This window comes from Bufo bufo, chromosome 6 (genome assembly GCF_905171765.1).
Source record: "Bufo bufo chromosome 6, aBufBuf1.1, whole genome shotgun sequence".
NCBI classification, from domain to species: Eukaryota; Metazoa; Chordata; class Amphibia; order Anura; family Bufonidae; genus Bufo; species Bufo bufo.
Window position 1 is genome coordinate 304,498,888 of NC_053394.1, and position 144,179 is coordinate 304,643,066.

Consider the following 144,179-nt stretch of genomic DNA (forward strand, 5'->3'; position numbering starts at 1 on the left):
CTGAGCTGTGATTGGTTGCTATATGCAACCTGATGAATATCCAGACTAACTGCCACAACAGCTCTTGTAGTTTGGCGGTTAGGTTACTAAGCGTATTTTTTGTCAAATAATTGTAAAGCACGGGGTCAACATTTCCACTCAAAACATAGTCTATGATGTTTCCCGAGTCACAGGAGGCGGCTGTGCAAAATATCGTGATTGTAAATGTGACAGTGCGGATTCCTTTACGGACATACATACACTCAGCTTTATATAATATGTGTATATATATATATATATACACATATCTATATACAGTATATAGTGTAAAATGATGCATATTCACGGAAGCTGCCATTACAGGTAACAGTCTCATCCAGGCCCCTCTGCCACACTAGGAGACACCAGTGTAATAAATGACACACGGTAGGCCCTATTACAGATTACCATCAAGAAGCTTCAAGTTACGTGCCTGACGGCTACCGTTTAATTATTTATGCCTATTGGATCATATTGTAAACCTGAACGTGTCTGTGGTTTCCACAATTCATTCTTGTGAGCGGCTATGCTCCAACCATATAGTTTTATAGACAGGATGATTTAGCCATTACCATTATTTAACATAAATGCAGCCTGAAATGGTTCATGCCGCAGTCCTGCAGAGCGCTGTGAATTCTGTCATCTGACCGTAGCTTCACTGCGGAGGTCTTTATGCACATGCTGCATACATGTAAGGCTGCAATGGCTGACAAGAATATAGTACTCCCCCTGGTGGTCAACTTTATTGTATGCTATTGTAACCATAGCAACTACAGAGAAGCAGTAGCATACATTCAGATTATGCTCCCTCTACCAATTGTGCACAGTCAGCTTGGAGATGTGCTTGTAATGTTAGTATGCAGTGTTTATTTGCTATAAAAAAAAAAGAAATTAACCTTAATATAATGTGTGTGTAACCCCAGCAGCTTAGTGGTTGAGGAAAAGTTGCTGACATCCACAGTGTGTGCTCCAGACACGCAGAACAGCTACACAGTAAGGAAAGATGACAACCACTTAGTGGTCATCTTTACTGCATGTGTAATCTGCAGCAGAGGGAAGGTGCACACATTGACTACAAATATTTTTTAACAAACACAAATAGTCCCATGTATGACAACTGATAGAGGCCAAAATGTGAGGAGATAAAAGGGGTTTTCTGGTTACACAATAAAAGAGAATGCCAGCATTCAACCGCTATACACCAATATACTGCATTATACAAGTCATATGATGAAATTCTGAGTGCATTTTGACTCCTCCATCATAATTGCAATCTGTAAGCTGCCTACATCATGGGGAGTATCTATATTACAAATAGTCCTTTTTCAACTAACTTCACCATGTTAGTGCTCCCCTCTCCATAATTGTATTCAAACTTTAAAAAGGGGCAGAGCTCAATCCATTAACCATAAAAATTTATTTTTATTCTATACTACATATAAAGTCACATAACTCATGTATTAATTATCTGGAGAAAAGAAACAACTTAGGGGTACTGATGCATACACCAAAATTGGCACTATACAACTTCTATACTTACTTAGTGACTACTGCTTAAGAAGCTGGTACTGGAAAAGTGCATCCAATGTATATAAACTCACAATGCTGGTAGCTAGCAGGTAACTATCCTATACTGGCCAAATCCAGTGTATCTAAAGCGCTAGTACCAAGGACAAATAAAGCAGCAAACAATTAGAAGACAGTAAAATCCAAAGTAGGAGGCTGCAAGCCATACACTTACCGCTGTATGTAATCACACCCTGAAATGCTTCGACGTGCGTTTCAGGTTTGGCGGTTTAGTCATGAGGACCATGGTTACCTACTAGCTACCAGCATCGTGAGTTTATATACATTGGATGCACTTTTCCGGTACAGTCTTCTTAAGCAGCAGTCACTAAGTACGTGTAGGAGTTGTATAGTGCCAATTTTGGTGTATGTATCAGTACCCCTAAGGCTTATTGCACACGAACGTGTGCGCTCCGTGGCCGTATAACGGACCGCATTTGCGGATCCGCAATACACGGGCACCGTTCCGTGTGCATTCCACATCACGGATGCGGACCCATTGACTTCACTACAGAGTGCTTCCGTGGGGTTTCGTCCCGTACTTCCGTTCCACAAAAAGATAGAACATGTCCTTCTTGCGGAACGGCCGGATCGCGGACCTGTTAAAGTGAATGCCCCGCGGTGGGTGTTCGTGCATTGCGGCCTGCAGCCCTAGATACAGCCGTATTTTATTTTATATAAAGGGAAGGTGGGGGAATTGTGCGGGCTGCAGCAGCTCATGGCACTAAGAAGCACCTAACGGGCGGGCTGGCGGCTTCACTAAAGCTAAATTATGCCGGCAGCCTGCGCTTCACTTTCACGTTGGGCGGCTTCTCTGTATGCCCTGTACTGCCGCCAGCCCGCACGTTCTTACTTACATGAAGGAGGCAGCAGGAGGATCTCCTTCTCCTCTCTTCTGCCTGGAGGAGCTCCCTACATCTCTCCCGTGTCGTATCTGCTCTCCCTGGTACCGTAGATTACTGCCTAGGTCCCTTGGGTAAGGACAGCTCAGGGGCAATATACGGTACCAGAATAAAAGAATGTGTGGCAAATATGACTATAACCCCCCTCATCCATAGGAATGCACCCATGTACTGCAGTATATGGGTGCATTCCTATGGATGAGGGGGGTTATAGTCATATTTAATATAAACACTGTCCAGGGACTGTTCTGTAATTGGCATGTGTCTATATAAAATATGTTCATGAAGCCAAAATAAGCTCTACCCCAATAATAAGCCCTAAGCCTTTTTTCGGAGAAAAAAATAAATAAGATAAGACCCTGTCTTATTTTCGGAGAAACACGGGTACTCTTCAATAAAAGTTTATTTTTAAGGTTAATGATTTGAGCTCTGTCTCTTTTTTTTCTTAAGTTTGAATATCATGGGGAGTATCTGTAGAATCAGGTCTCTGTCTCTCCTTCCCCTCCAAGCTCAAACATCACATATCGAAGCCTGCTTGAAGCCCTACTGAACAAACCCTACCCTAAAACACAGCATCATTGCTGACATCACATTTGCAGGACAGGGTCCTAGAGAATGAGGAGAACACCACCCTCAGAGGCTAGGTCATTGTTGTGTCTACAGGGCAGAGCTTACAAGCCTCACCACGACTCAGATGTAGACATGAGGTCATCGGGATAGGGAAGCACCACAGTGGGAAAAGGTCACATGACCACGATGGAGTGCAGGAAATTGGGGCATTACAGATAAACAATCACTATTAGTAAGTGATAACATGTTTCCTGTCAAGTGAGGCTGAACATTTCATAACCAGAATACCCCTTTAAGTCTATGCCTGTGTAGGGGAAAAGTGAAGAAGTGACTCATAGCAACCAGTGAGGATGCTTTCATGTTCCAATGGGTCTCTGAAACCTGATTGTATGCGACAAGCAAAATGAAAGATTTACATCCAGACTAGAAGGGGGAAAAACGCAGTACGCTTATCCATAACAAATGCTGCAAAAATAAAACACAGTAAAGTCACAGGTAAAAATGATATTTTTATTTTAAATTTAAGTAAACCGAGAAAGCTTTTCTTGGTAGCTGCATGATTTATTTTTTTTCTAAATGATTATAGGCCCAAGCAATTTGATACAAAGGTTTCCTAGCTGGGGTGTAACAATAACAAACTATAAAAAATGAAAATTATGACAAAGGATGATTGACATGTACACAAGACAGTAAGGCTGCGGAGGGAGGGTGACTGGGAGGGGTGTCTTATCTGTTCTCCCCTATTCCGCACTGGGTTACATTGAAAGTGCACTGAATAATGGAAAGGGAGGAATGTGTTTGGTCCAGTTAGAAATGAACTGAATAGATATTAACCCCTTCCCTGTAAGAGTAAAGAATTTCTTTCTTGGTCCTTTTTTTTTGGATGTGGGAAGATGGGGGGACCTACCTGCCCAACTTTTGCCAGTAAGCTTATAATATGTATAATGAGGCTGCATGACTCTACAGGAATTTCCTGTTTCCATGTTTCCTATGGCACCTCAACTGATGTTACGCTGCTCAGTAAAGGAATGTATGAAGTGTTCTTACAGTTTTGTGGACTTTCTCATCTCTCACTTCGAATTCACATTAAGTTCCAGTTACTTTTTTGCTCTTCTAATTGTGCTTTACAGAAACGTGACCTTAGAAAGATTGAAATTAGTTGTGCTTGGTCTCTGACATTACAAATCACCACATGTGGGAATCTCCTTACTCCTTACTGAAGGAGGTGTATCCCAAGGAGGAGAGCATGTGCAGAACCAGGACTCAAGTGAAGATGTGCCCTCGACACAACACAACCTGCCTGTGCATGAGGGGGTTAAGCAGAAGCAAATAAGGCAGACAAAGGAAAGGGAAGAAGACATTTGGCTCAAGATGCATTTGGTTGAATGTCAGCACCAGAAGACTGCCCGAGTTCTTCATGAGACAAAGGTCATAACGCCTATGATATAGAAGAAGGGCTAATCGTGGTTACCCCAGTCATTTATCAGTAAGGGTGATCATAACCTGCATTACTCATCTCTGGGATGGAAGGGAGAGGCTGGGCACTGGAGAGATGGGGAAAATCATCTCTCTGTTCTCAACCACTAAAAAAAACCTTTGTAAGCTACACCACAGCTGTTTCCCGGGCAGCTGCCATGGAGAAGACACACGCTGAGGGCCTACACTTGAAATGCTTGTTATTGAAAATGTAGACTTTCTAATGTCCCTTTAATATTCACCGACTGTTATTAACTAAGGCCCTAAATTCTAAGGTGACATTCAAAAAATCAAATGGGAAAATATACATATATATGTATAAAATATACGGAGATGTGAAAGAGAGGGATAGAAAGAGTGAAGGAAAGGTAAAATATTATAATTAAATCTTTCAAGCTGTTTACTACGGTAAATCAGTTGAGCTCTATATAGATTTTATAGTATTTTCTGAAATAAAATGGCACATATCTGGAAAGATTAATGGTTGCCTCAAGGACTGCTTTAAGAAAACTGTCCTCAATAGCGAGGGTGTTCTTTCTGCTATAGATTGATGATGTGTATACACCTGTTACTTATCACTGGAGTCTGCAGTACATATGGAAGAACTCGCACAAGGATGTGATACCAGAACAAGGACAAAAAAAATGAGGAAATGCAATGACTTGTCAAGTGCGGTTAGCAGAACAGACACAGCCCTGCCATATTTTCCATACTATGCATCGGAATTTCAGATATAAAGAAAAAAAATAGGATGGTAACAATTTGTCACAAAAAAACAAAACCGTTACTAACTGAGGATTACATTATAAACTGAACAAAGCAAGTAGATTCCAACGAATCAATCTGGAAGTAGGCCACAAATTACCGGTACTGAGAATATTAGGAATAAAGGCCTTTCCTTAAGATAAAAAAAAAAAAATGATACCAGTGCAAAGCGCATAGACAATCAGACAAAACAGAGGGGGAAGTAAAGTGGGAGCCATCTCCTCAATGTGCTCCCTCCAGTTACTACAGTGTAAGATGAAGGAAGAGGTCATTTTTATCTTCTGGCGCCAGAGGGCAGCAAAGAGGGTTTAAAAGAATGCTGACGCAGGGAGAGGTGGAGACCACCATTCCCAAAGCTAAGACAGGGCTGCACTGGAATGCTTCATGATTGTGTGAGAAAGAGAGATGAGGCGAGTTCTCCCAATCAGATGGCTTCAACGTAATTGGCAGGAAGCATGCCCGTCTCCCCTGTGCGCTCCACGGTTCCATACATCCATCCATCATCAATCTGCTGCACATTGATAATAGTGTCACCATCCTGGAAGGAAACCTCGTCTTCATCTGCTGCGGAGTAATCATACACGGCTCTGTAGCGCTTCTGTCAATCAAAAAAGGAAGCAGCTCATTTAATGACCCATAATGCACTTGCAAGCTATTCATACACAGGACTATATGCAACCAGTCTGACCAGGATGCCGGTTATTGAATGGACATACATTACTGCATCGATAATTACAGGGATGAGTTTTTCACACGGAGCGGTGTTGCTGGTCTTAAAGGGGTTGTACAAGATTAGAAAACAGCATCACTCATGTCCTTAGGTTGGGTCTGGTATTGCAACTCAGTTTTTTTTCAATAAAATGTGGCTGAGCTGCAAGATCAGTCAAAGTGTATAGAGGGTGCTGGAAATAAGCATTTCTAATGCACTGCAAGAGCTGAAGGACCTGTGATGACCTCACAGGTCATGTGATCAGATCTAAATGCAGTAGCTGAAAAGGACCTGGGATGAAGTCACCATCATGTGACCAGTGCAGGAGAGGACGGCTCAGCAGTGAAGAGAAGCCCTGGAAAGAGGCTGAGGTGAGATCTGCTACATGAGGAGAGGTAAGTGAAGATGACTCAGTGGGAGCGGCAGAGCAATGTTGGGAGTTATTTAATTGGGACTGTATGTTAGGGCTGAAGGGAGGGAAGTTATTTACATGGGACAGTGAGGAGGAGTGATGTTAATTACATGGGACTGAAATTTGGAAGTAGCTGGGGTAGAGTGATGTTATTTATATGGGACTGCATGTTGAAGGCAACTGTGGTAAGGCAGTGATATTATCTACATGGGATTGAATGTTAAGGGGTAAAGTTATTTACATGGGACTACATGTTGGAGATGGCTGGGGAGGGGGTGATTTTATTTACATGGGACTGTATGTTGAAGGTGTCTGGGGGAGGGAGTGATGTTATTTATATGGGACTGAATATTGAGGAGGTGATGTTATTTACATGGGACTGTATGCTAAAGGCGGCTGGGGAGGGGGGTGATGTTATTTACACGGGACTGTATGTTGTTAGGGGCAGGAGAGATTGTATGATGTTATTTACATGGGACTGTATATTGAAGGGGGCTGGAGAGTGTGTGATGGTAATCATACGGGACTTTATGGCGGAGGGAAATAGTGTTATTTACATGGGACTGTATGGCGGAGGTGCTGAGGAATTATAATTTCTGAGGACACTAAACTGAGGAATATAACCACAGTGGGCACTGCAGGTGGCATTATAAATATTGGGGGCGCTTCAGGGCGAGCATTATAACAGTAGGGGGCAGTATAAATACTAGGGGCACTGTGGGGGCATTCTAAATCCAGGGGACATTAGGCGTTCTTATTACTACTAGGGGCTCTATAGGAGGGATCCGTTTTATTTCTAATAAGAGCACTATGGGGGCCTTATTACTACTTAGGGGTCTGTAGAGAGCTTTATTACCACTGGGGGAACAATAGGGGGCCTTATTTCTACTAGAGTATCTGTGAGGGTATTATTAATACTGGAGGGCTCTTCTACTAATGGAGGCAGTCTTGTGGAGCATTATCACTGTTGGGTCCAGTATTACTAATAAGAGCATTCTAGAAGGGAATTACTATTGGTGGGACTATGAGGAGTACTATTACTATGAGGGGCACTCATTTTTCTTCAGGATAGTATTTGGGGGTACAGAAAAGTAAGGAAGCTAAGATGTCCGTGTGTCACACACTGCATAGATGAGGCGGCTGAGAGAAGTTGTCCAGACTAAATGGAGAAGATAATGACAGAAGATCTACATCAGAGGAGACGTCACCTGGGAGGCACTGGATGTGAGAGGTATGTGCTGCTGTATAGCAAGTACAGTAAAATATCTTCAGTGCTAGTGTTTGCAGGGGAGAGGGGGGGGATGCGGTCGTTCAACTTAGAGAATTGGGCCATATGCATTGGTGCTTGGGCGCCGGATCTTTTGAGACCCTAGCAACGCCCCTGATCAATTGCAATCTGATAGATTCTGTATAGTATGCTATTTGTACAGGAGTTGGCATCACTAAGGATCATGGTCAATAGGACCATGCTGCTCGGATGAGTAATTTGTGGTCCAAGAAAAAATAAAACTTTTAGTTTGGCTTCCTCAATTGTATTATTCTCTGCTTCACTATAGTCAAAGGGGTTCTCCGGGAATTCAATAACTGAAAATACTTAAATATTAATTTATTATAAATATATTCCCAAATACATTTCATTAGTTATAGTGGTTTGTTTTGTGTGGGGAGCAATCATCAGGGGAAATAGAATGGCCGCCGTCCTATTAGTACACACGGAACCTGTCCTAATAACACAGCAGGACAAGTTAGGCTGGGTTTACATCAACATTTAGTTTTCTGTTCTTCTGATCCGTCTGTATTTTGAGCATCCGTTATGCTCAGTTATGCACATTTTGCATCTGTTTTAGCCATTTCTGTCTGAGATCCGTTATTTTAGACGAGAAAAAGTCCTACATTCAGGACTTATTTTTCCGTCTAAAATAACAGATCTCAGATGGGAATTGCTAAAACGGATGCCAAATGTGCATAACTGAGCATAACGGATGCAGGGCTCCAGATGGCGACCAAAATGGTCGCCAATGCGACTTAGAATTGCAAAATGGCGACAAGACTTTGTAGTCTTGTCGCCATTTGCGCCTAGACCCTCCGCTTCTCTGTCTGTTTAACACACGAGTTTAACTGACATGGCACACGCTGCTGTCAGCGCGTGCCATGTTCTCCTCAGCAGCACAGGGAAGAAGGAGGCAGTCCCTCACCCCTGTACTGCCGCTGCCACCAATGGACTGATAGCAGGGAGGAGGAGGGGAGGGGCTGTGGGCCACCAATGAATATAGTTTATGCCTGAATAAAAACGCAGGCTGCTGGTGTCGGCTATATGGGATATGGCCAGCACCAGCAGCCTACGTTTGTATTCAGGGATAAACTATATTCATTGGGGCGCAGTGCGCCCCCCCCCCCACCCTTTAACCCCAGTAATATAAAGTAGAATCATTGGTGGCGCAGTGCGCCCCCAACCCCCTCTCTCCCCCCCCCCCCCCCATATTAGGGTGAATAGGAAAAGTTATGAAAAGATCCCAGGTTCTAGCCCCTAGTAAAAAAATAAAATAAAAAGGTTAAAAAAAATATATACACTGCTCAAAAAAATAAAGGGAACACAAAAATAACACATCCTAGATCTGAATTAATTAAATATTTTTCTGAAATACTTTGTTCTTTACATAGTTGAATGTGCTGACAACAAAATCACACAAAAATAAAATAATGGAAATCAAATTTTTTAACCCATGGAGGTCTGGATTTGGAGTCACACTCAAAATTAAAGTGGAAAAACACACTACAGGCTGATCCAACTTTGATGCAATGTCCTTAAAACAAGTCAAAATGAGGCTCAGTAGTGTGTGTGGCCTCCACGTGCCTGTATGACCTCCCTACAACGCCTGTGCATGCTCCTGATGAGGTGGCGGATGGTCTCCTGAGGGATCTCCTCCCAGACCTGGACTAAAGCATCTGCCAACTCCTGGACAGTCTGTGGTGCAACGTGACGTTGGTGGATAGAGCGAGACATGATGTCCCAGATGTGCTCAATTGGATTCAGGTCTGGGGAACGGGCGGGCCAGTCCATAGCATCAATGCCTTTGTCTTGCAGGAACTGCTGACACACTCCAGCCACATGAGGTCTAGCATTGTCTTGCATTAGGAGGAACCGAGGGCCAACCGCACCAGCATATGGTCTCACAAGGGGTCTGAGGATCTCATCTCGGTACCTAATGGCAGTCAGGCTACCTCTGGCGATCACATGGAGGGCTGTGCGGCCCTCCAAAGAAATGCCACCCCACACCATTACTGACCCAATGCCAAACCGGTCATGCTGGAGGATGTTGCAGGCAGCAGAACGTTCTCCACGGCGTCTCCAGACTCTGTCACATCTGTCACGTGCTCAGTGTGAACCTGCTTTCATCTGTGAAGAGCACAGGGCACCAATGGCGAATTTGCCAATCTTGGTGTTCTCTGGCAAATGCCAAACGTCGTGCACGATGTTGGGCTGTAAGCACAACTCCCACCTGTGGACGTCGGGCCCTCATATCACCCTCATGGAGTCTGTTTCTGACCGTTTGAGCAGACACATGCACATTTGTGGCCTGCTGGAGGTCATTTTGCAAGGCTCTGGCAGTGCTCCTCCTGTTCCTCCTTGCACAAAGGCGGAGGTAGCGGTCCTGCTGCTGGGTTGTTGCCTTCCTACGGCCTCCTCCACGTCTCCTGATGTACTGGCCTGTCTCCTGGTAGCGCCTCCATGCTCTGGACACTACGCTGACAGACACAGCAAACCTTCTTGCCACAGCTCGCATTGATGTGCCATCCTGGATAAGCTGCACTACCTGAGCCACTTGTGTGGGTTGTAGACTCCGTCTCATGCTACCACTAGAGTAAAAGCACCGCCAGCATTCAAAAGTGACCAAAACACCAGCCAGGAAGAATAGGAACTGAGAAGTGGTCTGTGGTTACCACCTGCAGAACCACTCCTTTATTGGGGGTGTCTTGCTAATTGCCTATAATTTCCACCTGTTGTCTATTCCATTTGCACAACAGCATGTGAAATTGATTGTCACTCAGTGTTGCTTCCTAAGTGGACAGTTTGATTTCACAGAAGTGTGATTGACTTGGAGTTACATTGTGTTGTTTAAGTGTTCCCTTTATTTTTTTGAGCAGTGTATATATATTAAGTTTAAATCACCCCCTTTCCCAATTTTCCATATGTAATATTTATTTATTGTTTATAGATTTTATATCGCCACACCCAAAAAAGTGCAAACTATTAAAATATTTAAAAATATCTCCTATGCGGAGAACGCCGTAACAGAAAAAACTAAACGTGCAATTTACCATTTTTGTGTCACCTTGTCCCGACAAAAATTAGGATCGGACTGTTGTATTTTGGTCCAGATGCTCCATAAAATGTGGAATGCATGCGGCTTTTTTGGTGTTTTATTTTTTTCACGTGGTATCGAGTATCGCAATACTTTTTTATGGTATCGAAAGAGTCAAAATTTTGGTATCGTGACAACCCTAGGTAAGACATGTATTTTTTTTTATTATACCATAAATATATGTATTTTAAATTTGGCACCTAAAAATTTTAATTTGGCGACTAAATTTTTCAGGTTAGGAGCCAATGGCTATGGTATTGATATTTTTTTTAGTCTAGAGCCCTGGGATGCTTAAAATACAGGGTCCATTTTTCTGTTGTTCTGATGAAACAGAAGAACGGAAAACTAAATAGTGATGTGAACCCGTCCTAACTTCACAACATTAAGGCTACTTTCACACTAGCGTTCGGAGCGGATCCGTCTGATGTTTCATCAGACGGATCCGCTCCTATAATGCAGACGTTTGCATCCGTTCAGAACGGATCCGTCTGCATTATAACTTAGAAAATTTTCTAAGTCTGAAAGTAGCCTGAGCGGATCCGTTCAGACTTTACATTGAAAGTCAATGGGGAACGGATCCGCTTGAAGATTGAGCCATATGGTGTCATCTTTAAGCGGATCCGTCCCCATTGACTTCCATTATAAGTCTGGACGGATCCGCTCGCCTCCGCGCGTTCAGGTGTCCGCTCACTGAGCGGAGCGGAGGCTGAGCGCTGGCAGGCGGATGCATTCTCAGTGGATCCGCCTCCACTGAGAATGCATTGGGGCCGGACGGCTGCGTTCAGGACCACTCGTGAGCCCCTTCAAACGGAGCTCACGAGCGGACACCTGAACGCAGGTGTGAAAGTAGCCTAAGCTAAAGAGCTGCCTCGGCATCCTCTCTGCTTTGCTTGTCAGGGATTATGGCCCTGAATACAGCTGATAAGATCTTCAGCTGAATCTCTGTAGGAAAGGAGATCATGAGGGGACATGAAGTATAGAGAGGATGGACAGGACAGGAGTGGGGCTGTGGTAATGGAGACTGCATACAAGGGCTGCTGCTGAAGAGCTTATTAGAATCATAATTCCTGACAAGCAGAGCAGAGAGGATGATGAGGCAGCTCTTTAGCTCAATAGTGTGAAGTAACTTGTCCTCCTGTGTGATTAGGACAGGTTTTGTGCGTACTACTAGGATGGCGGACATTTTATTTCTCCTGATGATTGCTCACTTGGCAAAACAAGAAATTAACTAATGAAATGTATTTGTAAACATACTTATAATAAAGTCATATTTAAGTATTTTCAGTAATTTTATTTTTGTAATTCCCGGAGAACCACTTTAACTATAGTGACGCAAAGAATACTACAATTGAGAAAACCAAACTGAAGGCTGAGATCTCACAGCAAATACGTGATGCCAGCACTTTTCAATGACCTATTATTTCCCACCAAATCTACATACAGAATGGCAATAGTATCAATGAGAAAGTGAGCTCACCCCTCCTGGTGAGGCGCTATGCTGAGTAGCCACAGGTGCTGCTGGCTCATGGTAACCGTATTTGGGCTGCTGCTGCTGTTGCTGCGGCGGCGGCGGTTGTTGTTGCCTTTGATGTTGATAAGCTAGTAGACAAAAAACATAGAACATACCAGTAAATTAAAATTGTTATCATTTGAGACAAACCAAGACTCCTTGTATATATGTGCAGCTGCTGTGGAACTACAAGCAACTGGCAGAATATGCAGGAGTAATCTCATTCTATGTGCCCTATAATACCCTCGCCGTGATGGCTCCCCTTACACAGGACCATTTCTATTAGCCAGAGAACAGTGGCACTGAGCAGTTCTCAATCTGGCTGATTCAGCCCGTCCATGTATTTACCATGCATTGGCCACCAGAAGTCAAACATACAACCAGCCACAGTGCTAGTGTCCAGGATTATAGAAGGGTCTTTTTTTTTTTTATACTTGAGTTGGGTTAAGCCGCAATACCAGATACAGCCCATGAACAAGAGTGGCGCTGCTTCTGTAAAAATAAATGCAGACTCTAAAACCCAGAAGAACAGAAGACACACACGCTGCGCAATAGCGAAGCCTAGTATCGAAAATTGTCAAATCCTGGTATCGAGGTTGATACCGGACAAAAGTATTGATTGGGTATCGAAAATTCGATACCCGCAACAACCCTAATTGTGATAGTGAAATACTAGTTTCCCGGATTATGGTTTTAAGCGGCCTGTGTCTTCTGTTCTTTTAGGTTTTAGAGTCTGCATTTATTTTTACAGAAGCAGCGCCACTCTTGTGCATGGGCTGTATCTGGTATTGCGGCTTAACCCAATTCAAGTATTAAAAGAGAACCTTCTATAATCCTGGACACTAGCACTGTGGCTGGTTGTATGTTTGACTTCTGGTAGGCCACTGCATGGTAAATACTGCCCCGGAATAATAGTAAGTGCAGGGAGATCCCTGGGGGCCGCTCTATGTAGACTGCTAACTTAAAGTCTGGACCCATGAAAGGTGGTCTTTAACTTTTAATACAGGAGGCAGGTGCCGGCAGCAGAATCACATAGCCAGCACCTGCAGTACCTAAGGGGTTAACTGCTGCTGATCTGCTGCCGGCACCCGCCTCCTGTATTAAAGGTTAATTATCATTGGTGGCACAGTGCGCCCGCCCCCCCCCCTCCTCCCCAGTATTAAAATCATTGGTGGCAGTGGCCACAGGGTCCCTTCCCTGTCTCATTGGTGGCAGCGGCAGCTTGTGATCGAAGCCCCAGCAGTGTAATCCTGGGGCTCCGATCGGTTACCATGGCAGCCAGGACGCTACTGAAGCCCTGGCTGCCATTGTAACATCCCTGATGCTGTGTGCACAAAGCACAGGGCAGCAGGGAGAGTGCGAGATCCTATTCACCCTAAAAGAGCTCTATCAGGGTGAATAGGACAAAGGATTAAAATATCCCAGGTTCTAGCCCCTAAGGGCTATTATTAAATAAAAAGTTTAAAAAAAAAGTTTAAAATGCCTTCAGATGACCCCAAAGTTAAAAGTCTAAGGGGGTCAGAGCGGGAGAACTTGGGGGCCATTCAACTGGCCCACGACGACCAATCCACTTTCCAGGAAACTGTTCATCTAGGAATGCTCGGACCTGACACCCATAATGTGGTGGTGCACCATCTTGCTGGAAAAACTCAGGGAACGTGCCAGCTAGATGAACAGTTTCCTGGAAAGTGGATTGGTCGTCGTGGGCCAGTTGAATGGCCCCCAAGGTCTCCCGATCTGACCCCCTTAGACTTTTATCTTTGAGGTCATCTGAAGGCAATTGTCTATGCTGTGAAGATACGAGATGTGAAGCACCTGAAACTACGGATACTGGAAGCCTGTGCTAGCATTTCTCCTGCGGTGTTGCTATCAGTGTGTGAAGAGTGGGAGAAGAGGGTTGCATTGACAATCCAACACAATGGGCAGCACATTGAACACATTTTATAAGTGGTCAGAAACTTGTAAATAACTCATTAAAGAATAAAGTTACGTTAAAACCAAGCACACCATTGTTTTTCTTGTGAAATTCCCAATAAAGTTTGATGTGTCACATGACCCTCTTCCTATTGAAAAAACAAAAGTTGGATTCAAAATGGCCGACTTCAAAATGGCCACCACCCATCTTGAAAAGTTTTCCCCCTCACATATACTAATGTGCCACAAACAGGAAGTTAATATCACCAACCATTCCCATTTTATTAAGGTGTATCCATATAAATGGCCCACCCTATATATCTAATCTGGTCACAAGACAAACCCAAACATCCAGAGGTCAAGACCAACATATGGGTCTATTATGTTCTGCAATGCTTCCAATTTTCCGTCTTCTTCAGAGAACATACTGCATGTAAAAACCAACCAGCTTATTTAATCCACAATCAACCCACATAATAGAACAAAAGGTTTTATGGCGGTAGAGCTCATTCACAGGATGATGAGTATCTGAATCATTCCTTGAAGACTTTTCAAGGACATAACCAATGAATGGGCGAATACGCTTATAATTCGATTACCTGAGCTACTGGCCGGGGGCAGATGGGACTGCATGCTCTCTGAGGGAAGTCGGCGGTAATTGGTAACATCGTCTGAGACTCTGCGCTCCATTTCACCAGAATCAATGGACACACTTCCCATCCGGCTCTTCTCAAACTCTTCATGATATTTAATCTACAAGAAGAAAGCAGTTTTAGAGTTGCCCCAGCTCTCATGTCTGGTCCCACATTTTCCATTGACAAACCAATTTAGCTTTCTGAGCACAGGAAAACCTACTATGACCCAACAGTGTCTGCTATGGCAGAGTGCTATGAACATGTGCACTGTTTGGCAGAATGTATATTAACCGTATTAGCACTACTGACTCATTGGAGAGTGACTGGACCCATCTGAATTAGGATAACTGTTAGGGCTCTGGTAAAGTTAGCCTCACCACGAGTACACTTCACTCCGAGCCTAAGAGCACCAGGTGAGGGCCACTCTGCACTCACATTACTGATCTGGTCCTGTGTCTTCTTAATTCTCTGCAGCTCAGGAGTATCGGCCACGACACTAAACCCCTTGCCTTTATTCTTTTCAAAGTCTTCCTTGTAACGAATCTAAAAAGAAGAGAACACAAAATTATTTTCTTTAAAAAAAAAAATACTTCTAAAAATGTACCACCCCCATAAGCATTTGCAGATCCTTTTGTTCTCCGGGAGATAAGCTACTATAGAAGAGTACATAGACAGAGGATTATTGCCACGACCTTCACCCCTCGCCCTATTCAGAATGCATGCACAATCAGCCGAGTATGCATGTTAATTGGGGAGAGAGAGCTATAGAGAGAGGAAGTGTCAGGAGATCCTACTACATAAGGCTACTTTCACACCTGCGTTCGGGTGTCCGCTCGTGAGCTCCGTTTGAAGGGGCTCACAAGCGGCCCCGAACGCAACTGTCCAGCCCTAATGCATTCTCAGTGGACGCGGATCCGCTGAGAATGCATCAGTCTGCCAGCGTTCAGCCTCCGCTCCGCTCAGCGAGCGGACACCTGAACGCTGCTTGCAGCGTTCGGGTGTCCGCCTGGCCGTGCGGAGGCAAGCGGATCCGTCCAGACTTACAATGGAAGTCAATGGGGACGGATCCGCTTGAAGATGACACCATATGGCTCAATCTTCAAACGGATCCGTCCCTCATTGATTTTCAATGTAAAGTCTGGACGGATCCATTCAGGCTACTTTCAGACTTAGTTTTTTTTTCAAACTATAATGCAGACGGATCCGTTCTGAACGGATACAAACGTCTGCATTATAGGAGCGGATCCGTCTGAGCAGACATCAGACGGACCCGCTCTGAACGCTAGTGTGAAAGTAGCCTAAGTTGGTTGCCCAGTCTTGCCAAAATTGGTAGATTTGCAGACATACATCTAAAGTAAAAATGTGGGGGATTCAGTCAGCACAACCCTATATGCAGGTGCACATCGCTATGGCGAAATACATATACAAATAAAAGAACACAAATGCAATAGCACTCTGCAACCAGCACTCCGCCCTGCCTCCATGCTGGATGTTGAATGCGGCATTGGTGTACATTTTGGCCAAAGCGTAATAAGCCACTCACCACGTCAAGGTCGCCTCAATGAGTGGTCCCTAACACTAGTTCTTACCTGTTTATGGGCCATGACAGCCACACAAAGTCCAGAGAGCGCAGGTACAGCATGAACGCCAGGCACACTCTGCTTTTAACCCTGTCAGGTGCCGTTACAGCTTTCATCGGATCCAGGGATGCAAGTACCAACATGCATGCTGAGCCCACTATATACTTCTCCTGGAGCCAAATGGCTACTGGTAGGCCCTGTAGAAGTAGACTCCGTTTTATACTATAATGTTGAATGAGGCATTGGTGTACATTTTGAGTGTGCCTTGCGTTCATGCTGTACCTGCGCTCTCTGGACTTTGTGTGGCTGTCATGGCCCATAAACAGGTAGGAACTAGTGTTAGGGACCACTCATAGAGGCGACCTTGACGTGGTGAGTGGCTTATTACGCTTTGGCCAAAATGTACACCAATGCCTCATTCAACATCCAGCATGGAGGCAGGGCGGAGTGCTGTTTGCAGAGTGCTATTGCATTTGTGTTCTTTTCTTTGTATACATCTAAAGTGTATGACCAGCTTAAAGGGGTTTTACCATCTCAATGGGGGCATATCGCTAGGATATGCCCCCATTGTCTGACAGGTGCGGGTCCCACCTCTGAGACCTGCACCTACAATGAGAACGGAGCAGGGAAATGAACGGAGGGCGCACTACGCATGCACAGCCTCCCTCCATTCATTTCTATGGGGCCGTCAAAAATATGTGATCTTCTGAGCCATTAGTTCAGCCCGACGTTTACAAATCTGCTCATCTATGTCATTGTAAAACTTATGGAGGGGAAAACATAACAGCAACACCAGACAAGTAGGATCGTAGAAAATGTCAAATTATTTAATTCCATTTATATAGTGACAACCTGGGGAGAGTGTTTGAATTACAGCTCCGTTTCCTTGGACACAGCTACCATGACAACAAGAAAAGCATTTAACCCCCATAATGCTGGATACATTCAGTCCTCATAACCCAAGTCATTTTTTTAATCTCCTTTCAGAAGAGACTTTTCTGCCCAGTAACAACATTTAGGGCTCTTTCACACGAGCTAGTTTTCCATCACTTCCGTTCATTTTAATGGGTCTGTGTACATGAGCGTAGTTTTTCACGCATTATCTTTTTATCTTTTTTTGGGGCGTTTAGGAAAAATCACAGCACGTTCTATACAGTGGTCCCTCAAGTTACAATATTAATTGGTTCCAGGACGACCATGGTATGCTGAAACCATTGTAAGTTGAGTAATTGGTTCCAAAGCCCCAAAATGTCATCCAAGATAAGAGAAAATGAAGATTTAAGAAAAATAAGCAGATAACTAGGACAGATAAAACAAGTCCTTACATATAACAGTCAGGATTAGCTGCTAACTAGCAACTAATAGGCTAATTTAGGCTACTTTCACACCCGCATTTTGGCTTTCAGTTTGTGCGATCCGTTCAGGGCTCTCACAAGCGGTCCAAATCGGATCAGTTTTGCCCTAATACATTCTGAACGGAAAAGGATCCGCTCCGAATGCATCAGTTTGCCTCAAATCAGTCACCATTGTGCTTTGGAGATGGACACCAAAACGCTGCCTGCAGCGTTTTGATGTGCGTCTGATGAAACTGAGCCAAATGGATCCGTCCTGACACAATGGGGACTAATCCGTTTTCACTGACACAATCTGGCACAAAACGGATCCGTCCCCCATTGACTTTCAATGGTGTTCAAAACGGATCTGTAATGGCTATATAAGACATAAGACAACCGGATCCGTTCGTGACGGATGCATGCGGTTGTATTATTGTAACGGAAGTGTTTTTGCAGATTCGTGACGGATCCGCAAAGAATGCTAGTGTGAAAGTAGCCTTACCAGAGAAGTGGCCTTCCTTGGTTGGATCTGTGTCTGAGACATTGTATGTGTCTGGTTTCAACTTACGATGGTTGAGAAAAGACCATTGTATGTTGAAAACATTGTATCCTGAGGCCATTGTATCTTGAGGGATCACTTATTGTGTATTTTTTCACACAGCTTTGGTTACATACAAGTAAATGGGGCTTGCATGAAAAACGGAAGGCATCCGGATACAATGTATTTTTCACTGATGATTGCTGGAGAAGTAGATTATTATTTTTCAGTTTTTCTTTACAAGCATGAAAAACGCATCAAAACTGATTTCAACCGCACAGAAAAAAAAAAACGCAAAAACTGAACACAATCGCAGACAAAACTGATTAAACTTGAGTGCAAAATCATCCGTTTTTCCCTAAACAGAGCCTGACAATCTGCATCACTCACTCATATGTATGAGACCTATAGACAACCCATAACTTGTGGCACTCCTTGCAGACTTTGTTATAGCGATGCAGTTCTAGTTCACTGCTCGCTCACTCAATGTCAAGCAGCAGGAGGGTGATGTAAACCAGAGTGATAGATAGAAGAAATGTGGGGTGTTCCAAAAAGTTACAGGTTGACACGACAAAGTTTTTTTTTTTTTTTTTTTTCCTGAAACAGCACCACTCTTGTCCGTGGACATGTCTGGTATTGCAGCTCAGACTGTTTTAAAGGCATTTTGTAGTCAGAGATATTTATATCCTATCCTCAGGACATCTCCGCCGATCAGCTGTTTGAAGAAGTAGCGACACTCATGCGCTTCAAAATTACCTGTGCGTCATCTTGCTTGTAGAGTTGGGGCAGTATAACTACAACTGCTCATCCCATTCAAGTGATGGGTGTCAGACCTCCGCCAATCTGATATGGATGACCCATCCTGATGATAGGTCACGAATATCTTTAACTGCACACCCCCTTTAACTGAATAGGGCTGAGCTGCAATACCAAATAAAGTCAATGGGCTAGAATAGTGTCGTTTCTGGGGAATAAAAGCAAATTTTCAGTTCTAATGTCAATCTATTTAAGACCCCCAATCTATCTGCCAGTGCTGTGCAGATTACAGGGGGCTGCTTCAGTTATGTACAATGCTGTCAATATAAATGCCTTAAAGGCGTTTACCCACTGACAGCATTTATCCCCTATCCTCTGGATACAAGGTAGGTAAGTGTCTATTTGTTAACGGTCCAACTGCCTACAGGCCTAACAGGTACTAGAGCCTCCTTTCTATTGTACAGTTTTCCTCAAACTTATCCTTTCCCTCTAATATTGTAAATTTTAGTAAAAAAATAAATAAATCCAAAATTATAGGAAAGAGTGCATCAGACTTGCCGACACTCTCTCTTTCTTTTTTTTATGCAGACACTGGACTGCTTCAATAACTTCCAATACACTTAATATATTTGCCCTCAACACATTTGGACCAGAAGAGTCCAGACACCTTTGGAGAATCAATTGTGTAAATGAGTAGGAAAGTATTCTGTGCAACATGTCAGTGCACTGCAGTGAGACACACTCTAGTTTAAAGACCACCCTATGAGGGAATTCTAAGTTAATAGAGGAAAGTGTGGGGGGAGGAGGGGGGGCGGTCTAGTGCTCTGGAGGATCTGGTACATCCATGCATTACATGGATAGACCCTTGATTAAACTGAGAACTTCATTTCATCTGTGGTGGTGCTGCAGAGAAACTGAACATGCTTCTGGGTTCCCCCATAGTTTACATTTGATTGCTGGAGGGTAGCGGCAACAAGTCACCATGTGACAGGCTTAGGGTCCATTCACATGACAGTATTTTCAGTCCGCATCCGTTCTGCGTGTTTTGTGGATTGGACGTGGACCCATAAATTTCAAAGGGGCCGCAAAAGATACAGACAGTGCGCTGTCCGTATCCACATGTTTGTTCTGCAGCCCCGTCGGTTTAGCAAACAAGACTAGGCATTTGATGCATAGTGCAGGACCTGTGGAAGGAGAACATGCCCATATGCCTGTTTTTCAGATCTGGAAATTTGCGGGCCGCAATACAGATATGGTCGTGTAAATGCCCCCTTAGTGTCAAGAAACCTTTTCAACAAAAGGGATTGTGAAAAAAAAAAAAAGTGAAAAAAAAAAAACTTTTTCTGCTCGTTCATTTATAGCAGTTACATGTAACTGCAGGGATACTATAAAACTGTTATGGTCAAATATGACAGCGCATTTTAAATCACCACCCAGAGGGTATTCAGGCAGGCACAGAAACGTGACACAATGTACAAGTACAGACATGATACATGGGAGACCGCGGGGGAATCTTACCTGACTCTGCAGCTCACTCTGCTGCTTCAAGCGGAGGTTTTCTGGAGTATCAGCCACCATAGTGAAGGACTGCTTGGGGTAATGCCTGGAATAAGAAAAGGACAAAGACAAACTGCTTATTTCTGTAAAAAAAGATTATATCCTAAACACTGGAGGGGTTGGAGGACCTTCCCTCTTGTACCTAGAGTGTTAAACTGCCCATGGCAAGCAACTGAAACGCTGGGTCATTCACAATGCAGCTGTATGTGATCCGTCCCCGCATGGTCTGGACTGAACAGAACTAAAAGGTGGATTAAACTGGCAGATTGTCTGCCAGATCATCTTTATTAAGTGTTTGTATGAATGCGCGTTAGCAATGATCTGGCAGTGTAATACAGCCGCCAATTACCCGATAAACGAACAAATGCTCATTCAACGGACAATCGGAATCTTTCAACAGGTTTAAAAATCATTGTTTGCCGGCAGCAGATCATGCGGTCTAATCAGGATCTGTTGGCGGCAAACAACGAGTCAGTATGGGGATGAGCGATGGCATAACGATTGCTCCTCCCCATACAGGGGAGGAGATTGCAGGATGTAATAGTGAGCAGAGGATTGCTGGAAAGGAGCGCCTCCCTCCGAACAATCACCTGCATGATCGCTACATGTAATACAGTCTTAAGGTACTTCTCAAAGAAAGGGAATGAGTTGGTTCAGAAAGGGTGCTGCAACTATGTGGAAGTGGTCAGGTTATAAGCAGGGAATCAGTTGCCACTAGAGGGAGCGTAGGAGTTACCTGCATGTCCATACAACTCAATAATAACACAATATGCAGTAAGCTCCCCCTGGTGGTGGTGACAGACTGCAAGAATGTTTTAATCCGTGTCTATTTATTTATTTTATGCACTTATATAGCGCTACTATATTCCGCAGCGCTTTACAGACATTAGCATCCAACTGTCCCCAGTGGGGCTCACAATCTGAAGGCCCCTATCAGTAGGTCTTTGAAGTGTGGGAGGATGCAGAGGATTTGCAGCTTTATATCAGAAAAACAGAGCTCCGACTGCTAAAAATATATTTTTAGAAATTAATCAACACAAACAACATAATATGAATAAAGTGGATATTGAAAGACAGCCTGTCACCAGGAAATTCACTGTTGAACACACACAACACCTTGAAGGGCTGGCTCAGCTAAATGTCAGGATACCTTTCACTTAGCGCTGCAACCCCATTCATTTCTATGCTACACTGCGATCCTTGGGCACGATAGTGAAGCCGAACCCTAACAAGCTGCCTGCAGATTGCACTGCATTTCACCATGTCAGGTTCCTTTAAGGATTATGCTAGGAAATAACGTACATATCAATTCCCAACTGTAATGTCATAATAGGAGACACTCCCTTCAGAAGCACAAGTAATCCAACAATGACCTGCAAGTCCCGTAAATCATCTCTAGACTAAGATATTCTGCGATGGCAACAGACACAAGCCTGCCCTCCGTTTCTCACAAAGGAGGATATCATAGTAATCAGACACCTACATCAGGCTGTGGCCAAGTGCTTCACCATTTCTCGTCTCCTGCAGCCACCTTGTAATGTAATAGCAGACTGCTGCATCTAAGTACACAGCCGGAATGACTGTCAGTATCAAGGGCCTGCTTAATTTGGTTGTGCACCATACTGAGACCTGTATATAGTTTTATTCCTGCAGGTAAGGCCCTATGCACATGATTGTGTCAGTTGTGTGTCCAAAAACCGCAGATCCACAAAATACGGATGTGGTCCGTGTCCCTTCTGCATTAATTTTTTTTGCAGACCCATCGACTTCTTCAGGTCCTTGGTCCACATTTTGGTCTGCAAAATGTGGACCACTGACCCTTTAAAGTCAATAAGTCTGCAATAAAAATGGATGCGAAATGGACTGTAAATGTATTTTGCGGATGTGCAATTTGCAGACTGCAAAATACATATGGTCGTGTTCATGGGGCCTAAAAGAAGCACAGATACTGAACCTCAGTGACCATATACAGGAAGGAGATGTGATGTCTGACAGCAAACGCCTCCAGTCTGCTGAGAGGTCTGCTTCAACATGGGACTAAAGAAAAGCTTATAACCCCCTTTATGGTGCTAAAGGGGCTCTACAGGATTGCACAGGCAAACCTATTAAACTGATGTTCCCTCTTGGAAAAAAATCTGTCACAGTGAATTTTACTGTGAAGAACCCAACGAACAACCTCCCATATCTCAGCCTCCTGGATCTAATTTATCTGCTGAGTGTCTTTCCTTCTCAGGTTTTCTGGTCTTCTCAGAGGTCTACTGCAGCAGTATAGACATCTCAGTGGGTGGCTTGAAAAGCGGTCACACTGACTACTTGTATCCTGTCCACAGGGTGACAGGAAGCGGACAGGCCTACGCATAGGTGACCACTGGCAATTCAAGGGGCGTTCCATCCCTGACCACAGTCACATCCTCTCCTACCCTCATGCCTATTTATAGACAGTTTCATAGCTGATGCTTAGTCAGTACAGGGTGTCATAACCCACAGCAGAAAAATATACATCCTGTCATAGAAATAAGCTAGAGATGGGGGGGAAATGGGGCAGTGAAGATTGCAGCAGAGTCTGAAGTGCAGAGCAGGCCTGCAGGTTCACACATCAGAGAAGATAAGATTCAGAAATCGATAAGGAATTATGAGAAGTGTGGAGGATGGTGCATGGAGAGGAACAATCAAACTTGGCCATACAGGAGGCAATGTGTCCCTCTGGCTGATATCAGTCTGCAGTGTAAAAGCAGATACATCCCTACATATGGCTGATAACCGGGAACAGCAGAGCATATTCACCTGCACAGAGGATACAGCTGGCTTATACCTATTAAATGAAAGTTCACCAAATGGGCAATTTGGACAATTTCAGGCAACAATTATGTGTGACTGTTCGCGACAGCTGACGACTGAAGGCTTCATGCACACATTGCAGATTATGTGAAGATCTTCCGCACCCGTCTGCAGGTACCCTTATGCTGAATTGTTTAGCCTGCTGCCATCTAAAACTAGACGTGCATGGCATGGTAAGCAAATTATGGCCGACCATTCGCAATTTGCACAAGTCCACTGGTTTTTACATGTTTTTTATATATATATATATATATATATATATATATATATATATATATATATTTACACATAATAGATAATATACCTATATATAGTAGGTTTTAGATTCTACTGCCAATGTGTGCGAAATCCACTGGACATGTATGGCAGTATTATATATATATATATATTAGTCAACCCTTCTGTTATTGGAGAGTTTATCTCAACACAGAGAAACTTTATATGGGTAACTTTTGGGTCTAGCAGGGAAAAGGGCAAACTCTCTCCGACTCTTCAGTGAGTAGTAATATCTGCACATGAGCACTCCCCTTCCAGTAATGCATTTTTTCAATCTAGCCATGGCTTTAGAGCCACGTGATATATAGCAGAAGACGCCCGCCTGTGACCCACGAGCCCTGTGACCTGACATAGCCGAGAGAAGGTGAAACTTTCATGGCCCTGGAATGACAGGAATTTCCCTCCCCCTCTTGAAATAGTAGGCTGCAGCCCAGTAATGAAAGATGTACAGTGCTGACACACCCTGATAAGCACGTGGTCTAGATGTTATCTGCTATCTGTTCAGCTGTAGAGGTGCCATACAGCATGATCAATTAGGGCAGGCCCCAGAGCCTCCACCAGCTTCTCTATCTAGGCCCACTCTTCCAGCGCTTTCACCGTGCAGGCACCATTTATATGGGTAGTGTGTACGCTGCTCACCCTTATGAAAACCACCATTCAGGAAAACGGGAATCATTTGACAGTCATTCCATGCTCCTATTGAAACATGTATGTGCCGTTAACACCTCTACATGTGGCCGTCATATGGGGTAGGGTTGGATCCCAGAGGTGGCTGCAATTCCCTATTCGCTCCCATTCCTGGCTGCAATTCCCTGTGTCACTACAACCCCAATCTTTGCTCCTCTATAAAAGTAGCACTAAGGGCTCATGCACACAAAAGTTTTTTGCGTTCAGTATACTGGGCGTTTTTTTTTTAGTTCAGTATGCGTTACTTATACTGAACCATTAATTTCAATGGGTCAGCAAAAAAAAAAAAAAAAAAACAGAACACATACGGAATGTACTCTGTATGTCTTCCGTATCCGTTCCGTTTTTTCTTAACCATCTATTGGAAATTTTATGCCCAGCCCAATTTTTTCTATGTAATTACTGTATAATGTATATGCCATACGGAAAAACGGAACGAAACCGGAAACGCTAAACAAAAAAAAATGAAAAACTGACCCGCAAAACACTGAAAAGGCCATACGGTCATGTGCATGTGCCCTAAGGGTATGTTCGTATGGCAGTATTTACTAAGAATTTTTGTATATTCTGTACTGAAATCCGTGTGAATTGGGAACAGACACTAACATTTGATTTCTCGATGCAGCTTCCATACAGACAGGTTAGCCTCACTGAATGGGAGTAATCCGCATTCAGGCCCAAGGGCACTTGTAACCCAAATCCACAGCAGAAATCTGAGGGTCAGCCTTGGATATCGGCCACAAATTCGGCAGTGGATTTTTCCTCTAGGCCAGGGATGGCCAACCTGAGGCTCTCCAGCTGCGGCTGCACAGCTGGATAGCCGTAGGTTGGCCATCCCTGCTCTAGGCCCTTTGCCTAGTGAAAAAAACAAAAACATAAAAATACTTAATTTCAGAAGTTTCTTTAAAGCGTGCCTATACTTTAAAAATCATATTTAGCATGGCTGGATCTTAACAAAGTTCCAAGTAGAGCTTCAATGTGCAACAAGAAGAAATGGGAGTGAGACAAAACATTTTTTGAGCATTCAATTTAATGAAAACAACGAATAAACTGAAACAGGCTGTTTTTCAGCTGATCAAAAGTTTATGACCACACCTCCAAAAAAAAAAAAGAAACCCCCCCAAAACAGAAATCCAACTTCCAAACATGAACTCCGTAATGAGTAGCTCCGCCGTTATTGTTTATCACTTCAAAAATTCGTTGATGCAAGCGTTTCCATGAGGTGAGTGGGAACATTTCTCCAAGTGGTGAAGACGGCCGCACGAAGGCCATCTACTGTCTGGAACTGTTGTCCATTTTTGTAAACTTCCCTTGCCATCCATCCCCAACGGTTCTCAATTGGATTTAGATCAGGGGAACACACAGGATGGGCCAAAAGAGTGATGTTATTCTCCTGGAAGAAGTCCCTTGTCTTGCGGGCATTGTGTACTGTAGCGTTGTCCTGTTGAAAAACCCAGTCGTTACCACACAGACAAGGGCCCTCAGTCATAAGGAATGCTCTCTGCAACATCTGGACATAGCCAGCGGCCGTTTGACGCCCCTGCACTTCCTGAAGCTCCATTGTTCCACTGAAGAAAAAGCACCCCAGACCATTATGGCGCCCCCTCCACTGTGGCGCGTAGAAAACATCTCAGGTAGGATCTGCTTGTCATGCCAGTAACGTTGGCAACCATCAGGACCATCAAGGTTACATTTTTTTCTCATCAGAGAATAAAACTTTCTTCCACCTTTGAATGTCCCATGTTTGGTGCTGAAAACGAGCAGTTCTGTGGCGTTCAAGGAGACAAAGTCTTTGAAGACGTTTTTTGTTTTTGAAGCCCTTCAGTCTCAGATGCCGTCTGATGGTTATGGGGCTGCAGTCAGCACCAGTAAGGGCCTTAAATTGGGTCGAGGATTGTCCAGTGTCTTGACGGACAGCCAATTGGATCCTCCGGCTCAGTGCTGAGGACATTTTTTTGGGTCTTCCACTTGACTTTTTTGTTCCATAACCCTCAGGATCATTTAAGAAATTCCAAATGACTGTCTTACTGCGTCCCACCTCAGCAGCGATGGCACGCTGTGAGAGACCCTGCTTATGCAGTTCAACAACCCGACCACGTTCAAAAAGGGAAAGTTTAACATCACAACGTGTGACTACTTGACAGAAAATGACAATGAATCCACATCTTTGCACAGATTTGGCCTTTTAAAAGGCATGTGGTCCTAAAATTTGGGTTTTAGTTTAATCGTTATTTTCAATTAATTGAATGCTCAAAAAATGTTTTGTCTCACTCTCATTTCTTCTTGTTGCATGTTGAAGCTCTACTTGGAACCTTGTTAAGAACCAGCCATGCTAAATAAGATTTTTTGCCATTTTTCAAGTGGTCTTAAACTTTTGATCAGGACTGTAGTATCTTCCATGTTCTTTATCATTTAGCTATAATATCCTGCCTACATTCAGTGTGCTCTCTGTGCTGTTCATAGTGTGCCCTGCGCTAATGAATGGCAGGAAAAGTCTAGGGCATATTGGTACACCATAGACATTTTCCAGGGTGCGGGTGCCCACAGAGAGGGCTCTGAGTGCCACCTCTTGCACCCGTGCCATAGGTTCGCCATCACTGTCGTAGACTTTCTAATTCCTCAATAAAGCGATCTGTAAGGGTTTCCGCACTCAGACCTCCATTGATCAAAATATTTGAAAAGTTGCTATGACATATCAAAAGTTTTTTTTTTTAAGGCAGAGGGACACTTTAAAGGGGTTGTCTGAGACAACAAAAAATCTGCAACAAGCCTTAAAGGGAACCTGTCATCTGGATTTTGGGTATAGAGCTGAGGATGTGGGTTGCTAGATGGCCGCTAGCACATCTGCAATACCCAGTCCCCATAGTTCTGTGTGCTTTTATTGTTTAAAAAAAAAAAAAAACTATTTGATACATATGCAAATTAACCTGAGATGAGTCAGGGACAGGACTCATCTCAGGTTTATTTGCATATGTATCAATTCAGTTTTTTTACACAATAAAAGCACACAGAGCTATGGGGACTGGGTATTGCGGATGTGCTAGCGGCCATCTAGCAACCCATGTTCTCAGCTCTATACACAAAATCCCGGTGTCAGGTTCCATTTCTCCTGCCGCTGTTTGTTAACAGACAGCAGTGATGACATGCAGAGATATGGAATGTGACCCCTGCAGCCAATCACTGTCATTAGAAATACACCGCTGAGAGCAGTGACTGGCTGGAGCAGTGGTGTTCCATATACCTGCAAGTCAAAGTGCATGGTACAGTGTCGGTGACATGTCGGGATGCGGCACATGAGAGCTGCAGCCAATCAGCGTCCTTTGCATTAGAACACTGAGGACGATGACTGGCTGCAGCGGTCATGTGCTGTACCCAGACACATCACCACTGCTGCTTGTAAGCAAATAGAGAAACGCGGTGGAGAAAGGGGCGAGAAAAATAATAAGTTTTTTTTATTTTAAGCCATTTTATGAGTTGTCCAAGATCTCTAATTAATGCAGACAGCCCAACACTGCAATCAGTCTCTCTCGCACCTGAAACGGCAGATAACATGGAACAATAGATTCAAAGGGTACATCAAATGCAGAGACTTTAGGTTCAGGAAGACGATGACAAGAACTGCAGTAAATAACAGCTCCAGACAAAAATCTCGCTGCATCTGTAACAATTGCCACTGGTCTTTGTGAAAAAGCTATGTGAAGGAAGGTGCTGTGTTGCACTGGCAGACGACTGTCAGACAGCTCTCATGATGTGGGGGCCCGAGTGTGAGTAGGTGGCTGCCGGCACTATACCTGTGATAAGCCAAACGTTACACTATCAAACATATGGGAGGCTGCACCAGCTGTCACTAGGCAATGGAGTATCCAGAAATAGTATATATGATACTGGGCAGTATACTCCTTTATAGGCAGTGTATAGCCTTCTAGGGGTCTAAGCACCACATGCATTAAAACCATGCTGACATCAATATAAACCCTATGAATAAAATAAAATGTGGAACTAGTATACACATAATAGCAAACTATATATCATAGTACTAATTCATGCTAATAATATATTAGGTACCCAATAAGAGTATGATCCATGGCCTAGCAGGTAACTGTTAATGTCCAAGCAGTTTTGTGCGTAAAATTGTGCAGCCATTTAAATATCAATGTAAAACAGGGTTGTTGTTTTTTTGTCAGAAACAATGGAGGGTTTTCTGCTCCTGAAATCAGGGTCAGACACACCATATGTGCAACCTGTGCATTTGCACAGGGGTCCTGAATGAGGTCAAGGAATCCAAACAATCATAGTGGTTCCTCATCCATAGGCTGCATGCACACGACCGTGCAATTTGCGGAACGGGCCGCCTATAATAGAAATGCCTATTCTTGTCCGCAGAACGGACAAGAATAAGACATGTTCTATTTTATTTATTTATCTTTTGCAGGGTCCCGGAACAGAGCAACGGATGTGGAGAGCACACAGTGTTGTCCGCATCTTTTGCGGTCCCATTGAAGTGAATGGGTCCGCATCTGAGCCGCAAAAAATGCGGCTCGGATGTGGCCCAAAATAACGGTCGTGGGATTGAGGCCTTATTATCATTTATAGGGAGCTATACTCTCTTAGCCATGTCTCTCGTGATTTTCTGGAGAGTCATAAATGAGGTGGTCTATGCTGATGCCCGGCCACTAACAAGTGCTAATCAGCGATAGTCAAGTCGACTGCCGCTTGTTTAAAGGGCCTTTCAAGTGACCTGATGCAAACTGATTATCATAATTATCTATAATGATAATTATTACAATTGTTAGGACACACTCACTTCACTGCATATTGTCAGCAGCACATACCATTTAAACATGGCGATGAGCTGCCAGCAAACAAGGATTTAACCATCATAAGTCGGCTTTATACGGGTAATATGTTGTGATATCACAAATTTATTTTCAACAAGTAAGCTACTGTGGCATTACAGATGGGCTTCAGTCCTGTAAGCCATTATGACATCACAGGTGGGTTTCCATCAGGCATCTACTGTGACATCACAACCGGCTTAGTCCTGTAAGCTATTATGACATCACAAGAGGGTTCCCATCAGGTAACTGCTGTGACATCACAACCGTTTCAGTGAGGTAAGCCATTATGACATCACAGGTGGGTTTCCATCAGGCATCTACTGTGACATCACAATTGGTTCAGTCAGGTAAGCTATTATGACATTACAAGTGGGTTTCAATCAGGAAAGATGTTGTTATACGACAACCAGTTTTCAGGCTTGGAGCAGGATATACCATATGTACATTTAAAAATCTAGGACTAGCCCTTGAACTGCCTAAAATAACAAACCATGGTATACTCACCCCCTTTCTCCAGCACTGTTCTGGTTCTGCAGTGGGGGACGTGCCAGAATATGTCACATGACCGATGGAGCCAATTCACAGCAGTCACATGCCATATACTGCCACTGTAGTTTGCAAAAAAGCAGCCGCAGGAGGACCGGACCAGCTCTGCACAAAAGGGTGCTGAAGAAAGGGGGCGAGTATACCATGATTTGACAGGGGCCCATATATGGTTCTAGAAAAAGGTTCCTTTGCTGTTGCAGCCTGCTCCTGCCCAAAATAAATGAATGATGCACTTGTCGTCTCCACAGAATGAGCCGCCAATTACACCAAGGATGAGTACACACAAGTCGTGTTATACTTCCACATTTCACTGAGGTACTTAGGACAAAGCCATGGAAAGTAGCAGGTCTATCAGCACGGGCGATACCAATGAGAACCATGGGAGTAAGGGTCCATTTACACGTCCGCAAAATGGGTCCGGATCAGTCCTGCAACGTTGCGGAAAGGATCCGGACCCATTCATTTTTAATGGGGCCGCAAAAGATGCAGACAGCACAGTGTCGCACTTCCGTTCACACCCGCACTTCCGTTCTGCAAAAAAATAGAACATGTCCTATTCTTGTCCGCAGACACGGATAAGAAAAGTTATTTCTATTCAAAGTGCCGGCCATGTGCGGTCCACAAAATGCAGAACACACATGGCCGGTGTCCATGTTTTGCGGACCGCATTGGGGACGTGTGAATGGACGCTAAGGGCAGAAAAGCTCTGGGGTATGAACACAGAGCCATGTATGTGCACACTATCCAACCACTAGGGTACGGCCACACGTGGCATATGCGCTGCAGATTTTATTTCTACAGTGTAATTGCATGTGGAAAATCCGAAGTGCTTACAGCAACAAAGTGGTTGTGATAGCCCTCTTTACACAGGGCAATGAGTGTGACTGATGCCCCTCCAAATGTTCATTCAGCTGAAAATCAGCTCTTAAAACTGGTACAGAAAGCTCCCACATTTGCAATATATTTTTATATGGCTGGAGATACATGTGGCGACACGTGCGAGTGACAGCAAGTCTCAGAAAAGCAGCTTGCATACATGTTTAACATGCTCGTTGTATCAGAGGTGGTCAAATGCGTGTGTTTATGTGACAGGCGCCATTACCACACCGTGGAGCCACATTCAATATCAGACCTGTGCACTCTATTGAATACCGATTAGGCTCAATAGTCTCCTGGACCAACCCACCCTGCGAGTTCCAGGCCTAAAAACCCATCAATAACTCACGAGTTTCAACACAGAGAGCTGCCCGCCTTGCCTGCCTCTACATATGCCAACCACTTGATTCAATGTTATCACAAGTGCTCTACAATTCATGCCGCCTTTTTAATTGGCGTTCAGGGAAGCTCTCTCTGCTCCTAGTTATTAACTGCAGAAGTAAACATGACGCTTCTTGTGTGGCCAGCTTAACCCCAGACAGACATCATGGACATGGAAGCTGGACTGCTTAACACCTGCAGACAATACGGGGAAGATGCATCAAAAGAGCTTGAAGGGAAAAATTGAACAGTTGCTTCTTTCATTTTCTAATGGGCCTGGAATGTAACTGGTTGCGATGGGAAACAGCTTTACTTTCCCTTTGCATCAGTATATTAATATATGTTTCCCTCCACAGGTATAGACACGTCAGGGTGGGGGGTCTGCCCAAATGATCCTCGAAGGTGATCCTTTAAAAAGGCTACACGGCCACCCATAAAATAAAAAAAAAGTTGGATGACAGCCAATACACATAACTCTTGACATTTAGTTTCTCATTCGCGGGCCATTTAAAAGGCATCTGTCACCACATACCACTATGTCTAACGTTCAGCAGCTGCCTATACGCGGTTGTAAGCAGAGTCTGCTCCCCTATATATATGCACGACTGCATGTGGGTTTGAGCACCTCCTGCTAATACCACGCTAGTCTTTTCAGTTTGTATATATAGAGATTCCTGGAGGTGTATAAACTCCAATTTAAATGTGCCTGTTTTCCATCTACAGGTCACATTTAGGTGCACCTGTGAGGCCTGGTCCATATCAGCCAGTCTTGAGTGGGACTCGCAGACTCCTCCCTCCTCCCACTGCAAGCATGGTTACATGCTGGAGGTAACTGGTGAGCTGTTTGTGAGTCGGCCTCATGCTCCTGTAATTTGCCCACTGGCTCCTGGTATTGCCCACATGTCACAGGTAGGTGAGTGTTAGGTCCCGAGCTACTTGAGAAACCTTGGCGCGGTTCCCGGGCTTAGACATGTCCTACACCGTAGGACATGTTGACTAATCTCTCAATTTTAAAATCAGTTTGAGGGTTTAGTAAGACCGCAGAGTGCACCTGTCTTTGCTATTATTTTGTTATATTGATTATGACATCCACACAATTGCTACCTTGTGTAGGATGTCTATTGTGGTACTTGTGGTTCGCTGCGGGCAACCTCCACCGTATGCATTTTTGCTGGGGATCGCCATTAGCAACGGGCCACAAGTGCAGGATTTGCTACCCTATATATATATGCATGACTGCATGTGGGTTTGAGCACCTCCTGCTAATACCACGCTAGTCTTTTCAGTTGGTAAGCAGAGTCCCATAGGTCTCTGCCATCTCCATATGTTCCATCAATCCTCAAAAAAAAACTTCATAAACATACAAATTACCACTAGGTGCAATGAGGGAAGTGCTGCTGCATCTTGTTGCACCCAGAGGCTCCCCATCTTCTAAGCTGTGAAGGACAGGCCTGGCAGTCTCTGAAGTCTCAAGAGATCACGTTTTGTACATGCGCAGAAAAGGGATAGAAAATACTGGGCAGATGGGCAATCTCCATTGCTTTACTGCGCATGTACACAACGTGATCCCGCGGGACTTCAGGGACTGCCTGGCCTGTACATCACCAGGATTGACGGAACATAAGGAGATGCCAGAGACATCATAGGACTCTGCTTACAAGTGTGAATGGACAGGTACTACTGACCATCTAACATACTAATATGTGGTGATTACACCCTTTAAGCTCCACCCCATTTACAACCCACAAAACCACCCCAATTTTGTGGCACATTTGCACAAGCTTTGCCCCATTTTAGATTTGTTTCGTGGGACAATCCGGTGAAAAATAGGACATTTGGAAGGATGACTATGACTACCATTACAGGTCTTACAGGGGATGTAGAGCAGGCTTCCTATAGTCCTAAATGGCAGATCAGTCTTCTTAAGCTGCAATACAGGAATAGAGATTGTGCCACTGAATACCTAATTAAATTTGGCCATTATTGACTGGATAATATAGTGCTGTGGCACTTACCATGCCCTACAAAGCTGTAAGGCCCCTTTCACACGGGCGAGTATTCCGTGCGGGTGCAATGTGTGAGTTGAACGCATTGCACCCGCACTGAATCCTGACCCATTCATTTCTATGGGGCTGTGCACATAAGCGGTGATTTTCACACATCACTTGTGCGTTGCAAGAAAATCGAAGCATGCTCCTCTTTGTGTGTTTTTCACGTAACGCAGGCCCCATAGAAATGAATGGGGTTGCGTGAAAATCGCATGCATCCGCAAGCAAGTGCGGATGCGGTGCGATTTTCACGCACGGTTGCTAGGTGACGATCGGGATGGGGACCCGATCATTATTATTTCCCCTTATAACATGGTTATAAGGGAAAATAATAGCATTCTGAATACAGAATGCATAGTAAAATAGGGCCGGAGGGGTTAAAAATAATAATTTAACTCACCTTAATCCACTTGTTCGCGCAGCCCGGCATCTCTTCTGTCTTCATCTGTGAGCAATAGGACCTGTGATGACGTCACTACACTCATCACATTATCCATCACCATGGTGATGGATCATGTGATGGACCATGTGATGAACGCAGTGACGTCAAAGGTCCTATTGCTCACAGATGAAGACAGAAGAGATGCCGGCTGCGCGAACAAGTGGATTAAGGCGAGTTAAATTATATATATTTTTTTTTTTAACCCCTCCAGCCCTATTGTACTATGCATTCTGTATTCAGAATGCTATTATTTTCCCTTAAAACCATGTTATAAGGGAAAATAATACAATCTACACTACAACTAACCCAAACCTGAACTTCTGTGAAGAAGTTCGGGTCTGGGCACCACAGTCGGTTTTTTATCACGCGCGTGCAAAACACATTGCACCCGTGCGATAAAAACTGAACATCGGAACGCAATCGCAGTCAAAACTGACTGCAATTACGTACCTACTCGTGCGGGTTTGCCGGGACGCATCCGAACACGCTCGTCTGCAAGGGGCCTAAGTGAAAACCGCTTTCTCAGCCTGGGCATAAGATGCACCCGCGTGAAGCGGTGTTAATTTAGTATTATGGCCAGTGAATGAAATTATGGGTGCCTGTTACATAATAATAAATTGTCCTAAAGCCATGTGTTCTACATACATAATAGGATCTATATGTGAATATGTGGTGGGTGGCCCCTTTACAAGCGGCAGTCTGGGCATTGAGCGCCCAGTGCTGTGCAGTGATGTGCGAGCTGCTGAGATCTCACTACACATTAAGTCATTTGTCACTCACGCGCTACAGTATGGCTTCTTATCGTATCCCTTGTAGTTCTTCATGTTCAGGGTCATCTTGCAGATTTCGCAGTGGAAGCATGCTTTATGCCAAAACTAGGAGAGAAAAAAATACAAATAGGTGACCCAGATTCACAGCCGTTGCCAAATTGTTTGGATTTCAATCTCATTTCAAGAAATGCATGTGGGTAATAAATCTTATAAGCCGAAACACTGGATTAATGGAGCTGCAGGGGCATGTGCTGGAGAGAAAGACAGGAATAAACCCTATATAACACTACACTAGGATGTATACAGGGCCGTGCTCACATCTACAGACCTCTATATCATTGTATGTATGTGTGTGTGTATGTATGAGACTAGTGGGACATCAGATCTATGTATAGGAATAAACCCTATATAACACTACTACACTAGGATGTAAACAGGGCCGTGCTCACATCTATAGACCTCTATACCATTGTATGTGTGTGTGTGTGTGACTAGTGGGACATCAGATCTATGTATAGGAATAAACCCTATATAACACTACACTAGGATGTATACAGGGCCGTGCTCACATCTACAGACCTCTATATCATTGTATGTATGTGTGTGTGACTAGTGGGACATCAGATCTATGTATAGGAATAAACCCTATATAACACTACTACACTAGGATGTATACAGGGCCGTGCTCACATCTATAGACCTCTATACCATTGTATGTATGCATGTGTGTATGTATGAGACTAGTGGGACATCAGATCTATGTATAGGAATAAACCCTATATAACGATACACTAGGATGTATACAGGGACGTGCTCACATCTACAGACCTCTATATCATTGTATGTATGTGTGTGTATGTATGTGACTAGTGGGACATCAGATCTATGTATAGGAATAAACCCTATATAACACTACACTAGGATGTATACAGGGCTGTGATCACATCTACAGACCTCTATATCATTGTATGTATGTATGTATGTATGTGACTAGTGGGACATCAGATCTATGTATAGGCATAAACCCTATATAACACTACACTAGGATGTATACAGGGCCGTGCTCACATCTATAGACCTCTATATCATTGTATGTATGTATGTATGTATGTATGTGACTAGTGGGACATCAGATCTATGTATAGGCATTAACCCTATATAACACTACACTAGGATGTATACAGGGCCGTGCTCACATCTACAGACCTCTATATCATTGTATGTATGTATGTATGTGACTAGTGGGACATCAGATCTATGTATAGAAATAAACCCTATATAACACTACACTAGGATGTATACAGGGCCGTGCTCACATCTACAGACCTCAGGATTAAAATACAAGCTGCTAATGTATACGGCAAAAGTAAAAAACTACAAGAATTGAAACCTCCAGAACATGTGCAATCCTGTAAAATCAGAACTAGCGGAAGTGTCATATGAAAGATCATTTAGTGCGCATGAAAAATGTAAAAACCTGCAGGACGCTTGTTCCTGCTACCTCCTATTTCCTACTTCCTCCTTTTGGGATCCATTTCCCTTTATGACTGATCTATGCAGATGAAACAGAAAATACATGCGAATAAATATAGTGAAACACAGGTAGCTGCCTGCACAAGGTGCGGACTGCAAAGGTTTTCTCTGTATAGATTTTTGTGCAGAAAATCCACAGTGTAATACAGTAGGAGCAGGTCTTTCCAAATTTCATGTACACGGTGCATATTTTGTACGCACAGAAGTCGCCCTGCAGTGCGGCTTTTAAGATCCACAGCACATCGATTGTTTGTGCGGCTCCACAGCTGATGCATTGTGGTTTTCCCCACAGACTTCAGTGGAGTTATGAAAAGACACAGCGTTCAGGTGTCCGCCTGGCCGTGCGGAGGCAAACGGATCCGTCCAGACTTACAATGTAAGTCAATGTGGACGGATCCGTTTGAAGTTGACACAGTATGGCTCAATTTTCAAACGGATCCGTCTCCCATTGACTTTCAATGTAAAGTCAAAACGGATCCGTTTGCATTATCATGGTAATGCAAACGGATCCGTTCTGAACGGATCTAAGCGTTTGCATTATAGGTGCGGATCCGTCTGGACACATACCAGACGGATCCGACCTAAACGCAGGTGTGAAAGTAGCCTTAGGCCTCATGCCCGTGGCCATATTGCGGTCCACAATGCACGGGCACTGGCCATGTGCACCCCACGACCCATTCACTTGAATAGGGTTCGCAATCCAGAAGGTCGGTGCGGAACTCTACGGAGTGCTTCCATAGGGTTTATGTCTGTGCATGCACTACCGGTACTTTTTTTGCGGTGCAGACTGTCAGATGGTGAATGGGTCCGTGTCCGCATGTGGCGGCCCTACGGTCAGTGCTCATGCATTGCGGACCGCAATTTGTGGTCCGCAGCATAGGCCGGGCTGGCTGTGCATGAGGCCTTACTGGTATGTGCAGATTTTATTACTTTTTTCATAAGAATTTTCCACATACAAGCAGGTACCCTCAGATTTAAATGATGTTCAGGTTGTTGCTCTACCCCATTGATTGACACTGCAGCTATGTGTTTCTTTTTCTCTCAAAATTGATAATGGCTAAAACAAGAGAAAAACGAATAAAAATGACTTGCATTAAGTCTACCACCAGATACACATAGGTTTCTTACATCAGAGGGGAGGCTGGTGAGGCACGTGAGCTTCATTCTGTGTACCCAGGGGGGCACACAGCGTTCCAAGTCACTCTGTCTTGGCCTTTCCTCAGACCTAGGGCAGTAAACTGTCTTTCTCCCAGAGAGAAGCCAAGCCTAGCGCTACCTCCACCTTCATACAACTACATCAGTAATATGTCCCTTACAGCTCTTGCATACGACCATAGCTGGTTTTGCGATCCGGAACACATGGAACATCCTGCCCTCTATAGAACAGTCCTATCCTTGTCCGTAAAACGGACAAGAATAGGACATGTTCTAGTTTTAGCAGGTGCTGTGGAACGGACAGCACACGGTGACGGAAGCCAGGGTAAGCAACATTTCTTGTTTACCTGTGAGATAAGTGGCACAAGAGTAGTCTGCCTGACAACCATCTCACTGTTCTTACTGAAATATATGCCCCCCCTTGGACAAGCTGAACGGGCAAGTGTACAAGTGAGTAAGGGAAGATGGATGCGTACATGTATGGTCCGTTATGTAGTCATAGATTTGTCTGGCCACCTTGAAGGAAAATCAGGTGAAAACCTCAGGCCGATGGGTTTACTGTTGGCTCATACCTAACTTATTTCCATACTCATGTCATATTTCAACACAGTCTGACAACCATTTTCCTAATTTTGAGTGGGTCATTTTAGGACCATTCTTAAGGGCGTGTTGGTTGAAAAGCAATGTCTGAAATACATCTGAGAAAATGCCCACATCCGAATTGTAGAAAACGGCCCAGATTTACTAAAGCCGTGTTCACATCGCCATTTTGGAGATCTGGCGCAAATGCGGGTGTCTGCCAGACAAAAAAAAAACAAAAACACTGCATGCAACAGTTTTTGTTGGGCTAAAACCCAGCATTTATGCCGGAATCGGCCAGATCACAGCTGGACCTCACTGCAGTGAATGGGGATCTGGCGGAAAGATAGGGGATATGGCAGACTGCTCTGAGTCGGAACAGCCTGACAGAGATGTGAACGACGGCTAATCCTAATGATGGCGTCTACACCTGCGCCAGACTTATCACTGGGGCCCAGGCTGGATGATAAATCGGGTGCAGGGACAGACACTTTTCTCTGACCAGCTATTTGTCAGCCATATTTGAGAAAGATTTTTATGTCAGATTAGTTGTGCAAATTGGTGCATCTTAGGACACATCTTTTTGACATGAAGTCCTGCACCTTCCTGCTAAGCTCCATTTTAAACAAGTCAGAAAAGTGTAGAAACCATAGCTGCACCAACACTGTGCCAATTTGCTCCACATTTTTCTAGATGCAGGCACATTAGTAAATCTGAGCCGATGTGTTAAGGCCCCTTTACACGGGCCAATGACTGGAGCAATTATCGGGAGGGCCTGTTCCTAGCAATGTTCATTGGGGGAAAGCACTTCTGATGTGGACACCTAAGGGTCCATTCACACGTCCGTTGTTTCTTTCCTGATCTGTTCCGTTTTTTGCAGAACAGATCTGGACCAGATCTGGACCCATTCATTTTCAATGGGTCCTGAAAAAAATCGGACAGCTCAATGTCTGATTTCTTTTCAGGACCCATTGAAAATGAATGGGTCCAGATCTGTTCCGCAAAAAACGGAACAGATCAGGAAAGAAACAACGGATGTGTGAATGGACCCTAAGGGCTGTTTCACACGAGCGGATGCCGTGCGTGACATCCGCTCAGTGAATGACAGCCAAGACCCGATGCAGACTGCAGAAGCACGCAGCATTAACATGATTGATAATGCTCCGTGCCTCTCTGTGATCTCTTTACTACGAAATCACAGTGAGATAAAGTTGTCACTGTGATTTCGTAGTAAAGAGATCACAGAGAGGCACGGAGCATTATCAATCATGTTAATGCTCCGTGCTTCTGCTGTCTGCATCGGGTCTTGGCTGTCATTCACGGAGCGGATGTCACGCACGGCATCCGCTCGTGTGAAACAGCCCTAAGGGCTCTTTCACACCTACCTTCAGTGATGTACGTAGTAAAATATGTAATAAAAGGCGTGGCGCACACCATTCAGAAAAATATTGGGACATCTTAGGACGAGGTCAAACCCGGGTAGAATTTAGCGCCCCCAGGTGAGTGTTTTCTGGCCGGCTGACACAGGGCGTGTACATCTGTGGGATTAGTCTCAAGAAGGCTGGGAACATTGACGCAACGATCCCCTCAGAGAACAGACCTGAAAGGCAGCGGGCACATACATACTCCTCTTTACAGGAACACGGTGACTAACAGAAGCTGTAGCGTCTCACAGCGCTGCTAGTTCAGTACATTTCTGCCACTTGGCGACATCCACACATGGCAGCCATTAAAATCCCCTTAGGAGCCACCATTTAACATCGCAAAGCTGATGACATTTAAATCTGCATTCTTACAGTCACATTCACTTCCTCCTGCTCCCTTCCTCCAACTGTGTGTCAGCTTTCACAATAGTTTTGACGTGTTCATGCATCAGGAGGCACAGGATGAACCCTAGGGGGTGGTCAAAACCATTCAAAAACAGTCAGTCATTCTGAAACAAGGTTTTCCATCCAAAACATTGTAAATTGTTGCCGCGGTGTGAGCGTTAACTTGAATTGTCCAACACCGGAAATTCATAAATGCTTTAACTGTAGCTGATAATTAGGAAAAATGTTCTAATAAATTAAAGGGGTTCTCGGGGAATGATTTAAAATGGCCACCAGCGACCTGCCCTAGAACGTGAGCAGGACTGGAGAGTGTGGGGCAAGGACTCACTACACACTGCTCTCTGGCGTTTGCATGGTGAGTGTTCCTGTCAGGCTGCTCAGCCATGATGGCATATTATAGTCAGGACCACATTGTTACCATCTATTGTAGAGTGGTGTAGTGAGGCCTCACTGGATCACCCCCCCAGGCAGCTCTTCAAGTGGTGGTAACCAGTCCTCCTCGTATTCTAGGACAGGCTGCTGGCGGCCATTTTAAATAATTCCCGGAGAACCTCCTTAAGATCCCGAACAATCTATTGGTACCACAGAATTGTTAAATGCTAGAGTATATTCACATGCGGCACATTTGGATTTCTACAAGCTCAAACCAGATGAATGTCATCGTGGCAGAAATTTCTGCAACTAATCTGACGCTCATTCAGACGAGCAATTCTGATGTCCGTGTGCTGCTTGACTGTAGGACAGGCAGCACACAGACTGAATGCCGTCACATTAAAGTCAATGCAATTCAGATGTCCAGTTTTCTTCATGGACCATCAGTCCGTACAGAGAAAAATCACACCGAGCACTATTGTAGTCCAATTTTCACGCTAGACTCACCCATTCAAGTCAATGGGTGTGTGAAAAACAGCACAAGTCCGCCAACCACGTGCGGTGCGTTGTTCACGGATGGTTGCTAAGAAACAACGGGTGGACATTTTTCTTCTTTTTTTTTTTTTACGGACACGATAAATGCATGCTATACGGAGGAACGGCGAGCAGTCATAAATCATACCAAATGCAAATGGATAGAAAACAGACTCGTTTTACATCGCTCGTCTAAATAAGCCCATATGGTCAGCAACAATAACCACTTCTCACATCGGCACGACTGGAAAAATGATAGCATTGAGAAAATGAAAGCCATTTCAGTGCTGACAGTCTGATAAGCAAATGAATCAGAGAGAACGACCTTTGTATTTGCAAATTTTATCAGAAACGCCTGTCAGATGTTGGTCAGCGGCGGCACAATGGTCTACTTGTCTGTAGAGCAGCCACAACGGGCGTACAGGTAACAGTATATAATGCATACACCACCATTCACATGAGACGACTGACCATTTTATTTTTTTGGAGGGGGTCCTTGTTTGCAATACAATCTATAGAGTCAGGATTATGGAGATTTATCTGCAGATCTACTTATCAGCCCTGCCCCCATCAATATACATTTCGGTCACCTAATGGACCCACTGCACGGAGCGTGGAGGGGGAATGTCAACAGATCCCAAAGACAAGTTGGGATCTGCTCACAGTAGTACGATGTATATGGGCTGCCTTAGAGCTGTATTACACCAACAGATTATCTGACCAATTTCTGTCCAATCAGACCAATAGCTGGTGTATATAACAAAAGATCTGTGTGTGTATATGGCCATCTGACCAATGATTGGTCAGAAAATCTGTCAGATAATCTGTTTACTTTGGTACAAATGGGAAATACTGACAAAATACTTTGGGGTGTAAATGGGTAGCCCATAACTAAGGCTACTTTCACACTGCCGTTTCTGGGTCCGCCTGTGAGATCCGTTTCAAGGCTCTCACAAGCAGCCCAAAACGGATCAGTTCAACCCCAATGCATTCTGAATGGATGCGGATCCGTTCAGAATGCATCAGTTTGGCTCCGTTCCGCCTCCATTCCGCTCTGGAGGCGGACACCAAAATGCTGCTTGCAGCGTTCTTGTGTCCGCCTGGCCGTGCGGAGCCAAACGGATCCGTCCTGACTTACAATGTAAGTCAATGGGGACAAATCCTTTTACGTTGGCACAAATATGGTGCAATTGTAAACGGATCCGTCCCCCATTGACTTTCAATGTAAGTCAGGACGGATCCGTTTGACTTACACTTAGATTTTTTATTTTTTTACTAAGTTATGCAGACGGATCTGTACTGAACGGATACCAGCGTTTGCATTTATAGGTGCGGATCCGTCTGTGCAGATATCAGATAGATCCGCACCTAACGCAGGTGTGAAAGTAGCCTAACATGGCATCAGTCCAACTGGTGAAAATATGTTTTGTGAACCAAGCCTAAGACCTCATGCACATTTTGTATGGACCATAACAGGGTGCTTATATATGATGTATGAATGGAGATTCTTGAAGAATCTCACATTAGCAGTGCACATAGAGAAATCTGTGTGCATGGACCCCATACTGTGCCACAGGTCCCTACAGGTCCATGGTATGGTCCCTGTACATTACTGTATTCTTCTCTACAAGCAACGCATCTAGGCGAGAATACCTCCGTAATACAGAATACAACACATGCCATATAAATAATATATGGATTCTGTATGAACCCTTGAGGAAAAAACACTGCACTTTCATTTAAAAAAAATCACCGTCAGATAGAAGAAAATGGTATATAACCAATCCAGGCAAAGCTAATACCTATAATGACCGTGTTCATGTGCCTAAGCCTTGGATCGGCTGAGTGTATATGAAGAGTATACCCATGTGCCCAAGCCTTGGATCGGCTGAGCGTATATGAAGAGTATACCCATGTGCCCAAGCCTTGGATCGGCTGAGCGTATATGAAGAGTATACCCATGTGCCCAAGCCTTGGATCGGCTGAGTGTATATGAAGAGTATACCCATGTGCCCAAGCCTTGGATCGGCTGAGCGTATATGAAGAGTATACCCATGTGCCCAAGCCTTGGATCGGCTGAGCGTATATGAAGAGTATACCCATGTGCCCAAGCCTTGGATCGGCTGAGCGTATATGAAGAGTATACCCATGTGCCCAAGCCTTGGATCGGCTGAGCGTATATGAAGAGTATACCCATGTGCCCAAGCCTTGGATCGGCTGAGCGTATATGAAGAGTATACCCATGTGCCCAAGCCTTGGATCGGCTGAGCGTATATGAAGAGTATACCCATGTGCCCAAGCCTTGGATCGGCTGAGCGTATATGAAGAGTATACCCATGTGCCCAAGCCTTGGATCGGCTGAGCGTATATGAAGAGTATACCCATGTGCCCAAGCCTTGGATCGGCTGAGCGTATATGAACAGTATACCCATGTGCCCAAGCCTTGGATCGGCTGAGTGTAGGGTTGAGCGGTAAACCGGTGTCCACGATATACCACAGTATTAAGAAACGGCGATATGGCAATATCCCTGTTTCCAAATAACCGCGGTATTTGGTAACGTCATAGGAGCGGTCATATGCGTGCTGACCACTCCTAAATCTGTGTCAGCCCGCCCCTGCATCGTGCATATGCGTACGGTACATATTACTTTCTGCAGCGGCCGCCCCCGGCTCCTCCTCGCTCCCATATTCAAGTCTCCGCCCACTGGCCGAGCACAGGAGCGAAGCGTGCAAAGTCAGTCAGCAGTCCGTGTCCAAGCCAAGGTGGGGGAAGAGGAGTGAGAGACCCTAACGGCCCAGGTGTCAGAAATAAAGGTTGTACTGTCTATGTCTTCTGCGGCCCTGGCCCTGCCTGCAAGCTGCACTGCACATGGTGATGGCACTTGATAAATTAGAATGTCTCCCTGTTGCCCCCATACAAGAGCAACAAGACATTATTATACTGATGGCAGAGGGGTTACAAATTGTTGTCCCATACAGTATAATGTCACCTTGTGGCCCCCTTACAGTATAGTTTCTGAGTCCAGACAGTATAATGTCTCCTGGTGGCCCCATGCAGTATAGTGACTCTTGTGGCCCACTGCCTGCCCATGGAGTATTTAAAGGTCTCCTTGCGGCTGCCCCCATACAGTATAATATCTCCTTGCGGCTGCCCCCATACAGTATAACATCTCCTTGCGGCTGCCCCCATACAGTATAACGTCTCCCTGCGGCTGCCCCCATACAGTATAACATCTCCCTGCGGCTGCCCCCATACAGTATAACGTCTCCCTGCGGCTGCCCCCATACAGTATAACGTCTCCTTGCGGCTGCCCCCATACAGTATAACATCTCCCTGCGGCTGCCCCCATACAGTATAACGTCTCCCTGCGGCTGCCCCCATACAGTATAACGTCTCCCTGCGGCTGCCCCCATACAGTATAACGTCTCCCTGCGGCTGCCCCCATACAGTATAACGTCTCCCTGCGGCTGCCCCCATACAGTATAACATCTCCCTGCGGCTGCCCCCATACAGTATAACGTCTCCTTGCGGCTGCCCCCATACAGTATAACATCTCCCTGCGGCTGCCCCCATACAGTATAACGTCTCCCTGCGGCTGCCCCCATACAGTATAACGTCTCCTTGCGGCTGCCCCCATACAGTATAACATCTCCCTGCGGCTGCCCCCATACAGTATAACGTCTCCCTGCGGCTGCCCCCATACAGTATAACGTCTCCCTGCGGCTGCCCCCATACAGTATAACGTCTCCCTGCGGCTGCCCCCATACAGTATAACGTCTCCCTGCGGCTGCCCCCATACAGTATAACGTCTCCCTGCGGCTGCCCCCATACAGTATAACGTCTCCCTGCGGCTGCCACCATACAGTATAACGTCTCCCTGCGGCTGCCCCCATACAGTATAACGTCTCCCTGCGGCTGCCCCCATACAGTATAACGTCTCCCTGCGGCTGCCCCCATACAGTATAACGTCTCCCTGCGGCTGCCCCCATACAGTATAACGTCTCCCTGCGGCTGCCCCCATACAGTATAACGTCTCCCTGCGGCTGCCCCCATACAGTATAACGTCTCCCTGCGGCTGCCCCCATACAGTATAACGTCTCCCTGCGGCTGCCCCCATACAGTATAACGTCTCCCTGCGGCTGCCCCCATACAGTATAACGTCTCCCTGCGGCTGCCCCCATACAGTATAACGTCTCCCTGCGGCTGCCCCCATACAGTATAACGTCTCCCTGCGGCTGCCCCCATACAGTATAACGTCTCCCTGCGGCTGCCCCCATACAGTATAACGTCTCCCTGCGGCTGCCCCCATACAGTATAACGTCTCCCTGCGGCTGCCCCCATACAGTATAACGTCTCCCTGCGGCTGCCCCCATACAGTATAACGTCTCCCTGCGGCTGCCTCCATACAGTATAACGTCTCCCTGCGGCTGCCCCCATACAGTATAACGTCTCCCTGCGGCTGCCCCCATACAGTATAACATCTCCTTGTAGCTGCCCCCATACAGTATAATGTCTCCTTGTTGCCCCAAGTGTTTTTTTCTTCTAAATGGGTATTTATCGCGATATATATCATTATCGCGATAAAATTCTTAATATCATTATCGTGGGAATATTTTTTTATATCGTCCACCCCTAGCTGAGTGTATATGAAGAGTATACCCATGTGCCCAAGCCTTGGATCGGCAGAATGTATATGAAGGAGTATACCCATGTGTCCAAGCATTGGATCGGCTGAATGTATATGAAGAGTATACCCATGTGCCTAAGCCTTGGATCGGCTGAGTGGACATGAACCGAATAGCCATGTGCCCAAGCCTTGGATCGGCTGAGTGGACATGAACCGCATACCCATGTACCTTTGCAGAGGACTCTTTCCAGGTCAGAGAAGCACAGAGCTATTATTCCCTGTCCAGTCACATTACACAGTACAATGCAAATAATGACTGCCACCACCCTAACAGCCGGCCTGCCACACAAGAGGACAAATTATAAAGTCAGCATTTACAAGCAAACTTTGGCGACCGCCGCCAGGTACGTCCTACAACTATAATAGATATTGTGTGACATGGAAGGGAAACACATTTCAGTTACATAGAAAAGCTTTGCCATGTCCCACAAGTAATAAAATGTCCGATATTCTATTTCCACCTAAGGCTCTCATCTCCATTTTTTTTTAAGGAATCCATAAGATGTGAAAGATATTGCAGACCCTGTAGATCCTGTATATTTCATACCTCAGTATATCTAGGACATGTGATGTCCATATTCTCAACGGACAGCACGTGGGTCCATTGACTTTAATGTGTTTATTCCTACATCAGTGCACTGCTCTGGTCTGTGATGTAGACCAAACAGGTCCACTGAAGTCTAAGGCCCCTTTCACACGGGCGAGATTTCCACGCGGGTGCAATGCGTGGGGTGAACGCATTGCACCCGCACTGAATCCAGACCCATTCATTTCTATGGGGCTGTGCACATGAGCGGTGATTTTCACGCATCACTTGTGCGTTGCATGAAAATCGCAGCATGCTCCTATTTGTGCGTTTTTCACGTAACGCAGGCCCCATAGAAATGAATGGGGTTTGCGTGAAAATCGCAAGCATCCGCAAACAAGTGCGGTGCGATTTTCACGCACGGTTGCTAGGTGACGATCGGGATGGGGACCCGATCATTATTATTTTCCCTTATAACATGGTTATAAGGGAAAATAATAGCATTCTGAATACAGAATGCATAGTACAATAGCGCTGGAGGGGTTAAAATAAAATAAAAAATAATTTAAAGCGAACCTTTCACCAGGATTTCACCTAATAAACTATTAACAGTACCTTATAGATTATGCTCATTCTGTTTAAATGCATTCTTGTCCCGCTTTCCTGGGATGTATATTGCTGAAAAAAACGACTTATAAAGTCCTTGTCTCCAGCTCCTGCAGTCACGGTGGAAGTCAAGGGGGTAGCCCTTCCCTCACTCCGGGCTGTACCTCCCCTGCCCTAACCCCTCCTCTAACTAGTGAAACTGACACCCGGCTCAGTCGCCGGGACCGCGCTTGTACTGGCGGCGCATGCGCCGTTGGTCTCAGTAGCAGCGCGATCCCGTCTAGGCGCGGACTGAAGCGTGATCCTGTGAGTGAATTGCGCATGCGCCGTCCGTCCCCGATGCCTCCCTGTCTTCTGTTCTTCAGGCGCGCGCCTGAATAGAAGACAGGGAGGCATCGGGGACGGACGGCGCATGCGCAATTCACTCACAGGATCGGGCTTCAGTCCGCGCCTAGACGGGATCGCGCTGCTACTGAGACCAACGGCGCATGCGCCGCCAGTACAAGCGCGGTCCCGGCGACTGAGCCGGGTGTCAGTTTCACTCGTTAGAGGAGGGGTTAGGGCAGGGGAGGTACAGCCCGGAGTGAGGGAAGGGCTACCCCCTTGACTTCCACCGTGACTGCAGGAGCTGGAGACAAGGACTTTATAAGTCGTTTTTTTCAGCAATATACATCCCAGGAAAGCGGGACAAGAATGCATTTAAACAGAATGAGCATAATCTATAAGGTACTGGTGATAGTTTATTAGGTGAAATCCTGGTGAAAGGTTCGCTTTAACTCACCTTAATCCACTTGTTCGCGCAGCCGGCTTCTCTTCTGTCTTGTTGTGTGAGGAATAGGACCTTTGATGACGTCACTATGCTCATCACATGGTCCGTCCAAGGTGAGTTTAATCATTTAGTATTTTTTTTTAACCCCTCCATCCCTAATTTACTTAGCATTCTGTATTAAGAATGCTATTATTTTCCCTTATAACCATGGTATAAGGGAAAATAATAAAGATCGGGTCCCAATTGTCTCCTAGCAACCATGCGTGAAAATCGCACCGCATCCGCACTTGCTTGTGGATGCTGGCGATTTTCATGCAGCCCCATTCACTTCTATGGGGCCTGCGTTGGTTGAAAAACGCACAATATAGAGCATGCTGCAATTTTCACGCAACGCACAAGTGATGCATGAAAATCCCCACTCATGTGCACAGCCCCATAGAAATAAATGGGTCCGGATTCAGTGCGGGTGCAATGCGTTCACCTCACGCATTGCACCCGCGCGGAAAACTCGCCCGTGTGAAAGAGGCCTAAGGTCTGTGAAAACCAAGGACAGAAGAGGGATGGCATCTGTGTTTTCTGTGGTTTTCACTGACCATTTGTAGGAGATGCTCTGGATTAATCTTCAGCCGAGCAGTGCACGTGGAATATGGACGACACACGAAGGGCAAACTACCGACGATTCGCAGACATCTACACTGACCGTCTTGTCATCACAGAAAGAGGCCCTATAATGGAATCCATCAGGTTGGTGGAACAGACTATGAGATTCTGTAAGATGCACCAGAAACCCACAGCATGGAAGAATGACCTCTGTGAGAACTGAGACTCGTTTCTCAGTCTGTGTTCTTTTTGGTGTTGTGTCTATAGTGAATTATTAAATTACAGTAACTTCAAAAGAGTTTCTGCATGGCTTTTTTTTTTGCATTGCATGGCTGCATTTTTGTAAAAAAAAAAAAAAAGCATGTTTAGGGTGTGAAGCAAGTATAAAAGCCTGTCCCCCCCCCCCCCCCCTTTCAAAAAAAAGGGGAGATTTATGCCTCTTGCGGAGGCAAATTGCGGATCCGCAAAACACGAAAGCCGCCCGTGTGCCTTCCGCAATTTGCGGAACAGAACAGGCAGCCCATTGTAGAAATGCCTATTCTTGTCCGCAAAACGGACAAGAATAGGACATGTTATTTTATTTTTTTGCGGAGCCACGGAACGGACATACGGATGCGGACAGCACCCGGAGTGCTGTCCGCATCTTTTTCGGCCCCATTGAAATGAATGGGTCCGCACCCTGCGATTCGGATGCAGACCAGAAAAACGGTTATGTGCATGAGGCCTTATCATGAGGAATTTTGCTGCAGGAGTCGCAATTTGTATTCAATTTATTAAATGTCACACAATGTTTGATAGATCAGGTACATCTTTAATCTGTTGATTTAAAGTTATTCCCTATCCACCAGATAGGGGATAACTATTAGATCTGTGGGGGTCCTACTGCTGGGGTCTCCGTACTCGCTGCAGCCCATCTGAAATGAACTGAGTGACCGGTCACACATGCAGGTGGCCACTCTATTCATTTCTATGGGAGTTCTGGAGATAGCTGAGCACAGCTGACCACATCGGCTCATTTCAGGGGGTACAGGGCTCCCGATCTCGTGATAAGTGGTGGTCCCAGCGATAGAACTCCCACCAATCTAATACTTATGCCCCATCCTGTGGATAGGGGATAACTTCAAAAAACTAAAATACCCCTTCAAGTCCAAGGTTACCTGCACATTGGTGTATTTCTGTGTGCTTCATGTGTTACTTGCAGTTTTTCTAACCCTTGCAAAGAAAAGGATGAAACCCGCCCAAAAAAATAATTGCACAAAGAATTGACATGCTGTGGATTTCAAAATCCCCACAGCCGGCCAATTTCCTCACAAGCAAAGTGTACATGAATTTGTCAAATCGAATTCACTTCGCTGGAACTTATGCTGCAGTTTTTCTGCATGAGAATCAGCAATGTGTGCAGGGATCCGACACCCAGGACCCCCGCCAACCAGCTGCTTGAGAAGCCACCAGCAGTCCTGCGAGTGCCGCAACCTTCTCCGTGCTCACCAAGCACAGTGCCGTACACTGTATAGTGCCTGTGCTTGGTATCGCGCTCAGCCCCATTCACTTCAATGAGGCTGAGCTGCACCAAGGCCACGTGACTGATCAACGTGACATCACATGGCCTAGAAAAAGCTGTGAGGTCGTGGCGCTACTGCGAGCTCCGATGCCTTCTCAAACAGCTGATCGGCGGGGGTCCGGAGGACAGGTCATCAGTATTAGGCTAGGGCTACACGACGACAATAAGTCGCACGACACATAGGGCACAACTACACTGCAACATGTGTTGGGCGACATTTTGTCGCACCAACGTCACGCAACAATTCTTAAAATGATATAGTCTATTGTGTCACACTGCAACGTGCGACAGCGATGCGACAGTTGCAGAAAAATCTATCTTGGATGGATTATTTTGCTACTGTCGTGTCGCAGTCGCAACATGTCGCATGTCGCACTGCGACACCATAGACTATCATAAGAATTGTTGCGAGACATTGGTGCAACGTCGCGCGACACATGTCGTCGTGTAGCCCTAGCCTAAGGGTCCTTTTACACGGATCGATAATCGGGGATGAGCAATTGTATAAACACTCATTCCTGATAACTGGTCTGTGTAAAAGGTGCCGTGCTCACATGATGAACAACCAGACACTCGTTCATGGGGTGATCATGCCATTCTGCTGGCACCAAAAATCTTTTTTGTGCAGCAGATGGTTCTGTCTAGGGCTTATTCCACACAGGCGATACGGAATGAGTGGGGGTCTGTTTCAGTTTTACTATGCGGACGCAATTAATTTTTTTAGACGTTTTCCGCGTGCGTGAAGAAAAACGGAACAATAACACTCAACATCCCCTAGCAACCATTAGGGTTGCACCGGATATTGGAATATCAATACTTTTCAGATACTCTGATACCCTATTCAGTTCGATACGGACACTATTGTACAGCTTAGCAGATCCGATTAGAGAACATAGCGACTGCACAGCGTGGCGGACGTCACGGGTTTGTGGCAGCGGAGCAGGGGGAACACGCAACAGGCTTTGGGGTGAAAGAAGCGGGAGAGCGCTGGGAGGATGGAGCTGTCCAATGTCTGTAGTGCCTCCTCTTTCTTATACATCCTACGATTTTTCCTGAACGCAGAGATGATTAGAAGAAAAAAAATGCTTATGTGCACATATTCATTGAAATCCACAGGTCAGGAATGAGTCCGGATGCTATCCGTTTACAACACGCATCCGGACGGAAAACTCGCTGAACAAGGGATCTGCTGTCCAGGAGCAATGATTCTCTATGGGGACAAGCGATCACTGCATGTAAAACATCAGCTTCATTCCTGATAATTGCCTGACACATCGGGCCCTGTAACAGGAACCTAACACTTCTGTCTTGAGATGTTACTCCACTTTCTACATCGCCACTTTACTGGAGATTGCGAAAAGGTTTACAACTTTATAATAAGTCTAATGGGTGAAAATAGGAAACCCATCGCTCTAGATCCATGACCTGTGACTCAGCAGAAGTGGTAAAACTACAGGTTACAGCAGTGTAGATTAAAGGGGTTGTGTCACTTCAGCAAATACCATTTATCATGTAGAGAAAGTTAATACAAGACACTTACTAATGTATTGTGATTATCCATATTGCTTCCTTTGCTGGCTGGATTCATTTTTCTATCACATTAGACACTAGAAACAGCCTATGTATGGATACATATGGAAGCATAGATCATATCTATGTATTTTCTTCCTTTTATTATATGGTTGACTTTTTTAAATGTCAAAATGTTTTTGGCCATTATTCAGCCTCTGCCCCTCCCTACATTCATGCTAAAGGGCACCCGGCTGCATGTGGCCCCGACACTGAATGCAGGCCTTGTAAAAGGGAAGAACTGCAAAGTCCTGATGTCCTTGCAATAAAGCACAGGGTGGACAGGTAGGACTACTGTGTCCTGATAGATAAGCGGCATCACCCCATAGAATCAACATGCTTCACAACCAAACCTTCTCCTATCTAGGTACTGCAGGCCTCATATGGTTGCCTTGGCCAAGTTTACTTCAATGACGAAAGGGAATAAGACCTCTGTTCTGTAGAAAGAAAGGATAGGGCAAGGTGGAATCCAACATGCCCTCCGCTACACCCGCTTCCCATGAAAGGTAATCCAGTCTGCAGGTTTGCTCGTCTTTTCTATCACACGTATGATCAGCTTTAAAAATGTGGGCATGCTGAATGTATATATGGCCATTCAGTGAAGGCTACCTCCTGTTTATGGTCCTGCTGGTTGAGTGACGAATTTACACCAGCGCCTCTATGGCATCATTGTGCTAGCACGTGCTAGGGCACCATTACCACGCCTCACTGCAAGTACTGGCAAAATGAATTCAACCACCTGGCACAGCCGTCTGTGTATCAAGGAGATTAGAAAATTGTTGAACTTGGACCTGTTCTCAAGAAAACTCCCTAAAAACTAAGGCCTCATGCACATGCCCGTTGCCCGGCCATGGCCGTATATTGCGGCCCGCAAACAGCGGGTCTGCAATATTCGGGCACCAGCCGTGTGCTCCCTGCATCCGGACCCATTAACTTGAATAGGTCCGCAATCTGGATCTGCAGTGCGGAACGGAGGCACGGAACCCCACAGAAGCACTACGGAGTGCTTCCGTGGTGTTTCTGTCTGTGCCTCCGCACCTAAAAAAATATAATTTTTTGCGGTGCGGACGGATCACCGACCCATTCAAGTTGAATGGGTCTCGATCCGTCCCGGCAGCCGCACGGACGTTGCCCGTGAATTGGGGACCGAAAATTGCAACGGCCGTGTGCATGAGGCCTAATGCAGGGGTGTCCAACACCAATCACAAATACATACAATACCGATACCTATAACTGCAGCTGCTGTGTATATGGCGGTATACAATGCGTGGCTCACAAAAGCAGACACAGGGCTGGTCCTCAGGAGCGCGGCTGGCTATGATGCTATAGGCCCATTGAGTATGCCAAGCAGGGTTTTTTTTGTCTCTGGGGTCCTGTAGCAGAAAGCATCGTATGCCAAATTATAGAGGAACCATATGGAGACACACAGAATTCCTTCAGGTCTGGAATACAGAGCCAAAGCCACATGTGCCACCCACCATGCACGGTACGTGGACATGGCAACACTCTATAGCCAGGTAGCTTCTGGCCACTACACTGCAGGGCAAGAATATGACCAAGCAGGCAAATGCAGGCTGTTATGGATCCACAATATAGCCGTATACTTGAGGCAAGGCAATCTATTGTGATATTATTTTATTCAGACATTATACTGGCCCAATATATCGGTTTTATTTAAAAAAAAAATAATAAAACTGTATTCACTACTGAACTATTCTGGAGCATATTTGTCCTGTTCCTCTGTTATGCCTACAAGAAATCAAACTATATTGACAAGAAAAGACGGTCAAATATATTATATTATTTCATGCAGAATACAAATATTAAAACTAAGACATGTCAGGAGAGGTGGCAGGTGACAAGTCAATGTGAATTGCCCTCAGCGATTCTGTCCCCTCACGTGGCTGTCTATCCCCCGGGTTTTGTATGGTATCTGAAGCAGTACTACAGACCCGTCCTACTGTCACAAGTCCTTTCTCTGGAGATTCATCTTCACTGCAGGCTATAAGGTGATGGTTCTGACACTGCAGTGGTCTTTTAGGCCACCTGGGGTCATCACATGTAAAGACTACAATATATCAACGACAACATAAAGGATATATAACAGCAAAAACCGCAACCACCATTTATCATGTAGACAAAGTTAATACAAGGCACTTACTAATGTATGGTGATTGTCAATATTGCCTCCTTAGCTTCCATCTCATTATACATTGCTTATATCCAGGGGTTACGACTACCATGTAATCCAGGAGTAGTGGTCGTGCTTGCACACTATAAGAAAAAGCGCTTGTCTCTCTGGTGGAACGCATGCGCAGCAGCTGCCTTCCCGAATACCTTGTATCTGCGGTGCAACGGTTGCCGTAACCCCTGTATACGAGCAGTGTATCATGTGATGGAAAAATGAATCCAGCCTGCAAAGGAGGCAATATGGACAATCACAGTACATTAGTAAATAGCTTCTGTTAACTTTGTCTACATGATAAACACCATTGGCTGAAGGGAGACAACCCCTTTAAGGGTCCAGCCACATGGAGCATATATTGGACTGAAAGAATGGTAACATTGAGCTACATGTGCAGGTTTTCCACAGATTTCACCCTATGCACTGCGAAGAGTGAAATCCACAATATAAAGGGCGATTCACAAAACCATGATTGGCCCGGGAAACATGGTCCGTGTGTTGGCCGCATCTCCCCTGAGTGACCCAAACTGACTACATCATAGTGATTGATGATACAGTCAGTTCATATGTCATCGCTGATCTACTGTACTCACATGATGATGATGAACTATCATAAATGACTATGATACAGTCAGGTGGGGTCGGAGGGCCGCCCACGGTCATGTGAATCCGCCCTAAATTGATATGCTGTGGATTTAGGATATGGCTACATGTAACAAGCACTGAGGATCTGATACGTTATACTGTAGCAGTTAGGGTCCATTCACACGTCTATATGTGTTTTGCAGATCCGCAAAAAACGGACAACGGCAATGTGAATTCCGCGGACGGCACATCGCCAGCACTATAATAACAGAAAATGCCTTTTCTTGTCCACAGTTGAGAACATTGAAAACGAATGGGTCCGCACCCGTTCCGCAAATTTGCGGGACGGATCCGGACGTGTGAATGGACCCTAAAGCGGAGGAGATTAACACAAATGTCATCCACACGCTGTAAGAAATCCTCATACTGACCAGCAATGCGAATTTAAAATCCACTCCGTGACCGCAGATTTCCACTGCAAATTTCTCCCTTTAAAATACAGAGGGTAAAATCCACTGAAAATCTATACACATGTGGACGTACCCCAAGCCTGTGATCTCACGGTTTTGGTGCAGTTTTTCAGGCTCTTTTAGCCACAAACAAGACAGAATCATATAATGACTAGAACAGAGAAGTGGACCGTAAAGCTGGATTTACTCCATACAATTGTTTGGGCAATTATCGGGAATGAACATTACTACAAACACTCGTTACAGATACTAGGCCGCTGTAAATCTGCTGCCGATCACCCAAAGAACAAGCAAAAGACGTCTCAGTAGTCATCCGACTTACAAATCCTAAATGAGAAAGTGAGTCAATGACTAGCGAAACGTCTTCAAGAAAAAAGTCCTGTTGCTCTGACTAAGGGCTCTTTCACACTTGCGTTCTTTTCTTCCGGCATAGAGTTCCGTCGTCGGGGCTCTATGCCGGAAGAATCCTGATCAGGATTATCCTAATGCATTCTGAATGGAGAGAAATCCGTTCAGGATGCATCAGGATGTCTTCAGTTCCGGAACGGAACGTTTTTTGGCCGGAGAAAATACCGCAGCATGCTGCGCTTTTTGCTCCAGCCAAAAATCCTGAAGACTTGCCGCAAGGCCGGATCCGGAATTAATGCCCATTGAAAGGCATTGATCCGGACTTAAGCTAAACGTCGTTTCGGCGCATTGCCGGAGCCGACATTTAGCTTTTTCTGAATGGTTACCATGGCTGCCGGGACGCTAAAGTCCTGGCAGCCATGGTAAAGTGTAGCGGGGAGCGGGGGAGCAGCATACTTACAGTCCGTGCGGCTCCCGGGGCGCTCCAGAGTGACGTCAGGGCGCCCCAAGCGCATGGATCACGTGATCGCATTGGACACGTCATCCATGCGCATGGGGCGCTCTGACGTCATTCTGGAGCGCCCCGGGAGCCCCACGGACTGTAAGTATACTGCTCCCCCGCTCCCCACTACTACTATGGCAACCAGGACTTTAATAGCGTCCTGGGTGCCATAGTAACACTGAACGCATTTTGAAGACGGCTCCGTCTTCAAATGCTTTCAGTACACTTGCGTTTTTCCAGATCCGGAGTGTAATTCCGGCAAGTGGAGTACACGCCGGATCCGGACAACGCAAGTGTGAAAGAGGCCTTAGGCCTCTTGCACATGAACTTATTTTCTTTCCGTGTCCGTTCTGGGGTTTTTTGCGGACCGTATATGGAACCATTCATTTCAACGTTACTCCGTGTGCATTCCGTATGTCCGTACTTCCGTTCCGCAAAAAAAGAGAACATGTCCTATTATTGTCCGCATTACGGACAAGGATAGTACTGTTCTATCAGGGGCCAGCTGTTCCGTTCCGCCTAATACGGAATGCACACGGATGTCATGCGTATTTTTTGAAGATCCGCTTTTTGCGAACAGCAAAATACATACGGTCGTGTGCATGAGCCCTTAGGGAAAGTTCACATCACCATCATCTTTCAGTTCTTCTGATCCGTCAGAAGAACAGAAAAATAAAGAAAACGGATCCCGAGCATCAGTTATGCACATCTGGCATCCGTTTGAGCCATTTCTGTCAGTCTGAAATAATAACTGATGTTTCTTCTTTTACAGGATCCTTTTTTTCTTTATTTTTCTGTTCTTCTGATGGATCTGTGATGTGAACTCTCCCTTACTACTACTGATGAACCATGACCTGGAGAAATGAGAACCTTCGTCCTGGTCCTGAGCTGTGTGCCAGCCGTCTTCTCCCTGACATGGAAGCTACATGTGAGCAGCTACTCACAGACAAGTATTAGGCCACTTTCACACTCGCGTTTGGTGCGGATCCGTCATGGATCTGCACAGACGGATCCGTTCAGATAATACAACTGCATGCATCCGTTCAGAACAGATCCGTTTGTATTATCTTTAACATAGCCAAGACTGATTTTCTATTGTGCCAGATTGTGTCAGTGAAAACTGATCCGTCCCCATTGACTTACATTGTGTGCCAGGACGGATCAGTTTGGCTCAGTTTCGTCAGACGGAGACCAAAACGCTGCAAGCAGAGTTTTGGTGTCCGCCTCCAGAGCAGAATGGAGACTGAACTGATGCAAACTGATGCATTCTGAGCGGATCCTTTTCCATTCAGAATGCATTAGAATACAAACTGATCCGTTTTGGACCGCTTGCGAGAGCCCTGAACGGATCTCACAAACAGAAACCAAAACGCGAGTGTGAAAGTAGCCTTACTCTGCCCAGACAGGGGGGCGCAGGTTGTGCACCTCTGCCTTGAAGCACACCTGTACCTTTGTTTTCACGTGTTGTCTGATCATCTGGCATGGCGATACGCTCCTGCACGCTGAGTGGTACAACTGTGTGGCAACACCCCATGCCCAGGACAACTAATTTAGATATGGACTGGTACACGATAATTTCCATGGTATGACTGCCATGGCAATTATATCACCCAGTGCGCAGGAGTGTCGCACCACGTCAGCGGGTCAGATTGTGTAGTGCAGGTATGTTTTATAGATCGTTGTTGCAACTACTACTACGGGTCTGACCACACGGAACGGTCATACCACGCAGCCATTAACAATACAGACCCTGAACCGTGCGATGTTCGTTAGTTTAATTACAACTCGCTGCGGTACATTCGGCCTTGCAGTACTCTAACCACGGGCATGACACCGCCACACTATGGGGTCATTCCCTTAGGGTGCTGCCACACATTTAGGTTTTTTTAATGCAGTTTTTGAAGACAAGACTAGAAGTGGAGTCCTAAAAAAAAAAAAAAAAAAAAGGAGGATAAGGCGTCATGCACACGACCATGTTATGTGGTCAGCAAACCGCAGATCCACAAAACGTGTGCATGAGACCTTATTGCTAAAATATGCCCTGGAAATTGATATTCAGCCTAGTAGTGTCTATGAAATACAGATGACACACGGAAAGCAAAAAACAGACACGCAGACCAAACCCGGATCCCTTATGGACATCTTCACTGACCGTCTGGTCACTGATGTCATCGCGGACATGGACGCGTGACCGAGGCCTTATTTTAGTATCTGGATTGCGGTGATGATAACCGAACTTACCCCTATATATCTACTTATCGGAATTTGGCTTACCCCATAGTGATGCAAGAACCGCCAGGGTCTGGCGGTTGCAGCCATAATACAGATGCTTATGTCTGCTCGTATTATGGCCGTGAGAAGCAGACGGACGGTACAATAAACAAGCGATCGAGGGAATAAAGCCCCAATACATGAGAGGAACTAAGCAACCCCATAGACTGAAGCAGGAAAACAGCTGTCAGTGCAGCCCCTCGCTCCAGTCAGTCTTCCCATCTCTCCCCCATGAGGCTCCTGAAGAATTCCGACTCCAGCAAGTATTAACCAGAAGAAACTTATTGTGCAACAGGTTTCCCCGTGAACAAGAGACTTCAAGAAGACACGAGAATGCAACATCAGACGTGCACTTAGACAAACAGGCACAAGTCTCTATTCACATGAACGGAAGCTAATCACAAAAGGAGACGTTTAGCAGGGGGAGGGGAGGCGAGATTGCTGCAAGATTTTTTAGCCCTGGGAAAATGAACTCCAAGGGTCAAACCCAGCAAAGGGTGGGGTCCGCGAATTGACTTAACCCCCTCCAGAAACACAGAATTCCAACAATCCCAAGCAGTCCAAAACTGCAGATCACCCTGCACCCGCCTAGTTCAGGTGAGCCAGGAATGTACAGGTAGACCAGTAGCGGACATTAGAATAGCCAAGCCCCACCCACCTTGCCAAAAAGTTTTCTTCAGTCCCAAGTACATGACGGATTAAGGTTTATGGCTGGGAATGCTCCACAACGTAAGGGGACATGCGGTACGCTGCGGCAGATTTGGGGGTCTTGTATTTTAGAGGAGGGGAGGCATTCCTCAGCAGCGAGACACAGGGATCTAGTCGGCCAGGCAATCAAACAGTTAATACTGGGAAAATGAGTGTTGTGCGTCTGATGCCAGGATGGTCTGACTTCCGCATACATGGCTGCTAGAGAGGGGAGGGCGGAAGCCATCATTCACATGGGGCTAGGAGAGGGGCATCGCTCACAGAAAGCATATTCAGATAGAGGGGCATTGTGCCGTTACCAATCGAGCTTAGAGGGATGCAGAAGGCGCAGGCCTAAGAAAGAGGAAGGACTCAGGAAGTGCGCCACCCGGCAGCGGCCTGCCACCCTGTGTACTGCACGGAACTGACACCAGGAGGACACAGGCGCCCATTGTTCAGACAGTGTATCAATCCGCTGTGTGCCAGGGACACCCTGTCTGTGTATAGGGAATACACTAAATAAATATTCTCCGTAAGAAACATTGGTTCTGAATCCACGTGAGCTCGGACGTTTGGTCTCCATTCCCTGAATTACGTAGTAGCATACAGGATAATAGGTTGTGGCAGGTCTGCAGGTAACCAGATACCTGGAGAGACCTGTGGCCTTCCCAGATGACAGCAGGGCGAGGACGACAGCTGCTGCCCGCGGTCATCCGGTAATTGGACATTCATTGCTAAATGAATTGAAGACACCTATTAGGGTAATGGGATCTCAGGTGATTAGACATCAGGCGGGAGGTTAATTAAAAGAACCATCAGTGGGAGTGTGCACCGCAGTACATCACCTATACGGTGTATACAGGACTGCCAACGTACAACACAGGGAACCAAGAACGCGTACAGTACGGCGCCCACTGAAGGCGACCATAAAACCTTTGGGCAAGATGCCATTTTCTACCCATTTTTACTGACTGGATAAACATACAGACTCACATAGTCTATGTATTCTTCACCGCTATGACAGATAGTGCCCAATAAATATCTCAAAGATGTCTCGGTTGGCGGTGTAGTTTCCTGATCTAATAGGCTTGCAGGTATCACACCTATAGAAGGGTTGTAGAGCGCACTAGGGATGGCCAACCTGTGGCTCTCCAGCTGTTGTAAAACTACAACGCCCACCATGCTTTGCTGTAGACTGATAGCTATAAGCAGTGTGGGCATGCTGGGACTTGTAGTTCTGCAACAGCTAGAGAGCCTCGGGTTGGCCATCCCTGCACTATATGGTATGGCGGTATGTGCCTGTGCACATCATGTATATATGGTGTACATATATCCATACATGATATATACAATGTATGGCGGTATGTGCCTGTAGAGCATGGTTAGTGTGTGCTCATTATGTGTATATGGTGTATGTGTCTATATAGTGTACATATACCTATATGGTGTACATATACATACATGATATATACAATGTACATGGACTACAGGATATGGCGGTATGCACCTGTGAATGAGCATGGTAACATGCAGTGTGTGCACAGCATGTATATATGTTATACATGTCTAGTGTACATATATCTAAATGGAGTATATATATCAATATGGTGCACGTCTATATAGTGAACGTATGTACAGTATATGGTGTACATATATCTAACTGGTATATATGTAGTACATATCTATATGGTGTATATCTACAGTATATAGTGTACATATCTATATGGTGCACGTCTATATAGTGTACGTATGTATATGGTGTACATATCTAACTGATTATATATATATATATATATATATATAGTGTATATCTACAGTATATAGTGTACATATCTCTACAGTATATAGTGTACATATGTATATAGTGTACATATATCTACAGTATATAGTGTACATATATCTATATGGTGTATATCTACAGTATATAGTGTACATATATCTATATGGTGTACATATAGCTACAGTATATAGTGCACATATATATGGTGTACATATAGCTACAGTATATAGTGCACATATATCTACAGTATATAGTGTACATATGTATATGGTGTACATATAGCTACAGTATATAGTGTACGTATATCTATATGGAGTACATATATCTACAGTATATAGTGTACATATATCTACAGTATAGTGTACGTATATCTATATGGTGTACATATAGCTACAGTATATAGTGTACATATATATACAGTATAGTGTACGTATATCTATATGGTGTATAGCTACAGTATATAGTGTACGTATATCTATATGGAGTATATCTACAGTATATAGTGTACGTATATCTACAGTATATAGTGTACATATATCTATATGGTGTATATAGTGTACATATATCTATATGGTGTACATATATCTACAGTATATGGTGTACATATAGCTACAGTATATAGTGTACGTATATCTATATGGTGTATAGCTACAGTATATAGTGTACGTATATCTACAGTATAGTGTACGTATATCTATATGGTGTATAGCTACAGTATATAGTGTACGTATATCTACAGTATAGTGTACGTATATCTATATGGTGTATAGCTACAGTATATAGTGTACGTATATCTATATGGTGTATAGCTACAGTATATAGTGTACGTATATCTATATGGAGTATATCTACAGTATATAGTGTACATATATCTATATGGTGTATATAGTGTACATATATCTATATGGTGTACATATATCTACAGTATATGGTGTACATATAGCTACAGTATATAGTGTACGTATATCTATATGGTGTATAGCTACAGTATATAGTGTACGTATATCTACAGTATAGTGTACGTATATCTATATGGTGTATAGCTACAGTATATAGTGTACGTATATCTATATGGAGTATATCTACAGTATATAGTGTACATATATCTATATGGTGTACATATATCTACAGTATATAGTGTACGTATATCTATATGGTGTATATAGTGTACATATATCTATATGGAGTACTCTGTCCCTGTGGTGCACACATCACACACACGCGATATGCAGTGCACAGTCCTGCAGCACACCCGGCGCCGGGCGGTACCGCAGACCTGTTCAGTACGTCTGTACGGGGAGGTATGTGCAGTACCTTGTCCAGGCAGTTGACTTTCTCAGTCGGGTAGACAATCTTGCCGCAGCGGGCACAGCTCGGGTTCATGGTGCCGGGTCGTACGGGTGACAGCAATAGATCACAATCTCCCGGGCTTCTGTCACTGTTTCTCTCAGGATGCCTGCCTTCTCCGCTCTCCTCCCGTTCTCTCTCTCTCTCTCTCTCTCTATCAACCCAGCAGTCTCTCGCTGTCTCTTTGCCGCGCTGTCGTGTGACAAACACAGGAGGAGGGTGGGGGTGCCGGGGGCGCGCACACGGGGGGCGGTTCTGTCCGGGGACGCGCACGTTTCCGTTGTCAGGGAATGGAGGAAAGCCGACAGTCTCTGCGCTTCTGTGCGACATGGCCGCTAAACTGTGTGCTATGACACCTGTACGTGTATACAGTGTGCGTGAGGATGTACGTTAGCGCATTCCGCTATGACACGTCACTATGTACCGCCTTATACGGCTGATTCCACGGCCAATATGCCGAGGGGGTATAGCTCAGTGGTAGAGCATTCGACTGCAGATCGAGAGGTCCCTGGTTCAAATCCGGGTGCCCCCTTCAAAGTTTTTTTTCTTTTTCTTATTTTTTTTTTTTTTATGTAGGATTGGAATACTATGTGTTCATAATGTAGAGAAATTAGGATTATAATAGTTTATATTATATAAAGTGTAGAAATCAGAGGAGCAATGTACAGATCACAGAGCTGTATCCGGTCTAAATCTTCTCAGAGGCAAAAGCAGGGAGCACAACGACGTGGAGGGGGTATAGCTCAGTGGTAGAGCATTCGACTGCAGATCGAGAGGTCCCTGGTTCAAATCCGGGTGCCCCCTTCAAAGTTTTTTTTTCTTCTTTTTTTATGTAGGATTGGAATACTATGTGTTCATAATGTAGAGAAATTAGGATTATAATAGTTTATATTATATGAAGTGTAGAAACTACAGGAGCAATTTGTCAATGACAGAGCTGTATCCGGTCTGATGGACTAAATCTTGTCAGAGGCAATGGCAACAATTGGCACTATGTGGAGGGGGTATAGCTCAGTGGTAGAGCATTCGACTGCAGATCGAGAGGTCCCTGGTTCAAATCCGGGTGCCCCCTCAATATGTTTTGTTTTTTCTGCTCGTAATCATTAATGAACAGATAATATACTGTCACTGTACTGATATATAGATATGTATAGAATTACTCTGACAGTGAAACAAATCAGTACTGTCCACAGTACCCAATCTTTGTAATTTTACAGCATAGGTGTGAAAATGAAAGAAACCACCAGACTGCTCACCACATCAGTACTGAATCTAAATAGGTTTTATGCAAGAATTTTAACCCCTACCTTTTCTAGTTTTTTCATTTTAGTTTTTTTATCCCCTGCCTTCCTAGAGCCATAACTTTAATTTTTCCATTCACATAGATAAAAAAAATATAGATATTTATGGGTTTAGGGGGTCATTTATTAACCAGAAATACGCCTATATTAGTTGTATTTCTGGCAAGGATTGTGGCGTAAAGGCCCTTTGTGCTGCAATCTGCGACTTTTCCCCGCTCACACCAGGTCTAAAAAAGTGGGCGTGGCGGGGAAGGCGACGGGCCTGGTTTAGGCTCCATTCACACGTCCGCAATTCCGTTCTGCATTTTGCGGAATTGCGGACCCAATCATTTATATGTGCGGCCCGGATCCGGAAATGCGGACCCGCACTTCCGGGTACGCAATTTCGATCCCGAAAAAAATAGAACATGTCCTATTCTTGTCCGCAATTGCGGACGAGAATAGGCATTTTCTATTAAGTGCCGGCGATGTGCGGTCCGCAAAATGCGGAACACACATTGCCGATGTCCGTGTTTTGCGGATCCGTGGATCCACAAAACACACACGGACGTTTGAATGGAGCCTTAGGCGTAGAAAATGGTCTAAATGTAAGACAGCAAGGGAGCTGTCTTAACATTTAGAAGCGGCGTTGGATATAACGAAGTTATGGAGAGGCCGGCACCTCCACATAACTCCGGCGGATCCTCTGATAGCTATAAGTCTAAGTCCCCGGTCTTAATAAATGACCCCCTTAGTTCTTTTACAGTGTTCTCCATGTGGTAAAAATGACTTGTTCCCTTCATCCCCCCGGGTCAGTATGATTACAGAAATACCACATTGTTTTTCTTGTGTTTTAAAACTTTGAAAGAAAAATAAATGTTTTCTTTACATCGCCATATTCTGACCCCCATAACTTTTATATTTACATGTATGGAGCTCTGTTTAGGCTCATTTGTTTTGCGGGTCAAGCTTTATTTTCTATTTATACCATTTGTATGATTTTTGGGTGAGGTGGCTAAAAAAACGTGAATCCACCAATTTGAATCAAAAAACGTGAATCCACCAATTTGAATCAGCGCTGTCAGAAAAAGACCACTTAAATGCCATGGTCACCAGGTATCTGTGGGGTTAAAAGTCCATGTTTGCCGTTATCAGTGATGGCGGACAGCCACCAGGTGTGTTATATGTGAAACAGCAGATACCTGGCAGCTATGGCGCCTGCTCAGCTCCTGAGTGGGCGACATTTTTAAAGAGCAGATATCTGCCGTACATATACAGTGGATGTTGGAAATGGATTAAAGGGATTTCCTGGGATTTTAATACTGATGACCCATCATCAGGGGTAAAGTTTACCACCATGCCCCCCAAGCAATTTGTCCATAGATCAGGGAGGGCAGCTGACTACAAGCAGTTGGCTGAAAGAAAACAAAAAATTACTAAACCAGGGTGGACATGCCACCTGTGAGGCCTAGCTGTAGAAAAGTAGTAGAAGTGGCCAGTCTGTACTACTAAACTTAGAGTGGTCCGGTGGGAATGGAGCACGCGGTGCATCAGGACAGAGCTCCATGATGCGATGGAGTGGAGCTTTGCAGTTCCAAAGGGTCCCCAGAATACCAAATTTGCCCCTATCTATCCTCAGGATAGGCCATCCATAACTACTCAGCAGGGGCCTGACACCCCACAACCCAGCTGATCACGTCTGCTGTAGCTCCGATGCCAAAACTATGCAGCTCCACCTATGGTGTAGTGGACAGAGCTGGTAACTGCGGCGCTGCTCCTGTTCACTTCAATGTGAAAAGCGCTGCAGGCACCAGTTCTGTCCACTACACAATGGATAGATATGAGTAGTTCCAGAGCTGGATTTAGGTCCCTTTCACACGAGCGGGTTTTCCGCGCGGGTGCAATGCGTGACGTGAACACATAGCACCCGCACTGAATCCTGACCCATTCACTTCAACAGTTTTTTTTTTTTCAAGCATCAGTTGTGCGTTGCGTGAAAAACGCAGCATGTTCTATATTCAGCGTTTTTCACGCAACCCTGGCCCCATAAAAGTGAATGGGGCTTCGGTGAAAAATGCATTGCATCCGCAAGCAAGTGCGGGTGCGATGCGTTTTTCACTGATGGTTGCTTGGAGATGTTGTTTGTAAATCTTCAGTTTTTTATCATGCGCATGAAAAACGCATTGCACCCGCGCAAAAAACTGAACAACTAAACGCAATCGCAGACAAAACTGACTGAACTTGCTTGCAAAATGGTGCGAGTTTCACTGAACGCACCCGGACCTAATCCGTCACGCTTGTGTGAAAGAGGACTTATTGCAGAATAATTGATCAGCAAGGATGTGGGGTGTTGGACTCCCACTGATCACATATTGATGGCCTACCCTGAGGATAGGCTATTAGTATTAAATTCCTCTGCACTGCTTATGGTGAATCTCCACTGATCTCTTCTTCTACTCTCCTATTATAGCTGTGGCTAAAATGAGGCATTTGGTAGAAGAAATGGAGTCCAGACTTTTATTAACGTTGAACACAGCTTTACTTGACAAACTTTCATCAAGGAAAAATCTTCCAACTTTATCTTGGTTATCAGCAGATTTAGACCATCTAGCAACCCATGTCCTCAGCTCTATACACAAAATCCCGGTGACAGGTTCCCTTTAAAGGGGTTCTGCAGTTTGTTTAAACTAATAAGCTATCCTCTGGATAGATCATCAGCATCTGATCGGCAGGGGTCCGACACCCGGGACCCCCGCCAATTAGCTGTTTGAGAAGGCAGCGGCACTGGCAGTAGTGCCGCGGCCTTCCCGCTGTTTACCGCAGGCCCAGTGACGTCACGACTAGTATGGCCTGGGCGCGGCTAAGCTCTGTTCACTTGAATGGAGCTTAACCACGCCCAGGCCAGTTGATACTAGTCGTGACGTCACTGGGCCTGCGGTAAACAGTCAGAAGACCGCAGCACTACTGCCAGCGCTGCTGCCTTCTCAAACAGCTGATCAGCAGGGATCCCGCGTGTCGGAACCCCGCCGATCAGATACTGATGATCTACCCAGAGGATAGATCATCAGTTTAAACAAACTGCAGAACCCCTTTAACTTCTGGCAGGCAAACGCAATCAGCTCTGCTACATCTGTACTCCCTGAGCTCTGCTATGTTTGCTGGATTAAATAGGAACTTTTCCTTTTCTGCTGCTTTCTGATGTATGCTGCAACTTAACTTCTTGTAGTCTGACTCTGTCTTTATCTTGATCTTTTTCTTCCTCTTTGTCTTTATCTCTTTCTCTCTTTATCTTTATCCAGGGAACCTTTCTTCCTGGCTTAAGAGGCATTTGGCTTAGACCTCTGGGCCCAGCAGAGCAGACAGTGCTCTGCTGGCTGGAACACAGCCATCCCTTTACAGGGGGTAAGCTGGACTCTACACAGCATGTCCCCAAGGAGGGGAAGGCTAGACTGCCTTTCTGCAGGATCGTCAAGGAGGGACAAGAGCCTGCTGATTTCTTTCAGCCATCTCTTGTCTCTGCAGAGTTTGACAGACATCTTAGCTTACTTTTCCATCATCCTGCCACCCCCAATACTGTTCCTTCTGTACTCCCCAATACAATACTCCAGAAACATCCCCCTGAAAATACTAGTACCACACAGATAGTGCCCCCATCAATAATTATTGGCACACAGTGCCCTAAAAAATGACTGCACACAGCAAATAGCGTCCCTGACACAGTGTTGTAAACATAATGTCATCCAAAAATAATTATGCTAAACTGATAGTGTGCCAGGGTACTCTCTCTAGAGTAATAGTGCTTCCCAAAGTCCTACTAATAGTAATAATTCTCTGCCAGAGAGCACTTAGTAGTAATAGTGCCCCTACAGTGCCCTAATAGTAATAATGTCCACATTGTGCCCATACTAGTAATCATGTTGTAGTGGACGGGGACTGTAATGCCCGTCACTACCAAAGGTCACTTGGTGTGCTGTCGTCCCTCCTTAATTATGGGGAAGTTGGTATATGTCAGTTTTATAAAATGTCATGTAATGTAATGCTATGTATTTCCCTGTTACTGTGAAACTTGCATGTACAGGCCTGCTAGGGGTGTCATTCCAGCTCTTAGTCATTAGAGGGAGCTAGGGAGCCCTAGTTTATATAAGGCCCAGACAGGGAAGCAAAAGTCAGTGTAATCTGATCTAGTGTGGAGTGCAGAAGTTTCCAGAAGCTGAGGGAGACAGAGGCAAAGTGCAGAGAAGCAAGAGGTACTCAGAATAACAGAGGAGGTACTTTATCAAGCTACAGCCAAGGATATAAAGCCAGAACTAGGTTAATGGGCCTTGGAGAAGATTTGCTATATTCCAGGATCAGACAGAAATAGAGTGCAAGCTCCTGTACTGCAAGTCCTGTGTTTAACACTCTGTAATAACCTTGCTAAATCTGAATTGCCTGCATCGACCGTATTACAAAATCGACTGTATGCCAAGGAACTGCGATTCCAATATTGTCTCTGCCTGAAAACTACTAAAGTTGGAGTTCTGTTTTAATACCACGTCTTCCTCAATTTATTCCTGCATCCGCAAACGGCGTGCCACCGTTTACTTGGCACTGGCGTCACGAACAATTTCTACCATTACCTGCCTATGCAGAGAGTCAGCCGTACCAGGTTAGTGTATATTGCACTACTACACCCAGAAACACCTATTGCACACAACTTGAGTACGCTGCACCTCTCTTTTGGCGTCACGAACAGGATTCGCACGCTTTATAGTGCAAGAAGCGTGAACTTTGTGCCTTATACAGTTGCCCTGTGACCAAAGTGACAATTTGCCTGTTTATTCAAGTGGACTTTGTGGACTGAAAATTATACCCAAAGTGTACCAAAAATCTCCAAAAAGCGCTGTGCAGTGTTGCGCTACTCAGAGGAAGAAAATCGCCACATTGGAGTGTGGTTTTGTGGACTTTTTACAACCCTGCTTGCTGTCAGTGAATGGACAGCGTTTTGCTAAAGATGGCCACCGGCTGCCTGGAGTGAAGTTTCCCGCGCCGCTGAGGACCTTCGTGGGCGGATCCCTGCAAAGACACAGAGAGTCCCGCCCCTCTTCATCATCGCACCGCCGCGGCCCTGCTTCTTCTACGTCATCGGGTGCTCAGGACGTCCGGAATCTCGCGAGACTTGGCCTGCGCAAGCCCGACGATACCGGTAAGCACCTGTAACCGGAGGGAAGGGGAGTGTTCCGGCCCCTTTAGTCGCCAGCGGCCACCTCTCAATAGACTACCATGTCAGAGCCAGGAGTGCCTGAGCAGCCGGCCCCGGGAGAACTTGCGGCTCCTAATCATCCTACAGCCCCCAGCATGATGCCCTTTACCATGCCGTACTACTTCGGGGCCCCATGGTTCCCTCGCTACAGGGGAGAGACCCATACCCTAAGGGACTTTGAAGAAAAGTTGCTGGCACTATTCCGGCTGTACCCTATAAATGCCGACCAGCAAATGGAAATCCTGCTGGCGCAACTGGAGGGAGCTGCCCGCAGGGAAGTGTTATCCTGGCCTGCTACTGAGCGGAGTACTCTAGAACAGATATTCACCCGCCTCAGAGCCACTTTTGAAACTAGGACTGCCTCAGAGATAAAGATGCACTTCTTTGGCAAGAAACAGAAGTCCGGTGAATCCCTCCGTGACTATGCCCTATCGCTTCAGGAGGCTTTAGGGGCTGTAATTCAGATAGATCCCAAAGAGGCTGATAACCGGGACCAGACCCTAAGGGAACAATTTATAACCGGGGTGTCTAGTGAGCAAACAAGGACCCAATTAAAGATGCTGTCCGCCCAGCACCCTAACAGTGCCTTTCTGGACTTTAAAGAACTGGCTATAAAAATTCTGGGGTCAGCAGTGTCTACGGAGTTAAACACCCCAACTGAGTCATCAGCCTGCAGGCCAAAACCGCTTATCACTAACCAAGCTCAGGCCGGTCAAGCTGTTCAAGCTTCAGCTACCGATACTATCGCAATGCTGACAGAGCAAGTAAATCACCTCACCAAAAGTCTTGAGAAAGTGTGCAGAAAAATAGAGGAATGGGAAAAACCCATAATGACAGAAGAAGAGTTCCTGTCACCTCCTAGGCCGTTCCCACCTCCTTACCAAGAGACTCACCCCAGGGATCCTGGGAGGCGCAATAAAAACCGTAAGCGGCCCGTATGTACATACTGCAAAAAGCTGGGACACACAGAATCCACGTGCTGGCAGTTAAACGGGCAACCCCTGAGGCTGAGGACCACCCCTCAGGAGGTAGAACACTAGGTCCAGAGGATCCAAATTGGATGCCACGGTATGTAGGATCCCATCCTAAAATCAATATAGAGATCAACGGGGTCCCCTTTGAAGCCCTATTAGATACTGGGTCTCAAGTCACTACTATTCAGCTGCCTGCATTTGAAAAGTTCTGGGACACCAACCAGTTGACCCAGCCGCCTGAATCCTGGGTGGAGATTATCGCCAGCAATGGCAAACCAGTAAAGATTCACGGATACTGGGAACCCACCCTGCAGGTGGGGGAAGTAACCTTACCACAACAGGGGGTGATAGTAGTGCAGGCCGGCGACAGAGGAGGACATCCTGTCATCCTAGGCACCAATGTCTTCAAAAACTGTTATTCGGAAATACTGGCCGTATTACACCAGACTTTACCCACTGCTTCCTCTGCAACCAAGAGGGTGATTCAGAAGACTATTACTGTGTTAAGTGCCCAGCAGAGGTTTGCTAATGGGAAAGGAGAAATTTGTATTGCCAAGATTCGTGATATTAAGCCTGTGACTTTGCCTCCTAATTCTCAAACTCTCTTATGGTGCCGTGCTGTCCTGGGAGTCGAAGGCCGAGATTATCCAGCCCTGGTGGAACCAATCCAGATGGAGGATTATCCTTATGTGAGAGCTGCCAAGTGCCTGGTGAACGTCTCCCAAGGTAAAGTACCTGTCCGTCTGATTAACCTGAGTAATCATCCTGTTGCGCTTACTAAGCATTGCCGTGTTGCCCAGCTGTCCCAGGTGTCCTTCCAAGACATCATTCGTCTTCCAGTGACAGAAAAGCCGCCAGCTGCAGACAGCGGATGTTCGCCGGTGACCCAGCCACAAGTGCCCTGGTGGGAAGAGCTCCATTTAGGGGACGAGACTACCCCCCAACATCAACAAGAAGGGATTCTTCAGCTTGTCAAGGAGCACCACCAGGCCTTCAGTAAGCATGCCACTGATTATGGAGAGGTGAGTGCCATACAACACACCATACCTACTGGCTCTCATCCTCCTATCAAGGAGAGATACAGACCTTTACCGCCTACTTCATATCAGACTGTAAAGGAAATGATCCAGGAGATGAAAGACTCTAATGTAATCCGGGACAGCCGTAGTCCGTGGGCGGCACCCCTGGTCCTTGTAAAGAAGAAGGACGGTGGTATCCGTTTTTGTGTGGATTATAGGAAAATTAATCAAATAACCCACAAAGATGCGTACCCACTGCCCCGCATTGAGGAGTCACTAACTGCTTTGGGCTCCTCTGCCTATTTCTCCACGTTGGACTTGACCAGTGGCTACTGGCAGGTACCCATGGCCCCTGCAGATAGGGAAAAGACTGCTTTCACTACTCCCATGGGCCTGTTTGAGTTCAATTGTATGCCGTTCGGGCTATGTAATGCCCCAGGAACTTTCCAGAGACTAATGGAGCGGTGTTTGGGTCACAAAAATTTCGTAACAGTGCTGCTGTATCTAGATGATGTCATTGTGTACTCAAAAACATATGAAGACCATCTGAAACATTTGGCAGAAGTATTTGAAATCCTTATCAAATATGGCTTGAAGGTAAAGCCATCCAAGTGTCACCTGCTCAAACCTGCAGTAAGATACCTGGGGCATGTGGTAAGTGGAGAGGGCGTGCAACCTGACCCTGATAAGTTAGCAGCTGTCCGTAATTGGCCGGTTCCTACTACCGTCAAAGAGGTGAGGAGTTTCCTTGGTTTTGCCGGCTACTATAGACGTTTTATCCCCCATTTTGCTCAAATAGCTGATCCTATCCAGGAACTCTTAAGGGGGCAACCCAAAAAGAGTCCTAGAACTCCTGTGCCCATTGAGTGGAATGAGGAAAGAGAGATAGCGTTCCAATTGCTAAAAAAGAAACTGACCGAGCCTCCTGTGTTAGGTTATCCAGATTATAGCAAGCCTTTCCATCTGTATACCGATGCTAGCAAGCGAGGCCTGGGAGCTGTGTTAGCCCAAATCCAAGAGGGAAAAGAGAGAGTGATAGCATATGCAAGCCTCTCCCTGAAAGGAGCTGAGAAAAATGACCAGAATTATAGTTCCTTCAAACTAGAGTTCCTGGCATTAGTGTGGGCGGTGACAGAAAAATTCAAGGATTATCTAGCCGCCACCCCGTTCATTGCATTCACTGACAATAACCCTCTGGCACATCTAAATACAGCTAAATTGGGGGCCTTGGAGCAGAGATGGGCCTCTCGCCTTGCCAACTATAATTTCTCTGTAAAGTATCGTGCTGGACGTACTAATGATAATGCTGATGCTTTATCCAGGCTTCCCACAGAGACAGCTCCTGATGATGTGCGAGATGATTGGGAAGATGTAGAGATGCCGGCTTTCTATAACAAATTTGCTCAACAGGATCAGGCTCGAGCTACCAATAACAGAGCTGCAGTTCCTTCATCCTCCAATAGGCCTGAACCTAAAGAAGAAAGGTGGGTGAAACTACAGTCTGAAAGTAGAGTGCTGGGTGAGCTGTTGGACTTCATTACTAGTGGCAGAGCCCCTGAGAGGATTCGGCGTAAGAGTGCAGATCCTGAGCTCATCAAACTGTGGAGACAGCGCCATCAACTCTTCATACAAAAAGGCCTATTGCTACGGAGAAGCCTAGACCCAGTGTCCAACGAAAGAGTACACCAGATTCTCATACCCCGACGAGATGCAGGTATGGTGTTGGAGATGTACCACAATCAATCCGGTCACTTTGGGGTCCAAAAGACTGAGGCTACTATCCGCCAGCGGTTTTACTGGGTGGGCATGAGAGAAGACATGGAGAAGTGGTGTCGAGAGTGTGTAGCCTGTGCCTTGAAACGAAGTGAGCACCATGATCAGAGGGCACCACTGAGACCCATTGTAAGTACCCGTCCTCTTGAACTTGTCGCCATCGACCATGTAAAACTGGAGCCTAGTCGCTCAGGGTATGCTTATGCCATGACTATTATTGACCATTTCACAAAGTTTGTTGTAGCAGTGCCTGTGAGAGACCAGACAGCCAAGACTACAGCCGAAATGTTCTGGAAGCACTTCCTCCTGCCCTATGGATGTCCAGAAAAGATCCTCACCGACCAAGGACCTGCTTTTGAGTCTCATCTGTTCCATGAACTGTGCCGCTTACACAACTGTAAGAAGATCCGGACAACGGCCTACCATCCTCAAGGTAACGGATTATGTGAAAAAATGAATCAGACCTTGATAGAGATGCTGAGGGCCGTGCCTCCTGAAAACAGAGGAGATTGGCCCAGTCTGTTGCCACAGCTCATGTTCACATACAATCATACCATACATTGTTCCACCGGGTATACCCCTTTTTACTTGATGTTTGGGCGCCAAGGGACATTGCCTGCTGATCATTCATTGGACATACACGTACCTGATTGCATTAACCCATTACCTAACACCGACTGGGTTGCTGAGCACCAAAGGCGATTGGATGCCGCCAAAGCCATTGTTCAGGAACGTATGGACTTTGCTAGAGACCGACAGCAGAGAGACTATGATCAGGCAGCCCATGCAGAACCCTTGACCATAGGGGCCGTGGTATGGTTAAAGAATAACCGCCGTACCAGTAAATTGGACAGTAAATGGGAGCGAAGTCCTTATGTTGTCACTGCAATCCCAAATGTTGGAAATCACACTTATGAGATCACCCGGGAAGACAAGGGATCCCAAATTGTACACCGAAACCGGTTGAAGCTCTGCCTGACACCAGAACCTAGTGCCGAGAGTTCTGGATCTGAATATCCTGTGTCAGAGTCAGCAATACAGCCCGAGGATCCTATGCAGGCTGTTAGTAATCTGAGGTATGACGCTGATCCCATGCATTGGCTTCTGACACCTTGGTTGAACTTGCTGGTGCCTGCTCCGGCACCTACCGTAGCTTCACCTCCAGAAGAGCCGGTTCAAGATGCCCCGGATCCAGTTCCCCCTCTCGTGGATATTGTTGTTCCAGTTGTTCCAGTTGTTCCAGTTGTTCCTGACCAGGGTCTCGCTGATGGAGACCCTCCTGTTGCTCCTGTCTCTTCTACTTCGTTGCTCAGGGAAGAGGAGACCCCCGTACTGAGAAGGTCCACCCGGATGACCAGGGGACGCCCGCCAGTCCATTTAGGAGACTTTGACTATTCTGGTGGTGTCTCCTCCCAAACCGTTGCTACTGGGAATACCTTGTTGGACATTTGTGCGCAAGAATGGACTCCCCCACGTGAGCCCTTGCCTGTGCTACACCCACAGGAAACCCCTGGGTAGTTCCGTTGTTATACTGTTTTATCCATTTTACTGTTTTATCATGGACTTATTCATTGTCATGGACTATCCTGGTTATAATGTTACGCTGTGCCAGGTCAGCGCCCCCGTTCCATTCATTATCCTGAGAGAAGAGAACGACGCCCCTTGTCACCACCCTGCACCTTTATCACTTGGACCTGATCTGAATGTAAATGCAGATGAATTGCATATATGTATGCCTGCATGTCTCTTTTTCTATTTCAGGTAGAGATTCCAGTTGGGCGACCCATGATGGAGTACGAGGTCGTACTCAGCTTAAAGCAGTGGGGTATGTAGTGTACGGGGACTGTAATGCCCGTCACTACCAAAGGTCACTTGGTGTGCTGTCGTCCCTCCTTAATTATGGGGAAGTTGGTATATGTCAGTTTTATAAAATGTCATGTAATGTAATGCTATGTATTTCCCTGTTACTGTGAAACTTGCATGTACAGGCCTGCTAGGGGTGTCATTCCAGCTCTTAGTCATTAGAGGGAGCTAGGGATCCCTAGTTTATATAAGGCCCAGACAGGGAAGCAAAAGTCAGTGTAATCTGATCTAGTGTGGAGTGCAGAAGTTTCCAGAAGCTGAGGGAGACAGAGGCAAAGTGCAGAGAAGCAAGAGGTACTCAGAATAACAGAGGAGGTACTTTATCAAGCTACAGCCAAGGATATAAAGACAGAACTAGGTTAATGGGCCTTGGAGAAGATTTGCTATATTCCAGGATCAGACAGAAATAGAGTGCAAGCTCCTGTACTGCAAGTCCTGTGTTTAACACTCTGTAATAACCTTGCTAAATCTGAATTGCCTGCATCGACCGTATTACAAAATCGACTGTATGCCAAGGAACTGCGATTCCAATATTGTCTCTGCCTGAAAACTACTAAAGTTGGAGTTCTGTTTTAATACCACGTCTTCCTCAATTTATTCCTGCATCCGCAAACGGCGTGCCACCGTTTACTTGGCACTGGCGTCACGAACAATTTCTACCATTACCTGCCTATGCAGAGAGTCAGCCGTACCAGGTTAGTGTATATTGCACTACTACACCCAGAAACACCTATTGCACACAACTTGAGTACGCTGTAATGTTCCCCATCAATGGCGGATTAGCATAGGGGCATTCGGGTCAGCAGCCCCAGGCATCGCTGGGGGGCCCAACGCCGACCCGAACGCCCACATACTGCGGCAGGGCACGGGAGTGCATATTTTCCTGCCCTGCCGCCGATCACAGTAGGCCTGAAGCCTATGTGGTAGTATAATTCCGGCGCAGGCATGCGTGATGACATTGTCCTGGTGCAGGACAATGAAGATTGCACGCCTGCGGCCTGCCTCACCATCCCGGACGCAGGTAAGTATTAGCTTTTACATGCCACCCAACTTTTGAAAATCGCAAAGAGGGACAATATGTTCGGTTCGCATCTTGGCAGGTTTTTTCATACTAGGCCATGCCTCTAACTCCGCCCAAAGCATAATTATTGACTCGGTCACTAATGCAGCAGTTGGGGATCGGTTACTGTGGAGCCCCTGGGACAATTTTTTTTCTTGCGCTTCAATATCCATTTAAATATTAGCACATAAATCATCGGATTATAGATATTTTAAGGTCCAAATTGCACCAAATAATGAGGTTGTGGTCTAATTTACAGGTATAAACCATACAGATAGTTTAGTAAGGAGCAATTTAGTAAATTAATTAAGGCACATTTATGCATTAATTCCCCAGGTCAAAAAGAGGGACATTTAAGGATCAAAGAGGGACAGAGGGACTTGGGTCAAAAAGAAGGACTGCCCCTCCAAAAGAGGGACACTTGGGAGGCATGCTTTTAGTTTTTTTTTTTTTTTGTTTTTCTGTGTGTGCCAACTTTGGGGGGCAGAGGAGGACATGGGGGCAGTGTGGGGGCAAATCACTTCAGGGGGGCAGTGTGGGGGCATATTGTTACATGGGGGCAAATCACTTCATGGTGGGCAGTGTGGGGGCAGATTATAACATGGGGCAAATCACTGTGTGGGGGCAGATTATTACATGGGGCAAATTACTTCATAGGGGGGCAGTGTGGGTGCAAATTACTTTGTGGGGGGAAATTACTTTATGGGGGCAATGTGGGGGCAAATTACTTCATGGGGCAGTGTGGGGGCAAATTACTTCATGGGGGCAGTGTGGGGGCAAATTACTTCATGGGGCAGTGTGGGGGCAAATTAATCATGGGGACAGTGTGGGGGAAATTACTATATGGGCCAGTGTGGGGGAAATTGCTATATAGGGGCAGTGTGAAGAAAATTACTATATGGGGCAGTGTAGTGGAAATTACTATATGGGGCAGTGTGGGGGGAAATAACAATATGGGGGCAGTGTGGGGGAAATTACTACATGGGGCAGTGTGGGGGAAATTACTATATGGGCAGTGTGGGGGAATTTACTGTAGGGGGCTGTGAGGGGGAAATTACTGTATGGGGCAGTGTGGGGGAAATTACTGTATGGGGCAGTGTGGGGGAAAATTACTATATGGGGCAGTGTGAGGGAAATTGCCATATGGGGGAAAATTACTATATGGGGGCAGTGTGGGGAAAATTATATGGGGCAGTGGTGGGGGAAATTATTATATGGGGCAGTGTGGGGGAAATAACTATATGGGGGCAGTGTGGGGGAAATTACTGTATGGGGGCAAATTACTATATGGGGCAATGTGGGGGAAATTATTATATTGGGCAGTGTGGGGAAAATAACTATATGGGGGCAGTGTGGGGGGAATTATTATATGGGGCAGTGTGGGGGAAATTATTATATGGGGCAGTGTGGGGGAAAATACTATATGGGCAGTGTGGGGGTAATTAATGTATGGGGGCAAATTACTATATGGGGCAGTGTGGGGGAAGTTACTGTATGGGGGCAGTGTGGGGGCAAATTACTATATGGGGACAGTGTGGGGGAAATTACTGTATGGGGCAATGTGGGGGCAAATTACTATATGGGGCAGTGTGGAAAAATTATTATTTGGGGGCAGTGTGGGGGGAAATTATTATATGGGGGCAGTGTGGGGGGAAATTATTATATGGGGCAGTGTGGAAGAAATTACTATATGGGGCAGTGTGGGGGAAATTATTATATGAGGCAGTGTGGGGGAAATTACTATATGGGGCAGTGTGGGGGAAATTACTATATGGGGCAGTGTGGGGGAAATTACTGTATAGGGCAGTGTGGGGGCCAATTATTATATGGGGCAGTGTGGGGAAAATTATTATATGAGGCGATGTGGGGGGAATTATTATATGGGGCAGTGTGGGGGAAATTACTATATGGGGCAGTGTTGGGAAAATTATTATGTGGGGGCAGTGTGGGAGAAATTATTATATGGGGCAATGTGGGGGACATTACTATATGGGGGCAATGTGGGGGAAATTACTATATGGGGCAGTGTGGGGGAAATTACTAAATGGGGCTGTGTTGGGGGCATTGCTATTCGGGAACATTATTTTTGGGGCCACTATATAGACATTATTACCTGGAGCACAATATAGGGTGCTATTATTACTGGGGGCACTCTAGGGGACATTATAACTGTGTAGATACTATAAGGACCTTTGGGATAATTTATCAAACTGGTGTAAAGTAGAACTGGCTTACTAGCCCACAGAAACAGATTCCACCTTTCATTTTTCACAGCTCCTTTAGAAAATTAAAGGTGGAATCTGATTGGTTGCTATGGGTAACTAAGCCAGTTCTACTTTACACCAGTTTGATAAATGACCCCAATTATGAGAAATCTAACATGTAACAAACTCTGTAGAGACTAGATGCGGCTGAAAGAATTTGTCATGGTGGTCTGGATCAAACGGAGGAGAAGAGGAAAGAGAAGGTCTACATGCCAGGAGATGTCACTGGAAGTAAGAAGTATGTGGTGCTGCATTCTCCTATATGTAGAGCGGGCTCACTACTGTGACCTGCGTCTCATCTCCTCCTCCTCCTCCGAGTCATAATCATATGTATTTTAAAGAGGACCTTTCACTAGAATAGAAAATCTAAACTAAGTATACAGACATGAAGAGCGGCGCCCAGGGATCTCCCTGCACTTACTGTTATACCTGGGCGCCGCTCCGTTCTCCCGGTATAGCCTCCGGTATCTTCATATGTTCGGCTCCACCCAGGGGAACCTGCCGGAGTCTCCTTCTCCCATGCTGTAGCGCTGGCCAATCGCAGCACTCAGCTCATAGCCTGAGAGTTTTTTTTTTCTCTCAGGCTATGAGCTGAGCGCTGCGATTGGCCAGCGCTACAGCATGGGAGAAGGAGACGCCGGCAGTTTCCACTGGGTGGAGCCTAACATCTGAAGATACCGGAGCCTATACCGGGCGAACGGAGCGGCGCTCAGGTATAGCAGTAAGTGCAGGGGGATCCCTGGGCGCCGCTCTCCATGTCTGTATACTTAGTTTAGATTTTTTATTCTAGTGAAAGGTCCTCTTTAAATTTGACAACTAAAGTTTTAATTTGTTGATGTCACCTGCATTCCTATGTAACAGCCCAGATAACAGTGATAACTTTCTTTGTGAAGATAATGTAGTAGATGTTTCTTGCAGTCCTATGTAAGACCCCACATAACACAATAATTTACTGTGTTATGTGGGGTGTTACATAGGACTGCAGGTAATATCTAAGACATCTGTACTTGAAGAGTTATGAGACTCCTGGCACCCCCACCAATCAGCTATTTGAGGAGACCACGATGCCCCAGTGAGCGCTGCAGCGTCTTTGATCCTTACCAAGCACAGCGCTGTCTATTTGATAGCACTGTGCTTGGTTTTGCAGCTGAGCCCCAATCACTCAGATGGGACTGAGCTGCAGCTAGGCCATGTGAACGATGAATGTGATGTCATATGGCCTAGGAAGAGACTGTGGCACTCACAAAGCACCGCAGCCTCTTCATACAGAAAAAAAAAGTAACTAAAAAGGAGGGAGGGGTCCGAGTTGGGTAGACAGCCCCGGGCCTATCATGCACTTAATCCGCCCCTGTTCCCCATAGTCCACCAGTAGAAATAATTCTCCTTATAATGTGTGGCAGCAGAAAAATACCCCCTTATATTATGTGCCAGTACTAAAAATACCCATTATAATGTGTGCCAGTGCAAAAAATGCCCCCTTATAATGCATGCCAGTGCAAAACATACCCCCTTACAATGTCCACCAGTACAAAAATATCCCCTTATAATGCGTATAATATGCGCCAGTGAAAAAAATGCTCCCTTATAATAAGTGCCAGCCTTTATAACGCATGCCAATTCAAAGAATGCCATCCCAAAATGTGTGCCAGTAAAAAAAATGGCACCTTCTTTGTGCCTGCACAAAAATGTCCCCTTCTGTGTGCCAGCACAAAAAATACCCCCTCTTAGTGCCCCCAGTAGAGCCAATGTCCCTATAGTGCTCCCCATAATGTGTGTCAGTACAAAAATATACCCCCTTATTTGTGCCAGTACAAAATTCCCTTATTTAGTGCCATCAGTAAACTCAAATACTACAGTCGTGGCCAAAAGTTTTGAGAATGACACAAATATTAGTTTTCACAAAGTTTGCTGCTAAACTGCTTTTAGATCTTTGTTTCAGTTGTTTCTGTGATGTAGTGAAATATAATTACACGCACTTCATACGTTTCAAAGGCTTTTATCAACAATTACATGACATTTATGCAAAGAGTCAGTATTTGCAGTGTTGGCCCTTCTTTTTCAGGACCTCTGCAATTCGACTGGGCATGCTCTCAATCAACTTCTGGGCCAATTCCTGACTGATAGCAACCCATTCTTTCATAATCACTTCTTGGAGTTTGTCAGAATTAGTGGGTTTTTGTTTGTCCACCCGCCTCTTGAGGATTGACCACAAGTTCTCAATGGGATTAAGATCTGGGGAGTTTCCAGGCCATGGACCCAAAATGTCAACGTTTTGGTCCCCGAGCCACTAAGTTATCACTTTTGCTCCATCGTGCTGGAAAATGCATTGTTCTTCACCAAACTGTTGTTGGATTGTTGGAAGAAGTTGCTGTTGGAGGGTGTTTTGGTACCATTCTTTATTCATGGCAGTGTTTTTGGGCAAAATTGTGAGTGAGCCCACTCCCTTGGATGAGAAGCAACCCCACACATGAATGGTCTCAGGATGCTTTACTGTTGGCATGACACAAGACTGATGGTAGAGCTCACCTTTTCTTCTCCGGACAAGCCTTTTTCCAGATGCCCCAAACAATCGGAAAGAGGCTTCATCTGAGAATATGACTTTGCCCCAGTCCATTCACCATACTTCCTGCAGAAGATAAATCTGTCCCTGATGTTTTTTTTGGAGAGAAGTGGCTTCTTTGCTGGCCTTCTTGACACCAGGCCATCTTCCAAAAGTCTTCGCCTCACTGTGCGTGCAGATGCGCTCACACCTGCCTGCTGCCATTCCTGAGCAAGCTCTGCACTGGTGGCACTCCGATCCCGCAGCTGAATCCTCTTTAGGAGACGATCCTGGCGCTTGCTGGACTTTCTTGGACGCCCTGAAGCCTTCTTAACAAGACTTGAACATCTTTCCTTGAAGTTCTTGATGATCCTATAAATTGTTGATTGAGGTGCAATCTTAGTAGCCACAATATCCTTGCCTGTGAAGCCATTTTTATGCAACGCAATGATGGCTGCACGCGTTTCTTTGCAGGTCACCATGGTTAACAATGGAAGAACAATGATTTCAAGCATCACCCTCCTTTTAACATGTCAAGTCTGCCATTTTAACCCAATCAGCCTGACATAATGATCTCCAGCCTTGTGCTCGTCAACATTCTCACCTGAGTTAACAAGACGATTACTGAAATGATCTCAGCAGGTCCTTTAATGACAGCAATGAAATGCAGTGGAAAGGTTTTTTTGGGATTAAAGAGGACCTTTCACTAGAATAAAAAATGTAAACTAAGCATACAGACATGGAGAGCGGCGCCCAGGGATCTCCCTGCACTTACTATTATCTCTGGGCGCCGCTCCGTTCTCCCGGTATAGGCTCCGGTATCTTCATATGTTCAGTTCAACTGGGTGGAGCCTGCCCGTGTCTCCTTCTCCCAGGCTGCAGCGCTGGCCAATCGCAGCGCTCAGCTCATAGCCTGAGAGTTTTTTTTTCCTCTCAGGCTATGAGCTGAGCACTGCGATTGGCCAGCGCTACAGCCTGGGAGAAGGAGACAACGGCAGGCTCCACCCAGTTGAACTGAACATATGAAGCTACCGGAGCCTATACCGGGAGAACGGAGCGGCGCCCAGGGATCATAGTAAGTGCAGGGAGATCCCTGGGCGCCGCTCTCCATGTCTGTATGCTTAGTTTAAATTTTTTATTCTAGTTAAAGGTCCTCTTTAAGTTAATTTTCATGGCAAAGAAGGACTATGCAATTCATCTGATCACTCTTCATAACATTCTGGACTATATGCAAATTGCTATTATAAAAACTTAAGCAGCAACTTTTCCAATTTCCAATATTTATGTAATTCTCAAAACTTTTGGCCACGACTGTATATGCGTCTGTCAGCAATGTGGTGCAGGCTCTTTCGGCCTTTTTCCTGAACTGTACCCTGCCCGGCTCAGGATGTGTTTTGATGATGACATAATCACGCTGCCTATGCAGGCCTCTGATGGGCTACAGACGCTAGGGGCAGGGAGACATCGCTGCAGCATTCAACTGTATTTCCATCCTGAGCATGCCAATACAATTGGATATAGAGAGATGAGCACTTTCACAATGGAAGCCCTCATTTCCCACTGTTCTGCCGCCACCCCTACTTATCTCCTGGTTTTGGTGCGCCCCTGGCAAGGGGTGTCCTGTGGGCTCTCCTGGCCTAGGGGCCCGGTTGCAATTGCAACTGCTGTGACCCCTAAAGTTATGCCACTGGCTGCATGCCTTCCACATTTACAGCTGACTTACTACCTGGGAGCCAACCCTGTTAGTCCGTGCACAAGAAGGATTTTTTCATAATCTAGGACTCATGGACACGGCCGTTGGTAGGCCATTTCGTGCATTGGGGACCACAATTTGTTGTCCCCAATGCACAGGCAACATCCGTGTGGATTCTGTGATGTAAAAATGTTCTATTTTTTTGCGGGGCAGAGGCACAGAGAAACCCCACGGAAGCACTCAGTAGTGCTTCCATGGGGTTTACGAGCCTCCGTTCTGCACCGGACCTTCAAGTGAATGGGTCCGCATACGTGATGCAGGGTGCACGCGGCTGGTGCCAACAAATTGCGGGCCGCAATATAGGCACGGCCAGTGAACGGCCAAGTGCATGAGCCCTAAGAAGGACTATGTGAACTGACCCACACCCTATTTGTTTACCTGACTAGCGGGATTATACCCTGCAGAGCACCAATGTAGTACTGCATCTGACCACTTTATGGGCACTGTATGGTGATGTTATTGGTTATATTGGTCTTTGTTTCGGTTACAGTCAGGTCCATAAATATTGGGACATCGACACAATTCTATCATTTTTGGCTCCATACACCACCACAATGGATTTGAAATGAAACTAACAAGATGTGCTTTAACTGCAGACTGTCAGCTTTAATTTGAGGGTATTTACATCCAAATCAGGTGAACGGTGTAGGAATTACAACAGTTTGCATATGTGCCTCCCACTTGTTAAGGAACCAAAAGTAATGGGACATAATAATAATCAGAAATCAAACTTTCACTTACTTGGTTGCAAATCCTTTGCAGTCAATTACAGCCTGAAGTCTGGAACGCATAGACATGAGCAGATGCTGGGTTTCATCCCTGGTGATGCTCTGCCAGGCCTCTACTGCAACTGTCTTCAGTTCCTGCTTGTTCTTGGGGCATTTTCCCTTCCGTTTTGTCTTCAGCAAGTGAAATGCATGCTCAATCGGATTCAGCTCAGGTGATTGACTTGGCCATTGCATAACATTCCACTTCTTTCCCTTAAAAAATTCTTTGGTTGCTTTTGTAGTATGCTTTGGGTCATTGTCCATCTGCACAGTGAAGCGCCGTCCAATTAGTTCTGGAGCATTTGGCTGAATATGAACAGATAATATTGCCCGAAACATTTTAGAATTCATCCTGCTGCTTTTGTCAGCAGTCACATCATCAATAAATACAAGAGAACCAGTTCCATTGCCAGCCATACATGCCCACGCCATGACACTACCACCACCATGCTTCACTGATGAGGTGGTATGCTTAGGATCATGAGCAGTTCCTTTCCTTCTCCATACTCTTCTCTTCCCATTACTGTGGTACAAGTTGATCTTGGTCTCATCTGTCCATAGGATGTTGTTCCAGAACTGTGAAGGCTTTATTAGATGTCTTTTGGCAAACACTAATCTGGCCTTCCTGTTTTTGAGGCTCACCAATGGTTTACATCTTGTGGTGAACCCTCTGTTTTCACTTTGGTGAAGTCTTCTCTTGATTGTTGACTTTGACACACATTCACCTACCTCCTGGAGAGTGTTCTTGATCTGGCCAACTGTTGTGAAGGGTGTTTTCTTCACCAGGGAAAGAATTCTTCGGTCATCCACCACAGTTGTTTTCAGTGGTCTTCTGGGTCTTTTGGTGTTGCTGAGCTCACTGGTGCGTTCCTTCTTTTTAAGAATGTTCCAAACAGTTGTTTTGGCCACACCTAATGTTTTTGCTATCTCTCTGATGGGTTTGTTTAGTTTTTTCAGCCTAATGATAGTGACAGCTCTTTGGATCTCATCTTGAGAATTGACAGTGACAGATTCCAAATGCAAATAGCACACTTGAAATGAACTCTGGACCTTTTATCTGCTCATTGTAATTGGGATAATGAGGGAATAACACACACCTGGCCATGGAACAGCTGAGAAGCCAATTGTCCCATTACTTTTGGTTCCTTAACAAGTGGAAAGCACATATGCAAACTGTTGTAATTCCTACACTGTTCACCTGATTTGGATGTAAATACCCTCAAATGAAAGATGACAGTCTGCAGTTAAAGCACATCTTGTTTGTTTCATTTTAAATCCATTGTTGTATAGAGCCAAAAATGTTAGAATTGTGTCGATGTCCCAATATTTATGGACCTGACTGTATATGTGGTCAAGGTGTGGCATCATTATTTGATCCATTTATAGTGGTATTATATGGTAACCATATGATTGTATTATTCAGTCACAATGTAGTGAATATTTGGCCATGATAATGGTATAACCCACACCCAACAGTATGACAGTATTCAGTAAGTGTGTGGCGGTAATATGTGGTGATGGTGCAGAAGTATATTTGTTACTTGATCCTGAGAATGAAGTGTTTTAGCATAGTGACCTCTTTATAGTTCTTCCATGTACAGTCATGCTCATGATCAGCGGCTGTGCAGGGAACTGCGATCAAGCTACTTTCAAGTGATTTGTAGGGGGCGAGGGACTAACCTTTGCCCAATGTTTAGGAGTGCCTAGAAACACCTCTGCAAATACTTTCCAAAGTGAGGAACACTCTTTGCTCTTTGTATTGATCAGTACAGATGCATTTTCATCAGGAAACCCCTTCCTATTACCTCCATTAGCCTTTAAGGGGTATTCCAGAATTTTACTATTGATGCCCTATCCTCAGGATAGTCCATCAGTATCTGAACACCCTGTCCATCAGATGTTCTGCAGTAGCTCTGGTGCTGAAACTACACAGCTCCACCCATTGTGTAGTGGACTGAGCTGGTTACTGCAGCACTTCTCCCATTCACTTCAATAGGAGCAGTGGTGCAGGAACCAGCTCCATCCACTATACAATGGACGGAGCTGTGTAGTTCTGGGGGCTGACTTCTGGCACTGGAGCTACTCTGGAACAGCTGATGGTCAGGCTTTGGGATGTCGGATATTGATGTGGATCCTGAGGATAAGCCATCAATATTAAAATCCATGAATACTCCTTTAGGATACATGGGAAGGCGTAGTCCAAAGCAGATAACTTCTTTAAAATAATCTTAGATACTTTTGTATCCTCGAGTAATTTTCATTCAACACCACGGACAAAGAGAAAATGAGACAATACTGATGATCAACTTAAATTTTTTGAAATATTGGGCAACGGGATAGTATGTGGGGAGCATGGCAGTTCATTTCTTAAAGGGGGTGGCTTATGAAGTCCAGCTTCTTAAACCCCCAACAATTTAGGAGCATTGCCAGAGAAAGGCCCATCTGTCTGGACTGTTTGGATGCAAGGGGAAATGCAGTTTAATATGGTGATCATTCAATACAGTGGTCAGTCCTTACTCAGGATATTTTTGGCCAGGGAGCAGTGTATGTGGGCTCTCCACTCTTGGACAGCAGAAATAGGTAAATACAGTTATAGCTTGGAACAGAGTTATATACTCAACTCACATGGGACCACAAGCCTGGCAGCAGGGCCGGTGCTATAATAAGGCAGACCAAGCGGCTGCCTTAGGGCACAGAGACTAAGGCAAACTTTAAAAAAAAAATTTTTGAAATACCCTGTATTTTTCACCCCTGGGTCTTATGGGGCGAATACTAATGAAGCGCTTCCATTTTGGAAGCGCTTCATTAGTATCGGAGGACCGGGAATCGGTGAAGGATCTGTACTCACCGCTTCCTGGTCCTCCACTCAGCTGTCTGCTGTGCAGGGCTGCGCACCATGTGACCTCACTGTGCGCAGCCTTCACAGCTGACAGCCGAGAACCAGGACGAAGAGAGAGAGAGAGATGGTGGTGAGGAGCGGCGGCGTCCAGGAGCAGGAGAGGTAAGTTATTTTATTTTATTTGCTCTGATGGCTGACATGGGGGGTGGGCATGATTGATGGCGGGTATGATGGCTGACATGGGGGCATGATGGCTGACATAGGGTTATGATGGCTGACATGGGGGCATGATGGCTGACATGGGGACATGATGGCGTACATGGGGGGCAGATGGCTGACATGGGGGGCTTATGGCTGACATGGGGGTCTGATCTGAGGCATTGGGGGTCTGATCTGAGGTCTGATTAACATTGGGGGTCTGATTGCTGGTCTGACCTGAGGTGCAATGGAAAATATTTTTTCTTATTATCCTCCTCTAAAACCTAGGTGCGTCTTATGGGCCGGTGCGTCTTAGAGGGCGAAAAATACGGTCCTCAAACCAACGATTGTCTGAAGCAGAGAGAAGATACCAGGATCACACATAGGAGAAGCCAGCTGCTGCAGACGGGACCAGGGCCAGGTGAGCTGTGAGGAGGGGGAGGGGGGGCGCCAAAATGTAGCTTTGCTTGTGTTGGCAGAAATCCTTGCACCGGCCCTGCCTGGCAGTTACAACAATGTCAAGGGCAACAAGCTTAGTGGTGACAATAGCTTGACTTTACACTACTAAGTCTCTGTTGGTGACAACCAACTTACTCACTCCCCTGGCATGGCTCCCAACCTGACAACTCTACCTTGGAGTCTCTCTGAGTAGCAGTGATGAAGAGGACCTTTTACTGCTTGAAATTGGTCGTGGCTACTCTGTACGCGGCTCACACTTGGCACAGATGTGACAACAGGCCATGGATCTTCTCCACACAGCGTCACTCTCCCCAATTGTATGTACTATGCATTAAGGATGGTCTTTTTTGTGCCAGTGGCTATGCTGTTCTCTGCTTGCCCTCTGCTTGGCCTGCATAGACAAAATGCAATACGGAATGCCTCTTATAGGCTTCCGTGGTGCATGCCATCATAGAATTCTGTTATGGTCCGTGGTAGCGGAATCCATAACGGGATTCTCCGATAACCTGAAACCGAACCTTGGACGTCGAACTTGAAAAACAAGTTTGCTCATCACTAATCTTATACATTGAAAAAAATGCCAAAGGACAAAAAACGGGTGCAAACTGTCTTAAAACGGCACTAAAAAAAATTTGTGTTTGTAAAGCGCCTTATAATTTCCTTTTTCCAAAATGTTACTTCTTTTTGCTAAATAAAAAAACGCTGACAAAAAAAAACTGCCATTGTAGAAAAAAAAACTGAGCCTCAGTGATCACATGCCATTACCATACATCACTGTGAGGCCAATGATTGGCCAACAACAGTGACATGCATGCTGACGGCACATCCCAGTTCTGGCCTGGCAGCGGGAGGCTCCGATAATATGGGCAGTATTTATTTTGAGCCCATGTCTGGCCACTTGGATTGCCAACTGGTATTTCCAGCATGAGGCTGGTGCTGGCATTTTCTACCGGCACACAGAAACGCCAGTAGTTTTCACTAGGGAAATAGGTATGAGATACAGCTACATCTCAGGCTGAATAGTACCTAGAGATATGAGCCAAGTCTTCTTTTAAAACTAAGAATCTAAGCTCTACGGTTGTATGGTGTGATGCTAGCTTCCATTCAGCCTGAGATATAACACTTAGAAATCAGGTGGGGAGTGAAATCTGCGGGTAATACCCAGGTGCTAAATAGCCTGAGAGATTCCAGTTTGCAGCAGACCCCCCCCCCCTCCATCCCACCCTGTCGTGGGGGGTGTGGGAGTGGGGAAAGTGCTGACAGGCTTCAGGAACAGGAGAAGTATAAGGGTAACTTCAAATGCTGCAGATGTTGTTGCAGAATTTTCCCCAACTGAAAATCAGTTCCATTCACATGAATGGAATCCATGTGCTTGCTGCCCAATTCAAATGAATGGAACTGATTTTAAAGAGGCTCTGTCACCAGGATCAACCCTATTAAAGTTACGGAATATAATGCAGGAAAACAGTAAATGCAAACATAATATATGGACTAAGCCCTCACTCTAATGATAAAATCTAAGACTCTTAGCCAATATATTTTGATCAAAACACATCTTTGCCCGCCTACCAGTGCCACGGTGGTCTCAGATCAGGCAGGTCCTATGCTATACAGTTGTTTTCAAAATTATTCAACCCCCACTGAAATTGAGTGTTTTGGCCAGTTTGACATTGATTTTGATCATTTCAGTCATCTTGTTTACAATTAAATCAAAGAGGCACTTGTAAGTCAGACAAATATAACATAACATTTATAATGAAAAAAACACAAATGTATTTTCTGTGCTCACATCATTATCAGTTTTATTCAACCCCCAAGTGACATTCAATCTTAGTACTTAGTACAACATCCTTTTCCAGTTATAACAGCTTTTAAACGTGAAGCATAGCTTGACACAAGTGTCTTGCAGCGATATACGGGTATCTTCGCCCATTCTTCATGGGCAAAAGCCTCCAGTTCAGTCACATTCTTAGGCTTGCGCGCTGCAACTGCTTTCTTTAAGTCCCACCAGAGGTTCTCAATCGGATTTAAGTCTGGTGACTGCGATGGCCACTTCAAAATGTTCCAGCCTTTAATCTGCAACCATGCTCTAGTGGACTTGGAGGTATGCTTGGGATCATTGTCCTGTTGAAAGGTCCAACGTCTCCCAAGCCTCAGGTTTGTGACGGACTGCATCACATTTTTTATCCAGTATCTCCTGGTACTGAAGAGAATTCATGGTACCTTGCACACGCTGAAGCTTCCCTGTACCTGTAGAAGCAAAACAGCCCCAAAGCATGATTGACCCCATACCATGCTTCACAGTAGGCAAGGTGTTCTTTTCTTCATAGGCCTTGCTCTTCCTCCTCCAAACATAGCGTTGATCCATGGGCCCAAACAGTTCTAATTTTGTTTCATCAGTCCACAGACCAGTATGCCAAAACTTTTGTGGTTTGTCCACATGACTTTTGGCATACTGCAGTCGACTCTTCTTATTCTTTGGAGACAGCAAGGGGGTGCGCCTGGGAGTTCTGGCATGGAGGCCTTCATTACGCAGTGTGCACCTTATTGTCTGAGCTGAAACTTCAGTACCCACATCTGACAAATCTTTTTTCAGTTCCTCAGCAGTCACACGGGGACTTTTCTCCACTTTGCGCTTCAGGTAGCGCACAGCAGTTGAAGTCAGCATCTTCTTTCTGCCACGACCAGGTAGCGTTTCAACAGTGCCCTTTGCCTTGAATTTGCGAATGATGCTTCCTATGGTGTCTCTTGGTATGTTTAACATCTTTGCAATCTTCTTATAGCCATTGCCCTTCCTGTGAAGAGAAATCACCTCTTCTCTTGTCTCCCTGGACCATGCTCTTGACTTCACCATGTTTGTAAACACACCAGTAAATGTCTAGAAGGAGCTGAGTATCACAGTCCTTTTAAATCTGCCTAATTGGTACTTATTATGCTTGATTGCTGCTCCTTGACATCCACAGGTGTTTTCAATACCTGATCGAAAACACTTGAATGAGAGTGGTAGTCTTTCAGGGGTTGAATAATTGTGTCAATGAAGAAATCACAAAAAATAATACTGTATTACAAAAACAATTGATGTCATTTTAGTTGCATTTGGTTCTTTAAAAAGTCCTTGTAAGATTTCATTCTAAACACAATTACAAATGTACACTAAATTCCCTAAAACCCTTTACAGCATTGGGGGTTGAATAATTTGGAACACAACTGTACCTACTACCTATGCAGTTGTGCATCTATGTTCAGGAGCACAGACCCTGCACATATAGTGTGTTGCATCAGCAACCAATGAGAGAACTATGTGAGACTGGCGGACGATGTGTCCTTACTGGATGTTATGCGTGAAGCCATTGAGTTAACAAAAGATGAGATGGAAAGCGCCTGTGTGGCTGCGCAAGAATTACTGCACAGAGAGACTCCAGGAAACACATTCTATGAGTTTGCTAAGGACCTTTGTGATTCCCTAAGAGAACATAAGGATGAGATCTCTCAACTGAGGCACTCAGGTGAGCTGACTGGGCGAAGGCGGCCGGGAGATCGTACCAGGCTGGGCAAAACCCGTAGGTGTTGGAGGTGTGGAGAACCAGGCCACTTAGCCCGTACCTGTACAGCTACACAGCCCCAGCCTCCTAACCAACCGCCTTTAAACTAAAGGCGCCTGCTGCTGAGGGCCAAGTGGTGGGCTCCCTTCCCAAGGGCCCTCCTTCTTCTCCAAGGAACATTGCTGGATGTTGCCCTGTGGTCCAGGCAAGAATAAATGGACTATCGGTGGCATATCTGATTCATACATGGTCCGAGGTCTTTACAATGTCCAGCCAGCTTTACCAGGCTTGCTTCCAGGGTCAATGTGGACTTGAGCCCCCCTGGGTTAATCTTACAGCAGCAAATAATTTGCCCATTCCGGTGTTCGGAGTCACCTGGATGGATGTGGAGTTGTTGGGGAGGGTCTTTAAACAAAAGGGGATTGTGGTCCGAGACTGTATCTGTGATGGGGTGCATGTGATAGTAGGCATGAACATTCTGCAAGAACTAGATGGGTTGCTTATAAAGGAGCTGGGTGAGGGAAATGATAAGCACATAAATGTCACCCAAGAGGTACGTCAGACCCTAATGCAGCACCAACAAACAGGTTTGCTGACATGGTGGGCGCGGTGGGAATAATGCGAGTCCCCTGTCATAGTGCCGTGAATATACACCCCCGGAAAAAGGTCACCATACCCCTGACTGTAGGTACTCATAACACGCTAAAGGGAGCCACAGTCCTAGTGGAGCCCTCAGCTCCTATTACAGAACAGTCCCCCTGGGCTGTTGGACACACTATCAGCAGGGTGCAATGTGGAATGGTGGCGGTACAGCTGATAAATGTGAGTGAAGTGGAGGTGTGCATTCCACCCCATACTGTGCTAGTTGAAGTTCATGTGTTGCAGAGTGATGATATAGCCGTACTAGCTGTGCCCCTGGATTTGGTGGCTCCAGGTACCGACGAAGGTTATCTGTGGGAGCCAGAGGAATTTGAAAGACTGTGGGTCTGGAGAGTCTTCCCTTAGAGAGCAGTCTAGTGGAGGCTTTGCGTCGGTTACTACATGAGTTTCTTGAAGTCTTTGCTCGGCATGATGAAGAGTATAGCTGTATTGAGGCAATGGAGCATGCGATTGATACCGGCACCACTGCTCCAGTGAGGGAGAGGTATCGAAATATTCCTCCAGCCCTGTACCAAAAGGTTAATGGGCTCCTGCGGAAGATGATAGAAGGGCAGGTGATAAGAGAGAGCAAAAGTCCATGAGCGGCACCCATGTTCTAGTGAGAAGGAAAGACAGAGCCCTTAGATTTTGTGTGGACTACAGGAAGCTACACGCATGCACCCATAGAGATGCTTACCCATTGCCGTGGGTAGAAGAGACACTGACTGCCCTTCGTAAAGCAAAGTATTTCACCATTCTCGACTTAGCCAGTGGGTATTGGCAGGTGCCACTCAAGGAGTCAGATAAAGAGAAAATGGCCTTTATAATACCAATGGGCTTCTTTGAATTTAATCGGATGCTGATTGGGCTTAAGAATGCTTCCAGCACATTCCAGCGCCTGATGGAGCGATGTTTGGGAGATCTAAATTTTGAGTCGGTCATAATCTACTTGGACGACATTGTGTTGTACTCCAGCTCCATTGTGGAACATCTCCAGCATTTAAGGGCTGTCCTTAAACGGTTGATAAATTTAGGCCTAAAGCTTAAACCTTCAAAGTGCCGGATCGGACAGAACCAAATTAAATACTGTGACACAGTGAGAGGTTTGGTCTGGCAAAACAGGTATTTTCCTCCTAGCATGTGCTGCTGGGCTGATTTACAGCCAGGTGAGGTAAAATACCGGACTGGATTTTAAGTGCCGGTCTGGGTTTTGGCAGCACCTGGCTGTCCTTTAATAGGCAGCTGGGCTCAGAAGCGAGGTCTCTGTGTTGGGATCTGGGAGCCTTGTGTCTGAATGAAGGCTTACTACCTGTTTGCCGTGAAAACAGGTTGGTGCTGCTATGCTCAAGGACTCTTTTTTTTTTTTTTTTATTTATGTTTTTATTGTGATTTTCAAAGAAAAACAAGGGGTAACAGGGTACCAAGGTATAGGCACGCAGTCCTGGCTGAGAACAATTGTAAGTACATAGCGATTATGCAGAGGATACAAAGTTGGTTTGGTAATTACAATTTGACAATTAAATCATTACATAACAGTCATGAGGGAGAGGCATAGGTATGAGAAAATGAAGAGGTCTAAGTATCATAGGATAAGAGCAATCAGACATAGTATTAAGTGTTAGGATAAACCCATAGCCAATATGAGAAATGATTAGGGAGCGTGCCCACAAATCAGAAGAAGATGGTTTATGTAATATAAGCCCTAATCAGACCTCCAAATGTAAACAGGAGGATGAGATGGGTAATGTGGCATTAGGTTAAAGGAGAGCTACTAACATTGTCTAGGAGTCAGTACAATGTGATAGAGGGTCCAGCGTACCTTTGGGCGCCCTGTAATTTGACGAGAGGAACCATTTTTTAAGAAAAACCCCATGTGTGCGCGTTTCCCAAGAGGATAGCTCCTCAAACCTATGAAGTTGGTTCATTTTTTGGATCCATTGTTCCATGGTTCGAACCTGGGTTTGCAGCCAATATTTAGGAAGCAGGAGTCGGGCAGCCGTTAGCATCTGAGTGAAAACAAATGACGGTTTTACCTTAGGCTCTTCTAGAGAGAGGGATAAAAGGGCCAGTTGTGGAGACGGTGGTATAGAGGTGCCGCAAATCTTGTTAGCAGAAGCGAAGATTTCAGTCCACCACTTATGAATGAGGGGACACGTCCACCAGATGTGGAAAAAAGTCCCCTTCTCCCCAAGGCACCTCCAACAAATGTCCGAAGCAGATTCAGAGTATAATGATGTCTTATCAGGCGTATTATACCATCTAGTGAGAATCTTATAGCCGTTTTCCTGAATTCGGACACAGCGGGAGGCCCCATGGGGGGAACCAAGGAGTCTGGGGAGGAAGTTGAACGGAACAACGATATTGATGTCCTTCTCCCAATACCTCACAAAGGAAGGTTTAGCTAGCAAAGACGGAAGCCGCAATTTACCATAAATCTGCGATATGAGTTTCTTAGGGGCAGAATGATGGGAAATTAATGATTCAAACCATACTAGTGGACGTGTCAGATTAGGGATGGGCGGTATAGGCGATATAGGCGATATGCGATATAAATTTGGGCCACAATATGGATTTTCGCCATATCGCCTATATCGCCGGACTGCGATATGACCACCTGAATCATTACCCAGAAGCTTCTTTTGGCCTCCCGACTCCGCAATACCGCTGTACTGGCCAGGGCCGGCGTGCGCACAGCGTCAGGCCGCTTTGCTGACGCTGTGTGTGACGTCAGTGAGGTCCCGCCAGTGCTGGAAGAAGACGCCACACCGCGGACTCCATTAGCCAGCCGCTGCCGAGCACCCTGCAGGAAAGGTAAGTTTTATAACAGCTGCTCTCGCTCTTGTAGGGGGACTATCTGGGACTCTTGCTGGAGGATCGGGAGGGGGACGCTGGACTCTGGAGGATCGGAGGGGGACTCTGGAGGATCGGAGGGGGACTCTGGAGGATCGGAGGGGGACTCTGGAGGATCGGAGGGGGACTCTGGAGGATCGGAGGGGGACTCTGGAGGATCGGAGGGGGACTCTGGAGGATTGGAGGGGGGGGAGAGTGGATAAGGAAAGGATGGCCATGGGGGCTGATGCTGTAGTGATCATCTTCTGATGGCACTGAGAGTCTGAGACCATGCTCTCTGAATGTATAGCAGGGGAGGAGACACATGAAGTCTGATGATGGCAAATGCCACATTATCTGATGGCACTGGCTCACTGCTGGGGGACACATGTCTGATGGCAAATGCCACATGGGGTTGAGCTCAAGTGTGATGGCACTGACTCACTGCTGGGGGACACATGTCTGATGATGGCAAATGCCACATGGGGCTGATCTGATTGCACTGGCTCAAATTCTGGGGGGGGGGGGGGGCATGTCTGATGTGTCCCCCAGTGAGCCAGTGCCATCAGATCAGCCCCATGGCATTTGCAGTCATCAGACATGTGTCCCTCAGCAGTGAGCCAGTGCCATCAGATTAGCCCCATGTGGCATTTGCCATCAGACATGTGTCCCCCAGCAGTGAGCCAGTGCCATCAGATCAGCCCCATGGCATTTGCAGTCATCAGACATGTGTCCCCCAGCAGTGAGCCAGTGCCATCAGATTAGCCCCATGTGGCATTTGCCATCAGACGTGTGTCCCCCAGCAGTGAGCCAGTGCCATCAGATCAGCCCCATGGCATTTGCAGTCATCAGACATGTGTCACCCAGCAGTGAGCCAGTGCCATCAGATTATCCCCATGTGGCATTTGCCATCAGACATGTGTCCCCCAGCAGTGAGCCAGTGCCATCAGATTAGCCCCATGGCATTTGCAGTCATCAGACATGTGTCCCCCAGCAGTGAGCCAGTGCCATCAGATTAGCCCCATGCCCATGGCATTTGCCGTCATCAGACATGTGTCACCCAGCAGTGAGCCAGTGCCATCAGATTAGCCCCATGGCATTTGCCATCATCACACAGTCTGATAGATGATGGCAAATGCCATGGGGCTGATGGCAAATGCCATGGGGCTGATGGCACTGGCTCTGGGGGACATGTCTGATGATAGCAATTAGCAAATGCCATGGGTCTGTCTGACGCTGACTGACAGCAAATGGCATGGGGCTGATGATTTGCTATACCACATAAAAATATTGTTTTTAAAAAGCAATTAGCAATACGTTAGCAATAGTTTAAGAGACGGTTTGTCTTATTAGAGACGAGTCCTCGATTGCTAAAATAATCGTTTCCTGCAGGCGCCCTATATGTCATCAAGATCAACTTAAGTTGTGCCTGTTTTGGTCAACTTCATGGAGGCGCTTACAGCATGTGGGGAGGAGGAAGAGGAGGAGGTGCTCATAAAGAAGACCGGTGCGACGTCTGTCATATGGACCTGGTTTGGGTTTAAGAAGTCGGATGTGGAGCAGAAAAATATAATCTGCAAACTATGCCGGGCGACAATAATAGCGAAGAGAGGGAATACAACCAATTTGTTTCATCACCTCAAAATGAAGCACGTTTTGGAATACCAAGATAGCCAAAAACTGCGCCCTCCTCCACAAACGGCCAGTCAGTCTAGTGGAAAGAAAAAAGGTGGCCCTGCCCACCAGCAGACCGATATTGTGAAAGCATTTTCTAAAGGCACTCCGTATGACAAAAAAAATCGGCGGTGGATTGATATTACAAATGCCATTACCCTATACCTGTGTAAGGACATGGTGCCTTTTCTTACAGTGGAGTAACGCGGCTTTCAGAACATGATTGAGACACTCGATCCACGTTACGAGGTACCTAGCCGCAAACACTTTAGCCAAACTGAAGTGCCCAAACTGTATGACAAAGTCCGTGAGCAAGTAAAGAACGAACTCCGGAGCATAAAATACTATGCAACTACTACGGACTTGTGGTCAAGTCGCACAATGGAGCCTTACATTAGTCTCACAATCCACTTCATCAATGACGAGTGGAAGTTGTGTAGCAGATGCCTACAGACATCTTATTTTCCCGAGGATCATACGGGTGAACTGATATCTCAGGGATTGAAGGAAGCGCTCAAGTCATGGGGACTTAAAGAAGAGTTACAAGTCTGCATAACCACCGACAATGGCGCAAATATTGTGAAAGCAGTGGAAATTAACGGCTGGACAAGACTGCAGTGCTTTGGTCACAGGCTCCACCTCGCCATAGGTAGGTAGAGTTTCTTTTAGTCCTAGACTAGTTACATTATGCACTGGGGTTAATGTGATAATGATATCTTCCAATTTTGTCCTTAGAGAGAAGTGTGAAAGACGCCCGTGTTGAACATGCCATTGGCAAATGCAAGAAAATAGTGAGTGCCTTTTCTTACGCTTGGAAAAGGAAGAGAGAAATGGCTAATGCCCAGGCTGAGCTAAACCTGCCTCCTCACCGCCTCATCACTGAAACACCAACAAGATGGGGGTCTCGACAACAGATGATTCAGCGGCTGCTCGAACAAGAGAAGGCCATATCACAGGTCCTGAAAGCAGACAGGAAAACCAGGCACCTGGTACCAACTTGGCAGGACATTGATGTGTTAGAATCTATGAACAAGACCCTCAGTCCCCTGTTGGAGTTTACAGATGCTCTGTCTGGAGAAGAGTATGTGAGTGTGTCGACTGTCAAACCTGTGCTCCACCTTCTAAACACCACAGTTCTTCCTCTAGCTGATGATGACATTGACACAGAACTGATGAAGGACATGAAGACAGCCATCCTCAAGTATTTTTTAAATCAGATAATTTTTATTGAACATTTTACAGTGTAAATACACGTTTTATCACATTACGTACAAGGATGACATAGAGACATACTGTCCATAGGGCTAGTAACAAAAAGGACACCAAACTATGTGTAGTAATCAAGTTTCAATCCAACCCCCCCACCCCTCCCATCCCACCCCACCCTAACCTAACCTGCAAAATTCAAAGGCACATTGTTAAACATTTCTATTCAGACGTCGAAACGACAGCCATGGATCCCACAATTTTCCAAATTTCGCTGGGCATCCACGCTTCTGGTACACCATCCGTTCATAACTCAGCATCGTGTCAACCGCACTTATGAATTCGCCTAGGGTTGGCGGCGCTGTCTGTATCCAATGTAGGGCGATTAACTTCCTAGCGACATATAACATTCTACCTATAGCTATTTTATGCACCTGACCGGTGGCCAATTCAGAGACATATCCTAACACACACACTTTCGGGTCAGAGGGTATTCGTACTTTGTAAACGTCCTGTGTTGTCTGACGTACCAACTCCCAGTATCTCCCTAACCTCTCGCACGTCCACATCATATGCAACAAATCTGCAGAGACCACAGAGCATCTTGGACATTCATCCGTGGGTCTAAACCCTATACGGAACAAAAAAAAACGGTGTTTTGTAGACTCTATGGACAATAAACAGCTGCGAGAGTTTACGTCCTTCACTCAAGGAAGAGAGAGGTATCGCCTCCAGTATGTCAGACCATTGGTCATCAGTTAATTCGCCAACATCTTTCTCCCATTTACTTTTAGCCGCAAGCGGATGTGACATTAGAAACTTATCAAGCAACAGCTTGTATATACAGGAAATCATACCTCTCCTCGCCCCCCTGGACAGGATCTGGTGCAATGCAGCATCTCTCCCTGCCACCTCAGTCGTACCTTTAAATGTGGAGTTGTATGCGTGTCTCACCTGAAGGTACTTAGAAAAATGGGTTCTAGGCAGTTCATACTTCTCCTGAAATCTGGTAAATGACATGAACTTGTTTTCCTCCAAAAGATGGCCCAACCTCAGAATACCCTTCCTTTTCCATGCCCCAAACTCAGACAGGGAGAGGAATTCCGGCAGCACGGGATTGTCCCACAGTGGAGTGTATTCCGTATTGCCGAAAACCCCCCTCAGGAGCTTGACCTTATTCCACACGGACTGCATCAAGTGTCCCAAATCACCCATCGGACCACTCTTTCCAGCCCCCTTAGTCTCAAGGATCAGCAGTAGGTCATTAGAGGACAAGCAATGTTTAAACAACTGACACGACATCTCACTCGACTCCAGTTCCATCCACCCCTTAAAATGTTGGCCGCCAGGAAGTACACCCAGGGGTTTGGCACTGCAAGGCCCCCTTCTGTTTTAGGATATTGCAACGTTTCAAGCTTAATTCTCGGTTGCCCCTTCCGCCATATGAGCTCCCTGAAAGTAGCATTGATTGGAACAAATTTGGACTTTGACAGCCAGACCGGGGAGTTATGTAGAACATAGAGTAGCTGGGGCATCAACACCATTTTAATGAGATTAGCTCTTCCCGCCACCGACAGATATAGTTTACACCATGCCTTAGTTTTATTACGAAATTTAATAACCAGCGGGTCAAAGTTAAGGCGCCCAAAGTCTCGGATTCTCGGGGATATATGGATACCCAAATACTTAAAGGTCGCTACACATGGAATACTTCTGTCTCGCACTGTCTGTGATTGCACTTGCCCGTCAAGCAGCATAATCGCTGACTTACTCCAGTTAATAGTCAGACCCGACAGATCCCTGAAGCAATCAATGATTTTCATAGCCGCTTCCAACGATGGACCAGTATCCCCCAGAAAAAGCAAAGTGTCATCTGCATACATCGCCACTTTATTATTAATTGTCCCATACTGGAACCCCCGAATGTCCGTTGACTTACGAATCGCTGCGGCTAATGGCTCAATCGCAACTGCAAATAGCAGAGGCGACAACGGGCACCCCTGTCTAGTACCTTCAGATCATCATATATAGCAGATGACCGAAGAGAGTTCATCTTCACAAAGGCAGCAGCAGAAATTCAGGCACTGCTAGAGATGCAAGCTGTGTCTGCCACAGAGTCATCATCACCATCACACACAAGCACAGGAGCTGCTGGAGAAGCCCAGAGAGAACCCAAGAGGAGTAAACGAAGTCTGGGCAGCTTTTAAAAAAAATGCATCTGCTCAGCCTGGCCCAGCTGCCCTCACTGACAGAGAAGCGATTAAAATTGAGCTTAAGAGTTACCTGTAGGCACTGGATGTAGAAGGAGAAGCTGACCCACTGGAGTGGTGGAGGTTGCACCAGGCTAATTTTCCCAGGGTGGCAAGCCTAGCCAAGAAATATCTTTGCATTCCTGCCACAAGTGCCCCTTCAGAAAGGGCATTCAGCACCAGTGGCAATATAGTAACATGCCACCGATCTGCACTGAAGCCCGAGACTGTGGACAAACTTGTGTTTCTGGCGGAAAAACCTTGGCTGAAGTGCATTATGTAATGACAGGACCCCTCAGGAGGCGTGCAACGCTATACTCCTGTATTTATTATCTCCTTATTGGTGACTCCAGAGGACCTGAGCGTTACTTTCGCACCCTCACTGAATAGTTTTATTGAAATTCTACTTTATTGATATTGATATATCCTTTAAAATCACTTAGTGTTAGACAAGGAAGTGGAACTCAAAAATGTGATTAAAATTACTCAGGGAGTTCAGGTTATAGGGAAGGGACGTGGCCTCCCTGAGTAATTTTAATCACATTTTTGAGTTCCTTGTCTAACACGAAGTGATTTTAAAGGATATATCAATAAAGTAGAATTTTAATAAAACTATTCAGTGAGTGTGCGAAAGTAACGCTCGCTCAGGTCCTCTGGACCAATAAGGAGATATTAAATGTAATGACGGCATGCAAGGCTGATGTTCAGTCGCACTCGCACTACATATTGATTTGCAAGTTTGCAATTTGTTATATATTTAAAGGGAACCTGTCCTGTCATCACCTTTATGCTGACCTCACTGACAGCAGCATAAAATAATGACAAAAATGCTGATTTCAGCGGTGTGTCTCTCATTAACTAAAAGTAAGTGGTTGCTGAGAACCAGCATCATAATCACTGCAGCCCAGGCCTTGAAAAGAGTCAAATCTACCTGAGAAGAGTCCTGGTTACTCATAATCTTTTGCTCTCCCGGCCCATCTGCTGATGATTGGCAGTTCTCTCCTAGACAGAAAGGGAGAAAACTAGGTAGAAGACTGTCAGTCATCAGCAGGTGGCAGGGAGAGCAGGAATTCATGAATAACCAGGACTCTTCTCAGGAGGCCGGGATTCTTTTCCAGGCCCAGTCAGCAATTAATGTGATGGTGGTTCTCGGGCAACCACTTACTTTTAAACTATGCAGACTGATGAAATCAACTCACCTGTCTCTACTTTATGCTGCTGTTAGTCTGGGCAGCATAAAGTTGATGACAGGTGTCAAATTCCCTTTAAGGCTGGGTTCACACGAGCGTGTCCGGATTAGGTCCGGATGCGTCCCGGTGTGTTGCGGCAAACCCGCGCGAGTAGGAATGCAATTGCAGTCAGTTTTGACTGCGATTGCGTTCCGATGTTCAGTTTTTATTGCGCGGGTGCAATGTGTTCTGCACGCGCGTGATAAAAAACCGACTGTGGTACCCAGACCCGAACTTCTTCACAGAAGTTCAGGTTTGGGTTAGTTGTAGTGTAGATTGTATTATTTTCCCTTATAACATGGTTATAAAGGAAAATAATAGCATTCTGAATACAGAATGCTTAGTAAAATAGGACTGGAGGGGTTAAAAAAAAAAAAAGAATTAACTCACCTTCTCCTCTTGTTCGCGAAGTTCCCGGTATGATGAGTTGTGGGCTAAAGGACCTTTGGTGACGTCAGATCACATGCTCCAATCACATGGTACATCACCACGGTGATGGACCATGTGATTGGAGCATGTGATCTGACGTCACCAAAGGTCCTTTAGCCCACAACTCATCATTAAAGAAGTAAAGAAGAGACCGGGAACTTCGCGATTAAGAGGAGAAGGTGAGTTAATTTGTTTATTTTTTTTAACCCCTCCAGCGCTATTTTACTAAACATTCTGTATTCAGAATGCTATTATTTTCCCTTATAACCATGTTATAAGGGAAAATAATACAGTGAATAGACTGTCACCTAGCAACCATGCGTGAAAATCGCACCTCATCCGCACTTGCTTGCGGATGCTTGCGATTTTCACGCAACCCCATTCACTTCTATGGGGCCTGCGTTGCGTGAAAAACGCAGAATATAGAGCATGCTGCGATTTTCACGCAACGCACAAGTGATGCGTGAAAATCATCGCTCATCTGAACAGCCCCATTGAAATGAATGGGTCCGGATTCAGTGCGGGTGCAATGCGTTCACCTACCGCATTGCACCCGCGCGGAAATCTCGTCCGTGTGAACGCAGCCTAACTGTTTACCGTTAAGAAACCTGTTGAACTTGAAGGCTTTTTCGTTCAAATATGTGCAGCTTTTTATTTTTGTGCAAGTAAGGGCTCGTTCACACATCACCGTTTCTCCTTTCCGTTCTCCAGCTCCATTAAGGAGCAGGAGAACGGAAAGGACGGATTCTGCAGATAACTGACACACCTAACTGAGCGTAATGGAGCCTAAGGACCCCATAGACAATAATGGGGTCCGTTCCGTGTCCGCTCAGAACATGATTTTTTAGCGGAGACTAAAGTCCTGCATGCACTACTTTTGTCTCCGCTCAAAAATCATGTTCTGAGTGGACACGGAACGGATCCCATTATAGTCTATGGGGTCTTTAGGCTCTGTTACCCTTAGTTAGTGGTCAGTTATGTGCCGAATCCGTCCTTTCCGTTCTCCTGCTCCTCAACCGAGCCAAAAAGGAGAAACGGTGATATGGATGGAGGGGAGCCTAAGTAATCAGGATAGGAGGAAGAAATGTGATGTTATTTATTATTTTACATTTTGCAATTTGCACTTTATTTTCAAGAAATTTGTGTTTTACTAACACTTCATCTTTACATTGTTTGGAAAAAGATGTGTTACACAATACATATATTAAAAATTTCTTGCAAAGTTTATTAATTTGCATTTTTTGTATACATACAGAAGAAAATAATATATCGCAATATATATCGCATATCGCACATGATTCAAATTATATCGCAATATAGATTTTAGGCCATATCGCCCACCCCTATGTCAGATCCCCTATTCTAACATGTTGTTTCAGATAAGCTCTAAGGTATGATATGGAAAATATCGCATATGTGGGGGTTTAGTAGTGTATTTGTGGTTTCTGGGTCCATCCACTCGCCAGAGGGAAGAGCCAGTAAGATAATAGAAATTAGGGAAGACTTAAGTCCTTGGGAAGTCGACGTTCTTAATGAGGGGGGGGGGGCTGTGTCAATTATGTCCTTTACTGTCAGTAAAGGGGAGGGGAAAGGGATGGAGCAGTGTGAAGCTGAAAGCCACTTCCAAGCCTCTAATGTGGCTTTGATGATTGGATAGTGACTTAGTTGGCCGGGAAAGACAGATTGAAATCCTAGGAGTAGTGCTCTAGGTGACCTGTTCAGTATGTCCACCTCGGTCTCTACTGCCAGGGAAGGCGAGGTAGGGTGCAACCATGCAACAGCTCGGGAAAGAAGAATGGCCTGGCCATATAATTCAGGATTTGGGAGGCCTATTCCCCCTGCTTGTCTGGGTTTAGTGAGGAAGGAGAACGAAAGTCTCGCTTTCTTTCCACTCCAGATGAAGGATCTGAACTTTTTGATAATTGAGTCATAGTAGTGTTTAGGGACAGAAATAGGTAGGACTTGTTGCAAATAGGTGAGGCGAGGAAGAATTAATGACGCAAGGAGGTTTTTGCGGCCAAACCAGGATAGTGTTGGGTTGGATTGAGCCAGAATGTCAATAGCATTAAATATTAAAGTTCTTAAAGGGGTGTAATTGAGTGAGAAAAGGTTGTGGATTTTGGGGCTAATTTTTACTCCTAAATACGTAATTGTAGTAGAGGACCAGTTAAACTGGGAGTCAACCATCAATTGGTTCTTTGTGGATTGAGGGATGCCCAAGCAGAGGACTAAGGATTTGTTGGCGTTAATTTTAAACTCTGAAGCTAAACTATATGTGTTAAGGTGGATCTGAATACGTGGCAGAGAAACTTTCGGGTTAACCGTCATCATAAGGACGTCATCGGCAAATGCAGCAATTTTTTGTTCCCTGCCTCCCAAACATAGACATTCAATCTCCCTGTCCCGTCTTATATTAGAGAGAAGTGGTTCTAGTGCTAAGATAAATAAAAGCGGGGAGAGGGGGCGGCCCTATCGAGTCCCATTACTTATTGGGAATGGGGAGGATAGATTCCCATTCACCTGTACCAGGGCCGTTGCATGCTCATACTTGGCGAAAGTTGCTTGTACAAAGGAACCAGGAAGACAAAATCTCAGCAAAGTATGTTTTAGAAATTGCCAATTTATCCTATCGAATGCTTTCTGAGAAGAAGCAGAGGGGAAGAAATTTTCTTGGCATGACATAGGGTATTAATCACTCTGGCGGTATTGTCTTTGCCCTCTCTATTGCGAATAAAGCCAACCTGGTCCCCATGCACAAGATCAGGAAGAAGGATAGCTAATCTGTTAGCTAGCATTTTGGCCAGGAGCTTGAGGTCTATGTTTAGGAGGGATATGGGTCTGTAATTAGAGCATTGTTTAGGATCTTTCCCATCCTTTGGTATAAGGCTACTTTCACACTAGCGTCGGGGCTCCGCTTGTGAGCTCCGTTTGAAGAGTCTCACAAGCGGCCCCGAACGCAGAATGCATCAGTCTGGCAGCGTTCAGCCTCCGCTCCGCGGAAAGCTTGCAGCGTTCGGGTGTCCGCCTGGCCGTGCGGAGGCAAACGGATCCGTCCAGACTTACAATGTAAGTCAATGGGGACGGATCCGTTTGAAGTTGACACAATATGGCTCAATTTTCAAACTGATCCGTCCCTCATTGACTTTCAATGTAAAGTCTGGACGGATACGTCTGAACAACTTTCAGACTTAGAATTTTTTCTAAACTATAATGCAGACGGATCCGTTCTGAACGGATCCAAACGTCTGCATTATAGGAGCAGATCCGTCTGTGCAGACACCAGACGGATCCTCTCTGAACGCTAGTGTGAAAGTAGCCTTAGTGAGATATGTACCACGGTCATATCTCTTGAAAGTGTGCAACCACGTAAAGTCTGATTACAAACCTCTAAAAGGTGAGGAAGAAGGAGATCCTGGAAAGTTTTATAATATGAAATCGGAAAGCCATCAGGGCCGGGGCTCTTTCCTGATTGCATTTGAAGCATTGCATTCTTGAGTTCCGTTAAAGTAAAAGGGGCCTCTAGTTTTAGCTTCTGGTCAGTGGAGATAGATGGAATTTCAGCTGATTCCAGGAAGGCCAGGATGGCGGATGTACGCCTATCTGAAGTCACAGAGGGGGTAAGATTATAAAGATTATTGTAAAAGGAGCGAAATTGTGCTGCTATCTGGTGGACAGAGAAGATTGGGACTCCTTCGGGCGAGGTCAATTGGTGGACATAATTTGTGGATCTCCTCCCCTTAATCCTGTTCATTAAAAATTTGGTGGCCTTATCACCATGGGCGAAAAACTTATGTTGGGTATTCATATAATACTTGGCCGCTTTAGTTATTAAGAGAGATTTAAGTTTCGCCCTATACTTTGACAGTTCATTAAGATGAGAATCAGAGGGGTCTTTTTTGTGACAAGATTCAAGATTTTGTATTTTATTAAGTATTTTATCCATGGCTTTCTCCTTTAGTCTTTTTTGGTGGGACCCAATGCTGATAAAATGACCCCTGATGACGGGCTTATGGGCATCCCAAAGAGTGTTAATGGAAATGTCTGAGCACTTAGTTATGGAAAAGTATTCTGATATATATTTAGAGATTGAGTCTACTGAATCCTGGTTACCTAGGAGAGTCTCATTTAGTCGCCAATTGAAGCACGAGGGATTTTCAGTGGGAGCTAAGATTTGAATAAAAATAGGAGAGTGATCTGATATGTGTATGGAACCTATCGAAGCTTCACTGCACAGATGTAAGTGCTCCTTAGAAATAAACAAATAGTCAAGACGGTGATAAGTGCCATGCATTGGAGAGTAGAATGTATAATCCAATGTATTGGGATGGTGAGAACGCCAAACATCTATCAGGTTAAGGTTCCATAGGTTATTCCTAATAGCTTTAAGGGATTTGCCGGATTGGGTCGATTTGCGTGAAGATATGTCTAATTGCGGGAATAGGGCAACATTCAAATCTCCTCCCATTATCACTATTCCTTCTTTGAAAGAGTTAATAATAGGGACAATAGTAGCAAGCCATTGGGATTGATTTGAGTTAGGAGCGTATATATTTATAAAGGTATATGTTTGCTGGCCTATAGTGCCTTTAACTAAAATATATCTTCCGTCAGGGTCTAACACTTGATTGATATGCTTAAAGGGAATCTTCCTTTGGAATCCTATACTAACCCCACTTGATGCTGAGGAATTGCCTCCACAATGGTACCAATTAGAGTAATAAGAAAACTGCATATTAGGGTACTGATTGAAACGGTAATGTGTCTCCTGGAGGAACACCACTTCAGTTTTAGCCTTTCTTAAAATGGTAAAGATTTGACTCCTTTTGGAAGGGGAGTGGAAGCCTTTAACATTGTAAGAAGCTATGCGTAAATCAGCCATTTAATAAGGCGTGGGTGTATTTACCTTTTTGCCGGTGGTATATCCTCCAGGAGAGTGTAAAAGTTTCATGGGTCTCTGCCTTTTGGTGAGAAATCAGGACCATGTTGTAGCGAGATTCGCGTAGTGCTAGAGAAAATAACAAGTACCTTGGTAGAAAGGTAGGGTAAGAAAATAGAATAAAACATATTAAAACAACAAAAGAAAGAACAAGCATAATTATATATGCGTAATATGCATTATACATATTATACATGTGAGGGGTAATTGGTCAAGTGACCGAGGAGGAGGTCGTATAACACCCTAAATAGGGCTATGGAATAAGAGGCAGGAAAGGGTCAAACCTTATGGTAAGCAGATTTGGCACAAACATATGGATATATTCATTATAAGTCCACATGAGCAGGCAGAGATAGGCACATAATACTTAAGCAGTAGATATGGGCTATGTGGATCAGAACAAGGGGAGGTATGAGGACCTGCTATTGATCTTGCGAAAGGCTTCTAGGCATAAGTTGGTGGCCTCTTCTCTTGGAGCGTGAGGACTTTGGGGTTCGTAGCACTTCAAAGGGAGTCACTCTAGGAAGGTCTGGCAGGTCACCTAGATCCTGGAAAAGTTCCCAATTTTCAATAGGCAACGGAGAGACATTTAGTAGATCAAAGGTGGGAGCAAGGTCTGAGAATGATGAAATGTTGATCCTTTTTCCTGCAAATGTGAATGCTAGGCCAAAGGGATAGGACCAGCGGTACAGAACCTTATTGGACCGGAGCCAGTCGGTCAAAGGTTTGAGCGCTCTGCGCTTTTTCAAAGTAGAAGGAGCTAAGTCCTGATAAATTTCCAGCCTGGAGTCTTCATAGGCTAGGTCAGGATGGTTGCGTGCAGCCTCTAAGATGGCCACTTTGACCGGAAAGTTCAGAAACTTACAGATGATATCTCTGGGCGGCTCGGTCGGCTTGGGTTTAGGACGCAGGGCCCTATGAGTGCGTTCAATGATGACATCTTGTAAGAAATCGGGGCCCAGCAATGAACTGCATATGGTAAGTATGGTTGCTGAGATGTCGCCAGGCAGAACCGACTCTGGGAACCCTCTGAACCTTAAATTATTTAGGCGCCCCCTGTTTTTCTGATACTCAAGAGCGCTATGCAGCTCATTCAGGTGGGCAGTGCATCGGCGGAGGGAAGCTGACACTGCCGATTGAGGATATAGGGAAGCGATTTGATGGGATTCCAGGGTTTCTACCCTATCCCCGATTTGCCTCACCTCTTGCCTGCATGCCGAAAGTTCTGTGAGAATCGGCTCCATCACCCTGCTGAGAGCCCGGTCAAGATATTTTCTTGTAAGCGGTAATTCGGAGCCAGCCTGAATATCTTCAGAATCGCTTTCTCCCTCCGATCGTGCAGGAGCGCGCTTTGGGGCTTTAGGCTGAGAGGCAGGCGCCATTTTAGGTTCCCTGGATGCGATCGTTGCGGCCGCTTTCTTAAGAAATTTCTCCATATCTCCGCCGGAGATCTGGCTTTTGGGGGTAGCCAGGTGTTCTCCTTGCTTGGGGTTCCCAATTTTTACCATTTTCGCCTGTTTGTGCTGAAGATTGCTGGTGTTAGGGACAAACCTCCTAGCAGAGCAGCAGACTATGAGTCCATCTCTGTCTGGCGCAAACTCCGCCCCCATGCTCAAGGACTCTTTGAGGCAGAATTGCCGCATGGTGTGAATTACCAACACCGCAAGGTGACTTTTTGTTTGTTTATGACTGCTTATTTTGTCACTTGCCTAAAGTGTGAATAAAACACTCAACTGTTTGATCCAAAGAACTTGTTGTTGCCTCTACTGGGTTCTCACCCTTCAAACTGCTATATGGCAGTCACCCTCGTGGTCTCTTGGACGTGGCCAAAGAGGCGTGGGAACAACAACCCACTCCACATAAAAGTGTCATTGAGTACGATACCTAGGTGCAAGATCGGATAGAGACAGTGTTGCCTCTTGTTAGGGAGCATATGGAGGCAGCTCAGCGAGCCCAGAGTCGGGTCTATAATCGGCAGGCTCGGGTCCAGATCTTTAACCCGGGTGATTGGGTTTTGGTTCTCGTGCCGACCGTGGAAGTAAGTACCTGGCTAGGTGGCAGGGGCCCTACGAGGTACTCGACAAAATTGGAGATGTAAACCACAAGGTACATCAGCCAGCGCGGTGAAAGTCGGAGCAGGTTTACCATGTGAATTTACTCAAACCGTGGAAAGATAGGGAAACCTGTACAGAAGACAGCCAGCGAACGGGTTTTCTGTCTGATGCAACAGTAAAAATTGCTGACAGCCTCTCCTCTAAACAGACTCAGGAGGCCAGGGAGTTCGTTAGTCGGAACACAGATGTTCTCTGACCTCCGTGGACGCACTTCCATAATCCAGCATGATATTATCATTGAGCCTCAGGCAAAAGTCAGATTAAAACCATAACGGGTACCCGAGGCTCGGCGACAAGCCATATCGGAGGAGGTGCAGCTAATGTTGCAGCTAGACGTCATTGAGGAGTCAAAAAGTGAGTGAGCCAGTAATATAGTATTGATACCCAAGCCGGATAGGACATTTCGGTTTTGTAACGACTTTCGAAAACTTAACGAGGTTTCCAAATTCGATGCGTATCCCATGCCCCGAGTGGATGAGCTCATCGTGAGGTTAGGACAAGCCCGTTTTTTTTTCTGTTTTGGACCTCACAAAAGGGTATTGGCAGGTGCCCTTAACAGAGGCTGCCAAAGAGAAAACTGCCTTCATCACGCCTGAGGGGCTGTATCAATATAAGTTCTTACCCTTTGGTCTGCATGGCGCCCCCACCACTTTTCAGCGACTAATGGACATTGTGCTTCATCCACATCGTCGGTAGACTTCGGCTTACCTGGACGATATTGTCATCCACAGTACCAACTGGGAAAGTCACCTACCCAAAGTGCAGGCTGTAGTGGACTCCCTTCGGAAAGCTGGCCTAACCAGCTTACCCCAAAAAATGTGCGATAGGGTTATAAGAGACTAAATACCTGGGGTATGTCATTAGGCGTGGAGTCATCAAACCCCAAGTGAACAAAATAGAGGCGATACGGAATTGGCCCCGACCTGTCACCACTAGGCAAATAAAGTAATTCCTGGGAATGGTGGGCTATTACATGAGGTTTGTTCCCCACTTTGCTACTCTAGCTGTGCCCTTGACAGGGCTCTTGAAGGGACGAAAATCAGTGATGGTTCGCTGGGATGATCGGGCGGAAGAGGCTTTCTCCGATTTGAAGTCGGCCCTGTGCGGGTCCCAGTTTTTGGTGACGCCCGACTCCAAAAGGGAGTTTATAATACAGACCGATGCCTCTGAAGTAGGCCTCGGTACTGTACTGTCTCAGGAAGTCAACAGGGAGGAGCATCCCGTTGTCTTCCTTAGCCGTAAGCTCACCCCAGCCAAGACCCGGTATAGTATAGTGGAGAGACAGTACCTGGCTATCAAGTGGGCACTAGAATCTCTCCGTTATTATTTATTGGGGAGAAAATTCCGCCTGGTGACTGACCACTCCCCTCTCAAGTGGATGTGTTCACCCCCTCAGGGTTATACAAAGGGGGGGTATGTGACACAGTGAGAGGTTTTGTCACGGCTGTATGTGAGCAACAATAGTATACACAGTAAAAGAGCTACTGACCGGACCCAAACTAGGGAGGATAAAGGGTGACCCCTGTCAGACCCTCAAAGCTCTCCCTATGCTGCTAAAGCACATGCCCGGATCCAAATGGCGGAACGAGGCATGCCCACATGCCTAAGACTGATGACCACTGTAACCCCTACAATAGTGGAAGGGGCACGGCCACCGGTGCCCTACTCAGTATATGGAGGGAACCGTGGCCACCTCAGATCCAGTCAGAAAATAATCAGGTACACAACAATGTCTGTACACTTAGCTGAAGGTGTTGCAGCCGCAGAGAAGACGGATCCAAGGACAGCTGGCAATATCCGGAGTGCTTGCTGCAGCAGAACACAGGTCCAGTGAACTGATAGCTACAAGTGAAGATACTAAAGCAAGAGCTACAACTGAAATGAGAACTATAATCCACGCCCTACAATAGGAGGAGGGGTGATATAAAGAGAGGGAAATCAAACGCATGAGGAACAGCTGGGAGGAAGGAAACCAAAAGTAAACAGAGCAGTGAGAACTCCTCCCAGCTCTAGTAGTGACATCATCACAGGGGTGGAGAAACAGAGCTGTGAGAACGTCCCAAAGCTCTGGTAGTGACAGTACCCCCCCCCCCTCTACGGGTGGACTCCGGACACCCAGGACCCACCTTCTCAGGATGAGCCCTATGAAATGCCCTGATGAGGCGAGTGGCTTTAATGTCCGACACCGGAGCCCACATCCTCTCCTCAGGACCATAACCCTTCCAATGAACGAGGTACTGAAGAGAACCGCGGACAATGCGAGAGTCCACAATTCTGGAAACCTCAAACTCCAGATTGCCATCAACCAAAATCGGAGGAGGAGGCAAAGAGGAGGGTACCGTGGGCTGGACATATGGTTTTAAGAGAGATCTGTGAAATACATTATGTATCTTCCAAACCCGTGGAAGATCAAGACGGAAGGCAACAGGATTGATGACTGACAAGATTTTATAAGGCCCAATAAACTTGGGACCCAATTTCCAGGAGGGAACCTTCAGTTTAATATTTCTTGTAGACAACCACACCAGATCACCCACATTCAGGTCCGGACCAGGCACACGTCTCTTATCAGCCACACGCCTATACCTCTCACTCATCTTTTTAAGATTACTCAGAATCTTTTGCCAAATGGTAGACAAAGACGAGGAAAATCTCTCCTCCTCAGGTAAACCAGAAAGAGCCCCTCCCGAGAATGTCCCAAACTGCGGATGGAACCCATATGCACCAAAGAATGGTGACTTATCAGAAGATTCCTGACGACGGTTGTTCAGAGCAAACTCAGCAAGAGGGAGAAATGAACACCAATCCTCCTGGTTCTCTGCCACAAAACAGCGCAAATATGTCTCCAGATTCTGATTGAGGCGCTCAGTCTGACCATTCGACTGCGGGTGAAAAGCAGAAGAGAAGGACAGCCGAACCCCCAGGCGAGAACAGAAAGCCCTCCAGAACCTGGACACAAACTGCGTGCCTCTATCGGAAACAATATCAGAGGGAATGCCGTGCAATTTAACAATATGGTCGACAAAAGCTTGCGCCAACGTTTTAGCATTGGGTAAACCAGGGAAAGGTACGAAATGAGCCATCTTGCTAAAACGGTCCACCACCACCAGGATCACCGACTTCCCCGAGGAACGAGGAAGATCCGTGATAAAGTCCATGGACAGGTGTGTCCAAGGACGGGAAGGTATGGGTAACGGGAGAAGGGAACCTGAAGGCCGTGAACGAGGGACCTTAGCGCGAGCGCACGTCTCACAAGCAGCCACAAAACCCTCCACCGACTTACGAAGAGCCGGCCACCAAAATCTCCGAGCAATGAGATCTACCGTGGCTCTACTCCCGGGGTGACCAGCAAGAACCGTATCATGATGCTCCTTAAAGAGTTTGTGATGTAGCTCAGGAGGCACGAACAACTTCCCAGAAGGACAACAGGCAGGTGCCTCAGTCTGGGCAGCCTGGACCTCGGCCTCCAAATCGGAATATAGAGCAGAAACAACTACCCCCTCCGCCAAAATGGGACCCGGGTCCTCGGAGTTTCCTCCTCCCGGAAAACAGCGAGAGAGAGCATCAGCCTTCACATTTTTTATCCCAGGTCGGAATGTAACAACAAAATTGAATCTGGAGAAGAACAGAGACCATCTGGCCTGTCTCGGATTCATACGCCTGGCCGACTCCAAGTATGCCAGATTCTTATGGTCGGTAAAAACGGTGATAGGGTGCCTGGCCCCCTCCAACCAATGGCGCCATTCCTCGAAAGCCAACTTGATGGCCAACAACTCCCTATCTCCCACATCATAGTTTCTCTCTGCCGGGGAGAGTTTTTTAGAGAAAAAGGCACAGGGTCGCCATTTGGCAGGAGAAGGGCCCTGGGACAAAACCGCACCCACACCCACCTCGGAAGCATCCACCTCAACAATAAAAGGTAAGGAAACATTGGGATGCACCAAGACGGGAGCAGACGCAAAACTCTCTTTAATCTTAGAAAAGGCTGCAAGCGCCTCCTCCGACCAAGAGGAAAAATCTGCCCCCTTTTTTGTCATGTCAGTAAGGGGTTTGACAACAGAGGAATAATTCAAAATGAACTTTCTGTAATAGTTCGCAAAACCCAGAAAGCGCATCAATGCCTTCTGATTCTCAGGAAGCTCCCACTCAAGTACAACCCGGACCTTCTCCGGATCCATGCGAAAACCAGATGCAGAGAGGAGAAAACCCAGAAATTGAATCTCCGATACCATAAAAAGACATTTCTCCAGCTTGGCGTACAATTTATTTTCCCGCAGAATCTGCAGAACCTGAAAAAGATGATCCTGATGGGTCTGAACATCAGGGGAAAAAATCAAAATATCATCAAGATACACCAATACAAATTTCCCCATTAAATGGTAGAAAATACTATTAACAAAATGCTGAAAGACGGCCGGAGCATTCATCAGGCCGAAAGGCATAACGAGATTCTCGAAATGCCCGTTAGGGGTATTAAAGGCCGTTTTCCATTCATCCCCCTCTCTGACCCTGACCAGGTTGTACGCGCCTCTCAAATCCAATTTGGAAAACACCTTGGCCCCAACAATTTGGTTGAAGAGGTCCGGGATCAGAGGAAGGGGATAGGGATCGCGAATCGTGATACGGTTCAGCTCCCTAAAATCTAGGCAAGGTCTCAGAGAGCCATCTTTTTTTTTAACAAAAAAAAAACCCGCGGCCACAGGTGACTTTGAGGGACGAATATGCCCCTTCTCGAGACTCTCGGAGATATAAGTTCGCATTGCGATTCTTTCCGGTTGTGAGAGATTGTAGAGGCGTGCTTTTGGCAGCTTGGCGCCAGGAATGAGGTTAATGGGACAGTCAAACTCCCGGTGAGGAGGTAGCTCCTGAACACCGCTCTCGGAAACCACGTCCGAGAAATCAGAGAGAAATGATGGCACAGTTTTAGTAGACACCTCTGCAAAAGTCGCTGTGAGACAATTCTCTCTACAAAAGTCACTCCACTCATTTATTTGCCTTCCTTGCCAATCAATAGTGGGGTTATGTCTAGTGAGCCAGGGTAACCCCAAAACTAGAGGAGAAGGAAATCCGTTAAGGACAAAACAAGATATATCCTCCACATGAGTGTCACCTACAGCTAGCCAGATATTGTGAACAATGCCCTTCAGAGATCTCTGTGAGAGTGGAGCAGAGTCAATAGCAAAAACAGGTATATCCTTTTCTAATGTGCAAACCTGAAAACCATGCATGGCTACAAATTGAGTGTCAATAAGATTGACGGCCGCTCCACTATCGACAAAAATCTCACAAGAAATGACTTTGCTCTCTAGCGCCACCCTGGCAGACAGGATAAAACGGGAACTGCAGGTCAGAGGAAAAGCATCAATTCCTACATCAACTTTGCCCAAAGTAGCAGATGAAGCAGAACTTGATGATTTACCTTTTGAGGTTTTTCCTCTTATTATCGCTCTTAGTACAGTTCAAGAATCTCCTAGACGGACAAACATTTGCCAAATGACCTATGCCCCCACAACAAAAACACACCATACTCTGAGGACTAAATCCTCTTTTATCAGGGGCAAGTCGACCTAGCTGCATGGGCTCCTCCTCAGAGGGGAGCGAGACAGGATGAGGCCCCTGCACACTGAATGAGTCCGCACCACTGCCCCTAGACTGACAATGGCTGGACAGAGAGGTCTCGTTTCTTTCTCTTAGACGCCTGTCAAGGCGTACCGCCAATGACATGGCAGACTCTAAGGACGTTGGTCTCTCATGGAAAGCAAACGCATCTTTCAATCTCTCTGAGAGACCATGACAGAACTGACTCCGGAGTGCAGCATCATTCCAACCCGAATCAGCTGCCAATCTCCGAAATTCAGAACAATAAAGCTCCGCAGACAGTTTGTTCTGGCATAAAACACGTAAGTTAGATTCGGCCAGAGCAACACGATCCGGGTCATCATAAATCTGCCCCAGGGCCACAAAAAATCTTTCCACGGATCGAAGGGAGGGATCCCCTGATGGCAGCGAAAAAGCCCAAGTCTGAGCATTACCCCTGAGCAGGGAGATGACAATCCTCACCCTCTGCTCCTCCTTACCAGAGGAGTGGGGACACAAGCAAAAATTGAGTTTGCATGCCTCTCTGAAGCGAACAAAATTCTCACTGCCCCCGGAGAACGTTTCCGGAAGTGAGACCTTTGGCTCGCAACAGACTCCATGAGCCGGAGCAGAGCCCAATGCTTGAAGCTGAGTCATAGATTGACGGAGATCCGCTACTTCCAAAGAAAGACCCTGCATGCGGTCAACCAGGCCAGAAAGCGGATCCATGTCAAAAAAGGACGGTTTTGGTGGATTATAATGTCACGGCTGTATGTGAGCAACAATAGTATACACAGTAAAAGAGCTACTGACCGGACCCAAACTAGGGAGGATAAAGGGTGACCCCTGTCAGACCCTCAAAGCTCTCCCTATGCTGCTAAAGCACATGCCCGGATCCAAATGGCGGAACGAGGCATGCCCACATGCCTAAGACTGATGACCACTGTAACCCCTACAATAGTGGAAGGGGCACGGCCACCGGTGCCCTACTCAGTATATGGAGGGAACCGTGGCCACCTCAGATCCAGTCAGAAAATAATCAGGTACACAACAATGTCTGTACACTTAGCTGAAGGTGTTGCAGCCGCAGAGAAGACGGATCCAAGGACAGCTGGCAATATCCGGAGTGCTTGCTGCAGCAGAACACAGGTCCAGTGAACTGATAGCTACAAGTGAAGATACTAAAGCAAGAGCTACAACTGAAATGAGAACTATAATCCACGCCCTACAATAGGAGGAGGGGTGATATAAAGAGAGGGAAATCAAACGCATGAGGAACAGCTGGGAGGAAGGAAACCAAAAGTAAACAGAGCAATGAGAACTCCTCCCAGCTCTAGTAGTGACATCATCACAGGGGTGGAGAAACAGAGCTGTGAGAACGTCCCAAAGCTCTGGCAGTGACAGGTTTGGTCTGGGAAAACAGGTATTTTCCTCCCAGCATGTGCCAGGTGAGGTCAAATACCGGACCAGATTTTAAGTGCCGATCCGGGTTTTGGCAGCACCTGGCTGTCATTAAATAGGCAGCTGGGCTCAGAAGCGAGGTCTCTGTGTTGGGATCTGGGAGCCTTGTGTCTGGATGAAGGCTTGCTACCTGTTTGGCGGGAAAACAGGTTGGTGCTGCTATGCTCAAGGACTCTTTGAGGCAGAATTGCCACATAGTGTGAATTATCACCAACACAGCAAGGTGACTTTTTGCTTGTTTATGACTGCTTGTTTTGTCACTTGCCTAAAGTGTGAATAAAACACTGAACTGTTTGGTCCAAAGAACTTGTTGTTGCCTCTATACTGCGTCCGCTAATCCTGTCTACCAGAGCAAAACCCCACAATACTTAGGCCATGTAGTCTCTGGATGGGGTGGCTCCAGACCCTGAGAAAGTAAGAGCCGTGGTGGAGTGGACGGTGACAAAGACAAAGACAGAGGTGTGAGCCTTCTCGGGCCTAGTGGGATACTATCGGCTCTGCATTGAAGGTTTTGCCAAAACGTCAGCTCCGCTGCACCAACTGCTAGTTGGGCATCCTCAGAAAATGAAAACATTTCGCCAAGCAGAGGTGACATCACAGTGGACCGGAGACCATCAGTCTGAATTTCAGGAACTGAAAACAAAGCTCATGACAGCCCTCGTGTTGGCATTTGCAGATTTACATTGTCATTCCTATTGTACACGGATGCCAGTTTGCAAGGCTTGGGTGCAGTCCTCTCACAAATTCAGGACGGAAAAGAGAAGGTAATTGCATATAGCAGTCGAAGTTTGAGGCCCACAGAAAGAAATCCAGCTAATTACAGCTGTTTCCGCCTGGAACTGCTGGCCATAGTCTGGGCAGTCACAGAAACATTTGCTGAGTATCTAGCAAGGAGTTGAGTGGAGATCTATACGAACAACAATCCTCTGGCCTACTTGTCGACAGCAAAACTGGGGGCATTGGAGCAGCGTTGGGTAGCCCACTTAGCCCGGTTTGATTATGTGGTCCTTTATAAGCTGGGAAAAAACAACAGGACTGAGGATGCTCTCTCGCGAAGACCGATAAATCATTCGGGCCCTGAAGTGGATGAACAACTGGAAGCAGTTTAAATACCTCCAATACGAACTTCACAAAGAGCAGGGAAGTGTAAAGTCGTGGTTGTTGACACTTTGGCCTCTGAGTTACCCACTAAGAGAGAGTGGGAGATAAAACACAGCAATAACCCTGATGTGGCCCGCATACAAGAGGCAGTCAGACGGAAATGCAAATTAAAGTATGAAGAACGAGCAAGTCTGACTCCCTGGAGACATGCTCTCTTGCGACAGTGGGAAAAACTGGAAGTTCGAGACAAAGTGCTATATCGCGAATCTGGATTCCCAAAGAACATTGTGAAATCTGGCAAGTGGTAATGCCTCCAGATTCAGTGGCAAATGTCAGGTAATCCATCGTAGTTCAGGCCACGGCTGTGTGAAAAAAAAGACTGTTCAATTACTGAGGAATTACTTCTTTGCACCAGGGGTAGCACAAACTGCAGAGACAGTGTGCAAGGTTTGTCCGCAGTGTGCTGTCCCCAAAGCTGCGGAACAACATGCCCCACCACTGACTATTGTGACAAATGAACCATTTGAACTTCTAACTACAGACTTCTTGACAGTAAAAGCCGTGACCTCCGGGCACAAATATGCATTCATCTGCATCGACCACTTCTCCAAGTTTGCAGTGGTTGTGCTAACATATGACCAGACAGCAACCACCACTGCAGAAACATTGTGGAAGCATGTGATTCGGCCATATGGATGTCCCAAGCGAATTTTGTCTGATCAAGGTCTGAATTTTGAAGATGTGGTTGTTCAGGAACTGTGTCAGTACCATGGGATTCGGAAGTTGAGAACAACCTCATTTCATCCACAAGGTAACAGTGTGTGCGAACCGTTCAATCGGACATTTTTGGGCATGATCCGCACATTAGGAGAGGAGCATCAAGAGCGCTGGCCAGAGTTTATGGACAATGTGGTATGGGCGTACAATCACACCATCCATAGCACTACTGGCTACACCCCCCACCAATTGTTGTTTGGATGTTTTGGAGGGCTAATGCTAGCCCTACTGATGGAGCAACCTGAAGAAGAAGTGGAGCAATGGACCTCAACAGAGTGGTTGCAAGAGCACCAATACCGTCTGAACCTGTACTCTAATAAGGTAGGCACATCAGCGTTCAGAGACCAAGGAACCGATTATGATAGTTACCCTCCAACCTGGAGATCGGGTGTTAGTCCGCAACAAGTGAGCTCGACGGATGGGGAAGTTGGAGCCCAAATGGGAGCGGCAGCCACATGTGTTGGTCCGACAGATTGACCCCCGTTTCCCAGTATATGAAGTAAAGCCAGAAAATCGGGAAGGACCTAGTCGAAATCTCCACAGGAATATGCTGAGACCCTGCACCTTCCCTGCTACAGAACCTCTACCTCAGCGTATTGAAGAAGGCCCGGTACAAGAACAGTCAAAATGGTGGATAGTCGACCCTAGCACAGGAAACTGGGATGTTGAACCTAGGCCTGAGTCTGAAGGGGACACCCCTCCAGTTACAAAGGAAGCTGATGGGTCAAGATACCCCCCTCGGTCTACACGGGGAGTACAGCCTGGCCATCTCCGGGACTTTGAAGTTGGAGCGCAGGGACTGCACTCATTAAAAAGGGGGAATGTGTAAGGGGTACAAGTTTGATAGTGGCAAACCCCCTTCAAAACAATATTGACTTGTGCATTCCAATACCATTACTGGTGCTCTGCTGCCATCTAGGCGCAAGACCTTGCATCTATTTTGGACATTAATTGTACAAAGATTCTGAATGATGTCACTTTTTGGAAGGAACAGAAAAGTTCTGGCTGAGAGGCAGAGAAGCAGAGAGGAGAGAGAGCTCAGAGAATATGGTGCATAAAGTCCTGCAAGGCTACAAATCAGGATGATAGAAGTTGATCATCTGCTTTGAGAAGAGAAGCTTCCTCCAACAAGTGCAGACTACACACATAGGGCCAGATTTATCATTACTCTGACAGCTCACTCCACTTTCACATATGGCTAAAGTCAGTTTTAGCCAAGTCAGATTTATGATCGGCCCTTTAAGACTGTAATAAATGTGGTTTGACGATAGCAGTTTATCCGTCAGTAAGCAGCTTTACAAAAGTCGCACATCTTTACGAAAAAGTCGCACGTTTTTATGAAAAAGTCGCATGTTCTATTAAAAAGTCTCATAAGATAAGCATGGTCCTCACTGGAGTGAAATTGCGACTTTTTTGCGACTTTTTTAAATAGTCCCAATAGTAAATCTGTCTAGAGATTCATTTACATAAGAAAACACACCCACTTTTAGAAAACTGGCGAGCATAGTGCAGAGCAGAAAAAAGTCGCAAATTTGTGCGCAGTTTTAGCGTTTGGGACTTTTTTGGGACTTTTTCACTCCATTATTCTGACCTGAGCTAATGATAAATCTGGCCCAGAGACTTTATCCAAAGCAAGCCGCACGTGGGCCTAATTTGATGCTATACACCTGAAACATCATCACTGCAGGAAATACATCCCCTGCCCAGGAAGAACCAGAGGGAAACCATAAAGTTAAGTGGGCGTTACTTGGCATGTAAGTAGACTATAAATACATATACATTGTGCACTGGCTGATATCTAGGAGTGCCTTGGTGGTGGATAAAGAACATTGGAATAATCTAGAAAGAGACTGTCACCGTTAATAATTGTTTGAGCTACCAGGTTGCTTGTGTTCCTGTTCATTAAGAGGCTATATTATAAATCTGTACTGAACCACTTACTGAAGACGTTCTTGAGTAAAATATCCAGTTCTATCATACTCCATTGTGGTCTCTCTCTCTCAAGCTGGTGTGAACCTAAAAGGGATTACTACAATACTCCTAACAGCTTCACTACACTGAGATCTGCTCATAAAGCTAATCTACATATTACTGCTTTATTCATAGGTACAATGTATGATTAGAAAGACACCAGTAATATACGTTAGCTTATAAGCATAGAACAAACAGATATGTCTATGCGGTAATGCTAAAGCTTAGGGCTCTTTCACACCTGCGTTATTGTCTTCCGGCATAGAGTTCCGTCGTCAGGGCTCTATGCCGGAAGAATCCTGATCAGGATTATCCTAATGCATTCTGAATGGAGAGAAATCCGTTCAGGATGCATCAGGATGTCTTCAGTTCCGGAACGGAACGTTTGTTGGCCGGAGAAAATACCGCAGCATGCTGCGCTTTTTGCTCCGGCCAAAAATCCGGAACACTTGCCGCAAGGCCGGATCCGGAATTAATGCCCATTGAAAGGCATTAATCCGGATCCGGCCTTAAGCTAAACGTCGTTTCGGCGCATTGCCGGAGCCGACATTTAGCTACTATGGCAACCAGGACTTTAATAGCGTCCTGGGTGCCATAGTAACACTGAAAGCATTTGGAAGACGGTTCCGTCTTCAAATGCTTTCAGTACACTTGCGTTTTTCCGGATCCGGCGGGCACCTCCGGCAACGGAAGTGCATGCCGGATCCCAACAACGCAAGTGTGAAAGAGGCCTTAGTGGTTTATCGTGCATGTAGAGATCCCAGAAGAGATGTAAAAAAAAATTCTGTTCTTTATTTTTTCTCTCTTGGATTTAAAACCATATTAAAAGGCTATACTATAATAAATAATATATAATCATGTAATAATAATAATAATAATAATAATAAGGCCTTACTATATTGAGAATAGTGTTTTTTTTTCTTCTAAAACCTATTAGCGGTACACAGCTTTCACTGTGGAGCGCTCATTAGTGCAGCCTTTACCTATCCCCCTAGCTAACCTTCCCCCCTTTCCCCGCCCCGTGTTAATAAAAAATAAAAAAAACACCTCCTCGATTTGCTTGCGCTGCTGATTGGAAGCTCAGGATAGGACCTGCGAGACGTCATCATGCTGGAGCGCAGGTCCTGTCCTGAGCTTCCATTCAGCAGGAGGTGAGTGCTTTTTTTAAATTATTTTTTTGCAGAAGCAGAGAAGAGGGCACTAAGGGGGGGGGGGCATTATTTTAACTGGGGGCACTAATGGGGGGCATTATTCTAACTGGGGGCACTAATTGGTGGCATTATTCTAACTGGGGGTATTATTCTAACTGGGGGCACTAATGGGGGCATTATTCTAACTGGGGGCATTATTTTAACTTGGGGCACTAATGGGTGGCATTATTTTAACTGGGGGCACTAATGGGTGGCATTATTCTAACTGGGGGCATTTTTCTAACTGGGGGCACTAGTGGGACATTATTCTAATTGGGGTCATTATTCTAACTGGGGGCACTAATGGGGGGGCATTATTCTAACTGGGGGCACTAATGGGGGCATTATTCTAACTGGGGGCACTAATGGGGGCATTATTCTAACTGGGGGCACTAATGGGGCATTATTCTAACTGGGGGCACTAATGGGGGGCACTATTCTAACTGGGGGCACTATTCTAATGGGGGCATTATTCTAATGGGGGCATTATTCTTGCGGAGGGCACTAATGGTTGGCATTATTCTTCCTGGGGGAGACTAATGGGGGCATTATTCTTCCGGGGGGAACAAATGGGGGTCATTGTTCTTAGTGGGGCGCACTAATGGGGGCATTATTCTTACTGGGGGAACAAATGGGGGGCATTATTCTTACTGGGGCGCACTAATGGGGTCATTATTTTTACTGGGGGACAAATGGGGCGCATTATTCTTACTGGGGGACTAATGGAGGCATTATTTTTAGGGGGCATTAATTCTGGGGTGCACCAATGGGGGCATTATTCTTACTGGGGGACTAATGGAGGCATTATTTTTACTGGGGGCACTAATGGGGCCATTACTCTTACTGGGGTGCACTAATTGGGGGCATTAATTCTGGGGTGGACTAATGGGGGCATTATTCTTACAGGGGGGCACTAATGGGGGGCATTAATTCTGGGGTGCACTAATGGGGGCATTACTATTACTGGGGGCACTAATGTGGGCAGTATTAATTCTGGGGGGGGCTCTAATGGGGGCATTGCTATTACTGGGGGCTCTAATGGAGCATTATTAATTCTGGGCGGCACAAATCGGGGCATTATTATTATTGGGAGCCACAATATGATAGCTACTTAACACCACGTTGCCCCCATTGTCTTATAGGTGCGAGTCCCACAGCTGGGACCTGCACCTATATTAAGAACGGAACCCCGCAAGTGAAGGAGGGCGCACTGAGCATGCGCAGCCGCCCTCCATTCATTTTCTATGGGGCCGGCAAAAATAGCCAAGCGCTGGCCCCACAGAAATAAATGGGAGCAGGGGCCGCACATGCGCGGTACGCTCCATTCACTTCTATGGGGAGCCGGCTTGGTGGTGGCCGGACCGGAGTCCTCCAGCCACCACCTTGCGGGGCTCCATTCTCGATATAGGTGCGGGTCCCAGGGGTGGGACCTGCATCTATAAGACAATGGGGCATATCTTAGCGATATGCCCCCATTGTCCATGGGACAACCCCTTTAAGCCACGCCCCACAACCACACACCCCTTTGGGTGTGGCTTAACTTGGCCGGTATTTTTTGCTGGGAATGGTGGCAACCCTAGCGCTCGCCCTTTATGGCCATTTATTGACGCAAGTCCTAGACATTACCAGGGTGTGGATCACACCATTAAATTTGTTGCACCAAGAAGATACTCATCAATGACGTTTGTAATGTTCCTCCTGTCCATATGGGATACTTAGTGTAAAACATGTGGATGGTGATGCCATTACATCCTGCAGTAAAAGAAAACTGGCTTAGTTGTCCATAGCAGCCAATCAGATTCCACCTTACATTTTCACAGCTCCTTTGGAAAATAAAAGGTGGACTCTGGTTGCTATGGGCAACTAAGCCAGTTTTGATAAATCTCCCCCACTATGAGGAACCAGGCCAACTATGCTCCTGCATGGGGCTGCACGATTCAGGGGCAGCAGTGAAATAGGAGGGAGAGGATTTTTCATGGTTTTGTAGTTATTAGCTTCTCTATAAAAGCTCATCCAGTTTGTTTCCAGGAGGCCTTTGAATCTGGATGAGACGGACGTCCCTGCATTGCAAGCAAGCTGTATTTTAGTAAAGGTCCCGTCACATTTGCACCTTGCAGGGTTACCAACCCTAGAAGCCTTTCCATAGGCTCCTACTAACCGGAAGGTTGGCAGTACGTAAAATGCGCGCCGCCAACTGCGTTATCACGTGACCCGCCCGCCCAGCTCGCTCTGTGGCTGGTACTATATCCCGGCATCCTTTGCGGCCTGCTTTCTCTTTCCGGGAACCAAGATGTCTAAGAGAGGTAAGGGTCGCGACTGCCGCATTGCAATCCGTGTCCATCTCCTGTCACAGCGCCCAGTCTGAGTCTTGTCGGCGCCCGCACACGTCTCCCCCTTGTACACTGGGCATGTGACGATGGGTTGAGGGTCCGGGACGGATCTTCTCTGGTAGTGGAGCACGGAGGCCTGCACAGCCATGTTTGAGAGCTCTGTATGTAAGTTGTATGTGCTATGGTGGGTTTGGGCAGGGGGTGGTCACCGGGTGCAGTGTGCCATAGTGTAGCCTCAGTCGTATTGGGGATTCGTAGCTGCCCATATGATGCCAGCCTGTCATCTCATCCCCTCTCTCCTACTGTACCCAGCTCGGGGGTGGTCTATGTCAGAGCTCCTCACCGCAGTAATGGTTAATGGTGGCTCCTAACCCAGACTTCATTCCTGTTCATGGGCTCCTTGTAGGGCATTGGCTGGTACACTAAACACAAAACATGCGGACAGCACTTCCGTTCTGCGGCCCCTCAAAAAAAATAAGAGCATGTCCTAGTCTTGTCCGCAGTCACAGCCAAGAATAGGAATTTCTATCATAGAGACAGCCATGTGCGGATCCGCAATTTGCTAAGCGCAAAACACTTGCGGACGTGTGAATGGACCCCAAGTAGTATAATGGTAGCCGTCTCATGGCACATGTAACTAATGTCTAGTTACAGCTTCAGTACATTCACGCTCCAAACTCCCTTGGTTGTGTCTTATTTGTCCTGTTGTTCTCGATTTGTGCATTATGTCGTTTTGACCATTCTTAAAGGGGTTGTCTGGGTTTAGAGCTGAACCCGGACATACCCTTATTTTCACCCAGGCAGCCCCTCTGAGGCTATAATGGCATGCTCCGATGCGCTCCCTTGCCTTGCGCTAGATTGCGCAGGGCAAGGGCCCTTTTGTTTATCATAACACACTGCCATGCAGAAAATTCCGTCCGGCAGTGTGTTCGGTGACATCACCAGGCTTCCTGGCAGCCCCATGGAGAGCCCCGGTATGTCACCGGATCTCCAAAAAATTCTCCGATGCTCAAGTCAGGGGGGCTGCTGGGGTGAAAATTGAGGTATGTCCGGGTTCAGCTCTGAACCCAGACAACCCCTTTAATTTATTCCATTATAAAGTATGGGAATCCCTTTAATGGGGTTGTGCCCCAGCACTGGCTCCTTCCCTCTATGGCCTCAGCTGTCCCTTTACACTCCCAGGATCTCGACTTACATTTTGACACTGCTGCAGCCTCTCACTGGCCACTGAAGTGAGCTGCTACCTTTGCATCACATGACGCACGTGTAGTAGATCACTGCTGCAGAGCCAAAACTGTAGTTTACATCCTAGGGAAGCGGGTAAGTAGGCTTCCCTTCACAGGTCTGGTCAAGGGGAGGGGGATTTAGCCTGCTCAGTACTTCCCCCTCTTGCTCTCATCCATTCCTGTGGTCATGTACCTCCGATTCCACAGCGCTTGCAATGGAGGGGTAAGTACTGAGCAGGCTGTCTCCTTCACATAGGAGGATTTTTAGGTCATCATTCCTTCCGGGGCACTGTACATCTTAGATTGGATGGGCGCACTGTCTGTACCCTCTTCTTTAAAGCACTTGCTGTGTCTTCACAGTGGCATAGTGAGTTGTCGTGGAAGAGGAGATGAACACATTATTTTTGGGTGAAGGGGCAGCCACATGTGCTGTACTACTTCAATCAGTAATGTGACATGCCTTATTAGATTTCTTGGGGAGACAGAGGGGGACCAGCTTGGGTGCAGAAAATGGAGGCGATGAGTGGGATTGTCACTCCGTTGACCAGGTTTATTCCATTATAAAGTATGGAATCCCTTTAAAGGGGTTGTGCCCCAGCACTGGCTCCTTCCCTCTATGGCCTCAGCTGTCCCTTTACACTCCCAGGATCTCTACTTACATTTTGACACTGCTGCAGCCTCTTACTGGCCACTGAAGTGAGCTGCTACCTTTGCATCACATGACGCACGTAGAGTAGATCACTGCTGCAGTTTACATCCTAGGAGGGCAGCCAGCATAGGGAAGCAGGTAAGTAGGCTTTCCTTCACAGGTCTGGTCAAGGGGAGGGGGATTTACCTAACCACCATTCTCCCCCCAAAAGTGCCCAAACCATTTAGGATAAGTCAGGTAACTTAAAGGAGGCAGTGGAGTGGAGATAGCCTGCTCAGTACTTCCCCCTTGCTCTCATCCATTCCTGTGGTCATGTGAGCGCTGTGGAATCTGGTACAATGGAGGGGTAAGTACTGAGCAGACTGTCTCCTTCACATAGGAGGATTTTTACCAAACCCTGGAGAACCTCTTTAAAGCCAATATTTAGATGTTTATAATGACTTCTAATGGACTCTGGAGTTATGGAACGCTGTGTGACAGGTTCAATGTACTAAATCTTGTGCTTTTTCTTCCAGGACGTGGAGGTTCTTCTGGTGCGAAATTTCGCATCTCCCTCGGTCTCCCCGTGGGCGCAGTTATCAACTGTGCTGATAACACAGGTAACAAGCCATGCAAGGTGTATGTTAGGTCATCATTTCTTCCAGTGCATCGGGGCACTGTACATCTTAGATTGGATGGGCGCACTGTCTGTACCCTCTTCTTAAAGCACTTGCTGTGTCTTCACAGTGGCATAGTGAGTTGTCGTGGAAGAGGAGATGAACACATTATTTTTGGGTGAAGAGGCAGCCACATGTGCTGTACTACTTCAATCAGTAATGTGACATGCCTTATTAGATTTCTTGGGGAGACGGAGAGGGGACCAGCTTGGGTGCAGAAAATGGAGGCGATGAGTGGGATTGTCACTCCGTTGACCATGTTTTTTTGTGTTCTCATTTTTATGGATTGGTCTGTCTTGTCTGTGATGTTGATTCCTTTCTGTCCATATTTGTTAGGTGCCAAGAACCTGTACATCATCTCCGTCAAGGGAATCAAAGGTCGCCTGAACAGACTGCCAGCTGCTGGCGTTGGCGACATGGTGATGGCCACAGTTAAAAAAGGAAAGCCTGAACTAAGAAAAAAGGGTGAGTTGCATATGCCAATCTGTCCTACCTGAGACGCTTGAATTAAAAATGTAATTCTCTTACTTTAGTGTGGTTGGTTTGCGCAAACAATCGTATGCATAGTTTGTTGGTCACTGTAGTGTTAATCTTTTGACGTGTCAGGTTTTACTTGGTGTGATTCAGGTCCTGAGACCCCACTGATTGAAAATGAAGGGCCAGAATCTGTCAGCAGAGAACTCGGACCCCTTTTTAATTATCAGCTGTCCTCAATGCGAAGTGAACAGTGTGCAGACTCATAATAGATGGATCTGTACGTTGCACACTCGATGCTAGGGATAGCTGATCATGGCTAAAGTCTCAGCTGAGAGAACCTGCCCCTTTTTGTTTTGGCGTCCAGATCCCCCAACAGTCAAAACTTGTGACTTGTCAATGTAACATGTCAAAGGTTTTATAAAATGGACATCCTTTAAAGGGGTTGCGCACCCTTCGCAGGTCTGCTTTTACCTGCTCTCCGGCACTGGCTTCCACCCACCAGAGTCCATTTCTCCCCTGCCTTGGCTTCTCCACTGCGCTCCCAGCATGTAAACTTCAGTTTTGACGCTGCTGCAGCCATGACCTGTTCCCTGCAGTGTGACCACTTGTCATGACACAAGGGTAGCAGGTCACCGCTGCGACGACTTCAAAACGGAAATGTACATCCTGGGAGCAGAGCATCTGAGGCTGGGGAGAGGAGTGTGGAGCCAGGGTGCGGGTAAGTATGCTTCCCTTAGCAGGTCTGCCCAAGAGGTGCACTACTCCTTTAAATGTATCTGGGTTTTCCCAGCACATTTAGGATCTAAGTACCTGATTTTGGGTGTGTAACTGCTGTCTGTATCAGGCTGTTTAGGATGATTTGGCCTAGGGCTGAAACTATTCATCGATGTAATCAAGGCAAAAAAAAAATCCTCTGCAGTTTCCCCGCATCGAGGATTCGTTTAAATCGCATGACCATGGAGCGTGAGTGAAGTGAAGCCTCTCACTAAACGCTCCGCGGCCTCCCGACTTGGCACCGCGCTGCACTGTCCAGGGCCTTGTGTGCACACAGTCGGTGCGTTGGCTGACGCTGTGTGATGTCAGGTCCCTCCCAGTGCATGCTGGGAAGAAGACTCGGTCCGTCTCCTGTGGACTCCATGTCAGCGCCAGGAAAGGTAAGTATAAAGTTAGCGGGGGGTTTGAAGGGGGCACCTGTGATTTGAACTGGGCTGATGGCGCTGGAGAACATGGATGATCATGGCAATGGCATGGAGGGGCTGGTGGAGTGGGGGGTGGCATAGAAGGGCTGCTGGTGCTGGGTGGGGGACATGGCATGGAGGGGCTGATCTAATGGGAGTGGGGACATGGTGGATGGCATGGAGGCACTGGGGGAGGGGGACATGTCAGCACTAGGAGAGCAGCCAGCGTTGGGAAGCAGGTAAGTAGGCTTCCCTTCACAGGTCTGGTCAAGGGGAGGGGGGTTTACCTAACCACCATTCTTTCCCCCAAAGTGCCCTAACCATTTAGGATAAGTCAGGTAACTTAAAGGAGGCAGTGGCGTGGAGATAGCCTGCTCAGTACTTCCCCCTCTCGCTCTCATCCATTCCTGTGGTCATGTACCACCGATTCCACAGCGCTTACAATGGAGGGGTAAGTACTGAGCAGGCTGTCTCCTTCACATAGGAGGATTTTTAGGTCATCATTCCTTCCGGGGCACTGTACATCTTAGATTGGATGGGCGCACTGTCTGTACCCTCTTCTTTAAAGCACTTGCTGTGTCTTCACAGTGGCCTAGTGAGTTGTCGTGGAAGAGGAGATGAATACGTTATTTTTGGGTGAAGGGGCAGCCACATGTGCTGTACTACTTCAATCAGTAATGTGACATGCCTTATTAGATTTCTTGGGGAGACAGAGGGGACCAGCTTGGGTGCAGAAAATGGAGGCGATGAGTGGGATTGTCACTCCGTTGACCAGGTTTATTCCATTATAAAGTATGGACTCCCTTTAAAGGGGTTGTGCCCCAGCACTGGCTCCTTCCCTCTATGGCCTCAGCTGTCCCTTTACACTCCCAGGATCTCTACTTACATTTTGACACTGCTGCAGCCTCTCACTGGCCACTGAAGTGAGCTGCTACCTTTGCATCACATGACTCACGTGGAGTAGATCACTGCTGCAGAGCCAAAACTGTAGTTTCCATCCTAGGGAAGCAGGTAAGTAGGCTTCCCTTCACAGGTCTGGTCAAGGGGAGGGGGGTTTACCTAGCCACCATTCTCCCCCCCCCCAATAACCTTAGATTCACATTCTGGCAGAACAGCCTGCTGGAGTATACCGTATTGAGTATAGCGGGATACAACCAGCTATATGCTATCATTGACTATAATGGGGTCGAAGGCCATCTGGCCATGTTCTGGCATGCATGCTGGGTATCGTCCAAAGCTTTTTTGTTCTGTCTGCCAGAACACAGCTTGAATGCTGTAACAAGGCCGGACCCATTAGTCAATCGCTGCAGTATCCAGCTATACCCAATATGGTACATTCTAGTCGGCTGTTCTTCTGACAGAATGTATATTGCAGCTGTGAAAGAAGCCTTGTGTGTGCAATTATTTGCTATACCACTGTAAGAAATAAAAATATTTTTATAAAGCGATGTTATTTTAAGAAGGTTTTTCTTATTAGAGTACTCGATTAATCGTAAAAATAATTGGTGGAATACTCGATTACTAAAATAATCATTTGCTGCAGCCCTAATTTGGCCTGTGGAATGTATCTGTTCAAAGCCTGCTGCTAAAAATGGACTTTCTTATTACAGTGCATCCGGCAGTGGTAATACGACAACGAAAATCGTATCGGAGAAAAGACGGGGTCTTCTTATATTTTGAAGACAATGCAGGGGTGATAGTTAACAATAAGGGGGAAATGAAAGGTATGTATGAAGTCTCATCTGCTGTGGTGACATGATTACGGAGCATTATTGTGATTTGGTTGGGGGATGGTTACAGTACTGAATTCATTACTTCATAATCCCTTTGTTTAATGTACTAAATAAAATTAGTTTCATAGGAGAGCTTTGGTAGTCAGAGGCTTTCCCATAGTTTGCTAGACATTTCTAGTCGGGTACTTCGTATTGTCATCTTTTTAAAGGGCACCTGTTACTTTAAATGGGTATTCCCATCTCAGACATTGATAGCATATTCATATGCAAAAGTAGGCTCCAGCTCGCCTGTACCTCTTTTGTACCAGACGTGCTCAGTTGTAGTCCGATTCCTGACTTTTTGTAATCCACAAAGTAAAAACCAGCACCGTTCTTAAAAGCTGTGACTATCCTTTGAGTACAGCAAGCACATACAAATGATCACAGCACCCTGACACTCAACGTGTTTCAGACCAACTACATGTACTTAATCATTACTTATTGCTATGATATGCCATCAGTGTCTGAGATGGGAATGCCCTACGATCAGCTAACAAATACATGTTTATGTTGCAGTAAGACATTATATTAGCAGTCATTTGTCACTAGTAGTTTCCCCTCTTACAGGTTTGCATTTGTTTTGTTAAGGCAACCAGAAACTTCCCCATCACTGAAATGTACATGTACACCAATAAAACCCTGCGTTCAGTGAAAGTCAGACTGTTGCCCACACTTTGCATGACATGAATGTACTGGATTGGAAAGGAGCCTTATTGCTCATCACAAAGATTGCCTGGTACGATCAGTATATGCAAAATGTAGGCCAAGGTTTTTCTTACCTTGTTCAGCATTGTGGTTCCTCTTTCTTCACTTCCTATTATGCTGAAATGGATACCAGAAAGGTTCTAATCATTGGCGTAGTGATATAAGGTGCTGCCAGGCTGTTCTTCCATTAATGAATTGAGACTATCCTGAAACCCTTAGGGTCATTTGCATAAAAGGAATCTGTCGCCACTTTATAGCTGCCCTCTCCAAAGCATGAGAATGACAGGAATGTGGATTTCAGCGCATTTTGTTTATAATGTAGTTTCTGATAAGCGTACCATTTCTAGCCTCCATGCTGGTGTGCAATGAGCTGAAGGAATAGCGGTGCCCACCCTTCTCGCTGATTGACTGTTTCTGCCTAGGGAGGACTGGGTCCGTCAGCAGCAGGTGAGTGACTCTTTCCCTGCTGCTCATGAATGCAAGGACTTATTCCTGCCAGTGCAGAAGTTAGTAACTTGTAAAGTTCTCAAACTGTATTCGGGGAGACAACATAAAGGCGGTGACAGATTCCTTTCAGACATAGCGGTTCTGGCTATTTTGCTCACACATTTGGCAATGACCATGAATTCAGACAGCAGAAGAAATGGTAACACTGATTTCTTATCCGTTGCCTGTTGCCTTTCTTTAGGATTTATTGTGTACAGTTAAAGGGAACCTGTCTGGCCTCGTGACAGCTGCATAAGTAGTGACAGGCATGCTGATTTCAGTGGCCTGTCACTTGGGCCAACCCTTTAGACCAGGCATGCTCAACCTGCGGACCTCCAGGTGTTGCAACACTACAATTCCCAGCATTCCCAAACAGCCTACAGCAGGGCATTGTGGGAGTTGCAGTTTTACAACAGCTGGAGGACTGCAGGTTGAGTGTGCCTGCTTTAGACCCATCTCAGACATTGATGGCCATGCATGTGCTGCTGCTCTTCGGGGGTCTGGGTGCGGGTCCCACATCTGGGGCTTGCACCTATCTGACATTGATGGCATGTCCTAGTGATCTGCCATTGATGTCTGTGATGGGCTTTGCAGTGTGTGGCCAGTGAGGAGTCTGAAATTCTAATTTTCTTTGTGCATTTTGCAGCAGAGGATATGGTAAGACCAAGCACCTCTTCTTAAAGCACTTGCTGTGTCGTCACAGTGGCATAGTGAGTTGTCGTGGAAGAGGAGATAAATACGTTACTTTTGGGTGAAGGGGCAGCCACATGTGCTGTACTACTTCAATCCGTAATGTTACAATGTTTTCTTTCTGTATATAGAAGACCCAAATCCCACAAATGGCCTGAAAGCCAATTTAAGGAATTGAGTGAAGTAGATTTGAGCTCAGTTTTTGTTAACACCACTGGTATTCTTAATACAGCAAGTTATTATGTATAGTTTCTTATTTTTATTTTTTCCCCCCTTCAGGTTCAGCTATCACAGGCCCTGTGGCAAAGGAGTGTGCAGACTTGTGGCCCAGGATCGCCTCCAACGCAGGAAGCATTGCGTGAACCTACCCTCTTTGTACAATAAAATAAACTAACAAAATCTGGTATACCAAAGTGTTTGTCATGGGAGCTTGGACGGTGATATGAAAGTGACAGGATGAATGGGGGGTAATGGGCTCTCTTGTGGTGGCAACATGAAAAATGAGTAAACCTTAGGCTAGGTTTACACTTGAAATTTTGTATTCAAGCAGCCTTAAGCTGGTTTACACTTTACACAGCAGATATTGGGTTGGAGGCCAAAAATTGAGAATATGTAAGTTGGATTTCAAAATGCTTGATACTTTGGTTCTTGGAAGATAGCTGCTGCCAGACGCCACAGGCAGCAGCTTTACGGCCCTTGCCCTAGTGAGAACACGTGCTTGGATGCGAGATACATATTTTCATTGGAGTTGTTAATTTGACAGAACAATAATTGTATTGCCCCAATTACATATGGAGGCCCTTAGAATTCTATTAGACCCCCACCTCTGAGGTTTATACAGAGCTGTAGCATGTAAATGAGCACATGGATCTGTTCACACTTCTTTTCAGGGGTCTATTGCGCTTTTACAGACAGAATTGTATAAAGAACGGAACTTTTGTTTTCTCAAAACAAACCCGACACTCTTCATTCAGAATTATTGCCACAGGTCTGCAGTTTCCATCATGATTTTTATCTGACTTGTTGGAAGGCTTAATCGGTATACTTTTAATTTAAAATGCTTTTTGTTTGGGTCTGCTTTTTAAAGTTTTTTTTTTTTTTTTTTTTTATTGCTCTAAGGCCAGTTTCAAATAAGGGAGTGGTCTGCTGGAAACATGCTTTGTGTGGGAGAGCCATTTCCCATCCTAGACTCTTCTAACGACCTCACATAACATGACTTTTCATACAATGTATTATGTGTAGCTGTACTCTTACACGTAGCTTTTTTAAAGGGGCTATCCATGAGAAAATATTTGACATCCTCTGACTATGTAATCAGTTTCAGATCTAGCTTCAGCTCCCCGGAACAGCTGATCGGCATTGATGTCATAATAATGACCTATCCTGGGGATAGGTCCTCTATCACTTACCAGATAACTCAGTTGAAATGGCCCTGAAAAAAAATAATCTAAAAGGAACCTCATTGTAGGTGGGTCTAAACTGGCAGCAGGCGAAGCCAATACAAGTAATCAGGGTGCCAAAATAGCTGTTGCCACATTGGTAGTAGGTAGGGCTAATGCAGAAATGACATACCCCTTTGACGATGGCACAGAGCTATTGGGCTGCTTTCACACGTCCATATTTGATCAGTGACTGAGCCAAAACACTGAATGGAGCCCACAGATATGGTATAAGGCCTCATTAGGGTTTCACTTTGTAATGGGAATTTTTTTTTTTTTTGCAGTCGTCTGTGTTGAAAAAGATATATGCCAAATGTTAAGATGGATAATATTTAGAGGTTGCACACTGATCAGTTTTGTAAAAGTAGGCAACATTTGTTTTTCAATGTTAATTACTTTAATTGGGAAAACTAGAAATCACAAGCTTAAAATATTAAAACTAGACACTAAGATTAATAGGTAGTATGATAGGCAAAACGTGTGATGTTAATCAACTTTGAATGATGCAATCCCTGCTTTTGTTAGCTTGGTGACGACTTTTGTGATGCTCAACTACCCTTAACAAGAATTGTTTTTCTCGTTTGTCCCTGACCATTTCGTTAAACTTTTTTTTTTTTTGTAATCCGAGTAATTCCTCTTTCTGCAGTATCATTGACCACCTTAAGAGCGTTCACATGGCTTCTTATAAAATCACTGCAGTATTCTGTCACGTTGTGGATCCCAAACAATTCAAAGAACGTCTCTTTTATTAGTAACAATGTCTCAGGTCTTTTTCCTTCAAAAACTAGGATTTTACCCTCTAATAATTTCATTTCTATTGCAGATTTGGTTTCTAAATTTTTAGTCATATTTTCCTTAACAGCCTGAGTTATACGTTGGTCCAAAAAAGCCAATCCTACGTTTGTTTCTGACAGATACCAAAGGTGTCTCTTAGCAACTTTGAGAGCACTTTTTTGACGTCTGCATCTGGGTAAAGTGCTCAGAAGCTGTAGCATATCCAAATCATTCTTTGGAGCTGATTATCAGATATACAGATATAGGAATCAGGAACTGTCCCTGGTAGTGATTATAAAGGCTCAAGAGAAAATACTTTGTTTCCTTTTGAAATGCAGTGTTCAAGAATGCTCTTAATTACAGCATGCAGATACATCCCACCAGATGGTGACACTACAAAAAAAAGACAGACGGATATCAGTTGAAAATTCACTAGCACCTCCCCGTTACCCTCTGAATAGGGCTTACACCAAATAGATAAGATGACCCTTGCATACATGACTGCAATCTGTAATTTAAATTAGCATCTAAATTAACTTAGCTGATATGTAAAGAATTTAGACTTTATGTATACAAACAGATTGTAAACACCAGTATTGTCTAAAGCTGTTTTACTGTAACATGTGACTCATTCCAGTTTCATCTGGAATTTCCCGCCAAAATGTCTCATAAATGCATGTACTGTGAAATAAAGAAATCCGATGTTGACCATTCATGTTTCAGTGCAGAGTGGTTCAATATGTCCCAGCTGGAAGCGAGAACTTTCATTGTAAGGGAGGTAGAGGTCTGGGACCGCAGTGTGGAACTATATCACAGCCACCTCAGATGTGAACGAGCCCATCAACTTACAATTGCCTCGTGCAAAAAGCGAACATATATGAGACTGACAAAATGTGCAACCCGTTTCATTCCTTTCAATTCTCGTTGAGGAATATTCAACTGTTTAGTGAAGAGGACAATTTTAAGTGCATATATTGCCTTTGCCGTCCACCTTGTTTGATGCAGAGCCCCTGGGATCCTCAAACTGAAGTTGTTTTTAGACCAACCTCCTAGGTACAGGTGTCAGAGTAGTAATAAAAGTGATCAATGTGTGCAACCCCTTAATATTATCCAATCTTCTTGAAATTTGATATATATGTCTTTTACATCACTGAGACTCGGGGCGTAAGCAAAGTCATGAAAATCACATCTTTGGAAAAATGAAATGCCATAGGCCTTAGGCTACACTCACACGACCGTATGTGTTTTGCGGTCCACACAAAAAAAAAATTACGTCCGTATGGCTTTTTTTTTTTTTTTTTTTGCGGATACATTATAATGCCTATCCTTGTCCGCAAAACAGACAAGATCAGGACATGTTCTATTTTTTTTTTTTGGTGGGGCTACGGATCAGACACAGATGGCACACGGTGTGCTGTCCACATTTTTTTGCGGACCCATTGAAATGAATGGGTCTGCATCCTATCCGCCAAAAAAACGGAACGGACACGGTAACAAAATACGTTCCTGTGAATGTGGCCTTATGTGAAAAATATTGTATTTGTAATAATTGTGCTCCACATATCAGTATGAGGCTGTATATAATATTATTCAACCAATGCATACAACTTTTATTTCTATATACACTGGGGCAGATTTACTAATCCTGTAGACAATCACCAGATATATCACAGTAGCACAGGCTACACACTAAACTGTATACCAACTACTGGTTGGCTTAGTTATATTTTTCCCCTTCGTCCTATGACAGCACCAGCAGAGAGGGTCCTCCACCCAGGACAGGAAACCCACAGATATGTAAGAAGGAGGAGCCTCTCCCTTCCTTAGTGGATTCCTGTCCTGGGAGAGGATTCCTACCAGCATTCTGCTGGAGAGTAGTTTCTGTCCTTATTAGGGCTCTTTCACACAAGTGGATCCCGTGCAGGTAATCTGCTGTGTGAAAGAGAGCCAAGCCCCACTCTGGCCAGCAGAGACACAGAGCATTAACATGATTGATAATGCTCTGTGCCTCTCTGTGACCTTTTTACTACAAAATCACAGTGAGATAAAGTTGTCACCGTGATTTTGTAGTAAAAAGATCACAGAGAGGCATGGAGCATTATCAATCATGTTAATGCTCCGTGTCTCTACTGGCCAGAGCGGGGCTTGGCACTCTTTCACGCAGCGAATTACTCGCACGGCATCGGCTTGTGTGAAAGCCCTTAAATCGGCGGCTGGGCTGGGGAGCGTGCGGGGTAAGTTCCACACTACGCGCTCCCCCGAAGATCAAGACGGCAGCAGGGTGGCATACCTTTTGAACAGGGGCCCCTCCTGGGTGAACTTAGGCTGGGGAAGGAAGCACAGGTACATGTTTGGCATGTAGGATGAGGGTGCGGGAGTTGGTAGTAGGAAATACTTCCCATTCCTAGTATTATGAGACGTCGGGAGTGATAAATTGCGATACTTCGTCTCCTAGTGTGCTGGAGTGCGTGAGATTCTAATTTCCGTCCGCACTTAAGCCCAGCTAGAGTGGCCTGTGGGATCCTTGTCGGGAGTGACCGGATCCAAGTTGTTTTTTGACCTCTGACGCATGGAAGACGCTGGAGAGGCACAGAAAGACCCATCTATCACTGCACCTGCGATATGGTTTGGAGGGTATGTACGGTATATGGTTTCCCCTTTTGACATGTGGGTTTGTGATGGCATATTGCCTTTAGGATAAACCCAGGAAGGTGTCGGGCTAAGATAAAGCATAAGGAGTGTGGGCTATCTAAGGCCAAATTACCCCCCTCCTATGTTAAACTACTCTGTCGTTTCTGCATAAAAAACACTATAGCAGAGTAATCTTCAATGTTCAAGTGTATGAAAAAGTTTGAGAAGTGGGTAATGCCCTTAAATCTAAGAAAGAAGCCTATAGAAGTAATGACAGGTCTCCTGCGCAGGATTATTCTGACTTCTCTAGTTCAAATGAAAATATCTTGGCAGTAGAGAGTGGGGAAGTTTTATCCGACTTGTCCTCAGAAGAGGATAGGGATGGTAGACCATTCTTCCCCATTCAGGATGTGGATCAGCTTCTGAAGGCTATTAGAGCCACAATGAATATTGAGGATCCCAAGGAAGTAATATCAGTACAAGATGTCATGTTTAAGGGATTGGAAGGTAGGAAAAAGATCCTTTTTCATTCACAAAAATGTGGCAGCCATGATAACGAATGTGTGGAAGAATCCGGATAAGCGCAGTTTTATTCCCTCGTCGGTTACGTGCAAATACTCCTTTGACGCCACGGATTTAGTACTCTGGGGCCGGGCACCCAAGACTGATGTGCCAATTGCTAAAGTGTCTTGCAGGTCGTCTTTGCCTTTTGATGATCTAGGGCAGCTTAAGTGTCACAGACGTACCGAGACATATGGACGTCCTGGCGACAGTGAGTGGCAGGAGATCTGTCAACTGGCAACACGTGGTTTGATCTGACAGGTTTTCGTTGTGGATCAATAGGTGTCTGTTGTTTCTGGTAATGGCCACAACCCTTGCCGCCAGGTGTTGCTTATGTGGTCATTTAACCTTCCTTATTTATAGTTGCTTCTCCCACTATGCTGTGCGGTTTATATCTTCTGTGGATTGTTTGTGGTTGGATCTTGGCTGAGTTCCTGGTGCTTCCATAGCCTCTTTGAAGTTAAGACTTTCCTTTCCCTTTTGGGTTCTGTGTGTTGCATTTCCCTATTGTTTGTATTAGGCCTGAAGTAGACTCCTGTTCGTCCTTCCTTTTGTACCTGCCATTAATACCAGGGTCCTATAGGGCTAGATAGGACTCTAGGTATTCCTGCATATGAACTCCTCTATCTTTGGGGTCTGTTCATACTGGTAGTCAGTCAGGATTTTGGTTAGGGTTTTCACTAGGAGGTGTCCATCTTCCTTCCCTAGTTCTTAGGCCTGATTCCCTATTTCCCCCTTCCCTCCTATGCTCTGTGTGGTGTTTCCCTCCCACACTGAAGCGTGACATTAAGGGCCCTTGCAGACGAGCATGTGTCACGCTGTGAGTCTGCAGCGCAGCTCCTGGCCTGACCTTCCAGCACTGAAGGGGCTGGGACGGCGGGCAGAGAGGCATTTGCCCCCAGGCCACCCTAAAGCATGTTAAAAACGGCTGCTGGGCCGTCTTTAACAAATAATAATAATAATATTTTTTTTTTATTCCTCAGGGCCGCACCGCCAATCACCACAGGCGGCGCGGCCCTGGTTCTAGTTGGGGGGGCAGTAGGAGATGAGCACTTACATCTGTATCGCCATCCTCAGGACAGCGATACAGATACCTCTCCCTGCCCTGCAGCAGCACAGGCATCTCCCTTCCCTGTTCTTCTGATAGGCTACAGGCACTAATGCCTGCGGCCTATCAGAGGCCGACTCAGGCGGCCCGATGACGTCATTATCATCGCGCCGCCTGAGCCGGCCAGTACATAGCAGGGACACAGGCTGGAAGAGGCCTGTATCACATCACTGCTGATGGAGGTAAGTATTAGTGGGGGGGGGGGGGGGTTCTTTGCGGGGGGAGCTGGCACTATGAGAACATTTTTTTGGGGGTGGCATTTATTTCTTGCCCATTTGGGGGGCTCTATGAGGGCATTTATTACTGGCACATTATGGGGGAGAGGAGCACTATGGGTGCTCTAAAGGGGCTTTTTTTTATTGGCACACTATGGGGTGCACTATAGGGGAGAGCAGCACTATGGGGCATCTTTTGGCACTATAGGGGCATTATTAAGGGGGCACTATGGGGAAGTGGGGGCTCTAAAGGGGCCTATTTTAATTTGCACATTATGGGGGGCACTATGGGGGAGTGGAACATTATTGTGGCATCTTGTGGCACTAAGAAGGGGCATTTTTTACTGGAACATTATGGGGGAGAGGAGCACTAGAGGAGCATCTGCTGGGGGCACTAAGAAGGGGCATTTTTTTACTGGCATATTATGGGGGACACTATGGGGAAGGGGGAGAGGAGGACTATATAGGAATATATTTTGAACTGACATACATTATGGGGACATTAGCTCAACTGCGGGCACTAAGCGGGGGTATTTCATGTACTGTCATATTATAGGGAGAATTATTACTACTAGGGGATATTATGCGGAGCTTTACTACTGGGGGCTATGAGGAACATGATTACTAGTATGGGCACTATAGGAGCATTATTACTACTAAGTGTGCTCTGGCAGAGAATTATTTCTATTGGTGGCATTTTGGGGAGCACTGTTACTTTGGGGGGAACCCTGGCATAGTATCAGCTTAGCACAATTATTTTTGGGGGACATTATCTTTATCCTATTAGTGTCTGGGCGCAGTTATTTTTTTAGAGCACTGTGTGCCAATAATTGTTTAAGGGGGCACCATCTGTGTGGTAGTAGTATTTCCAGGGGGACTGTTTCTGCAGTATAGTATTGGGGGTGGCAGAAAAGGGTGTTCAGAAGATGATGGAAATGTGGGAAACTAATGTCTGTTTATCAATCTCTGCAGAGACGGGAGATGGCTAAAAAATCATCATGGCGGTCTGTTCTGAATGGAGAAGATAAAGAAAAAGAACGTCTACAACAAAGGTGACATCACTGAATGTAAGAGGTATGTGGCTCTATGTAGGAGAGGAGATGCTCCGGCTCCTCCCCCTGCCATTTGCAGAAGGAGGATTCAGAGCTGGGTGAGGACGGCCAAGGGGGGCAGCAGGCCATGGGCAGGTGGCAGATGGTGGGGGGGGAACCACAGGCCTTGAGCAGGATCTGGGGAGGGAGGAGAGCGGAGGAGCTTCCTGGCTGTAGCTTGTTGTATAAGCAGGCAGTGCAGCCAGGACAGGCCCTCCCCTCTCCGTATGATGTGTAGAGACAGGCCTCAACTGTAGAATGTCAGCTGTACAGTGTGTGTTGGGAGTGGCCTATTATATGTAGGAGGGGCTTTTAATAATGGGCAGGGCTAAAAAAAAATGCATGGCGCACTATGCATGCCATGTTTTTCCATTCCTACAGGGCTTTTCGAAATGGCCAGGCAAAAGAATCGGCACAGCACACTACGCATGCCGCATTTTTTAATATGAAGAAGGGGCTTAAGAATTGGCTCAGCGCACTAAACGTGCCACATTGGGGGGGCAGTAAATGCAATGTGTTCCTGTATAAAGGAAAATAAAAGTCTGCAAAATAAAAATGGGCCACTTGACTGGATTTGCCCCCCAGGACTAAGGCTGCCAGCCCTCCCCTGTGAAGGGGGTCACATAGCATTATATTGATTTATGATACTATGTAACCCTTACAGTTCTGGAATGTATTAGATGACAGTGACATAATGCTGTTAGTGTCATTGTCACGGCGGGGAGTGGGGGTCAAAGGGTAAAAGGGGATCAGCCTGGCCAAAAAGAGTAATAAGGGAGCAGGTCACCTCCTACAACATCCCTAATCCTCTCCCTGACTCCTCACCTTATGAGCGGACCCCGATGGTAGGACGACTCATACTCAGGACTCCTAGAAACCCTAAGTCGCCCTGGTAATCCCTCATCAAGGAGCAGGGAAGAGACAACCTGTTCATCCCAGTCATGGAGGAACAGGAGTCTCTATCTGAGGCCAGGCTGCAAGGAGAGAGGAACACATACAGCATATGGAGATGGCAGGTAAGTAAGACCAGTAACACACTTACCTGCCACAGACACACTGACTGGAACCTGTGCAACAGTGCTGGTGTCCACACCAACATAAGGACACAGCACACACCACAAACCACACATAGCGCAATAAACATAAGACGGGAATGTCTAGCAAACATGACACCAAACATGCCGTAGTGTCTCCTCCTACACTTCAACCGATGCTGAAGGTGCACGAGGTGATGATGCGGCCACCCCTCGTTCCACGAGGTATGGGGGTAAACAGAAGGATTTACCGAATCATCAAAAAATCTATAAAAGATATCGTACAGGTGACCCCGGTCCGTGTAGAGTCCAGGTAATTAACCTCTTTGATACCATTCTCACTGAGGCCCAACTTGAGGTCTTGAGTTTGGGCCTCAATTTTGTCCCAACCACTAAATTTGATGTTTTCACAGCGATAAAGGACCTGAACTTATTCGCAAGGAATTTGGTTTTTAAAAGGATTTTTCACAAGGATGGCAACTCTGCACTGACCCCCCTGGCCATTGAACAAAGAGCAATACAGGATTTATGTGACTTATTGGACGAACAGGATCCCATCCCAGTAAGTAGGCTGCCTAGTACTTTGGTGCCCAGATCCAAAAAATTTCCCCCTGTCTATATGTATCCCAACATAGACATTTTTGTTAAATTGGTTACGGATGACTTGACCAAGGCATCTACCAGGTTTCAACATGGTAATATGGATGGCAATTTACGTTCAGCGGTTAAGCAATTAAGTAATATGAAAAACCTGGTAATCAAACCATCTGATAAAGGGGGAAATATAGTGGTCTGGCCAGTCACACTATACGAGAGGGAGGCCTTTCGTCAGTTGAAGAATTCAGTCTGCTATAAAAAACTGACCTTTAACCCTCTCAATTCCTTTCAGGACTCGTTGAATAAAATATTGCATTCGGCTCATGATCAAGGCATTATCAGTCAGAAGGAGTTCAATTGTCTACTTGTGCCCTACCCCACGATACCCACTTTTTATTTGCTGCCTAAAGTGCACAAACAGCTTTCTACTCCGCCAGGTCGCCCGATCATCGCAGGTAACAATAATCTATGTGAACCGATATGTAAACTAGTAGATCACGTTTTACGACCTTTGGTTGAGAATCTTCCTTCCTACCTTAAAGATACTGGTGACATCCTGCGGAAGTTAAATGGGATACAACTAGAGGAAGACATGCTCATTGTTACCTGCGACGTAGAATCACTGTATACCTCCATCAGTCATCAGGATGGGATGGCAGCAGTGTCGCAGTTCCTCGCCATGTCTGACGTCGAAGGTGACTATGCAGCTTTCATTCTACAAATCTTGGATTTTGCCCTTCGGCACAACTTTTTTGTGTTTAAGGGATCCTTCTACCTACAGCTCCAGGGAACGGCCATGGGGGCGGCTTGTGCGCCGTCCTATGCTAACCTTTTCCTGGGGCTGTGGGAGAGGGGTCTCTTTCTGACTGACCCCGTTCCCTTTATTGATAGGGTACAAATGTGGAATCGCTACATCGATGATGTTCTTATGATTTGGCAGGGCACGACTGGAGAATTTATTCATGAAGAATTCACTCCTTTATGACAAACTTGAACCAAAACCAGCTCAATATCCATCTTACTTACAAATCCGGTCGAAGGGATATGGATTTCCTGGACGTTCTTTTACAGGTAGACCAATATGGTTTCATCTACACCGACCTTCATCGTAAACCCACTTCAGTCAACAGTCTGCTACACGCCGGCTCTGCACATCCAAGGAGGCTGATTGAAGGGATCCCTACGGGCCAATTTTTGCGACTTAGACGCATCTGTTCAAATGACAATCTGTTTGAAAAGCGTGCCCAGGAGTTGACTAATAGATTCAGAGAGAGAGGCTATACTGAATCCTCTCTGAAGAAAGGCTACTTTAGAGCCAAACGATCCGGGAGGGACGACCTCTTACAGCAGAGCCCGAAGACAAAGAAATCACAGAATAACATGGTACGCTTCATTACCACCTACAATTCAGGCCATAATGCAGTTTTGCAATCGTTGAACACACATTGGAATATCTTGTGTATGGATCCGATTTTGAAACAGCATTTACTCCGTAGGCCATCCTTAACCTTTCGACGTGACAGGAATATACGGGACGTTCTAGTCCATAGTCACCATCAGGCTGCCACCCCTTCACGCATCTTTGGATCCAAGGGTCCCAAATGGGGTTGCCGCCCTTGTGGCAACTGCGTTGCATGTGTCAACATACTTACTACCACTTCTTTTACAGATTCTGCAGGACAGAAGATCTATCAAATTACACACACCATCACCTGCAGTACCACTGGGGTGGTTTATGTCGCTAGTTGCCCTTGCGGGCTTCTATACGTTGGTCTCACATCACGAGAACTGAGGCGTCGGACGAGAGAACATGTTTTGGGGATACAGTCAGCTGCGAGTGAGGAAGATGACACCGTCCTAAAGACCATTCCTCGCCACTTCAAGACATGCCACGCCAGCGATAGCTCTCTTCTCAAGGTAAGAGGGATTGACAGGGTTTTTGCGGGCAGTAGGGGTGGCAATTGGAAGCGTCTTTTAGCCCAACGTGAGGCTAAATGGATTTTTCAGCTTCATACAGTCACCCCCTATGGTTTAAATGAGGGTTTAAGTTCTGCCCCTTTTCTGCCATAATGCCTCCTGGTTTATGTTTATGGATTGTGTCTGACTTTTCTCTACTGAGCTCTAATTTTGTTGTATTTTTGTGTTCCTTGAGATATATATATTTGTTATTTTTCCTTGTGTGTGTGTCCATGGGTGAATGCTTGTCTGTTCCAGGCATGCATCCACTTTTGGTTGCTTTTAGGTTCAATGTTTTTGAGGGTTGCCTTCTCATAGGCTGGCTCATTTATTTTAAGTATTTTACTCTATTTCACATTGTTCTATTGGGATTTTTAATTATGTCTCTCTGTGTCAGTTATTTAGGTGTGGCTGCCATCGATACTCGGGATTCTGTGCTTTTCCCTTCCTCTTCTCTCCACTCATGTCTATTGCCGTTGAAGATTCCACAGATGTTTCCACGTTCTGGCGCCATGGACCATTTTCTTGCATTTGCACTTTATGGTGTATTTACACTTATATCATACTTGTCACATTCATCAGTCTATTATGTATTTCATTCCTACGTTTATTACTGTTTTGCACTCACATTTTTTCCATTAGTGATGGTTATCCATCTATACACATTTATGCACTTTTTGGTGTCTGTGTGCGTGTGCACTCACGTGCGCAATTTCCCTTGCGCCCATGCTCCGGTGCGTCCACATGCACCCATACACACAACTAAGTTTTCCATTCACATATGCATAGCGGTTTCTGTTACTTTATTCACTTGAGCAATCAATATATATATATATATATATATATATATATATATATATATATATATATTGTTATAGGCACCACTGTGGTAATATTAGGGCTCTTTCACACCTGCGTTCTTTTCTTCCGGCATAGAGTTCCGTTGTCGGGGCTCTATGCCGGAAGAATCCTGATCAGGATTATCCTAATGCATTCTGAATGGAGAGAAATCCGTTCAGGATGCATCAGGATGTCTTCAGTTCCGGAATGGAACGTTTTTTGGCCGGAGAAAATATCGCAGCATGCTGCGCTTTTTGCTCCGGCCAAAAATCCTGAAGACTTGCCGCAAGGCCGGATCCGGAATTAATGCCCATTGAAAGGCATTGATCCGGATCCGGCCTTAAGCTAAACGTTGTTTCGGCGCATTGCCGGACCCGACATTTAGCTTTTTCAGAGTGGTTACCATGGCTGCCCGGACGCTAAAGTCCTGGCAGCCATGGTAAAGTGTAGTGTAGTGGGGAGCGGGGGAGCAGTGTACTTACCGTCCGTGCGGCTCCCCGGGCGCTCCAGACTGACGTCAGGGTGCCCCAAGCGCATGGGTCACGTGATCACATGGATCACGTCATCCATGCGCATGGGGCGCTCTGACGTCATTCTGGAGCGCCCCGGGAGCCGCACGGACTGTAAGTATACCGATACCCCGCTCCCCGCTCCTACTATGGCAACCAGGACTTTAATAGCGTCCTGGGTGCCATAGTAACACTGAAAGCATTTTGAAGACGGCTCCGTCTTCAAATGCTTTCAGTACGCTTGCGTTTTTCCGGATCCGGCAGGCACCTCCGGCAACGGAAGTGCACGCCGGATCCCAACAACGCAAGTGTGAAAGAGGCCTTACCTTGTTTTTATGTACTTAACTCATTCTGTATGATTAATATTGTAGCGCTGTATGTGGACTTCCTGGTGGCCGCTCTTCACTGTGTCATGTGATGCGTCACTTGCTGCTATTCTGCACTTTGGTGCGCTGTACTCTGCACTTGTTCATAATACTATTCCTGTTTGCCCCCCTCTGTCAAAGTTAGGCTCCACTGTCTCGTTCAAGCGATACACTTCATAGGTTTATCTTTGCTTTACTTTGCCTGAATCCCGGAAGTAGCGCTTTGCGTTCCACCATGCTGTTCACTCACAGAAACCGGAAGTGACGCGATGCGCTCCAGCTTGGAGCGCACTCGTCTCCCTTCCTTGTGTGGCCACACATGTGCTTTCTCCTTATGTTTGCAGCTGCTCTCTATTTTCTATTAATTCCCTTGGCTATATAAGTTACCCTATTAGCTCTTTCCACACACACACTTCCCCCTGAAGAAGCTTGCGTGAAACGTACGTTGGGGTTGCTGGAGCATTACACAGGTATTTTGTTCATGGCTTTATAGTGAACTATTCAGCTTTAGTTATCCATGTATTCTGCGATATTTGCACTATGCACTTTATATTTATATCCTGGTTACAATGTATGAGATCTTTACTTAGCTTTTATAGTTCTGCCTGACTATATGTATTTTTGACATCCTGTTTGGCCTATATGCACATATGTGCCATATTTATACATTTATTGTTTGAATTCATTTGCCATTTCAGGTTTTAGTCGTGCTCCATGTCATCTTGTGTGCTCTTTTTTCACCATCCATTGTTTTCTATGTGTTTTTATTGTGATTTGTCTCGTATGGAGACGCTAATAAAGTTTATATATATAATACTATTGAGTGCGAGCCCTGTCTTTCTCTTTTTGGTGTACTACTATACGTGCTGGCTTTGCACGGGTACTCACTTTTGTGAGTCATTTATTATTGGTGCTTATTTTTATGACACCAAACATGTAACACCAAACTAGACATACAAACACCCTGAACTTGACCCACTCCATACAAATAGGGACAGGAAGGGAAGGAGACACCGGGATAACATTGATGACCACAAGGGTGGCCCTCACTGGACAGATGGAACAGAGAACCACCAGCATACACCAAGGCTGGAGGAACACTGGGCTTCAAGCATCCAGCAGAGACTAAATAGCCCAAGCATCCACACCCACACACACATAAACCCAGTGTTCACAAAACAGTAGGAAGGGAGTTAACCCTTCCAACACCAGACAAGGGAAGGAAGCCACTTAAAGGGGAAGTGCACATACAAGCATACCAAACACGTTACCACCGGCAACAGCATGCGTGGCAACCATGTCCCGGCAATCACCCAGAAGGCCGAGACACTGCCACCGCATGCTCTCACAGCAACACGTTGCCGCGGGCAACTGCAAGTGTGGCAACAGTGTCACAGGGCAAACCAAAGGCCGTGACAGTCATCTAATACATTCCAGAACTGTAAGGGTTACATAGCATCATAACTCAATATAATGCTATGTGACCCCCGTCAGTGCTGGGAGGTCAGGCCGGGAGCTACGCTGCGGGCTCGCAGCGTGACACACGCTCGTCTGCAAGGGGCCTAAGGACTTCCTCCCAGCCTGGTCCAAAACTACCAACAGCGCTTGGATTTTAGAGTCTTTATGGGAAGGGTTCAGACTGGAATTAAAGTGTCTTCCCCCAGAAAAATTCTTAATAACAGAAGTGGGCTGGGGGGCTCAGGAAAAGGAGGTAGAAAAACTTATTCTAAAGGGTACGCTTATCTTCTGTTCTCCATTAGAAGGTATGGGGTTTTACTCCAGCCTTTTTCTTGTAGAAAAGCAAAGTGGAGAATTCAGAACCATCATAAACTTGAGAGGGTTAAACACGTTTTTAGTATACACGAAATTCAAGATGGAGACAATGAAGTCAGTAGTGGACCTCCTGTACAAGGACTGTTATATGGTGGTCCTCGACATCAGAGACGAGTACTATCATCTTCCAATATGCCCGACTCACCAAAAATAGTTAAGAGTGGCGCTGAAGATGCAGGGATGTCTGAAGCATTTTCAGTTCCAGGTGCTACCTTTCAGGATCTCCATGGCTCCACGCATCTTCACAAAGCTAGTAGCGGAAATAGCAGCCCATATAAGGGAAAAGGACATCCTGTTTGTGCCATACCTGGACGATTTCTTGATCATAGCTCAGTCCGAACAGACCTGTCTCGCCCCAAATGGAACAGGTGATTTCCATTTTGAACGCTATAGGTTGGGTAATCAATGCAGAGAAGTCCAGGATGGTTCCTCAGAATGTTCAACAATTCCTGGGCATATTACTGGACTCTTCCTCTCAGAAATCCTTTCTGCCTCCAGAGAGTAAGGTCAGTACTAGATCTTTTATTTGGAATCCTTATCTGTCAATCAGGAAGGGTATGTCAGTTCTTGGGACTCTAACTTCCTGCATTCCAACGGTTCCGTGGGCTCAGGCTCACTCCAGGAGCCTGCAATGGGAGATTCTCCAGTCTTGGTCAGGGGAGATGGAGGAGTTAAACAGGAAGATTTTAATTTCCAGGCAAACATGCAGTTCCCTAAGGTTATGGCTGGATCCAGACAACCTTGTCTGGTGGGTTCTTTGGAGGATTGTGGATCCAATAGTTGCAACTACAGATGCCAGTCCAGTTGGTTGGGGGGCTCACGTCCAGATCAGGGTTCTGCAGTGTACTTGGGACGGATCGATATGTGCTGCTTTTTCAAATGTAAAGGAACTGATGGCGGTTCTGCGAGCCTTGCAGGAAATTTTGCTCTTGCTCCAGAATCGACATCTAAGAGTCTTGTCAGACAATGTTTCCGTTGTAGCTTACCTGAACCATCAGGAAGGGACTAGATCCAGAGAATTGCAACAGATAGCAGCTCAGATATTTTCCTTTCTAGAGGGAAGAGTTCTGTCCTTGTCAGCCCTTCATATCAGGGGAGTTGACAACCAAAAGGCGGATTTTTTAAGTTGCCACAAATTAGACCAGAGAGAATGGTCTCTGAATCCAGGGGCTTTCTCCCAGCTAGTACAGCTTTGAGGGGAGCCCTCGGTGAATCTCTTTGCTACAAGCTCAAACAGAAAAATGAGAAAGTTTTTTGCCCTTTTTCCGGGGGAGTCTCCCTCGGCTGTGGATGCTTTTT

At 45.8% G+C, this 144,179-nt stretch overlaps 3 protein-coding genes and 6 non-coding genes across 9 annotated transcripts; 8 read left to right on the forward strand and 1 right to left on the reverse strand.

Moving 5' to 3' along the window:
* Positions 1-3,552: 3,552 nt before the first annotated feature.
* LASP1 (LIM and SH3 protein 1) lies at positions 3,553-61,034 on the reverse strand. Its single transcript, XM_040434739.1, has 7 exons — positions 60,772-61,034; positions 34,319-34,413; positions 20,568-20,652; positions 15,277-15,384; positions 14,806-14,959; positions 12,260-12,381; positions 3,553-5,895 (listed from the first exon to the last, which is right to left on the reverse strand). The coding sequence occupies exons 1-7, from the start codon at positions 60,838-60,840 to the stop codon at positions 5,722-5,724; spliced, it is 807 nt and encodes a 268-aa protein (XP_040290673.1). The 5' UTR covers positions 60,841-61,034; the 3' UTR covers positions 3,553-5,721.
* Positions 61,035-61,264: 230 nt separating this feature from the next.
* On the forward strand, positions 61,265-61,336 carry TRNAC-GCA. The gene has a single exon. It is a non-coding gene; the product is annotated as a tRNA-Cys (tRNA).
* A 200-nt stretch (positions 61,337-61,536) lies between these two features.
* TRNAC-GCA lies at positions 61,537-61,608 on the forward strand. Its single transcript has one exon. It is a non-coding gene; the product is annotated as a tRNA-Cys (tRNA).
* A 196-nt stretch (positions 61,609-61,804) lies between these two features.
* TRNAC-GCA lies at positions 61,805-61,876 on the forward strand. The gene has a single exon. It is a non-coding gene; the product is annotated as a tRNA-Cys (tRNA).
* A 26,295-nt stretch (positions 61,877-88,171) lies between these two features.
* Positions 88,172-100,557, forward strand: LOC121005694 (E3 SUMO-protein ligase ZBED1-like). The gene is made up of 5 exons (XM_040438467.1): positions 88,172-88,340; positions 88,715-88,929; positions 94,017-94,167; positions 94,254-94,719; positions 100,488-100,557. The coding sequence occupies exons 1-5, from the start codon at positions 88,172-88,174 to the stop codon at positions 100,555-100,557; spliced, it is 1,071 nt and encodes a 356-aa protein (XP_040294401.1).
* Positions 100,558-119,961: 19,404 nt separating this feature from the next.
* RPL23 (ribosomal protein L23) lies at positions 119,962-128,335 on the forward strand. Its single transcript, XM_040436654.1, has 5 exons — positions 119,962-120,061; positions 122,479-122,562; positions 122,956-123,084; positions 125,885-125,998; positions 128,207-128,335. The coding sequence occupies exons 1-5, from the start codon at positions 120,049-120,051 to the stop codon at positions 128,287-128,289; spliced, it is 423 nt and encodes a 140-aa protein (XP_040292588.1). The 5' UTR covers positions 119,962-120,048; the 3' UTR covers positions 128,290-128,335.
* On the forward strand, positions 121,641-121,774 carry LOC121006689. Its single transcript, XR_005780371.1, has one exon. It is a non-coding gene; the product is annotated as a small nucleolar RNA SNORA21 (small nucleolar RNA).
* LOC121006687 lies at positions 122,657-122,789 on the forward strand. The gene has a single exon (XR_005780370.1). It is a non-coding gene; the product is annotated as a small nucleolar RNA SNORA21 (small nucleolar RNA).
* LOC121006690 lies at positions 127,908-128,040 on the forward strand. Its single transcript, XR_005780372.1, has one exon. It is a non-coding gene; the product is annotated as a small nucleolar RNA SNORA21 (small nucleolar RNA).
* Positions 128,336-144,179: the final 15,844 nt, after the last annotated feature.

Excerpts from the sequence above, each read along its gene's own strand:
- LASP1 (XM_040434739.1), bottom strand. The coding sequence starts at position 60,840 with ATGAACCCGAGCTGTGCCCGCTGCGGCAAGATTGTCTACCCGACTGAG. Across the intron at positions 34,414-60,771 it reads AAGTCAACTGCCTGGACAAG|TTTTGGCATAAAGCATGCTT; the intron begins GTACTGCACATA and ends TTTCTCTCCTAG. Across the intron at positions 12,382-14,805 it reads GCCCCCGGCCAGTAGCTCAG|CTTATCAACATCAAAGGCAA; the intron begins GTAATCGAATTA and ends TTTGTCTACTAG.
- LOC121005694 (XM_040438467.1), top strand. The coding sequence starts at position 88,172 with ATGCGTGAAGCCATTGAGTTAACAAAAGATGAGATGGAAAGCGCCTGT. Across the intron at positions 88,341-88,714 it reads CTCTCAACTGAGGCACTCAG|CAGCAAATAATTTGCCCATT; the intron begins GTGAGCTGACTG and ends TTAATCTTACAG. Across the intron at positions 94,168-94,253 it reads CAGGCTCCACCTCGCCATAG|AGAGAAGTGTGAAAGACGCC; the intron begins GTAGGTAGAGTT and ends TTTTGTCCTTAG.
- RPL23 (XM_040436654.1), top strand. Across the intron at positions 122,563-122,955 it reads CAACTGTGCTGATAACACAG|GTGCCAAGAACCTGTACATC; the intron begins GTAACAAGCCAT and ends CATATTTGTTAG. Across the intron at positions 123,085-125,884 it reads GCCTGAACTAAGAAAAAAGG|TGCATCCGGCAGTGGTAATA; the intron begins GTGAGTTGCATA and ends TTCTTATTACAG.